The following is a 144,179-nucleotide window of genomic DNA, read 5'->3' on the forward strand; positions in this document are numbered from 1 at the left end:
GAAGGACATGTTTGATAAAGTGGAGGGGCAGGGAAAGAGAGGAAGGCCCTCAATGAGATGGATGGATACAGTGACTGCAAGGCTGGGTTCAAGCATAGAAACAACTGTGAAGATGGCCCAGGACCAGGGTTAAAGTTCAAAGTCTGTTTTGTTGTGCACAGGGTCACTCAAGGTCAGTACCTACTAGATCGCCCTGGCAACAGCAATAGACTTTGAACTTTGGAGACAATTTTCAGCTCAAATCAAGATATTTTCTCCAGGTGGGTCAATGAGGTCCTGATGGTAGACTACATAGGACTCCATTCCTTACCTTTTTTGGGGGAACGAATCCTCTGATTTGTGGTAGAGATATCATTTATTTTAAAGAGTTTTCGTTAATAAAGCAATAAGGCCTCCCCCTTCCCATCTACGTTCATTCTCCCTTCCAAAAAGCAGAAACGACTTGATTTTTTAAAAAATATATATCTAGATTCTCTCTCTGCCCCTTCAAGATAAGGTCACATTTTAGACACATGAATAACAGAATAACTCCTGTGAGTAAATATGGAAATATAAATAACAAAAAATATCTTCAAGGACACAGCAAGCTTTCAAAATAACCTGTGCATGGTTGACTCAGTGAATATTTTTATCAAGGTTTTTGTTTTGTATTAATTATTTTTATTTTATGATACCACACATTTCACAGAGATAAATAAAATCTAGAATAGTCTGAAATACAGCTTTTAAAAATTGAGAATATATACAAACTGTCTTCCCTTTCCAGTCTACTGGACAGTAGCATAAAGGAAACCATGAAACCAAAGGTGAGGAGACTTTGATTTGGTTTCTATTTCTATCACCAAATCACTGCCATTGGGCAATTTTTCTCAACCTCATTATCTTCGTTTGTGAAGAGAACAATTTTAATTAAGTGCTTTCTCAGGTTCTCATGCTTGACTCTCCTGTGCGCCCCAACAAAGATGGTGGAAGGTGCTGATTTGAAGCAGAAGGCACTTTGCTCAATTATTTTTTAATTTAAACAACGCAAATATTAAAATTCATTTCAGAGAGGTTCACTACCATATTCATGACAAACTTTCTAGCTTCTGAGCTGTTGTTTTAAGTGTTTCTTTTATATCTAAGTCACTGTGTTAGCCTGTGTAGACTAGGGAAAAAAATTCACAGATACTGATATGTGTATAAGAAAGAGATTTATACACAAGAGCAATTGAATATTGAGAAAACATCCCCGCCTAGCCCAGATCAAGTCTATAAGTCCGATAGTAGCCCATATGTCCGATACCAATCTATGAATTCCTCTTCAGACTCACGAAACCCATGCAATGACGCTGAAAGTAGGAAGATCACAGGCCACTGTGTGGGAAGTTGTATGGATCCAGTGACTGTGTAAGCATCTCAGCATGTGTAAGCATCTCCACATGGCTCCTCCAGCTCCAGGGCTCTACCGTAGCTCCATGTGTCTTGTGAACAAGAATGTCTCACAGGGAGTGTCCCTGTATCTGGCCTCCAGTGAGCTACTTATTTACCTATTTGGTGCCTCCAAATGAGGTCATCTAGCTACAACATGATTGACATGCTAGACCACCCCCCTTTCACTCTTAATAGTCTCAAGTTGGCACCAGATTATGTAACTACCACAGTCACCATATACATAAATGGTAAATATGTTGCTCTACGGGTTTTCCTTTTGTATTTTAAAAAATCATTTTACTGGGGGCTCATACAACTCTTATCACAATCCATATATACATCCACTGTATGTCAAGCACATTTATACATTTGTTGTACATTGATGCCCTCATCATTCTTAAAACATTTGCTTTCTACTTAAGCCCTTGGCATCAGCTCCTCATTATTTTCCCCTCCTTCCCCACTCCCCATTCCTCATGAAATCTTGATACTTTATAAGTTATTATTATTGTCTCATGTCTTATACTTTTTTGAGTGTTAAAGATGAGGAAAGACTTTCTAGGTAGTATAGTTATTTCATTTCTTTGTTTATGTGTCCTGATAAAGAGGAGCTATTTCTGTCCTGTCCTATTTTTCAGTGAATTTGCATAGTAATTATAATAAAATATCCTATATATTTTAATGGTATAAACATGAAGTGTTTTTAAGTAAATACCACTGATAGGTATTTAATTACTCAATAAATATTTTGTGAATAGTACTGCACTGGTGATGGTAAGAGATACAAATATGTATGTTAGCCCTTATTTTTAAAATTCTTTTGATCAGGGCCTGAATGAGTAGGGCAAACAAGAATATCTGTTATTTACTAGCCAGCTGGGCTATGTATTAAGCAATCATTTAAGGTGCATTCTCTAGTCAGTAAAACACTGGGATGCCTAATATGCAGCAGTGACTCTGAACTCTCCACCATTCATGATCTGATTGCCCCACCTCTTCAATTAAATTTAATCTAATTCAAGAAAAGGTTTCAGAATCACCCCCACACTTTTCAGTGTACACATGTGTGCTTCAAGGCAAGGACATTTTATGTCGCTTAACTTCACACAAATATCAGCAAAAAAAATGTATGAAAGCAAATTGTCACCCTCAAGTTATGAATTTAAAGTAAGTCTTGCTAGACTTCCAGTTCATATGATAGCTGGTCAACCACACCTGGCTTGTCCCATACACCAATTCTCTTCTGAAATACTCAAGAAACAAACAGAGAATGAATGTTTTGAAGTATATCGACAACCAGAAAAACAGGCTACTATGGTATAGACCGGAGATATTAAATCTGTGAGCCAGGAGGCCATCAGCAGACCCAGGTAGGGCAACCACAAGAAATTGATAATCTCCAGGACTATTATACCTTTCCATTTTACCCCATGGCAGAGGCTCTTTCAATAACCATTAAGGTGCTATAGGGACCCAAATTATAACCTAGCCACATAGTAATGTGATGCATTTGGGAATGTAAAATTTACAGTAGAAAGAGGTGTGAAGAAGAGGCTTGTCTTCTACCGAGAGGAGAATAAGTATTTCATGCATTATTTTAGAAAAGAGAAGATAGGCTTCTTTCCACTTATCCACAAATATGTGCTTATTATATTTAGATGGGGAGTCGGTCAGCCCCTTCTCTCAGTACAACAGAACTACACTAGCCAGCTAAGGGAATAGTGGTATTTGTCAGTCATTGGAAAAGTGGCAAATTCCAACTTTCTTAACATCGGGGAAGAAAATACAGAAAGACCGACCAAGGAAAATATCTTCCAGTCTTCCTTCTTATTTGAGGTTGAGTAACCAAATCTAATCAGGATGTCTATTAACCTATGCAGCACCATGAAACAAAGGGAGAGTTGTTTTCACGATTTAGAGAAAAGATTTATCAAGGAAAAGAGCATGTACTGTGGGAAATAAAAGAAAACACCTAAGATTATTTGCTTTTTACTTTTAGCCATAATCCAGAAAACATTTCCTGCATGAAAAACAAGAGAAAAAAAATGAGATGATTTAGCCAAAAAGGGACCTATAGAAGATGTAGGTCGAAATGCAAAGACGGGTAAAAGGATTAAGAAAAAAGCAAAACAGAAACAGCATAATTAATATTTTCATTCAAGGCAAGAAAGAATTCTCCTGACAATACAGAGAATTTTATTCATGACTTGGAAGACAGTTGAGACACTTTGTAAGCACAAGTGAATGGTCAAATAGATGTTAAAAAATAAAATTGTGTGTACTGTCACCAGAGAATAAAGTGAACAACTAAACCCAACTGATACTTTTTACAAACGGCAGCCTACTAGAATAAACAAATAGAAAAACCAGATAATTTATGTGAAGGAAATGTGGTTATTTATAGGAAAACCTTAATAAGTATCTGGAGGAAAAGACAAGAAAAAGGTGTACTCCTCAAATATAAATAAATATAATTCTTTAATAATAATATTTAGAATTACAGGGGGGATATACATAAGTAAACAAATGGAAGCGGTCCTCAAACATGGCCACTGTATATACCAAATGACAGTGAAGGACTGAACACAGAGGCCTGAAGCCATACATTGTGAACTAAGAATGCTAAACCAACACCTTCAGTTTCATTTAAAAAGCATCAAGACAATATTCTGAGATATGGTGATTAGAAAATAAAATCTACTCCCCCAAGCTTTATGAAAAAGAAAAATCTAAGACAGAATGAACCCAATTGGGTATGGATGTGGAGTAGTTCACGTATAAAAATAGAATTAACTTTATAAAAGTGTATGTGTGATTAACAAATTAAATATGAAAAACTATATTCTCAAAAATACTATAAATAATAATTTCATTCTCATATGCATCTTGTTTTATAATTGTAGATTACATAGGAGGAATATCCCTTCTAAAAATGAATTTGATTTTCAGAGTTTTGTATTTAATTTTCTTTTTTTATAAAACAACCTCATCACCTTCAGAGTACTCTGCATTATATTTAATACACTAGTCAAATATGCAATTCCATCTTGAAAACATATTTCAAACTCATCTGTTTTGATGGCTGACAGAAGCTGCCTCATTTTTTTTCCACCTCTTTTACATTGTCAAATCGCTGCCCTGTCATGTCTCTCTTCATTCATGAAAACAAAAAGAAGTCACACAGACTGAGGTCAGGTGTGTGGGGCAAGAGGGGCACGCTGGTTTTTGCCAAAAACCTGGAGCACTGAGATAGCTGCGTGAGGAGGTACATTGTCATGGGGGCACAACTAGTCCCCCGTCTGCCCTGTCAGGCCTTTTGTATTGCACACTGTTAGCGCAATCTTTTCAGAACCTCTAAATAGAAAGCTTGATTAACAAGTTGACCTGGTGGAATGAACTCCAAATGCACTATCTCCTTCATAGCACATCTGGTTTTGGGGGGGGGTGTTACCCCCTCATGTACTTTTAAATTTTAGTATTTTAGGAGGAGTATTTTATCTTAAATAAATGAGACAGAATCTTTAAAAGCAAGAATTGAAGAACTATAGTTTTCCCAAGTTTTAAAAAATATTAGATTTAGCCACCAAAAAATCAATTTAACTTTTTATTGACTAGAAGTATAACTACACTAATGACTAGATTTATAACCATGCAATTTATTGAGAGATAGAAAACGTTTAAAAACACAGAAAAATGATAACAAGAAATTCTTGAGAGATCAACGAATAGTGATCAATGGAAACCAAACATACTTGTATGTTTTTGTTGCTTTTTTAAATTCACAAGCCATGTGAACTCAAATCAATAATCACCGTTCTATTTTGCTTACTGTTGGTGATGCCTTACAAAAGCCAAAGCAAGGTTACCTTGTTTATTCTATTATTCATCATTTTTGAAAAACAGAAGTATTGGGAAGAAGAGGCAAAATGATCAATTCCAGGCAGTGAGATGTCTACCTTTTTCTAAAGCAAAAGCCAACAAAACCTTGAAAAATAGTGTCGACCGTGCATCTCTTTAGATAGATAGTAGCAAAATAAATATGCACACTAATAAATAATAATTTACAGTAGGCACTGTTCAGAATAACCATACAGCACAAAACATTTATTGAAATCAATTGATAAAATATGCATTTATCAAGCAAGTATTTACTAAGAGAACAAGAATAAAACAAGCACATAATATTCCTAGGTATTAAAGTCATTACATGTATCCTAAACAATTTAATTCACCCTAAAATATTCCATAAATGTAGTGGAATTTCAATTAAACCTAAAAATATAGTTTTGTAAACCTAACAAAGTTCTACTGAGCTATACATGAAATATAAATGTGTAAGAAACATAAAGATCATTGAGAAAGAAAAATGAGACAGTGGGACACTGTTACATATTAACATCCACCTCAAGGTGACAATAACTCAAATATTATTGGACTGTCAAGAAACCAGAAAAAATCCAATGTAATAGATAAAAAGCCAAAATAGGACCAAGTATTGTGTTATACAATATTAGAATGTATCAGTGTAAGCAATCAGTGGGTAAGAATATAATATTGAATAAGTTGTTGGAATAAATGTTAATATAAATAATAAATATGTAAGTTTTGATACTTTTCATACCATAATTGCAACAAAAAATAGAAGAACAACAGAAAGAAAATTTTATATAAATAAATGTCTAAAATTAAGAAATTTTATAAATATGGCATCCAAGAAAACTTTGATAGAAATGATTAGTTAAAATGTTCATGCAATGCTTACGTTAAGAAAATAAACAAAAGCAAATGACAAATCAAGAAAAATATTTAGAACCTATATAATATACCTAATAGTACAACAATATATAAAGAGCATGTGTAAATCAATAGCAAGAAAATATTTCCATAGAACACTGGACTGTGAAAATAGGCATTTCAGAAAAGCAGACAAGTAAGTAACCAATCACCATATTTAAAATGTTAAACTTTACTAGTAACTAGCTAGACACTATTTTAATAGACCAAAAGACAATATAAAAATGACAATAGTCAGGATTGTCAAGGGTACAAGGAATAAAGAATAATTTTCCTACCTTATTGGTGCTTATGTCCACGGTAGGAAGTTTCTGCAGTGTAGATTTTCAGTAAGTTGCAACTGTATTAGAAATGATTACTTCTTTGAATCAGCAGTATTTTCTTGATGTTCACCCTGAAGGAAGCAATCAGAAATATACAGTAAGATTTTAACTAGAGGAAAAAATTATATTTTTATATCACAAGTGAACATCGGATTTTAATCAATAGGATAGTTCAATAAATTAATTTAAAGTTAATTACTATTAATTTATATAGGGGACTATTAAAATATATTAAAATATTTTAGAGATAGATTTAGGTAAGTGGGAAAATGTTCATGATGTAAGATTAAGAAAAAAACACAATATATGTAATTTCCAATACAATAGGATCTTCTTCTTTAAAGCATACACTCAATTATTTTCCCTGCCAGATTAACCATGATCAATATCATTAAACACACATACACATGCATATACACAAAGCGAGAGCTATTTGGAAGCCTCTCCAGTGGATTCATTTGGGGTCCAGGACTAAACAAGTCATTACTTATGCTGAATACAAAACGTCCAATGGGGAGCCCTTTTCAATTCAGCTTTTTCACAGGACATCGTGACCAGCATCTTAGGCTTCACTTGTCTGGTTATCACAGCAATAAATGTCCAGGTTGCCCATAGCTCACACTCCTGTTAAAGAATGTTATATGGCCCAGCATAGGTGTTCAGGAAATGTTCAGTCATGATATGACACACAGTGCAACTAGTTCTGAATAGAAAGCCTTGGGAACATAGGCAGAAACAAGCAAGTCTCTTGGCCTTGAAGAGCACGTGGCGATCAGCGGGGGCGGAAGGGGAAGGCGAGGAGGTGCACGAAAAGGAAAACCACAGAGAAGGAAGAACGACTTGGAAGTGGGAAGTGAGGTCAACAAGCAGAACACCAGAGGCCATCCGACAAATGGAAGCTCTAGTTTACTGCTAGGACAATTGCCAGGTTTCCCTCGAAATTTCTGAAACGTTCTCGGAGCCAATAAACGTCTAAGGTATTGTGCAAATATCGCTGATTTGGTTTGGTATCATTGTTGCTCTAGGTTTTCTTCGATGTATTTCCAGAATAGGGTGACTGTCTTGAATGGTCTTTTTATGTCTCTCATCTCAGGAAATACTTCATGTATTCATATTGCTATCAGCATTACTTCTAGTGTGCTTGTTTATCCAGCCTCACAGGCTTAGGCTGTTAATATCAATATCAATAATTTTCCATGATGTTGTTTAGTGATTTCCAAGTTTTAAAACATGACTTTAAACATCTTTAACAAGGTTTGCTTCTGTTTTGTGTCATGTTGGGTGGGCCAGGCTTCTCCCATGACATGATCTAACACAGTGTGGTCAACTCCATGATGAGAACTTCAGGGACAGCTGCCAAGCAGTTGTCGAGAGAATAAAACCCAAACCAAATTCACTGCTGTCGAGTTGCTCCCAACTCATAGTGAAGCTATTGGACATAATCAAACATCTTTTGGTTTCCAAGACTGTAACTGTGTATGGGAATCAAAAGCCTCTTCTTTCTCCTGCATTCTGACAAGTAGTTTTGAACTGCTGACCTCTGGTTAGCAGCCCAACAAGTAATTCACTACACTACCCTCCTTAATCTGGTTTTAGCCTTGATGCAATTGAGGTAGATTTCTTGCTTTTTTAAAAATCATTTTATTGGGGGCTCGTACAGCTCTTATCACAATCCATATATCCATCCAGTATGTCGAGCACATTTGTACATATGTTGCCATCGTTATTTTCAAACATTTTCTTTCTTCCTTGAGCCCTTGGTATCAGATCCTCTTTTTTCCCTTCTCTCGCCCACCCTCTGTCCACCATGAATCTTTGATAATTTATAAAGTATTATTATTTTTTCATGTCTTACACTGACTGATGTTTTCCTTCACCCATTTTTCTGTTGTCCATCCCCCTGGGAGGGGGTTATATGTAGATCATTGTGATCGGTTTCCCTTTTCTCCACTTACCTTCCTGGTAATGCTACTCTCATTATTGGGACTGAAGGGTTTACCTGTTCTGGTTCCCTGTTTCCAGCTCTTATCTGTCCCAGTGAGCATGCTCTGGTCTAGCCGGATTCGTAAGATGGAATTGGGGTCATGATAGTGGCAAGGAAGAAGCATATAGAACTAGAGGAAATTTATATATTTCATTGGTGCTATACTGTACCCTGACTGCCTCATCTCTTCCTTGTGACCCTTCTGTAAGGAGATGTCCAATTGTCTACAGATGGGCTTTGGATCCCCACTCTGCACTCTTCCTCATGCACATTGATAGAATTTTTTTTGTTCTTGGTCTTTGATGCCTGATACATTTATCCCATCGACACCTCATGATCACACAGGCTGCTGTGATTCTTCCATGTGGACATTGTTGATTCTGAGCTAGATGGCCGCTTGTTTACTTTCAAGCCTTGAAGACCCCAGATGCTATATCTTTTGATAACTGGACACAATCAGCTTTCTTTACCACCTTTGCTTATAGACCCACTTTGTCTTCAGTGATCATGTCCGGAAGATGAGTATCACTGAATGTCAGGTTATTAGAACAAATGTTCCCATTTTGAGGGAGTGCTTGAGTAGAGGCCCAGTGTCTGGCTGCTACCTTAATACTAAACCTATAAATACATGTACATAAATCTATTTCTCCATAATTATATATAAATATATTTACATATGTAAACGCATATATTTAGACCTCTATAAATGTTCTTTTCCTCCTAGTACTTTCCTCTATTTCCTTTTACTTTCCTCTTGTACCACTATCATGTTCAGCCTTCATTCGGTAATTCCTCAGTAATTCCTCTCGGCTACATTGCCTTTGATCAGGGGTGTCAAGCTGGCGTACTGTGGGCCGCATGCAGTCCCCAAGGTAATTTTTTGTGGTACACAGAGCTCTGAAATAAAATATAATGAGGGAATTGTGTGTACGGTATTGCCTTGTTCTCCCCTAAACGCTATTTTCTGTATAACATCTTTTTTCTATTTTCATTTTATTTCAGAGAATTGCAGACCACAAAGAATTACCTCGTGGGCTGCATGTGCCCCACAGCCCACCAGTTTGACACCCCTGCCCTTGGTCCAGCCCCACCAGGCATCCTATACCCTCCTTGCCATCGCTTTTAGATCACTGTTGTCCCCTTGTCCCTGTGTTTGTCGGTACCCTCTTTCCTTCCCCCTCCACTTTCCCCTTTCCCATGTCCCCCTGTAATCATCAGTCCCATTGTTTTCTCCTCCAGATTGTTAGTTCCGCCTGTCTTATCTAGGTAGACATGCAGAGACCATAATAAGCATAAAAACAAGACAGAGCAAAACAAAGCAACAAAACAAAAACCTCAAAACAGCAACAACAACAAAAACCAAATGACAATAAAGAAAAGACTATAAATAGCTCCAAGTCAGTTGATCTTTAGGAGTGTTTTCCAGTCGAATCTGATGGGGTACCATACCCTGGTCCATAATTCTATTTTTGGTATTCCCAGGGATTTCATTGCTTTGTTCCCCTGGCTGCTCTGTTGCATGCCCTTAGCATTTTGTCCCAGTGTGGTGGGGTCCTATCGGGCATAATTCCTGCACTGTGCCTCCAGTGTGGTTCCCCATAGCACTATTGTCATTGATGGACGTCATGTCCTGTGTTGGGGCCGGCCTTATGGTTCTCTGTGACAGTTGAGGTAGACAGTTGAGTAGGGTGTGGCCTACGGAGTATAAACTAACAAATAGAAGCTGGCTAATTCCTACTGATGCACTTGGATCCTGCAGTTGGTTTGCTGACCTCCTACCAGAATGAACTGCTAACCAAAGAGATTTGACCAGTCTCAGATTATTCAGCTTGACATCCACCAGCTGGTGATCTTCCTGCTTCATCAACCCCTGAGCCATAGGAGTCAGGAGACGCTCTCAGCATATATTTGACCCAGGCACTTGAGCTGGACTGGACTTTCCCACTTCAGCTGTGTGAGCCATCTCTTGAGACACATCTCTTTCTATATGCATGCACATACAAGCACCCCTGGTTTTGCTTCTCTAGAGAACCCAGCCCAATGCATGGACATTATATCAATTCCTTTGCCACTTATCCAATGAAAACTAGTATCGCTTCCTAGAATTAAATAGAGATTGGGTTGTTCTTCCCCGATCAAGATATACTTAGTATTTTTTTATTTATCATTGGATAATACATTGTATTCTGTGATTCTGCAGTTCAACATGCTTATTTCATAATAATTTTTATTCTTGCTTCATAAAGGATACTAATTTACCTCATATATTCTTAAATTTTTACATTTAACTCTTCCATATTAGGAATTAATTGTGATATTAGCAGAAGCTTCTATACCCCAACAGATTTCATGTTGAGTTTTGGTCATATGTTCAGTTCATGCACAACTTGAGATCAACTCATGAAACATCAATTCTGGACCACGGATATCAGTCCATCATAACTATATCCTGGATGTATTTAATATGATTCAAATCTTTTCAGTCTAAGCCATCGCCTTCTTCGAACTACAGAGAAGAGCCTCAGATCAGTGTGTTCATGGTCCTTGCCTCGGTAAAATTGTGCTTCAAAATGATCATAGCATCATAAAGGCAGTCTTCCATCTTGTCAGGTACTAATGGGGGCAGATAGCCACCTGAGATACCCCAAGAATATCTCTGCCCAATTGTGTATCAAGAGATTCCAGTAGCCCTTGGTCCAAGGTATTGGGGTGATTTCGCTGGCACCTTTTTGATGGCTGGGGGGTTTGGTTTGTTTTGGGATAATTGTATGACAAGTGCCCGCATATTGCCCTCTTAAAAACAATCTTGAAAATTCTTTGCTGGTCATGTATCCCCTATCTATGTTAATAAACATGTATGTAGCTATTTGTTTCCTTTGATTATTGATTATAACAAAAGGATGATGGCAAATATTTGACTAGTGAAACACAGAAAACAAGAGAAATATTTACAGAAATTAGATTAACTATTAAAATTACCTTGGGAAGGTAATTGGGTCATTGAGTTGATTCTGACACGTGGTGACCCTATACAACAGAGTAGAACTTGCCCTGTGATTTCCACGACTGCAAATCTTACTGAGAATAGAAAGCCTCATCTTGCTCCCATAGAGTGGCTGGTGGTTTCCAACTACTAAACTTGTGCAACTCCCTGTGCCATTAGTGGGAGTGGAAGATGGGGTAAGGTTAGTAACTTTTATAAATGTGTTCTTCCTATAATTTCAAGGTAATCTGCTTTATTGATTGACCTAGATTCTTCAAAATATATATTGAAGTCCTAACCCCTAGGAAGAGTCCTGGCAGAACAAAACTCAGCTGTTAGAACACAAGGCTGGAAGTTTGAACACAGGGTAGAAATACAGAGCAGTCTACTTCCATAAATATTACAGTCAAGAAAATAATTAAGGGACTGTGAGTTGGAAGCAACTTGATGGCAGTGCATTTTGGGGTTTTATATGTTTTTAGGAAGCCCTGAGGGCAGTTCTACTCTGTCCTGGTAGGTTGCTGGGTTGGACTCAACTCCATGGCACACAACAACCCACAGTGTCTGTGAATATGACTTGGTTTCAACCAGACTCTGAACATGAGGTCCCACTGGAGAAGAACGGTCTTTTTGATAAGAGTGGATGGTGTTGGGGGCATGTATAGCGAAGTGAAGCTGCATTTACACACTGAGGAACTCTGAGAGTTCCAGAAGATGAACAAGACATGACAAGATCTTCTGCTAGAATCATCAGACAAAGTAACTCTATCAACAAACACCCTAAATAGAGTGGGGAAGTGACATGGGGAAGGGAAACCTATCTTAATCCAAAGCATGTAAGAACCACAAGATAAAAAAAAAAGTGTAGAAGAATACAAACAGCAAGCATAAAAGGAAATATTAGAATGCTAAAGATATATCAGCAATCACAATATTATTAGTAGAATATACTTCTTAAATAAAAGACTAAGATTATTAGGCTGAGTTTTAAAAAGCCCAACTATATTCTGTGTATAAGCAAGACAGCTAAATTCACAGATATATACAAATGGGAAGCAAAACAATAAAAAAAACTTTCAATAATTAACTATGGGCAGCTAGTATAAATATCATATGAATAAAAACGTAAGACTAAAGGATTAGCTAAATATTATTTAAAAGGTTGACAAAATCTCAATTCATCAGGAAACACATATAAATGCATCTGTACCTTGTAGTACAGTAGTTTCAAGATATATAAAATGAAGATAAATTGTATTAAAAAGGGAAATTTACAATCTATCATCAGTGTTAGACTTTTGAAACATCTCACTAAAAATGGGTAATCAAGCAGACAAAAATAGCAGCAACAATATTTTAAAATTGAGCAACACTCTAAAAACTTGATATAATAGTAATATATAGAAAGTATGTGTAACATTATACATATATGCATATAATTTATGAATGAACATGTATAATATGAATGAATATAAATAAAGATATTACATATATTATTTCCAAATGTATAAGTTACATTTCACATATGCTTTCTGTAATATTAATTATATATAGAATATATAGATTGTATTATAAGAATATAAAAATAAGTTAAAATATACACATAAGAACATTTATAAGTATTGATAATTTACTAGAAAATAAAGCAAATTTTGACAGATTTTAATAAAATAGTATAACATAGACACGTGACTTTTACCACAAAATTATGCTATAGATTCTCAGATATAATTTCCTTTTAACTTTTAGAAATATCTCTAAAATTGGGATGCATCTTAGAACCATGACTTCACAAAACTGTCATTTAACACTCTTGTAATCTTAATATTTCTTATTATTGATAGTACATAAGATGAAATAAAATTAGCTCAAAATCAATAACAATATTTTAACACAAATCTTTGTATTTAACCTCATGGATCAGAATAGTAATCATAATGAACATTATAAAATAATTAGAACTGCAGAATAATAAAAATAATAGTCATTAGGATTGTGGGATAGAGCCAAAGTTCTATGTGAAGAGAAAAATGTATAGTCTTTAAATTATAGGATTAGCAAGAAAATAGGTTTGAATTTCATGACCAATAAGGGCAGAACATATTAAAAGAAAGAAAATAACAATAACAGTAAAATGAAATGTACTTGAAAATAAAGCAGTAGGAGAAAGTATCAACAAACCCCAAACTGATTCTTTGAAATTGATATAAAATTAACAAATCTCTGGCAGGTGATAAAAAGTACCAAGAGTAAAAGTATACATATGCACAGCATAAATTAAAAGTGGACACTAATATATATGTAAGAGTTTAAAATATATAAGAAAGAATTATAAGGAAAAATCTAGATAAAGATTTTTTTAATGTAAAAATGACAAATTCCTAAAACACACACACATCATCATCATCCAAACTGTGACCAAAAAAATTGAATCATCCTGTAACAATAAAACCTTAAATCAGCATTTTAAGATGACTCTAGTGGTGTTATAAGTGTATTCTACAAAGTTTTATGCAATTCCAGTACAAGGAGTCTCCAAGTTAGGAAGGAGATACATTCCTAAGTGTGTCTTTATATCACATGTGTAGGAATATTGGGAGAGGTGCATATGCTTTTTATTGGTCCTTAAACCTTTTCAATAAAGTAAAAGTTGCAGGTGTAGAAAGTAAAGGTGATTGTGATGAAAACTGTGTTTTGAGTAGGGGTTGGTTCACTGATTTCAATGTGAAAGAAAACTTAACATAATATTGAAGAGCAAGTTGGATTGTAGTATATCATATAAAGACCATTCCAGAAAATATAAAAATAATTGGAATGCACCCTTTTAATTTTCTTGGCTTAGTTATCAAAACTATACATTGTATATGAGAAAGAAATATGACCAACCAACCTCACCTCTAAACAAAATAACGCATGAACAAAAACGCAAAACTAATCAGTGGAGACTAGGTCCCGTGTCCATGGGGTTTGTACAGTACCTTAAGGTTATTTTCATACTAAAACGCATACTGGTGTTATTATCATATTAACAGTGTCAGAGATTGAAGTGTGTTCCTCCCCACCCCCCAAAAAATGTGAAAATTTGACTGTGCCACGATTCCCAGTATTGTATGTTTGTTTTCCATTTTATGATCAGAATATCCTCTATTTGGGATGTATGGTCAATGCCAGCCTCTGCCTGTGGTATGGCTAGTTAAGATTGAATTGCCTGTTACATTAATGAGACAGAGTTAAGTCATATATTAATGAGGCAGTATACATTCTACACGATTAGGTTGTCTCTGAGTCCATCTCTCCTGGGGTATAAAAGAAACAAAACAAATGAGCAAAGATCAAAAGGACCTGACTCCCATCAAGCAAGAAGAGCCTGGAGAGGAGTTTGTCCTTTGGACCTGGTGTTCCTACACAGAGAACACCAGGGAAAGAGCCAGGGAAAGACTGGTATAAAGATAAGTGGAAATCTCCAAGGAACATTGTTGGACCCACTGATGTTGAGAGGACGCAAGATCCAAGAATCAGCACGGTGGCTGTTGACTTCTAACCTATTCAATTTTAAGCCACTCATTTCTGGTATTTCTATGATAGTACTTCCTTGAGGCTTCCTCACTCCCCTCATCTCTCACCCCCTCCCCACACTCACTATTATGACCTAACTACTACCTGTCACTGCGGGCTAGACAGGAGCACATGCACAGGTACAAAGAAGACATAAGTGCTCATGACACATGGAATTCAGCAACAGAAATGAGAGTAGCAATACTACCAGGAGCATAGGGGGAAGGTGGGGAGAGGAGAGGAGGAAGGGGGAACCAACCAAGGTGATTAACACAACTTCCCTCTCCCGCCCCCAGGGGGATGAACAACGGAAGCCATGGGGGAAGGGAGACAGTGGTTGGTGTAAGATATGAAAATAATAATTTATAATTTATCAAGGGGCCATAATTTATCAAGGGGGCAGGCAGGAGGGCGGGAAGAAGAGGTAACACCAAGGGCTCAATAGAAAATAAATGCCTAGAAAATAATGATGGCAGCATATGCATAAGTGTGCTTGATATAATTGATGTATGAATTGTTACAAGAGCCCTAAGAGGTCTCAATAAAATATTTTTTAATAGGAAACCCATATACCAGAGATCAAGTGTGATTGTAAGGCTGTAATCAAAATGGTGCATAATTGTTGCAAGGATTTGGTATTGTAATTGGGATAGAATATAGATATAGGAACCGACCCACACATCCATGCATACTTGATCAACAATAAAACTGGAACAAAAATATTGCCGGTAAGTGAAGAAAGAATGAGACAACAGTAACCTATAAAAACAAGGAAAGAAAATAACAAAACAAACAATGATGTGGACTCTACTTCAATGTGAAATTGTTTCTGTTTTAATTTAGAAGAGACTATTGGGCAAGAACCTTATGAATTTCAGGTAGAATAGTCTTAAAATGTACAAAAAGAGAAGATGAATATATTCAACTACATTAGCATTAAAAATTTCTGTTTATCAAAAACTCCTTACCAAAAAGTTTATAGACAGTCACAAATAGGAATATAAGAAATATATATAAAGAGGACGTCAAAGAGTTCATTAAAATTTTTCATTATCTTTTATTTCTATCTCTATGAACTTCTCAAAGTTTCATCATAGGTAATTTCTTTTTTTTCCCTGCCCCTCCATAGGTAATTTCAAATACATAATATAATCAATCAAAGTATACTACCCAGATAGCATAAAGAATTTCCTTTAACCAATATAAGGAAAATATCACCAACCTAATAGAAAAATAGGTGACAGAGAGCAGACATTTGACAAGCAAAAACACGAGTGACCAGCAATCTATTTCTGTAACCAGAGAAATATAAATTTAAACTACAGTGAGTAACATTCCCACATATTGGACATTTTTTGGAAGCATGACAACTGTGCATGAAAATGAAGTGCATTTAAATTTTAAAATTTGTCATCACCTACTGATGTTGAAATGCAGAGAACCTATGGTCTAGCCAGTCTTCTTCTTGAAAAGCTATTCAGAGAGAGATGCAGCACAAGATGCAGACTAGCAATGTTTATTATAAAAAAAAGTAATACAACTAGGCAAAACCTAATTCCCACCACATTAGATATGATCAATAAATTGTATGAAAAGTAACAAATTAGGGATGAATCCCCAAAACACTACATTGAGAGAGACTATAATGCCGTTTATATGGAATCAGAGAACAACTAGACGTATTTAAAATATCATTTAATAATATTTAAATACATGGTAAAATTATAAAGAAAACAAGAGCATGATTGACAAAAAATATTGAGACCACTTCCCACCCAATATGGGGAAGAGAAGATTATACACCTGATTGGGATTAAGGGATGCGATGATGGGTAATGTTTTATTTTTAAACTGAGTTGTGAGAATGCAAGTGTTATATTTATCCTTCTTTTGTTTTTACATTTATTACATTATTTTAAAATTATGATGCATGTTTCAATGATATTTCTAAAGACAATAAACTTAGTAACAAAAGACAGGAAAGTAGAAATTAAAAACAAAAGAAGAAGAACCCCAAGATCTCAATAATCAAAATCACATCTATAATACTCACTGCCCCTGAGTCAATTCGGACTCATAGCACGCCTATAGATGGGTCCTGGGGAAAGCTTGTCCATCTTTCTGTGCTCCTATGGGACTTGCACAGAGACCCAGAGGCAGCTGTTCCCCCCGAACAAGGAGACCATGAATGGTTACAATCAGAAAAGTGAGTGCATCAGAGTCGTAGCCTTTCATCATAGCTATTCAATTTGCATGTTGAGAAGCTGGACTCGATGAAGAACGAGGCATGAGGACTGGAGGAAGGCTTATTAACAACCTGTGATACACAGATGCAACATGTTGCTTGATGAAAGCGAAGAGGATTTGCGCACTTGCTGATAAATATCAAAGACCACAGCCTTCGGCGTCAGTTTAATTCAAATAAAGAACACAAGAGTCCTCAGGACGAAGCCAGTAGAGAACATGCTTATAAACAGAAAAACTGAGCTTGTCAAAGGTTTCATTGCACATGGTCCACAGTGAATGCTCAAGGAAATGGCCATCAGAAAACCAAACAAAATGCTGCATCAGACAATTCGATGCACAGGATCTCTTCAAGTGGTACAGGGTCAAAATGCCTCTTGGAGAACCAAGTGTTCCGATCCAAGCCGTGGCAGCTTCAATTGTCTCATGTGTCTGAAAGCTAGATGGTGATTAGGGAAAAGCTGAGAATTGACTCATTTGGATTATGGTGTTGGCAAAGAATATCTAAAGTATCAGGCATAACCAGAGCACAAGTGCATTTGCCATGGAGGAAGTCCAACCAGAATGCTGTGTAGAAATAAAGCTGGAGAGGTTTCTGCTCACCAAATTTGGACATATTAACATAAAGGGACATCATGCTGGGTGAAGTCAAAGATCAGTGGGAAAGAGGGAAAATTGCCAACAAGATGATCTGACCCAATGGCCACAGCAATGGACTCATACATAAAACAATCGTCAGGCTGGCACAGGCTCAGCATTGCTCCATCCTATTGAACACGGACTCGCCATTCGTTAGAGCAGGCTTGATGGCACATAACAACAAGCATCCGCCATCAATACAAGCCCTGGCAGTGCAGTGGGTTAAGCACTGGGCAACTCAATGCAAAACTGGCAGTTCAAACCCACCTGCCCCTCCAAAAGTCGAAGGATGGGGCTGTCTGCCTTTGCAAAGATTTACAGTCTCTGAAACCTTCAACTGAGACAGGACAACAGTGTGGCTAAAATCAGGCAAGGTGCTTTTCCAATTTGTGTGGTGAGAAAATTCCCTGAAAAGTTGGACTACATGGCAGCATGTTTGGAGTAAGTCTCATTTACACCCTCGGATATTCAGATGACACAAACGTGTTTGCTGAAAGTGAAGAAGACTTGAAGTAATTATTGACAAAGATCATAGCCTAAAGCCTTCAATATATATTCACCTCAACTTAAAGAAAACAATAATTCCCCCAACTAGAAGAATAAGCAACATCAGGATAAATGGAGAAAACATCGACGTTGTCAAGGATTTCACTTTGCTTAGATCTGCAACCAATACCCATGGAAACAGGAGTCAAGAGAGAAAGTAACTTGTCAAATTGAGCAATCTGTGCAAAACGCCTCTTGAAAATGTTAAAAATCAAAGATAAACATTGAGGGTTAAGGTATACTTGGCTCAAGCGCTGGCATTTTCAATCAGCTCACATACATGTGAAAACCAGACAAGGAATCAGGAAGACTGAAGAAGAGTTGACCCATATGAATTGTGGTGTTGAAGAATATTGAATACACCATGGACTATCAGAAGAACAAACAAATCGCCTTGGAAAAAGTTCATCTAGAATGTCCCTTAGGAATGATGATGGAGACTTCAGTTCTCTCATTTTGCACATCAACAGTTTTAGACTTGTCATCAGAAGAGACCAACCCCTGGAGAAGGATATAATGCTTCGTAAGAAGGTTATGCCCACCAGAAGTCACCATCAGAGTGTGACCTGATTGACAGGATAAATTCTACCCCTACACTTTATGTATCTTCAAGTTGACATGAAGTTATGTAACTACCACTGATCGCACCTTGTCAGCTTGACACCCTTCCACAACCCTTTAGCCATACGCATTTTTAAGCAAAGCACTAATAAAATCATGTTTGCGCCTAACAGGATAAAACTAATATGGGTACAACTGAAAATGTGCCACCTTCATTTAAGCATAATACTCTACATATAATATTCTACAAAATAAAAATAGTCTACACCTAAAAATTGCAGTTATGTGAACACCTACATTATAATCCTATCAACATCTTCCCCCACCCATGAATATTTTTAAGACATGCCTTTGTCCCCCACATTGTTGGTATCCAGTGTCTATACTGCCCTTTATATCAAACCAGTGCTATGAGGAGACAAGCACGTTCTTTGATGTGAAGAATCATCATCCCAGTTGGAACTTTGTGAGTCCGCACATCTGAAAGCAAAGTCAAATCTGGGCAGGTCATCCATAAAGTCAGCAGCAGTATGCATCAACTCACAGGCTCCAAAATCTTACCTTCATCAGGTCAGGTTCCCATCAACTTAATGTGGGCCACTTGCTTAGCTCCACCAGCGTACTCACTGGCCACCTTCCTTTTGACCTTGAACCTCTTCACAGATTCTCAACAACCCTAGGGCCCTTGGGCGAGGTCAAACCATAGACTCAGGTTTCCCCAACTCTTTAAACTTCAGAGCCGCTCTTGTCTCTCCTCTAGTCCCTATGAAGCAGGTCCATGGGTGTCAGTAGCCAGACTGCTTGGGAGGATGTCCTTCTCATAAAGTGGGGTGGGGCTGGGAACCTCCCCTTCTTTCTCTGACAATGCAATGGAGGAGGTTTTTTAAAGCTATTGCGGTAGAGGAGTTCAGCTCTATCATTTTTAATTTCTGTGTCAAAGTGCTCCCACTCAAAAGCACAAATGCCTTGGCTTTCCCTGTGTACAAAAAGGCATCCTTTAAATCAAGTACTGTAAAACACATGCAGCCTGGGATACTGGGTGCCAACAAAATGTGTGGGGTTGCCGTTCTAACGCTCACACCGTGCTCAGACTTGAAGAAGTCATGGACTCGCCCACCCAGAGTCAAAGAAGAACCACTTAGAGAAGAGGAGACCCAGAACAGAGCTCCACAAGTAGAAGATTGATGTGACCAAGAGCCTATTAAAGGACTGAAGTATTTAAGCAAAGGAGCCCAATCCCTGCACTGTAGCTTCTGTGCTGTCCTCTGAAAGGCATTCTTCTGAGTGGGGAAAGTGCTTGTCCACATAGTTGGGAATGGGGCTGGCCCCTCAGACCTCTCTATTGGTTCATTGCTTCATGCTGGTATACATTCACGCTTTGAATTTTCTAATGAAATGTATATGGGTTTATTCTCTTCTCATTATATAGGATTTTTCTTTTCTTTTTTTCCCCCAATGTGAAAAGGATCCGATTCCATTTTAACTGTTTAGAATAGGCAAGATATTGGATCTTTAAAACCAAAGCTTAGGTTTCCAAGTAAGTAATCAAATACTTAGGAGAACAATGCAGGCCACTGTTGACTGAAAAAAAAGACTGTTTGCCAACTCACCACTCCCCAAAACCAAAAGAGAACTGATACTTCCTGAGGATGGTCAGATATTGCTGAATTTGGATTCCCAATTTGGGATTAATAGCATAGCTTTTCTAAGCAGCCCTTTGGAGGAAAGACACTAGTCTCCTTACATGGACCCTGATTGCCAGAAGACATTCATAGAGCTCAAGCAGAATCATCGGACAGCTCCTGCCCTGAGCTTTTTTTCCCCTAATTTTTTTTATCATTTTATGGGAGGCTTGTACAACTCTTATCACAATCTATGCATACATCCATTGTGTCCAGCACATTTGTAAATTCATTGCTCTCATCATTGCCTCTTATCTCCCTGTGGCCAAACCTGACCTACACAGGTCCTAGTGTCTCCATGCACTGTCATGCATGACTTCTATCTCCTTAAAGGACTAGACTGCAAGTGGAGTAGTATAATAGTACACAAATCCAAAAAGATAAACAATACTTCTCTGAAGCTCAAGATTGTGCACCGCACATAAAGAGGAGGAAATGGAGGCCCCCTTACCAAGGCTAGGAAACTTATTCCAGAACAAGAATGAAGAAGTAACAACTACTGAAAGACAAGAGATATTAAAGGTAGCTTCAATAATTTAATGGGAAAATTCCATTATAATGCTGTAAATGCATTTTCCAAAGAGTTTAAAAGTCCCTTCATGGTTTTTAACCAACCTAAACCAGTGTTAAACCATTCTGTTAGCTTCCTTATAGATCCAGTGGATAAAACGCTTGCTATTAATTGATCTGGGGATATTAATAGGCTGAAAACACACATGGCAGTTAGGACACTATTCTTCCCACTGTGCCCTTTATGATTATTAATTGTTGTCCTTGTTTCATTATTTTAAGGAAAAGTGACATGATATATTTGTTGCTTATCAAATAATTTTTAAAACCTAATAAAAATCTCCAAAACTCACAATTAATACCAAACCAAATCAAACCCACCAACCCTGAGTTGATTCTTACTTACTTGCGCCCAATATAGAGTTTCAAGGACTGTAAATCTGTACAGGAATAGACAATCTAACCATCCTCCCAGAGAATGGCTGGTGAGCTTGAACCACTGTTCTTGTGGTTAGTTGCCCAAGGAGTACAATGAGACTTTCAAGAATATATCAATATTCAAGTACAACCTTAGAAAACTAATGATTTTCAAAAGACACTCAATGCATGCTCTTGAGTATGCGTACATTCAATCCAGTGAGTTAAGGTAAGAGCAGGGAACAGTTGAAATGGTTTATGACAATTTGCTGATTAAGGAAAAAATGATCTAAGAAGTTCTGAAAGTGCTAACCGTTTCTTTTTCTGTTGAGAGAGCGAAAGCTAAAGAGAAGGTTTTCCTTTTCAAACTTGTGGACTCTGAATGTCCAATTAAATATTTCAATGTAATCAATTTTAAATGCAAATAAGCTTCTCACATTTTAGAAGAATACTCCATTCAGTCCAGATCCCCTCTAGAAGGCAAGCCTCACTTAAATGATTTAAATTCTGTTTAGTCATAAGCGTTAAATTTACCATAAATATAGACCATAAGTATTCCAATCTCTGTGAATCCGACAAAAACAATCTGGGGAAATGCCTGGTTCTTCTACATAGACATTGAGCCAGAAATTTGAATATATTTCCCTGCTAGCTGAAAGCAGAGTTGTCCCATGAAACCATATGTAGATAAAAGCTTAATTGACATATAGCAAGGAATAAACTGTAAACTAACACTAGCAGACAGTGTTCACCAACATAGTGCAAAGCGATACCAGTTTGATTCTGAGATGCTGAATGGGGTCCTTGGGAAAAGAGCTTGGTGACACCCCTCTCCTTGTTAGAGTGCGTGCTGCCTCTGTAGGGGCTCACTGAAAAGAGAGTGGGGCACTGGCGAAATGATAGGGACAATGTCATTTTGGAATAGACCTGGGATATAATATCAATTAAGAACATCAAAATAGTAAGGGTAGGAAAATGTAACAGCCAAGAGGTTCTGAGCAAATAGAAAGCTTATGCCTGGAGATGAGCGTGAAGTCCAGAGAGGATGCTGGTGGAAACGGCAGACCCGAATGGGACCAAACGTAGCCCAGACACGTAAAGCCACAAATCTGGAAGATATAGGATAGAGAAATACTAATTCACGCATATGAGAAGTCCCATGGGAAGACAGGCTGAGGGAGACCGATGCTCTCACACACAGATGGGCTTTAGAAAATATTCTTTTTCCTAAAACAGGAAGACCAAGTGTGATGTTCAAAGATAAAGTCATACATTGAGATGAATTTGAGCGATTGTCCACAGACTTTTGAACTAGTTAGATGACAAATGGCACTCAGAGGTATTTCAAAAACTTTTCCTGAGATAACAAAATTATTTTAAACGGTTCTTAAAAAATGTTTATAGGCTTGTAAATTATTATAGATTTTAGTAATAAGATGTATCATTGCTAAAGATGTTTTCCCAGTCGGTGGGCTGTCTTATTACTCTCTTGGTGAATTCTTTCGATATACACAGGTATCTTCAGTATATCCCACTTGTCTATTTGTGATTCCTCTGTATTTGTGTCCTTCTCTATTTCTGATAGCCTATGTATTCCCGGTGCCAAGGGTCTCAGGTTTGTCCCAATTCCCTCATTAATGGCCCTAATTGTTTGGGGTTTTATTTCAATGTCTGTGCTCCACCTTGAGTTTATTCTTGTGCATGGCATGAGGTAAGGGTCTTACTTCATTTTTCTGCAGGTAGATATCCATTTTTTCCAGAACCATTTATTGAAGAGGCCATCTGTTTCCTATTTAATATGGTGGGGCCCTTATCAAAGATTAGTTGCCTGTATGCTGATGTTTTTATTTCTGGGTATTCGACTCTTTTCCATTGATCTGAATATCTGTCGTTATATCAGTACAACACTGTTTTGACTACTGTGACCGTATAGTATGTGTTAAAGTCAGGTAGAGCAAGCCCTCCCACTCTGTCCTTCATGAGGAGTTCTCTGCTAATTCTGGGCTTCTTCCCCTTTCATATGAAGTTGGAAATCTGCATTTCCAATTCTTTGAAGAAGGATGGTGTTATTCGTATCAGGATAGCATTGAACTTATATAGTGCCTTGGGCAGAACTGACATCTTTACTACATTGAGTTTGCCAATCCATGAGCATGGGATATTCTTCCATCTGTTGATATCACTCTTGATTTCTTGTAGTAGTGTTTTATAATTTTCCTCATACAAATCTTTCATTTCTTAAGTCAGGTATATCCCTAAGTATTTCAATTTGTGCTTGGCTATCGTAAAGGGTACTACCTTTTTAATAGTCTCTTCTGTGATTTGTCTGATGTGTAGAGCTGTCTGATAGACTTCTGTTTGTTGATTTTGTATACTGCAACTCTGCCATATTCCTCTATTGCTTATGAAACTCCACTTGTGGCCATCTAACTCTGAAGCAACAAAGCCCACATGGAAGAAGCACACCAGCCTGTGTGACCGTGAGGTGTTGAAGGGATCATGTAACAGGTATCAAAGAACAAAAAATCATATCACTGTAAATGAGGGTGAGTGCAGAGTGGAGACCCAAAGCCCATCGGTAGGCAACTGGGCATCTCCTTACTGAAAGACTGTGGGGAAGAGATGAGCCAGTCAGGGTGCAGGGTAGCAACGAGGAAACATACAACTTTCCTCTAGTTCTTTAATGCTTCCTCCCCCACTATCATGATCCCAATTCTACCTTACAAATCTGGATAGATCAGAGGATATACATTGGTATAGATAGGAACTGGAAACACAGGGAATCCAGGACAGATGACCCCTTCTGGACCAGTGGTGAGAGTGGCGATACCTGGAGGAGGGAAGGTGGGGTAGAAAGGGGGGAACCAATTACAAGGATCTACATATAACCTTCTCCCTGGGGGATGGAAAACAGAAAAGTGGGTGAAGGGAGATGTCATACAGTATAAGATATAACAAAATAATAATAATTTATGACTTAGGAAGGTTTTGTGAGGGTGAGGGTAGTGGGGAGGGAGGGGAAAATGAGGAGGTGATATTATGTAGAAAGTAAATCTTTTGGGAATGATGATGGCAACAAATGTACAAATGTGCTTGACACAATGGATGTATGTATGGATTGTGGTAAGAAGTGCATGAGCCCTCAATAAAATTATTTTTTTAATGTTTATAGATATAAGAAACTCCTGAATTTCACTGAGGACATAGCTAAGACAGATCAAAACCAAGTGAATTTCTAAAGTAACTTTCTTTGGCAAAATAACACGTTCTGTCTATGTTATCAATTCAAAAGACACAGTTAAATTGTACCCTTAGTTACACACAACCAGGAACCACCCCGTGGGGCTGTGGGTTAGGTATAGGACTGCAAACTTTAAGTCAGAGGTTCAAACCCATCAGCCACTCCTCAGGAAAAAGACAAGCTTGCGCACCTGTAGATTACAGCTTTGGAAATCCTATATAGGGTTGGGATGATTCCGAGCAGCCTCAATGGCTACGTGCTCTTACTGTTTATTCTTCTTTCCCTCTGGTATAAGGTCAAAGAGGAGGAAAAAATTAGAATATCTTGATGGTGGGCTAGATGCTGACTATCTCTCCTCTCATGTTTTGTTCTGTTGTAAAATTATCGCCCCTTGGAGGTTGCCTGGTTTCCAGAACTCTGTCAGGGAGAACTAGCACATTGTATTGTATTTACAGCTGGGGATCCAGCATGCCCTGCGAGCTCTAGTTCACTGGCGAGTTCAGACTATAGGGACTCATCAAAGTAAAGAAGGCGGCTGCCTTGATGTAACACACTGGGTGACAAGCATGAGAACTGGGAAGCGGGGTTCTGAAGGCAGTGGGACCACAGGTGGGCCACTGCAGGTTAGCTTCTGCCCCATTTCCTCACGGTCTTCCTTCTGAGATGGAGAGGACAGATTGCTGCCCTTGTCCTCTCAAGACAATTCATGACCAACTGCCAGCAGTTTCCTCCCTTGGGGGCATTCTCTTGCCTCTAAAGTTTAATTTCCTACTTCCATGGCACAGCAATAGTGCCCCCAGTAGCACTCCTTGTGAGTAGCCCCCAAACAATAGCAAAGGAGAGCTGGTGTGTGAACACCTCAGCTCAGACAACTCAGGAATGACATGGATGTTGCTTCCCAGAGTTTCCTTAGAAATCAACTCCAGTAGTAACCATTAGGAAAGAACACATTTAATTGGCTGCTAATCCTGTGTTTGTTTCGTGTCCCCACTGCCCTGAGTCATACTGCCTTCACTTTCAAATTTCATGACCCATACAACAGTCTTATCTTGGGGTCCACTTCTGGGGGAACCAAAGCTAAAATGAGGCATATAAAGTAGAACTTAAAGTACCCATCACTGTGGCCCTGAGCCTAAAGGGACTACATTCTAGTAGTATGGAGTACCAGAGTGGCCACCACATCAAATTAGTTTGTGAGTGACACCAAGAGCCAAGCCACCAGGCAGCCAGAGGATCTTAAGAACTGTAAGTAAACAGAAGTTGCACCGTTATGTTTAATGTTGGGTCAGAATTACAGAAGACTAGCAGCAGTATCACCAAAGTGGGTCAGCTTCAGAAGCAGCCTGAGAGGACCCGATTCTGCAGCAAAGGGTGGACCTGTGCCCCAGGCAGGAGCTCAGACTCCCAGCTGGTGGCAGGCTATAGATTTAGTAAGTTGAGTTACTAAGGAACTATTTTTAGAGTCCACGTGCTAACAGACCTGGAGTCTTGTCTACTCTCTAAAGTTATACAAGGACCATAGGACCATCATCTCCTAGGACCATCATCTCCTGGGACCATCATGTCCTACGACCATCATCTCCTAGGACCATCATCTCCTAGGACCATCATCTCCTGGGAGTTTGTTGGAAATATGCAATTTTCGACCTCTCACCAGACCAGATGATTTGCATGCACATTAAAGTTGGATACGCCATGACTTACCAAGCATCTATGTTAGACTGAAACAGTAATTCTGTTGTTGGTATTAAGGTGCCATTGAGTTGGTTCCAACACCTAACAACCCAAAAGACAGCAAAATAAACTATCAGTGGGTCTTGGGCCATCCTCCTAATTACTGCTCTGTTTGAGCCCACTGTTTGCAGTCACTGTCTCAATGAATGTGGCCGGGCTTCCTCTTTTCCACTGTCCCTCTACTTTACCAGGAGGGTGTCTTTCTCCAAGGACTGGTTCAGAAGTTTACACTAACTCCAGCTTGTAGAGATATCAACCCCAGTCCCTCCGGGGTATAAATGGTTAGTGGATTTAGCTGTACACCCAAAGACTGAAGATTGGCATGTACAGAGGGGCACCTCGTTAGAAGTGCTTGACAATCTGCTTCTGAAAAATCAGCAATTGAAATCCCTATGGGACACAGTCCTCGTGTGACACACACGGGTGGATTCGGACACAATTCAATTGCAATCAGGTGTGTGTGTGTGTGTGTGTGTGTGTGTGTGTGTGTACAGAAAGAAAATGAGAGAGAGAGAGAGAGAGAATAGGTCTACTCAAAATGTTTACATGTGTTTACATGTTGTATCCCCACCCCAAAGCCAGTGAAGACCCGCTGAAATGACTCAGGGCTCTCCCCACCCCTGCCAGTCCTGCTTTGTTCGATTTTCCTTATATAGATTTTCATGTCTAGCTGACTAAAGCTGCGCCTTCTGGTAATTATACACACCACCTCCCACACTCATACTCCTGGCACTGAATGAGCATTCAACAGTAATAAAACAGCCAAAGAAGCAACAAAGAAAACAGCATTTTAAACAAGAAACAGATATTCTGCCAACCCCGTTTGGTCCATGTACTGGAAGAGCCAAGCCAGAGACAGCCAGTCAGCTTATGTTTCTCCAACATGTACCCAGCTTGCCCACACCCGGGTCTTGGTCCAACTCCACTTTCGTTTGGAGTGCTACAGGGCCGCAGACTCACCATTCAGTCTACACGTCCTGTAAGAACCAGTTCAAATCCCAAATTTTGAAACAAACTTGCCCATTTCATCAGAATAATCATCTTTTGAAACCAAAATTTGGGGTTTGAACTAGATTAACACCTATTTATATAAAGTCCTTTGTATAAGAATATTATATTCCATTTTAAATTGGTGTGACCTCGCTGTAGTAGGAGTCTACCAGTCATCTATGTGGGTCAAAGGAAACTATAGATTGTTCTCCTGTAGAACCCGTGCATAGATTAAGAGGCAATGCTGCATGTTTTAAAATCAGGCAAGGTATGTGTTAAGGTTGTATACTTTCACCTTATTTGTTCAACTTGTCTATTGTTGTTGCTATGTGCTTGTCTGGGACAGAGGTGGATAAGAAATGAAGCTTCAAGGTATGGTAGCTGGAAGAATAGGGGGCAAACTGCATATTGGTAAAAATCATGCTTGAGTAGAATATTAAATAAAACACAACCAGAAGACTCCGTATTATGACCGGCCATGAAAATGGCTACCACATTCCCAAGTTGATTTCCTCCTTCCTGCATTCTACTCCAGCCTTTCACACAAGATTAGGGGCCATTGAAAGCAGAAAGCAATGATGAGCTCTGATGGGGAAGTAAACAGGGCAATAGAATAGGGACAGCATGCGAAGGGCTTTGAATCTGCAGTGTCAGATTCAGAAGTTGCCATCTTCAGTTGCCTTATAGAAGTGAGAAACATTTGCTGTTGTTAGGTGCCATCGAATTGATTTTGACTGTATTAGGCCGGGTTGTATAGAGAAATATATCCAGTGACACTTGTGTGTGTGTGTGTGTGTGTGTAAGAGATTCATATCAAGATAGCATCCCATCCTAGTCAACTCAAGTCCATAAGTCTTCTTCAGACTCACACAGTCACATGCAATGATGCTGAGTCAGGGAATTCCCAGAGTTTTTCTTTCACCCCCAACATATGACAACCTTCACCAGTTAACCATGAAAGCTCTTCCGAGGTCATGCCAATGATTGACAAATCAATTATGGAATCCTATCTGTTAAGGCAGGAGGTACAAGTAAAACATCAAGTAACCAGACCTCAGGAAAAGTTAAATGGGATTAAATTTTACTCAGCAACTACAGTGTAGCATCGTGTTTCTGACAAGATTCCACAAGCAGATTAACCCTCTGAATCCCTCTTCATTGTGTAAAAGTTCTCTGCCCTTGAAACCCAACAGAAACATTTGCCCAAAGAACTGGGTTATGACCCACTTTTAATGACACAGCAAGGAGATGACACTGGAGGAGGTTAATGCCTTGGGGCATACTTGAGCCCATATGCAACAACAATCACTTTGAGAAAAGACATCATCAGAGTTTAAAGGATCAGAATTATAATTAAATTTTTAATTATAATTTTATTTTTACAAATTATTCCATGGCACAGCTTTTGGGGGAGGGAAGAGCTCGCTTTGCTCCCAATATGTGTGTGGAAGGAGCGTGGGGGAAGGCTGCCGGGAGAGGGCAAGAGGATCCTACTCTAAGCTGAAAGCTGTCCCTAACTCTGTTTCACATTAACATGGAGGTGTTTTAGGGACGAGGGAGGAGTTCACCACCAAGGAGTCCCCTCAGAGACAACTTATCTTAATGGACAGGGGACTGAAGCAAACAGTTTTGTTGTTGTTTTTTAAATCATTGTTTGGGGGCTCATACAGCTCTTATCACAATCCATACCGCCGTCCACTGTGTCAACCACATTTGTACATGTGCTGCCATCATCATTCTCAAAACATTTTCTTTCTCTTTGAGCCCTTGGTATCAGCTCCTCATTTTTTTCTCCTCCCTTCCCCAGGAACCCTTGAGCACAAAGATTGTTTGGGTGCTTGTAGTGCTAGGGACTATCCCTCTGGGATGACCTTCTTGTCTGTTCTCATCCTCAAGATCAGCGGTTCTCAACCTGTGGGTTAAGATACCTTTGGGATTCGAATGACCCTTTCACAGGGGTCACACAATTCATCACAGTAGCAAAATTACAGTGATGAAGTATCAATGAAAATAATTTTATGGTTTGGGCGTTACCACAACATGAGGAACTGTATTAAAGGGTCGTGGCATGAGGAAGGGTGAGAACCACTGCTCAAGGTCAAAGGACATACCCAATGACCCAACGTAGTAGGTGAAGCCTATCACCTTCTCAATATGGAAATTGGCGGAGTACCAGAAAATCCATGGCTCCAAACAGATATGTAATAGGAATGAAAACTAGAGCCACCAAGGTGAGATTCAGGTCCCATATGGGAGAGGCCACAGTTGTGTCCAGACTTGTTTTGGAACTGCATAAAAGTTGCTATGATTACTCATAAAGGCATAGGAAACATGCTTTGGAGACATATTTTGGGGGGGGTTGATGTTGTAAATAGTGCATATGGCCATATAAAGACACATTGGCCTAGTATTGCTTCCTTTGGGGAATACCTCCCCAATACCCCCCATTCTATACAGCCAGCGCATGACTGTGAAGGACAGTGACTACTACACAGTCCAGGCATAAGAAAATGGATAAATACTAAAAGCAGGAGAACATCTCTTCCCTTAGGATTATCAACTGTTGTTATTTTGGTTGGGGTTCTATTGCCATCTCGTCTCTGACTGGAGCTAACAATCAAGAAAAAGGCCAGCAAGTAGGACCTGGGGACAGCATCTCAGAAACAGCATCCAATAGTACACGGAGCTAATCTTACTCTTGGCCCTACGTTTTCCGGTTTTATGCTTAAATTAGTTTCACTTGGGTGTCTATCATTTGAAGTAGAAGTTCTCATTTATGTAGAGAACCACCCCCCACCCCCAAAATTGGATTTTGACTCTATTTATAGTCCAAGGCCGAGACTATCTGAAGAAAAAGGTAGTAATGTTCTGGACAATGATATTAAGGAGATGTACACATGATCTCCTATCTACTTTAATGTCATCACCTGACAATGGAGTCCCTAGGTCGTGCAAATGACTGGTGCACTCAGCGACTAGCCTAAAACTGGGTGGTTTGAGTCCTCCCAGATGTGTCTTGGAAATAAAGAAAGTCCTGGTGCTCTATATTCAAAATAAAAGGCATTGAAATCCTAGGGGAATTTTCTCTCACACGGCCATGCTCACCATACATCACAGTTGATGTTATGGCAATTGGTAGCGATGGCTTGCCTGTGCTGTGATACTGGAAACTATGCCAGGTTGGTGCTTCCAGACTAAAAATATACCACAGAGAAGGAATTGGCTATCCACTTCTGAGGAATTAGCCACGAGCCACTGAAAAGCTTATGATTCGCACCAGGAGAGTGCCTGATACAGCACCCAGAGACGAGCCCCCAGGTTGAAATACACTCACAATAACTCTAGGGAAGTACTGCCCCTTCAAAGAGGAGTTGACCTTAATAACAGAGACGGAGTAATGATTTCAGGACGTTCATTTGCTGATGGGGCATAGCTCAAATTGAGAAGAAGCAGATGCATATTAATGATCAGACCATGGAATGTACAAAGTATGAATTTAGAAATAATGGAAGTCATCACAAATGAAACGTAACACAGAAAGCATGAGTAAGCCAAAAGGTACAGGTATTTGGAATCAGGAAACCCCATGGCTCACTACCCCAGAAGGACAAATCCACAAGGCATGCCATCACACGCATCTTCAAAATGAAGATTTCAAGATAGATTTTGAAGTGGAATGTCGTCTGTGATAAAATAATATCTATGTGCCTACAAGGAATTTCAGTTACTATCCCTATTAATCAAATTTACACACCATCCACTAAAGCTAGGGATACAGAAACTGAAGAATTCTGTAAACTTCTTCAGTCTAAAATTGATCAAACATGCAATCAGATACACTGATCATTACTGGAGATTGGCTGCGAAGGTGGTAAACAAAGAGGAAGGATAAGTATTCTGGAAATATGGTCTTGGTGATAGTAACAAATCTGGAAATTACACGGTAGAATTTTTAAAAAACCAATGACTTCTTAATTGCAAATACTGTTTTTCAACAACACAAATGGTGACTGTATACATGCATGGGCCTTGCCAGTTAGAATACACAGGAATCAAATTGACTATATCTGTGAGAAATCATCATGCTCAGTATCATCAGCTAAAACAAGCCCAGGGGGCCAATTTTGGAACATCAATTGCTCATATGCAAATTCAGTTTGAAGTAGAAGAAAATTAAAACAAGTCTACAAGAGTCAAAATACAACCTTGAGTATATCACACCTGAATTTAGAGAACCTCTCAAGAATATATATGATGCTTTGAATACAGATGAGAAGATCTGATGAGCTGTGGACCCTTAAGAACATCATGCACGGAGAAAGCAAACGGTCATTAAAAAGACAAAAAAGAAAATGAGAGCAAGAGGGAGTGAGGGAAGGAAGGAGAAAGGAAAAAGCAAACTGCACGTGAAAAGAGACTCTACAACTTCTTCGTGAACATAGAGCAGCTAAAATAAATGGCGAAGATGATGAAGTAAAAGAGCTGAGCAGAAAACGTCAAAGGGAAGCTTGAGAAGACAACAACATAGAACACAGTGATGAAATAAGCAAAGGCCAAAAGGGAAGAACACCCTCAGCATGTCTTGAGTTAAATAATTGAAAGAAAAATCCAAGCTTCAAATTGCAGAATTGAAAGATTCTACGGGCAAAATATTTAACCAGCAGGAAGCATTGTGTCTGCGGAAGCTGTGCCAACATTGTGGAACTGTGGGTAGGCGGACAAACATGGTCTTGCTACATCAAGGCCCTAGATGCTGTACCAAGACATGTATTATTCCAGCAAGCCTGACCACCCCCATTGGGGTTTATTCTGTAAAAGTGATTAATCCAAGTACTGTGATATGGAGTTAGCCTATTGGCCCAATACCTCACTCTCAACCGGGCTTTAAAAAATTAGTAACAGGGCCTAATGAAAGATGATATTGACTGAAAATCATTATGGCCCGGGGGATGATGGATAAGAATCTATCATAAATTGACAAGGAGGTTTAAAAAGGGAGCTAAAGGCAGATAAAAACAAACACAAAACAGTGATTCAGGAATTGGTCAGGGCTCTCACTAAATCCTAGCTCCAACTTAAGAACAATTCGTTCTTACATTATGGCCTCGCTCCAGACTCACCCTCAGGAAGGGAACACTGGAGATCTGGGTGCTGTAGCAAAATGTGGCAAAGAAATTAGATGGTGCCCCGTTATCAGATAAAGTAGCAAATGGGGTCTTCAATGCTGTCTCCAAACAAACAGCCATCTAAGTGAGATGTCAAAGAAGTCAACATGGAAGAAGCACACCATCCTCAGTCACCAAAGGACTGTGAAGGTCAGCAGTTTGAATCCACCAGTGGCTCTATGGGAGAAGATGAGGCTGCCCACTCCTGTAAAGATTTGAATTTTCAGAGACCCGCGGTTCTACTCTGTCCTATAGAGTCACTGTGAGTCAAATTTACCTCAATGATAGAGAGTTGGGTTTGTAGTTTGTAACCATCACAACACTCAAAGTTTTATTTTCTTGCAGCTTGTTTTAATGAAAGTCTTTTTGTAGGTACCACCAACACCCCTGCCTGTCATCATCTCCGCACATCCCTAGATAGAAGTACAAACTTAGTGTCACAGAATGTGGACTCAGGACTCAGAGAAACTGGAGTTTCTAGTCAGCCCAGAAGATGATCAGATGTTTATTTTTGAGCATGTCATTTAGCATCTTTTACTCTGAATTCTTAAGGGAATAGGTATCTCTATCTTTATCTCTAGCTCAAGCGCTGTCTCTGTCCCTGGACATATGTATGTCCATATCTATATACCTATATCTATCTGTGTCATACAGGTGAAGCATTCAGGATAGTGTATGACATGTAATAATTACTCAATAAAATGCCAAGATAAAATAAAAACATGAATCTTGAAACAGTAAGTGCACAACTAGTAAAGAACACGCTTACTGCCATCGAGTCAATTCTGACTCACAGTGACCCCCATGGGTTTCCAAGACAGTAATTGGTGACGGAAGTAGAAAGCCCAGTCTTTCTCCCACAGAGCTGCTGATGGCTTTGAACGGCCAACCATGCGGATCACAGCCAATGTGTAAGCACTACACCACAAGGACTCTATTAGTAAACAAAAAAGGAAAGTGTATGTCAATTATATATTTTAGTTAGAACTGAAATGCCTATATTGATTCATTAAGTTATGTCCAATTTATCATATTAATGCAATATCTTAGCAATAGAAACACCTGGGCATGAGGCATATAAGGACTCTTTGTAACTTGCCTATCAATATGAAGTAATTTAAAACTAAAAATGACATTTAAAAAGTTGGTAAGTACTTTTACAAGTTGGATTTGCAAAACTGTAAAATATTCTCTTCTCCCCGGCCACTGAGCTGTGTGCCATGCTTCCTTTCCAGGGACATGTCTCCTGGAAGGGCAGGGCTTTGGATCTGTTCACCTTTGAACCTCCAATCCCCAAAGGAGCACCCAGCACACTCTCAGTTCTCTTGATTAAACAAAGAAACCCATAGGAGTAGGTTTAACCCCAAACATATCTAATTCTATTGGTTTGCTCAAAATCAGCTATGAGATTTTCAGCCTTTGGGACACAATTCAGGGCTTTCCATCTCACATCTACTTTGAGGGAGATGGTTGGCTGGGAAATCATGCTGGCACAGGCAGGGAGGGAGAGGGAGAGGGAGAGGGAGAGGGAGAGGAAGGAAGGAGAGGGAGAGGGAGAGGGAGAGGGAGAGGGAGAGGGAGAGGGAGAGGAAGGAAGGAGAGGGAGAGGGAGAGGGAGAGGGAGAGGAAGGAAGGAGAGGGAGAGGGAGAGGGAGAGGGAGAGGGAGAGGGAGAGGGAGAGGGAGAGGGAGACAGGAGGGACTGAAGCAGAATGGCTCCTGGAGTGCTGGCAAAATCACAGGAGGGGCAATCAGGAGACCAGGGCTCTAGGCCAGGACCTGTTGGTAATTACATGTCCTTGGACACGTTGCTGTACTCGCTGAAGTCTTGATTTCTTATCAGTTGTATCGGAAGATGCCTACTCAAAGTTTTATCTGTGGAGCTTTTTCATGGAACGTTCAGTCCAGTGCAGTACTTCTCAAAGGGAATTTGAGAAACCTGGAGTCCTCAGGAACCAGATATGCTTGGGGAGGGGTCTAGGCTTCACTACTTTGAAAAATATATAAATAACCACAGTTGACTTCAATGCAAATCCTTACCTAGTTGAGAAGCTTTTCAGAGGACTATAAAAGCACCATTTTTTATATATATAAGCTAGAAACAATTTTTCTGGACAAGTATATCAGGGGATTTCAAAAAGTTCATGGAAAAATTCCATTACCTTAATTCTATTTTTTAACAAGATTTACAAGTCTCTTTATACATCAGCATCATATGAGAGTTTGTTAAAATTCAGGCTCCTGGCCACCCACCCAACGGTTTTGATTTAGTCAGCCCGACAAAGACCAAGAATCTAGCTTTTGGAAAGCGTTCCAGGATCCTCTGATGCTCAAAAGGCCACCTTTGGGTATGCCACATAGTATGAGAATTCTTGATGCAAAGAACACTCACAGTGCCAGCACAAGTATTTGGCGCCTGGTAAGTTACTCCTTAACTTGGTGACACAGTCACCCTTTAATGCACACCTTTCCGAGTGTAAACTCTGTTCGCTCTCCCAAGAGAATGGCTTCCCACCCATTCTCCCTGCTCTTGAAAAGAATATAAGAAAAGTGACCTTTGTGTAAGGAGCTTTGCTCTTGTAATTATTCAATAAATATGCAGGTACACGGATTTGCTCAAGTCTGACTGAGGCTCCATGGGTGTATGTAATATCTTCTGAAGGATCAACGCAGTGAACTGAGATGCTAAATAGAGAAATGTTAGCACCCGTAGCTCCTGAGTGCCCAGAATTCTATCTCACAAAGCCATGTTGCCTCTTCAAAAACTTTATCCTTGTCTAAAACACTGTAGACCAATTAATCCACTGGCAGGAAGCAAGTCTCTGCAGGCTTGTTTGGCTAAGTCTGTTTGTTTTGTTTTGTGGAGCAAGTTGCTAGGCAGGTGAGCGACTAGACAGCGTGAGGAGAGGGGAGCTTCTGTGTTCCTTCCACTGAGGCAATAGCTTCTGTTCCGTGTGTGCTGGGCTTGCAGCCAGGGTGGCCATGGAGGCACCGGAGCGGGTGGCTGTCTCCCTGTGTTCTCCGCAGAACCGGGAGCAGGTGGCCTGCTGGGCGTGGGCATCTGGGGCAGGCATGAAGGGAAGCCTCTCTTTCCCTTGCTTGGAACACTGCCCCAACAGAGAAACGTCTGTGGGGTTGGAGAGGGTGGTTTGCTGCCTAGGGAACAGCGCTCCTCCACCTTCTCGTTCGTCCTTCCTTATTGAGAGAACCGAAGGAGCAAACCAACGCACCCTTGGAACTCTGTCCAGACCTCTATTCCTCGGGCGCGGTCTCGTTGTCCCTGCTCCTGGTTCTAATTTCTTTTTCCCATATGGAGTCTGAGAAACTGGGGCCAGGGCACCCAGAGCGACCACATCAAATGGAAGGGGCAGCCCCCACTCCTGATTGTAGCATTCAGAGAGCTTCCGAAAGTACATGGCTTCTGCACATAAGAGGGAAAGGGCATGAGGGAATGAGGTGCCTTGTGTCCCTGCCTGCAATCACCACCTTTAAGACTAGATAGACGCTTGGAGGAGATTTTAGCATCTTAAGGGAAGAAGAGTGACTGAAACGGAGATGGATGTGGTCGAACCTCTGACTGCTGACTCTTCCCGGAGAGCCTCCCCTTCTGTGAGGGGCCACGGTGGCTTCCAGAGAGAGAAATCAATTGCTGAACGCACTGGGGCAAACAAGGATACAGAACCCTGTGGATCAGTACCTCACTGCGGAAAGAAGTAAAGCTTAAAGGCTTGAAACTGCTGAATGAGAAAGGCCACCCGAATGCAAATATCTTAGCGCACATCCCAAGGCAGATCATCTGAAGCAGTGATTCTCAACCTTCCTGATGCCCGACCCTCTAATACAGTTCCTCATGTTGTGGTGACACGGCCCCCTCACCCCCCCCCCACCATAACATTCTTTCCGTTGCTACTTCACAACTGTAATTTTGATACTGTTATGAATTAGGTGACCCCTGTGAAAAGGTCATTCGACAGCCCCCCCCCAAAAGGGGTCACAACCCACAGGTTGAGAACTGCTGACTGAAGCCAGCTTGAAACTTGCCTCCAAATCTCATTGACTATGTCCCATTTGAACCCAGGAAAGGGGATGACAGGCAGACTCTTCCTGCCTGTGCCCTGGGCTGCCTCTATGTGCTGGGCCAGGTGAGTTCCCCTGGATGGCCCTCAAGGGCAGGCTTTCCCTGAAACCAGGGCCAAGCAAGAGGGGAATTCCATCTTCTGCTCACCTTAGCACATTGATTGCAAATTTCCGTCTCCTCTGGTTATCACTTAGTTATCACCGGGAGCAGAAAGACCACTATCAGAACGATAATTGGCACCAAGCACAATTTTGTTACGCCTTCTGGAGAAAATACTCAACAATACTCTCTTCGTCTGTAATGTTCATTCTAAGACACGACGAAGGGGTTGAAATGTTTAGTCAGGGGCTAGGGCACTGGTGACAGAACTTCTGAAGGACCGTCAGTCACAGGCACCAGGCTGTCTACAATTCTGGTTGCATGCGACTCCATTCGGGTCAATGGGACATGTGAAGGAGACAGCGAGGTGAGACATCTAATAATACCTAAAAGAAGAAACACACTCAGCTGAGGAAGAGCTTTTGTCATCTCAGTGAGAAGTGCTCCACCTACAAGCACTGGACAGTTTCTTTAGAACTCTTCTCTTTGAACCTGTGGCAGTTACATAATCTGCTGTCAACTTGCGAAGAGGTGGAGTCTAGCCTGTCAATCGGGCCATAGTCCATGAGGCCTCCATGTGGACATGGTCTTCTGCTGAGGATCCTGGGAACCCCTGTCCTCCTCCCCAGAGGCAAGAGACACTCTCTATGTCACCTTCCTACTGACAAGCCACATGGAGCTACAATGATACAGCCAGAGCGCTGGAAATGGAGGAGCCACCTGGAGCCCCACACCAGTGCTGAGATGCTTCCACCACCACTGGATCCACAAGACTCTCCACCCACTGGCCTGTGATCTTCTTGCATTCAGCTTCATTGCCTGGCTGCATGAGTCTAAAAAGGCATTTAGGGACTAGTATTGACATATGGGGTAATATCAGACTTATGGACTTGGACTGGGCTGGGATGTTTTCTTAATGTACAATTGCTCTCTGATATGAAGTTCTCTCTTACACGCATATGAATGTCTGTGGATTTGTTTCTCTAGTCACCCAGACTAACACATTCCTATATGTTCTTTTGTCTTCTCTCCCAGAAATGGAATAGCCATCTCTCGAGAAGACCCATCAGGTCAGTGGAGCAAGAAGTTAGAAGAAACTTGGATTCATGAAAACATCTGAGACCAGTGGCATTGCTCTTCCGCCTCCCACCTCCAAACCCTCTTTCATTAAGTCACAGTGGTGATGAGCCCCTGATTGTTTAGATGTGTGTAAGTGTTAAGATTTTATTTCTTCTGTGATGAAAAATTTGAAATTTTTACCCTGTCACAGAACAAAAGGAACTGTGACTTTTGTTTCACAATTTGCATAGCTATTTCATGTACTTTTGACAGTTCTATCATGTTTCCGACAGGTAAAATTTCCCCCCCTAAGGGAAGTTGAGAGGGGAATTTGCTTGGTAACCTGTATCAGCCCATCTCTGAATGTTACACTTATGTAACCCAAAGAATGAATTTCACAGAAATTCAGAAAACAGGGGCACATTCACTAACAAAATGGTCATCTTTAAGGAAATAGAAACCAGAATGATCCCGAAAATTCAACTGCTTCCAAATGTAAAACATTCATTCAGAGATGGGCTTATTTAAGGGACATTCCAGCACTTGCCTGATGGTCCGTGGTTGAAGGTTTAGAGAAGCATTTCTATTGAACCGCACTGAACCTGTCAGGCAGGCATTCATTCCATGGACAAGAGTATATGGCTAGAAAAAGCAGACATGTCCCCACTCCATGAGAGAGTCAGACCCTATTTGAATGATCAAAGTTAATGAATTAACTAAATGTTAATGACATATTATGACAGAGGTATATGGAGTCAGAAAGGGAGTCCCTTGGTGATGTAAATGGTTAACACACATGACTACGAATTGAGAGGCTAGAGGTTCAAGTCTAGCCCAAGGTGCCTACGAGGAAAGGCTTGATGACATACTTCCAAAAGCAAATCCATCGTTGAACAACCATGGTGGCTTCTGTGGCCCTGGATGTTGTGGGATTGCCATGAGGCCAAATCACCTGGACATCACATAGTGAGAAATTGATGTTTAAACCAAACCCAGATGCCACAGTCATGATTCTGTAACTCACCTGGGGCTTTATTATAGGTCTCTCTGGGAATCCTAACCCTCTTTCATCCATACTTCCTTTATCGACAATCTTTTTCTTCTTCTTCTTTTTAAATTGTTTTATTAGGGGCTCATACACCTCTTATCACAATCCATACATACATCAACTGTGTAAAGCACATTTGTACATTCATTGCCCTCATCATTCTCAAAACATTTGCTCTCCACCTAAGCCCCTGGCATCAGCTACTCATTTTCCCCTCCCTCCCCGCTCCCCACACCCTCATGAACCCTTGATAATTTATAAATTATTGTTCTGTCATGTCCTGCACTTTTCGGCATCTCCCTTCACCCCCTTTTCTGTTTTCCATCCCCCAGGGAGGAGGCTATATGTAGACCCTTGTCATCGGTTCCCCCTTTCCAACCTACCCTCCCGGTATCATCCTGAAGGGATCATCCGCCCTGGATTCCCTGTGTTTCCAGTTCCTATCTGTACCAGTGTACATCCTCTGGTCTGGCCATACTTGCAAGGTAGAATTCAGATCATGATAGTGGAGGGGGGGGGCAAGCATTTAGGAACTAGAGGAAAGTTATATGTTTCATCGTTGCTACATCACACCCTGACTGGCTCACCAAATCCCCAAGACCCTTCTGTAAGGGGATGTCCAGTGGCCTACAAATGGGTTTTGGTCTCCACTAGGAAGTCCCCACCTCATTCAAAATGATAAGATTTTTTGTTCTGATGATGTCTGATACCTGATCCCTTAGATACCTCTTGATCGCACAGGCTGGTGTCCTTCTTCCATGTGGGCTTTGTTGCTTCTGAGCTAGATGGCCGCTTGTTTACCTTCAAGTGTTTAAGACCCCAGCCTTTATCTTCAATCTCACTATTTTGTTCATAATCCTATAATCATTATTTTCTCCAAACTCTTGTTTCTGCTGCCACTAGAGATTCTGTATGCTTTCTAGTTCCCCCTGAGAATGTGATCACTCACCACTGAACCTGCTAGTACCTAAATCAAAGAAGACACAAACAAAAAGGCAAACCAGGAAGAAGACAAAGACACACACACACATACCTGTGTGTGTGTGTATGGGGGTACCCCCAAAAGACAGATTTTTCTCTTTCCACAACTATGAATTTAATTTTTTTTACAAACTTATAGCCTTCAAAGTACTCTCCTTTATGCTTATACATTTTTCAAATCTGTGATTGCATATTTTGAAACTTTTTCCAAACTCATCTGTTTGGATGGCTGACAGCACCTTCCTTGTTTTTTGCTTCGTCTCTTCTATATTGTCATATCACTGTCCTTTGGTGACCCTCTTCATTTGACGAAACAAGTAGAAATTACACGGAGCAAGGTCAGGTGAGTGAGGCTCATGGGGCAAGAGAGACATGCTGGGTTTTTTTTTCCCCAAACTGGTATATTAGGATGGCTGCAGGAGCAGGTGCATTTTTCTGGTGGCAAAAAAAGTCCTCGGTCTGCTATAAATCAGGCATTTTGCCATACACAGTTACACAATCTTTCCAGAACCTCTAAATAGAAATATTGATTAACAGTCTGATCTGGTGGAATGAACTCCAAATGCACTATCCCTCTCACATCAAAAAAGCAATTGATCTTTGATTTCACTTGAAGAACTTTTTTGGGCAAGGAGATAATGGCAACATGCCCAACATATATCAGACAAAGTCCCACCTCCTTACCTCTGAGAGGCATTTTGGGCTGTACTTCTTCAAAGACAGATTTGTTATCTCTTTTCACAGTTCTTGGAACTTTAAATATTCTTTGCCTGCACCATAATTCAGATAATTCCATATTCGATGTTCAACTTTCACATGCATATGATGCGATTGAAAATGACATGACTTTGGTCAAATATATATAAACTTCTCCCAAACCCTTTGAGTTTTATATACAATCTTTAACGGTGAGCCAGAGAGCTCTTATAATGCAAACTAAAGGACAAGCATTGATAAACTAGAATAGCAAGGGAAACACTAGATATCAGGTTTATAGACACATGTCACATATCCCATAGGTAGTCTGGTGACTCAGAGCAAGCAGCTCTGAGAACCAGATTTTAAAATTAGTTGTTTCATAGTTCATCTAGTTTAAAAACAAGAAGAAATAAATAGTAAAGAGCTCTGTCTCCTTAAGAGAAATGTTAACAGAGATACAGCACATTTTGCAGTTTACTTTCGTTGACCATCATGGGATTCACACAGACTTCAGAAAATGATCCAAGTAAAAACCATCTTTCCAAACCTCCACACAGCGTTCCTTCCCATAACTTGGATAATAATTCAAATTTCCTGGTTAAGAATTGAATTCTGTACCCCAAACTATGAGTTGAAATTCTAACCCTATGGATATGATCCTCAATGAAAATAGGGGCTCTTTTTGCTTTTTTAGTTAGTTTCTATCAAACTCGGGTGGGTCCTAAACCAAATCACACCTGAATGGTTAAAGGACTCAAACAGACACAGAGATGCACACGGAGGGGTAAGAGAAACTCAAGGGAACACGAGGGAACACTAAGGATCACTAGCAGACGGCAGAATCTAAGAGAAAGAGGCTCATCTGGGAAATCATCCTGGCTGAGACCTAGACTTGGATATCTGCCTCCAGAATGACGAGAAAGCAAATGACTGTTCTTCAAAGTTACCCTGCTTGCTATCTTTGTCATGGCAGCTTTTGGGAACTAAGGCATTGTCATAGATAGTTTGGTAAATTATACTGCATATGATTTTCTAAAATCATAGAAATTGGCTCATGCGACAGCTGTTGCCTACCTCTACCTTGAACCTCTGCTTCTCTATTTGCCAGCAAGACCTTGCAGTAGATAAACTTGCTTATTCTCTGGTTATCAAGAGGGTAATTGGCCATTGGAAAATAGGAATGAATTGGATTAGTACAGTTTATAACTTGCAGCCAAAATTTAATCAAATTCACAAGGACAGGGTCTTCTAATATAAGCACGGCTAGCCATTCAACAAAAATTATCACACCATTGAACTGTAAAATGGGGTCCTTAGAAGCAGTTGCATAGTTATTTTATTGCTTCAAGGGTAAAAATAGCGGTACTTTCTGGAGAAAAATTATAGCTGCCATTTCCAGGTTTTCTGTGGTAATTAACCTAGAAGCATTGGGGTGATGAGAGTTCTCCCTAATGACTCTATCGGTTCAGAAAGGAAACATTACCTTCTGATCTCCTCAGACAGTATCATCAGGATGTTGTCAGTGCAAACAATACCCTTATCTACCATCTTTTCAAGTCACCTGATTAACTAGAGAAAATAGAAGTGCACAGAACAGAGCGTGTCCTTGTACAGAGGCAGTCAATGTCACAGAAAGGCCAGGGAACCAGGCCTGCCTTTGCTCACCGCAGAGGAGTCACCCAGAGCTGCTCCTAGCTACTTGTTGGTCAGAAAGTGGTTGGCTGGTTCCATTCATCCATCCATCCATCCATCCATCCATCCATGCACGTATCCATCTTTCCACTTTGGACTGGCCAAAGCCCATTGTCCTTCAGAGCCAAGAACAAAAGCCGCCTCCTCTGTGAAGCCCCATGCAACCTGCTCTCCCATGTAATGCCCTGACTTGCAGTGAGCAGTTTGGTGGGATTGCGGACTCCTGAGTTAGTAGAAATCTACAGCATTTCCCATGCAATCACGTGGCGAATGGAGTGGAGGAAGACAGGGGTTCTCTGCTGTTGTGGTGGTTTCTTTCTCGGTGTCTGACTAGGCGTCGAGGAAGCAGTGTGAATGAAAGTGATGGCAGGGGTGCCTCCCAGTCTCCCAGGCAGTCTGTGAAGCTGGGGTGGTGTTTTTCCTGGACAAGTAAAACTGGGATGCAAAAATTAATGTGCCCCAGACCCACTGTCATCAAGTTGATCCCAACTCAGCCTATCAGTCTTTGGGGGAGCAGACAGCCTCACCTTTTTCCCAAGGAGCAGCTGGTGGGTTTGAAGGGCAGACCCCATAGTTAGCAGTCCAAGGCACTCCTTAAAGTAGACATGCAGAAGGTAGTCATGATCACTGGTAATATGATTGATGATGATAATAATAATATCTAATATTACTCTAGGAAGTACTATAGGCCAGACATGTTATCGCACATAATACTCAAGGTCTCAGCAAATGCTTCTTAGCCAACTGTCACCGGCATGAGCCTATTCTGCCTGATAGCAACCTTAGGGACAGAGAGTACGTGTCCTGTGGGTGTCTGAGGCTGTACCCTTCATAGGAGCAGAAAATCGCCCATGGAATGCTTCCTGGGTTTGAACTACTGACCTTGTGTTTAGCAGCCCAACTCATAACCCACTACTCCACCAAGGCTCCCTTGGCCTACTTTAAGAGGAAAGAAAATGCCAGACTATAATTTGAGGACCTGGGACAAAGTGGCTGCTTAACTTGCCAAAAGACTTTAAAATATATATACCGTATATACTTGAATATAAGCCGACCTGAGTATAAGCCAGGTACCTAATTATTAACTGGGAAACCAGAAAAACTGATTGACTCAAGTATAAGCCTAGAGTGGGACATGCAGGATGTGGATTAACAGAGAGACCAGAGGGGAGAGACGGAGCGGAGCCACGGACACATCCTACGTAGTAAGTGCATCACTACGGGTGCTTCTGCGTATTGGAGCCAGTCACGTCATAGGACGGCTCTGATTGGTTAGATGTGAGTAAACATTCAAAGCCCTGCAGTGTCAGCGGGGCTTTGAATGAACAGGGGAGGAACGACAATCACCCGCGAGATGTTACACTTAGCTGGGGTACCACTGACCCATGTATAAGCCGAACCCCAGTTTTTCAGCACAAAATGTATGACCTATGTATAAGCCGAACCCCAGTTTTTCAGCACATTTTTGTTTGTGCTGAAAAACTCGGCTTATACACGAGTATAATTATAGATATTTTTCTCTCAAAACATTTAGAGGAAGAGATGCACGATTCACGCTTGTGCATTCATGTTGAGTGTGTGTGTGTGTGTGTGTGTGTGTGTGTGTGTGTGTGTGTTCCTCCTTTTGCTTCCCCAGCTGGCCATTGACTAATGTGGGAAAGGCAACACTAGAAACCTGACTTTCGGAAAAGAGAGAGCAGGGCTTCAAGCCTGTACATTCTCGTTTCCATAGCAAATTACATTTCTACCTCAGATATTCTGAATCGGCATCTACATGTTATTTCATGTTTTTTTAACTTTTTCTTTATTGAGGATTGGCTGAAGGTTTGTAATGCAGAATGGTGACTCACTTTCCCCCCGGCAGGGTAACTAAGGGTTAGATGTTGGAAGATGTCCTTGGTCATTCCACTCACCTCTAGCCAACCAGTAAGCTTTCATGAGTCAGAGTTTTGTGCCTCATTTTTCCTTCCACTCCATTTAGCTTTTCTAAAGTGATCCCTTTCAACGAAGTTGGTAGTAGTTGTCATTGTAAAGATTAAATTAGCCAAGGAAGCAGGCAATCTATGGAGAAGCCACAGGTTGCAGAAACTATACCTCGAGGAGAGCGTAACAAGGCACTACCAGGAGGAGTATGACAGACAATGGGACGTGACGTAAAATAATTGGAGAAGCCTATGAAATTGATCCTTCAGTTGTCATTCAGATAACAAATTTCCCCCTGTTCAAAAACCGGGTTCCATAAGACACATGCACAGCAAGGAGACTTGGGATAGCTGAGTGACCTCAACTGAAGGTGCCAGCACTAAACCGAGATTCGAACTTAGGATAAAAGAGTTGTTTGCATGTCCAACAGTTGACATCTTGAATTGTTGGGCTCCAACTTGGCCCAAAGTTATTCACACACCCACATAAAAAGGGGTGGGGGGGGGCAGGAATGAGCTCATAAAGCCCAACCAGAAACCTTGCCTAAGAAGTCATACTAATTCTCGACTAAGAGAACAGTTCTTAAAAATCTGTTTATTTTGTAAGTTCAAAGAGACCCTGCTGCCTACAGCTTCTCCTCTATAGGTCCCTCCTGCTGATCTCTATTCTTCAACAAATGCCTTAACCCAACCTTGACTTTGCAGTCTGTTTTCCAGATCTATTTCTGAGAACAGTGATAGCTGGACATCATCTAGTTCTTCTGGTCCCAGGATCATGGAGACTAGGCCATGAGTGCACTAATCATCTCCATGAATTTTCATTTTCCATCACTCACCTTTCCTCTGGTCAAGGAGAAACCAATAGTTGTACCTTAGACTGCTGATCATGAACTTTTAAGACCCCCCATGACTCCTTGTTAAAGTAGGAAGTAGAATATGACCTCTGTGGACTATGTTATGCCAATACACCTTGGTGTACCTTGAGACTATGGCCCTGAACCCCCATGTGTTTGATTATGGCTCAGACGTTTTCAGACAAATATATATATTTGTGTGGTGATTCTTACTTCTTTAGGAATTATATTGAGGAGAGTGGTTGCTGGATCATATGGTAATTGTGTTCCAAACTTTTTAAAGGAAGTGACCTGCCATTTTCCACCACAGTTACATTGTTTATAGTTCCATCTGTACCCTGTGATGGCTCAGTTTTTCCACGCCTGGTCAGCATTTACTGTTTACTGTTTTTTGTTTGTTTGAACTTTATTACTAATGCCAGAGTGCGATTATATCTCGTTATTGTTCTGATTTGCATCTCTCTAATGACTAGGGATGGAGAGCACTCAGAATCCACAGGTTAACAACCCCGCTCCCTACCCCACCCTGTGATTTTTTGTAGATCCTCAGGTGAGTCTGATGCATTTATATAGGGATCTTATTAAAATGTAGATTCTGATTCAGTGTAATTGGGGGAAGGTGCACATTCCCAGCAAGGGACCTGAATCAGAATGAACCAATTGAGAGGCCTCATTTGCACCCCACAGTGCAACCTCTGAGCCAGTGGCAATAAGGACCAAGCCACCAAAAACAGGGAAATGGGCACTGCCCTGAATCACCAGTGTTTGATCTCTCAGCTTAGTGACAATCCATTTGGCCCCCTCAAACCTCCAAGTGCAGCATTGCTAGGCAAGGTCATTAACAAAAAGAGCACAAAGCCCAGTGCGGCCTGTAACAAGCAACAGCTCTGGTCCCCCTTCCCTTCCCTCACTCCAGTGACAGACTGGAGCGGAGGGGATCTGAGGTTTGAAAAGCAAACCGTTCTTCTGAACCCCGTGGGTTCATTATTCAATAGAACGGTGGTAACAGAATGCATTTTCATTTACTTAGCCTTAAATATATGTAAATTGAAGGGTTTTCTTTTATTAAAAATAACACTGAAACTTGCCACTGATGTGTTTTTGTTATTTTAAAAAGAAACCTTTCTAGAGGAATGAGACTCTAATGACATTTTGCATTCAGATGTGTGTCTTGCTGGAAAAAGAGAGGCCTCTTCGCCCCAGGACTCGAACTCCGCATACGGCCCAGCCCGACGGCGCTGCCATCGGCAACTTTCCATCCCTACACACTCTGATTGTTTTAAGTTGTGATTGAGGGAAGGGGCTCCCCAGGATTGGAGGCCTAATTGCAGCAGAGAAAGGAAAATAAATTGCCCTTCTCCCCTGGGAAGGATGGAAAATGCGCAGAGTTCAGTGGGAGAGAGGGCGGTGCCTGGACCTCATTAACATATGGGGTTCACTGGCTTTGCCAGTGTCTTTTGGATGAAAATTTTAAAGCCAGTACCTATTTCACGACCCTTAATTCAGTCACCTGTCACTCCATATTGATCACAAGAGTCCTCCCTGGGTTGGGTTGTCCAATTCTTTCTATACACCATAACCCAACAATTCTCGCCCAAACCTCCCCGGCACCCCAGCTTCTTTATTTGACACTCCAAAGCCTCCGAATCCATCCCATTGTTCCTTTCTCCCGGCACTTCCATCTCTTCTCACTTTGACTCCCTTTAGCATTTCAGAACTTAACGGACCGAACCTTCTTATTATGCATTTGGGCAACATGGGGGAAGCAGCTCTGGAGCAGACGAAATTTTAGGGTTTCTGATTCAGTCATCTTCCCGCTACCTACTGCTTCACCCTCCTCCCACCCACCCCCAGCCCGCTGAGCTATGGCAGTCCTCTCTGACCTCAGTCTCCTTTTCCTGGCGCTCCGGTCAAGACCCAGCCCTTGGCCAACCTTCCCCGATGAGTTTGCATCCTGTGTGTCTACCTCTCTGAATTCCACTGAAATGTCTGTTCCCACCAGAGATTGGTAGAAACCAAACAGCCTCTGTGCTGAGTGGATTTCTCAGGCATGTCCCTGGGTCCTCGGATCCTAAGTTGTTAAAGGATAAGGGTCGCACCTTACTTTTCCTGTATTCGATCCAGCAGCATCAAAGGTGGCACGCACCATGGGAGTCTTGGAGACGGACTTCGAGGGCAGTGGGGCTTTTCTGTATTTTGGTGCACGCCCAGGCAGAGATCCCTATAAAACTAACTCAGCTCTGGGGGTGCCACCTTTGATCTCAACACTAATCTCAAGAGATCAAAAGTTACTTTAAACCACATACATCTTACAAGGAAAAAAATTATAAAAGAAATTAAACCACTTAGCTAAGACAACAGTCTCAAGGTGGGCAGCCTCCTTTGGCCTGCACCATCCCTGGCCACTTTGCCCCCTCCCCCCTCCCCCCCCCCCCCCCCGCATCCGGGGAAGGGCAAAGCCATGGGTACAAGGGGGAGGAGGGAAGAGCAGTGGGTCAGGCACAAATCCCTTTCCTAATGTTCCTCCCAGCGCCTCCCTTCAGGCAGGGCCAGCCTGCCTCTCTTAGGTACTTATTTTTCCATTTTCTTTCTTTCTTTCTCTTTTAATCATTTTATTGGGGACTCTTACAACATTCCATATATCAATTGTATCAAGCATATTTGTACAAACATTGCCATCATCAGTTTGAAACCATGAGCCCTTGGTACTTGAGCCCTTGGTATAAGCTCCTCTTTTTTCTCCTCCTTCCCCCACCCTCCAACCCTTGTGAATCCTTGATCAACTATCTATTGTTATTATTATTTCATATCTTACACTGTCCATTGTCTCCCTTCACCCACATTTCTGGCACAGGGATAGAAAGAGGACCCTTTGCTACTTCTTCGCAAGGCTGGCAGCCAGGAAGTGGTGCCCACAGCTCTCAGGCTGCAGCTGATAGGTTCCCAGCCATGAAGTCACTCAACATCGAGAGCTTAGACTCTCACAGCTTGCAGAATTGGCCCAGAATTTTACTAAACCCAAGACACCATGTTCCTTTTAAAAATAAGTTTTACGTTTATACCTTTCTGGGTTCACTGCCTAAGAGGCAAACTTTGGAGTGACCACTGGGGCTTGTACACACATGGAGTGTATACAATCATCACAGTCACCGCCCTTTGAGGGGCTTGTCAGAGCATGGCTTTTCAGATTTATTTTTCACATACAGATTCACCCCTGATAGATAAAAGCAGAGCTTTCAAATTTGTTTTGGATTTAAAACGGAATTAAATTGATTTCACACGGCACCTAAAGATGCCTCAATACAACTCCATAGGGGCCACTTGGCCCTCACGTGAATCTGGTGCCTAACAATTAGCACAAAACGTTTTCCTGACCAAGTGTCAGAAATGTCTAGGATCAGGGAATGAACTTGGTATTAGGAGGAGTGTTCTCAGATAAGGCTATAGAAACACTGCGAAGGAGGAGACCATAAGAGGGGAAATGCAAAGCCGCTGTAAAAGTCATTAAGCAACGGCTAAGAGGCCTTGAAGGGGAGAATAGATATTGATTTTTGTAGCTAAGCACAGCCTGGTCTTTTGAAAGAATAAAGTATAAAGCATAGCCCAGCTCAAGGTGCTTCACCCTCTACAAATCCAAGAAAGATCACTTTAGTCTTAAATTATTTTCTGCACTTCTAAGACCTCAAATGGATAGGAAGCGATCGTAAAGTTATTGAATATCTCAATGGTCATGTTGTTTATGGACACCGGCAACCGTGGGCTCAAGGGTAGCAGCGATCGTGAGCATGGTGCAGGGCTGGGCAGTGCTCCAGTCTGTTGCACACAGAGTCACTTGGAGGATGAACTAATTTGACAGCACCTAACAAGAGCTTTTGAATGATATCAAGCTTAACACCCATGGAGGATCTAGCCACACTTGACATGCATGGAGGATCTAGCCACACTTGACAGTTCTAACCTTTGAAGTAGTTGGGTATCTAGTCTTCCAATCCCTTTGTTGCCATAAGATAGCAAGTTAGTAAATACTGGTTATAAAAAAGAGTGGACGCCCGTATCTGATCCTTTTTCTTCTCCTTCTTTTCCTTGTTAATTGGGTGAAGGTTTACGGAGCAGATGTTTTCCATTCAACAATTCATGCATATTTTGGCCCATTTCAATTGATTGCAATCCCCACAATGAAATATCTCTCATCGCTTCCTGCCTGTGTTCTCTGTTCCCCCCTTCTTTTCTAACCCTTGAAATTTGTCCTTGGATAGATGCCCTTTTGATCTCCAATGGCTACCTAGTCTAAGGTGTAGATACCTACCTGGTGTTATTGGCCTACCTGTCTATTTTGGGGCCGAGAATTAAGCCATGGGAGTGAGTTCATTACCAGGGCCTAGTCTCCTGGTTCTACCAGTCTCTCTGGAACCAGTAAGCCAGGTCTCTTTTAGGATTTTGAGTTTTGTCCCACATTCGTTTGGACCTTCTAATTCCATCCCTTTGAAGCACTTGGTTATGGTAAGCAGTCACCATCCAGTTCTTCTGGCGTCAGGACCCTAAAGATGGATAGTTCTGTGATCCAGGAGTTCACTAGATTATTTCTACGTGTCCTTGATTTTCAACACCTGTCTTTCCTCTGAATAGGGAGAGCACAATAGTTGAACCTTAGACGGTCCCTCACAAGCTTTTAAGAATCCCATCAGTATGCACCAAAGTAAGATGCAGAGCACTGTCTTTGTGGACGATGCTACGCCAGTTGACTTTAGTGTTTCCCAAGACTATATTCAGGAGCCCCCAGCCCCATTGATCCATATCCTCTAAGTATTCATTTGTCTAAGGCACTTTCATATTGCAGCCCCTGTTCAGCTCCACCGCATTTATGGATATATTTCCTGCAAAGGTAAATACCCAGCCACAAAAACCTTCTGTCAAACCTATATGTACTCCTGGGAATCTCCTATGCTCCCTCCTCTACCTGCTTAACCTGTGAATCTATCTCTGCAACTATTGGTAGATCATCATCATCCATCCCTGCATTTTTTACAGCAACCTAATGCAATGGACTACTTACTATATTTTCTTCAAATGTCATTCAGGTGTGCTGAATTAGTCTGAGAAATTGTCATTTTTTTCAGCTACAAAGGAAAAAGGCTACTATAGATTCCTTTCAAAGAGAAAAACCCCAGTTTGAAAAGGAACAAATTTCATCATTAAGAATGGACTCACATGATAGGAAGAGACAACAACAAAAACAATAAAGCATTGACACCGAGTCAATCCCCAGTAACAGTGACTTTGTCAGGCAGGGTAGAACTGCCCCATAGAATGTCTAAGGTTGTAATATTTACAGCACCAAATGCCACATCTTTCTCCTCTGAGTGGCTGGTGGATTTGAACCACCAACCTTCTGGCTAACCAGCCAAGCTAAACGGTTCTATGGTAACAGATCCCACCCTCTGAAAACATCTTTAATTTCAGCAACCTGTGATAGCTAGCAAGCGCTGTACTGAGCATCTCATCTATGTTTGAGCTTTAGAAGGAGAGCAAATGCCGAGAAAAAAAAGAGCAGCCAGGATAGAAAAGTTTATACCTGGCAATGATTCCTGTTTTCACGAGCTTCCAGATGATCCAAATGTGGAACCAAGCTCATCATTCGTTATTAGCATAGTAATTTAGGATAGTGTTCATGCGCTTCCAATCTCCATTCACAAATATGTTTATTATTATTATTAGAAACATTCATAAAAAGTACACTTAACCTATTGTAAATGTACACAAAGTAATAATAGGGCAGGATAGGAATATTCAGATCCCTCAGGTTATTCTGACCGTTGCTTGCACTAATGTCTGACTTACTGAATCCTCACATATGTTCATTTAAATCTGGTTCATGTGTAGAATTTTAAACCAGGGCATCCATTGACAATACAGAAAGCCAGACTGAACACTGAATAGCAGTCCAGAAAGCACACTGGAAAAGAAAGAAAGAAAGAAAGAAAGAAAGAAAGAAAGAAAGAAAGAAAGAAAGAAAAGAAAAGGCAAGCAAAGAAAATGAAAATTTAGGGCCACATGGTTTGAAGGTTTCTAAACTAATTCTCTTGCCCTGGATTACACATCACCTTCTTTCAAAAGACAATGGGCACACTATTGCTGCGTGGCCTTGCTTCCGAAGTGGCAGGCTAGCGCTCAGATAATTCTGCCCACGTTCAGCGGGGGTCAGCCACAGACATCTGTACCAAAGACCTTTTCATGTTTTTTTTTAAAGTAGTGGTTCCTCTGATGGAGACAAAAAAAATCATAAATACGAATAACCATTTCCTCAACACTTAAAACAGATGCACGTGATTTTAAATGTTTACAGGGAGCTGCAATTTGCCACATTTCATATTGCACAGGACAATGCCCACTGCAATGGGCCCCAGCTTCAACGTGAAACTGTAAAGCAATGCACCTACTCGCCTTATCTCTCATCGCAAATGAGGAGGCTGACGGCAGCTCCGTGCACACAAAATACAGCAAAGTAAGGCGAACACACAGTCTTCTTTTTTTAAGTTCACACTAGAATGAGGAAAGTGCCTCCCCTGAATTTCCCAGTGGCTCGGCTCACTCCCGGCTCAGTGGATTCCAAAGTCTGCCAAGGCCACTGCCAGTGCTCTTGTTGATGAGCCAAGACCTTCTCCCTGGGGCAGGCACTGTGGGAAAATCAGAGCTAGGCAACTTTTATAGAAGGCATTTTGTCATGAAATGGGCCACTGTGGGGTGCTGGATTATCAAGGGAGATATTTGAACGTAAAGGGAACAAGCCAGTGGAGAAGCACTTGGATATTCTGAAGTGTGTGCAGGTTTTTCAGTGCCCGGATCCAAACAGCACATCCGGGAGTGAATCATGGAGGGTCCCGTCATTGCACCAAGTGGCAAACATGAGGCTGCAGCCCCTGAAATAGCATCTGCCCTGATTAAATGTCATAGCCAGGTGTGTATTGGGGGAATCACAGCAGAGACGTCACTAAGTTATCCTCCACAGAGGGAGACCCTACCACTGGCTCCCAGTCCCCCTTTTGTCCTTGCCTTCCGTGGACGGGTCTGCACCTGGACATGGATGCCGGGCAATGATGGGGCTGGAATCTACCAAGTGTTAGCTCAACACAACATGTCTGTGTTTACTCGAGAACAGCCTCTCCTTCCAAAACTGAGTTGAGAAGATGAGCTTACTGACTGGGTGTGTGTGTGGTGTGGTGTGGTGTGTGTGTGTGTGTGTGTGTGTGTGTGTGTGTGTAAAATCTCCAATGAATCAAACAGTTAAGATCAGGCCACTTCCTGAACCACGGTGTTTTCTTTGCGCTGGTGTGTGTGTGCGTGTGTGTGTGTGTGTGTGTGTGTGTGTGTGTGTGTGTGTAAAATCTCCAATGAATCAAACAGTTAAGGTCAGGTCACTTCTTGAACCACGGCGTTTTCTTTGCTCTGCTGCCCATGGATTATTTGTAAGTCTCAGACGGCGTGGAGATGCCTGCTTCCATTACTATTTTTTCAAAGCTGCCACCCCAATCATCCTGAGTGTCAGTTTTCCCGCAGCTGCTAAATGTACCTCGTCCTTGGGGAGACAGTGTTTAGCCAAGACTTCTCTTGGTTTGGTGAATGACTCATTAGCACCTCTAGTGACTGCCAAGACCCTCTCAGAAGGAAAGGGAAACACTGTGGAGAAATATCCGAATGTCCTTCCTAGCAGGGAGGATGGCGCTGGGTGGGGAAAAAACCTGCACTTTCAAACTTGGCTTCCTTTTCCCTTCTGAACAAGCTTCAGATTACAGGGAGTTGTATCTGATCATAAACCGAAACTAGATTTTTCTTGTAGTTGCTGCGTTGTGTATCAATGGGAAGTAATCCATTTGTTTAGAGCATGGCCCAGGAACTTGGAGAGATGCTGAAGAAATGCATAATTTTAAATGACAAGGGGGAAAAAAAGATAGTTAAGAGCTGTTTACTTCGTTGACGACTGTGAGACAAATGTGTCTTTCTCCTTGCAGGGCCCACCCACAGAAAGGCCCAGAACAAAGATGGTCTGTGAGCCCTGTCTGAGCTAGACAGTGCCTTGAGAGGCCGAGTGTATTAGAGCCCCGCTGAGCTCATTCAACTCCACACAACACTCATACACACCGCACTACTAATTACATGTCAGCTTAGCGATTTCATTACGACCGCCCTACCACTAATTAAAATTGCATTGATATTGCTCAAGTAGTTTACGTGTTTACATAGTTTTGCAAGCCTCTTTTAATTGTCCCCCCCACACCCACAAAAAAGAAAATTGCTAATATTAATATAAAAAAGAACAGATTAGCGAGACAGAGAAAGACCTCCTTCACTCCTTATCCTTAACACATGTAGAAAGTCCAAAGTTCAGTAGAAAGTCCGAATCTCTTCTCTCGCATTCCCCTCTACCTTGGACAAACTAACTTTGAGCACATAAACTTCCCGGGCAAAGTCCTGAAGGCACTTGCTGTAAATTGATAGATGCATGTCACTATCTAGTGGCTCTGGTTACAGAGGGTTTAAGCTATCCTAGCAAGGAAATAACAAAAGTTACATCGTGTTCATCAACATTCATCATTTTAATTGCCCGAATCTCCAGTAGAACAACGTAACACTATAGTTTTAGAGTATTTGATTAATGAGGGCAGGAAAATTGAAGTTTTTGCAATAAAACTAAAAAAAATCAACAGACTTTTATAGTTTTTTCCCTTATGATTTTAATTTAATGGCTCGTGTTTTCATTACTGCAGAGGCTGTACACTTTAGCTTGCAATTATGTCCCATCTGTGAAGCACTGTGTTATTACAGTTTATTCTAGTAGCTTTTCAATCACTTTTGAGTTGGGCTTTACAAGTATTCTTGCAGCAGGTGGGCTCGCTGGCATGGGACCAGGAACACACAAAGCGCAGAGCCGGGGTTTAATAGCAGCCATATGCATGTGGTACTGAGCGCCAGCCTTCCCCCATATGCTGCTAAGCAGCCCCTTCAGGCTGCCAGTCAGTCTTCTTACTGACTACAGTCTCTAAGTAGTTTTCTGCCAGGGAAAAATATACCAAGGCAGCACATTTCTCCAGTGCACCATCCTTATTACTGAGACAACCCTGTCATTAGCGAAAGCACAATGAACCTGATCGGGAGATGCATACCAATTAGGTTGCAGGGAGCACTTTCCCTTCTTATCTCTATGGAAACTCGGCCTCCCTGGTTGCAGTGGACAATCAGTAATGTTTCCTCCACCCATATGTCACCTAGTTAACACTGTACACTTTTATGTGAACCAAAAATCGGTTATAGCCCTCTCAGCAGCACAGGGAAAGGGAGGAAAACAAGGGAAGTCTCGGTACATGGGGGAGGCGAATGTCTTTCGATTTCTTGATCTTGCACAGTCATAGCTCACAGCTATAGGCAGGCGCTACTGGGTTATTAGCTGGAACGATGTTTAAATCTAGATATAATTTCTCCCCATTAAATCTGGCAGGGAGAGTTTAAGCAAGCTAAAAGAATTGCTTTATCCTATTTTCAAAAATGGAGACCAACCCCCCTTTTTTAATTAACATAAAAAGTGTTTCACTTCTAAGAGGCCGGGGTAGCTCCTGTGGACACAAGACACATGCATAGTCCTTATCCCTTTGGCTTTTTACCTGCCACCAATTACAAAATATACCCGAAGAAACAAAGGCTTCGCATGTTCATCTGTGTCAAGGATTTCCCACCTGAATGCTGGGAACTTTGCAAAAGGCATACAAATAAAGTCTTTTGTTTTCTTTGTGTGTGAGAGAGAGAAACGGGGAGACTTTGTTTGTATTTTTTTTTGTAGCTCTCCCTTTGTCCAACTAAGAGCCTCTGATTTTCAAACCTCACGTTATGGTTTGGGCTTTCCTTTGAATTTACCATATTGACGAACATGGACACACCCTGGCTTTATTTCCCTCTAACTCCCACCAGCGGTTCTAAAACAGAGGAGACCTTGAGTGCCAATGTGTTCAAAGAGATGCCAGACTCTTCTTGAGTGGGTTGCCTGCCCATGTTTCCCACCCCAGACAGCCACCTCTAGTTTCCTCGCAGCCCGCATGAGCTCGCAGCAGTTTTACATCTCTACACCTCCTGATGGGCTGGCCATCTGAACTGGGGGGATCATAACAAATGATGACTAACATGGCGAAGAAGGGGGCTGCTGAATATCCTTTATGCTCCAGCAGGACCTACACCTACACCTAGAGGCTGTCAGTTGTTGGAGTAGAACAATAATGGATCTAGCCTGGTCCGATCGGGAAAGACGTGGGTCAGGTTCTTCTTTGAGGGGCTTTAAAAGACGTCGTGGGAAAAATGGATTTTTTAAAAATGAAAAAATTTGCAGGAGCTTTGTGACATCAACTTTATCCTTTTACCATCATATATATGACATCTGATATATATGCTATGTGTGATATGATATATATTCATACCATCTATAGTTCATATGTATATATGTATATTTCAAACTGTTCGCTGAGGACTATAGGAAGATAACTGAGGCAGGGAGGTTGGAGGCAGCCTCATTAACAATATGTAGCATGAAGGTGTCGGTAGCATTGCTTGCTGAAAGTCAATGGTGAAAATCAGAGACCACAGCCTTCAGTACGGATTACATGTCAACACAAAGAAAACAAAAATGATCACAACTGGATCAATATGCAAATGAAAAATGATTTAAAAGAATTCATTTTGTTTGGATCGACAATCAATGCTCTTGGATTAGCAGTCAAAAATCAAACAAGGTATTGCATTGGGTAAGTCGGCTGCTAAAATCATTTTGAAAGTATTTCAAAGCAAACATGTCACTCTACGGACCAATGTCGGCCTCGCTCAACCTATACCATTTTCAATTGGGTGAGCACTGCACTGCTAACCATGAGGTCAGGAGTCCAAACCCCATCAGCCTGTGTTGGGACAAGATCCATGCTATCTGCGCCTAAACAGATTTATAGGTTTGGAAACCCTATAAAGGTTCTGATGCGTCAGAATCCACTCGGTGGCAGTTGGAGTTGAGTTTTTGTTTTAGTTCCTATGCATGTCAACGCTGAATTATGAACAAGGAACACTGCAGAAAGGTCGATTCATTTGAATTAAGGCATCGTTGATGGATAAGGAAAGCGCCAGAGACCGTTTTGGAAGAAGGACCGTCAGATTGCTCCCTAGAAAAGGGGAGGGTGAGTCTTTGTTTTGTGTCCTTTGGGCAAGTTATCAGGAGGAGCTAGCTCCGAGAGCAGAGCCTCATGCTTGGTAAAGGCGAGGGTGCAATAACACGGGGAGACCTCATGAGATGAGATGACACAGAGGTTTCAACAGTGGGCTCATTTCTGTGAGGATGATGCAGGACCAGCTCGGCTTTGTCCTGCTGGGCATGGAATTCGTACGAGTCAAAACCTCCTCGACTGTACCTCACAATAACAGTCACCATTTCTTCATACTGAGTCTGCTAGACCCATGTCTTACTTTCTTGCTGCAGGATTTTATTTTTCTTTCTAACTTTGGTCTCTCAACTGTTGCCTTGTCATACAAAGAGGCTCTTGCTGGTCAGCTGGAGCCAATGATTGCATCAACAATGAAGCCACAGGCTCTCCTGGGAATGTTATCAGATTTTCTTCTGTAACTCACATAGTCAGGAAACTGATGAAATACAAATCTCTTCAGAGTGAAAGCAATACAATAGCCCTGATCTTAGTAGCAATCTAAGGGAAGTAAGATTTTAGCACAGAGTATAATTTTAAAAAATACTCACCAAACATGGGCTGAGAAAATAAAATCATGTCTTTAGTTAAATCACAGTGACTTGGAGACATAAAAAATAAGGCAAGTCAGTAAAACTGACTTCTAATGACACAATTGACTAGACTTATGTCAGGACTCATGATATTCCCTAGGTACTATCACTTATAGAACATTTATTTTTTATTATAAAAGCAATTCTAGATATATGTGAAATTTGCTGGAATCTAATGGGAATAATTTCCTATTGCATAATGTCTCCTTGTGGGAATTGTATATCTCTCTGATTTTTGTTTTTAAGGTAGTCATCAAGGGAAAAGAAAACTTCTTTACAAAAAGAAAGGAATTGTCAGGAAAAGTGGGAGAAAGGACCACAGAGGGAGCCACAGAACCAATGGACTTCATTCCATGTTGAGATCTATTGGCTCTCTTGCCAAATGAAATTGGGTCAAAATTGAGTAAAGGATGGAATTTGAAGAAATTCAGTAACTTTTACCACTCAGCTACATCAAAGATGCTCTGTGGAAAGTTTGATTAACTATCAAGAACAGGTAATCCTTGACCCTAATGATTTTTAATTTACCATAAGAAGCAAAGTAAATTCTGTACACAATTACTTGTTTTTTTTCTTATTTTTCAAAATTAGAGGCTGAAAAAGTCACCCTATTATTCCAAAGACTCTGGAGAGAAAAATAGGGGGACCAACTTTTCCCCCCATGCCATAAAAAGAAAAGTCCATCTCGCCCCTGTCACTTGTAGGCTTGAAGGCAGTAGGAGCAATTCAAGCTCCTAAACAACAGACTAAATGCCAGCACTATATACGATGCCAGTCCTACCATGCCACCCCAGGAGGAGACATTCTGAACCAACCAAAGGAGCTTCCTGGCAGAAAACGATCCCAGATTTTCCATTTAAAATGTTATCTAACTGTATCTGTTCTTATCAAGATGGTTGTTGATTGATTCTCTTTTATTATATCGCGGGGGGGGGGCGTTATTGTTGTTACTGGGTCCTGCTCCTGGTGACCCTACCCACAACAGAATGAAACACTGCCAGGCTCTGCCCGGCTTCAGATGACTGCCAAGTGTAAGCCCATTATGGTTTCCGCCGTGTCAATCCAGTTCCTTGACAGTCTTCTTTGTTGTTGATCCTCCTCTACGCTAAGAATGATGTTCTTTCTCAAGAGATGGTCTCTCCTGACAACACATCCAAACTACTTGCAGCAAAGCTCCACCATCCTCGGTGCTAAGGAGCATTCTGGCTGCACTTCTTTCAGACAAATTTGGGTTTTTTTCTGGCAATCCGTGGTCCTTTTGGTCTTCTTCACCGCACTTCTAGGAAGGCAGGTTTATGATACTTATAGTGAACTAACAGATGGGATATCACCACACTAAAACCAACCATGTCTCTCAGTCAATTCACCAAAAAACTTTATCAAACTCCTTGTTAAATTGAATCATTAAAGCAACAGCTGGGCTGCCAGAGCTAGGATTTTGATTTTGTTATTTGGCCATGATTGCTTTGGAGACTGGTTCAGCCAAGACATTGGTTGAAGATGTTTTTAAGCTTGACTGACTAGGTCTTTGCTTTGATTGGTTAGTCATCCCCCCTTTTTTTCCTCAGTCATCAGTCTACTTGGTCAAATGTCTATTCTGATTGGTTGAGCATCCATTCTGATTAGTCAATTGACCATCTTCATTGGCTGGAACTTATACAATATGGTTATTCAGCATTTTTTCTCATACTGTGGCAGTTACATAAACAGTTGTAAATTTGAGAGTTATGAGTGAAGGGGTGGAGTTTACTTGTCAATCAGCCCACAGCTGGATGACCTCATTTGGAGGCGCTACGTAGATATAGCTCCCTGGAGGCGGGCCACTAGCTCACTCCATTTCTGACGAAAAGACACATGAAGCTACCCCGATGTAACCAGAGACCTAGGAGCTGGATGAGCCATGTGGAGACCCCTGCCAGCACTGAGATACTTACAACACCACTGGATTCACAAGACTTCCCACCCACTGGCTTGTGGTCTTCCTGCAGTCGGCATCATTGCATATGTTTCCTGAGTCTGAAGAGGAATTTATAGATTGGTATTGGACATATGGGCTAATATCAGACTTATGGACTTGATCAACACTGGGCTGGGATGTTTTTGCAATATTCAATTGCTCTTGTCAATAAAGCTTTATCTTATACACAGATGAGTGTCTATGAATTTGTTTCTTTAGTCTACCCAGACTAACACACATACTAAATTTATTTCTCAAGATAAAATTATAAATTAGATTTTATTATGTAGAAATTCTGAAGAATTTGAGTCAATACATAATGAAAAGCAATGGATGCAAAGACTAGAGATATTAATTAATTTTTCCAAATAGTAACATTGTAGTTGATGTCTCCTGTGAATGCTTTCTAAAGTTTTTGTGATTAACTCTGTATAGCAAAAACAAAATCCCTTTTAACCCTATGTATGTGTTTAATTGAGTGGTAATTATTATGTTCACTATGCTGTGTCTGTATAGTCATTGCATCTTCTTTTGATGGCTCCTATGTCATCCCATACGTTGCCATGACCTAAACCAAACCCCAAACCCATTGTCATGGAGTCCATTCTGACTCATAAGACCCTATAAGACAGGGTTGAATCACTCTTTTTCCAAGGCTGTAAATCATGACAGGAGTAAATCTTCACAAGTCTATAAATCTTAATCCTTCTGTTTAGCATGTAGTGGGTTTAAATCACCTACCTTGGGCTTAGTAGTCCAACGCATAGTTACCAGAGCTGCTGTTTTGCCCTTAGAATCTTTTGATATTATAACTCAAGGCTTGTATTTTTTTTCCTTCAACTCTTTTACCTTGAGAAATTCTGAGTGAGTCCTGCCCTTTTGATTTAACTCTACATCTTTCCATTTTTCATGATAATACTTTACTTTGTCTTGTTGAGCCACTCTTTGAAACCTTCAGCTCAGTTCATTTATTTCATTATTTCTTCCATTCATTAAACGTTCAAAAGTAACTTTCAGGGTCTCTTCTGACATCCATTTTGGTCTTTTTTTCTTTCCTTTTTTAAAAAAATACCCTTTACTTTCTTTGTGGATGATGTCTTTAATCCCACAATCCATCTTGTCTTCATTAGTAGTGTGCAATGCAGCAAGTCTGTTCCAGAGGTGGTCTCTAAATTCAGATAGGGGTAGACTCAACTTTGTGACTCTTATGAACTTATTTTAATCTTATTTAGCTTAAACTTGCATACGAGCAATTGATGAAATGTTACACATTTGGCCCCTGGGCTTATTCAGGCTGATAATATTGAGTTTTTCCGTTATCTGTTTTCACAGATGTAGCTAATTTGATTTCTGTGTATTCCGTCAAGGGCGACTCATGTGTCTAGACACTGTTTATGTTGTTGAAAAAAGTATTTGCGATGAATAAGTCATCGGTCTTGTACAGTTCTATCATGGGTGTCCAGTGTGGTTTCTATTACAAAGGCCACATGTTCCCCTACGTATCCTTCTTTGTTTCTCATTTTTGATTTTTTATCACCAGTATGTGTTAATGCATTTGCTAATGCACATTGGCTCAATTTCAGACTGCAGAAATAGGCAAAACCCTTCTATTTCCTCATCGTTGGCATTCATGTCATGATAGTTAAATTAACTGACCTTCCATGCATTTGTATGGCTGATATCCTATCACTGAGCATTGTACTTTAAGAGAGATTTTGAAATGCTTTTTTTAAAAGACAAGGTATATGATGTCATTCTTTCTCAGTTATAATTCCCAGCAGAGTGGACACTATGGTGGGTCTATTGAAAATGGCCAGTACCAGTCCATTTCAACTCTCTCCTATCTAGGATACTGATCTTTGTGTGCTCCATTTCATTTTTTATGACTTACAATTTTCTTAGCTTGATATTTATACATTCCATGCCCTAATTAATAATCCATTTTTTCCAGTTTGAATTGGGACACATCTGCAAATGTCAGTCCTGAAAATTGTCCCCCATCCATTCTATTAAAGTCAACCCTTCTTCGGTTGTGCTTTGAGTATCTTCCAACCCAAGACTCTCATTTTCCAGCCCAATATCAGACCATGTTATACTGATTTTTTTAAGGTTTTCACTGGCCAAATTTTGTTAGAAGTAGATTGTTAGGCCCTATTCCATCTGTATTGATCTAGAAGCTACAGTGAAATCTGCCCACCGTGGAAGACCCCGCTGGTCATTTGAAACGGCAGTGGCATCCTTGGCAGCCCTTGCCGCAGCACACAAGTCATCACAAAAGCACAAGTGAACAGATGAGTGTCCCTCGTATAAAGCAAGTACTCAATGAGCTTATTTTTATTTGAAATAGAACAAGATTTACTAGAATAAAATGCTATTTATTCCTATTTTAGAAATTAAATTAAACGTGGCTGTTACCATCCAAATAGCTTTCCAGGTCGCTAGCAGTCACATCAAATGAAGGGCTTCATTTAACCATAAACATCTCATAAATGGATAATAAAACAGCATGTTATAAAAGTACTCTGCTAGGCGATTCTAGGCTTCACATGTGGAAATGTTTCTGATGATTCCAGATAGCCTCCAGACCTCTGATTTTATGTCACTGCTTTCCTCTATAACACTATGTGTTAAACTAGATCAGAAGTCACAGTCTTAGTTAATTTTCTTTCTATTTGTATTTAGTATCTCACCAAAGAGTGTAAGTGCCTTGAGGAGACAAATTATCTTAAGTCATTGCTCATAGTTCTAGCCTTCAGTTATTATTTTGTATGTGTACTGAGCTAAAAGTATTTACTGAGATAAACATTAAATAACAGCAGAATAAAATAACAGCTGTAAATAAGGCGCCTAATAACGGCCACTTACGTTTATATTGTGCTTTAAAGCCTTTAAACACTTTCAGTATGCAATCCAATTTGATCTAGCTGGAGGTGCTCTGTATTGATAGCCGTTTTTATTTCTTTGCAAATGAAGAAACAGAAAACATAAAGTTTAAGGGATTTACTCAAGACATCTTATTCTGAACTCAGTCCTCACAAAACTCAAACTCACTGCCATCGAGCCAATTCCAACTCCCAGTGAACTCAAAGGACACCGTAGAAATGCCCTTTGGGTTTCCGAGACGAGATCTTTACAGGAGTAGAAAGCCTTGTCTCTCTTCCTCAGAGCAGCTGGCAGTTTAGAACTTCTGATCTTGCAGTTAGCAGTCAAAGAACCCAGCACATCACGTGGGCTTCATGCTTCACAGACAGTTACTGCTTATTCCTCATTACAGCCATCAGAGGAAGCCACAATCATCAGCATCCCCATTGTGCAGATGAAGGAAACGAAGCAGCAAGAAGTTTAAAAAAATAATTTTTAAAAGACGTTAAATATCTTTCCCCAGAGCCACAGTTTGAACCAAATCTGACAGCCCTAGAACCTGGGCTATTAACCACAGCGCTATGGTGCCTCTTAGGGATGGGGTGAAGAAGATCAAATGAGGCGATACATGAAAACTCCTTCGAACAGTGTAGAGAGCATAGCCAGGACTCAATAGATTTCATCTATAAGTAGAACAACTGTTTAGCATTTCATGCTCAGATTTGAAAGAAAAAGACAGCATTATTAATAATTATATAAAGACAAACCCATGGCTGCCTGGTTGATTCCAACTCCTAGCGATCCTAGAGGATAGAGCAGACCCACCCTATAGTGTTTCCATGGCTGTATATACGTATGGGAGCACACAGTCACAGCTTTCTCCCATGGAGCAACTGGCGGATGTGCAGAGCCAATCCTTTTGAGAGCCAGCAAGCACCTAGCCACTATGCCACTAGGACTCCTTACGGTAGAAGAGTTTCAGTCTAGGTACTTTAGAGAAAAGATTTACAAATCCACAGCAACTCATCTGTAGAAGAGAGTTTGTTGTAAAGGTTAAGTGCACATCAAGAAAACATCCCAACCCAGTGTTGCCCAGGCCCACAAGTCCAACATGAACTCATTAACCCATATGTCCAACACCAGTCCACAAAGTCCTCCTCCATCTCACAAAACACACACAATGATGCTGACTGCACGAGGAAAGCCGACTAAGAGAATTTCTAAACATCTCAGCGCTGGCAGGAGTCCCCACACGGGTGCTCCAGCACCCAGAGCTGCCTGGGTAGGTCCATCTGGCTTCTGTGGATGTCTTGCAGGAAGTGAGCCTTGCCAGCTGAAGCAGGAAACTGGCTCCAGCAGCTACACCCTGGTCCGACCATCACAAAGCAAGAGACCCGAGAACTAGAAAGATGAGGCTCACCAAGCCATTTATCCCTCTGCCCTTCAATTAACCCGACATGTGTTTATTGGCAAGGTTGGCACAATAAACTAACTCAGACAACAAGTAAAAATGGGAGTATTCCAGGCAAATTGGAACAGATAGTCATCTTACCTATACTTATTAATGAAGACTATGGAACTAAGGAGAAAAGAAACAATGACTTTTCAAATGCACTTGGTGTAGAACCTTATCAGTGCTTTGGATGATGTCCTTTCTCTCTGGAAGATGCAATCAAGGTACAGGTGATAGACAGGCCCATTGACACACCTTTGCAGCAGCCATCGATGCTACATTGAGGGTTGTGATGTGGATACAGTCCTTGTAGCCGTGAGGCTAGGGGTAGTGAAATGCAGAGGCCTAGTAGAAGGAAACAGTTGGAAAGCCCTCCAACAGTGAATTTTATAACCTTCTCAAGGGTAGTTTTAGTGTGCCAGATTATCAGCATATCAGTCCACTCTTCACAAATATTAAACATATCAAAATTGAACATTAGTAAGCCTACCATTTGATAAAATCTACCCTCTCTTCATACAGTATTCATAGTCAACGTGGAATTGTGATATGGACATACATTTAGCAAATTATGTTATGGATTTTAACAACAATATAAGTATAGTAAGTTGGAATGAGCAAGTCTACAAACCCCGTTGTGCTAAAAATAATTGGGCAGATGCTTCCCTGTGGGCTCAGGAGAAGATATTTATCTTAGTTTTGCCACCTTGGATGATACTTTACATTATCATCATGTTTGTGTTTGAAATAGGAAGAATATTTGTCTGACTTTACCTGTGTATGGCAGCTGAGAGAATCAAACACAATATTTTTAAATATACCATTTCCATCATTCAATGTTCCTTATAGACCTACTATGGACTCTGGAATACCTGACTGAAACAAATACCGTATATACCTCGAATATAAGCCGACCCAAGTATAAGCTGAGGTACCTAATTATTTCCTGGGAAACCAGAAAAACTGATTGACTCGAGTATAAGCCTAGGATAGGAGATGCAGGATGTGAATTAACACAGAGACCAGAGGGGAGAGACGGAGCGCAGCCACAGACACATCCTTACCAGTTCAGCTGCCAGCGTAAGTGAATCACTACAGGTGCTTCTGTGAATTGGAGCCATCCACGTCATAGGACGGCTCTGATTGGTTAGATGTGAGTAAACAAACATTCAAAGTCCTGCAGTGTCAGCAGAGGAATGGCAATCACCCACGAGATGTTACACCTCACTGGGGTACCACTAACCCGTGTATAAGCCGAACCCCAGTTTTTTAGCACATTTTTTGGGCTGAAAAAGTTGGCTTATACACAATTATATGTGGTACTTAAATACCTGGCTACTAACCAAAAGGTTGGAGGTTTAAGTCTACCCAAAGGCACTTTGGAAGAAAGGCATCGTGATCTCCTTCTAAAATGTCACGGCCGTACAAATTCCATAAAACTGTTCTACTCTGATGCACACAGCGTCATCCTGACTTGGAGGTGACCTGGAAGCAACTGGTTTGGTGTTTGATAGTATATGCAGACACATAAATAAATGACTGTAATGTGCTTCAAACTCGATAGGAAAATGCTTGAAGGAACTGGTGGATCCATAGTGGTCCTATGCACAGCCAAAGAACCACTGCCCTATGGTTCCTGTGCTCGAGCCCATTGTTGCCACCATTATATTAATCCATTTCCTTGAAGGTTCTATTCTTTTTGCTGCCCCTTTATTGTACCAAACATGATGTCCTTCTCTAGAGACTGGTCTCTCCTGACAACTTGTCCAAAGTATGCAAGACAATGTCTCCCCATCCTTGCCTCTAAGGAGCATTCTGGGCTGGATTCATACAGCCATACTGATTTATCCTTTTAGCAGTTCATGGTACTTTCACTATTCAACTCCAGCACCACAGTTCAAATGCAATATGAGTGGTAAAATGCATAGTAATGTATCAATATAATAAGACCAAATTTTACAATCTCTTATAGATTTAAAATATATACTAATGAAACAACTGATTTCACCTTTGTCCAATTCGCTGAAATTTCTAACCTGTATAATACTTAAGGTCTATAGGAATAGACCTGGTCATTTCCAACCCCCGTTTAGAACCACCAATTTATTTCACTTAAGTTATCAAAGTACAAATCACAGCCTCTAGTTATTTCCAGTCCTGGCTCTTTTGAAGTTGATATAGCACAGATGAAATTTCAGCATATGTCCCTTGTTATTATACCAGCTGAGAACCTGAAAGCCATGAATACATAAGAACAGTTTTCTAACTTATTCTATTTAGTCCACACCAGACTAGGAAAGTAAACAACTAAATTATGTGACGAGTTAGCTTTGACTTTACTTTCCAGTTCAAAATTCTTAAGAATATTTTTTTTCACTGAGGTCAGTACAAAGCTCTCCGACCTTCCTAAATTAAAAACCACTGACATGGAGCCTATTTTGCTGCACAAGGACCTTATAGGAGAGAAGGGCTTCTAATCTTAGCAGACTGCCACGTCTTTCTCCCCTGGAGAAACGGGTGGGTTCGATCTGCTGACCTTTCCCCCTTGGCAGGCAACTACTTTAACTACTAAGTCACCTGGTCATTCTTTCTTCAAACCCTTACCTTACTATTTGTGCCTTACACTCTCATGATCTCCCCCCCCCCCACGCCCCACTTATAATCTCTTTTCTTCTGTAGTTTTCCTTGTCTCTTTTCCTTAAACATCGGTGCTTCTTGGCCGAAAGACCTGGGCCATTGCGCCTCTTATTGAAAAAGGTTTATGTGTATGGCTGCTTAACAAAAACTTCCAAGGTCAAGTCCTCACAGAGGTGCCTAGAAAGAAAGGTGATCCATTTCCCCAAATGGCAGCCATGGAAACATAGTGATACACAGGAGCCACCATAAGTCTGAATCAATTCAATAGTCACTGTTTTACATTCAGTATTATTGCCTTGGGTGGTCATAAACATGACCAAAGACTGACATTTCTCAGTGCCCCTTATAATTAGGCTAGGCTATATGACTTGGTTTTAGTCTACAAAATTTCCTGGGAGATCCTGGGAGCTTTTACTCTTTTTGTTCTGGGGCTGGACAAAGAAAAACAGGACCAGATGTCAGTATCACATGATGGAAGAGACCCAGATACATCGGGGGGCCCTTTTTCAAGAAAGCCCCTCATGAGAAAGGCCTGCTCACGGCTACCCTCCATCAGATTTGCATGTGTGAGAAATGATTTTCTACTAGCTTATGCTATTGAGATTTGAGGTCAGATTGCTATAGCCCTTATACTTCCGGTACTGTCAGTCTATTGATGATGCTTAGATTCTATTTTCAGTCCAGACTTATTTTCTAAGGTTCAAATCTTTAAATCCACCTAGTGGACATCTCTACCAACTTGTCCTATAGACAAATTTTCCTCCTCCTCACTGAACCCAAATATGCTCCTTCCTCCGCTATATTGCCCTGCCTCTGTAAAGGATGCTCCCATTCTGGTCTAAGCCAAATATGATTCATCATCCTTGACACCTCCCTCCACTTGGCCACTTATACCTAATTAGCCACAATTCTCAGCGCTAATACTTCCTGGATATCTCTCTACTCTGCTTCCCACTGCTTGCTACTCTGGATAACCCATCTCAGCAGGTAATCATCACTTTGCACCACCTGAGAGACTGGCATAGTGGCTGGGAGTACTTCTGGCTGCACCTCCCTGTCTGGAGGCTTGCTCCCCCCAATCCCTCTATTTCCCTTTTAAAGTAAAACCATAGACATTTGATCATGACACTAAGCTATTACAAACCGGCCCCCAAGTGATTTATCTGAAGGTTCCAAAACCAGGTTTCTTGGTAGTCCTGCCTGCCTCTTTTCTCTCCCCACTGACACCAGCAGCAGCTCCACTAACTTCCTCCAGTTCCAACCACTTTTATACTGGCTGCTCTTCCTGACTAGACTACTCTTGCCCTTGGCCTCTCACTCTCTGGCCACTGCTTCCTCCTCCAAATATCCTCTCCTGTTCCTCCTTTGTACTCCCATATTCTCTGCACTTCTGTTCTCTGACCACTTGTATTTTATGAGTGTTCTAGCTCCTCTGCTAGGATCTCTGGTGGCAGAGTTGTTAGTCATTGGGCTGTGATCTACAAGGTCTGTAGTTTGAAACCACCAGTCACTCATCTGGAGAAAGACAGGGCTTTCTACTCTGGTAAGGAGCCACAGTCTCAGAAACTCACAAGGGCAGTTCCACCCTGTCCAATAGAGTTGCTATTAGTTGGCAGTGACTTGATGGCAGTGGGTTTGTTTGAGTTTTTGTTTGCTTGTATGCTTGTTTGTTTATTTGTTTGTTTATCGCCTCTGCTAAGCTGTGGGCTGCAAGGGAACTTTTTCTGTTTTCCTCAGTATGCAATCGACAGTTACAGACTAGAATTTATATATAAAAGTTCTTGAGAAATATTTGTCGAATGAATGATGGATATCGTATTTTCAACAAGTCACCACCCAAACCCAAAACGTGCACTGTTTTATCCAAAACTATAAAGCGCGGAGTTGGTCGTGTTCAGTGTTTACTCAGTTAGGAGGTCAAGACTGATGTCTCTCTTCTCTTGGCACAAAGGCTTTGCTACAGTAGAACGTTCTATGCCACGTGGCTAGAACAGGTGTCACTTTACCTGGATATCTGCCCTCTTCTAATTCTCTTCTCCAGCTTCTTGGAGTCTCTCTTTGTTTAATGAAAAGTAGTGAAAGGCACTTCTGTTTTTTGGTTATTACGTCTAACACAGGGTGATATGGAAGTCCTATGCTAAAATGGTCTATCCTAGCGTTCATAGGAATCGTGATTGTTATCTTCACGATTAGATCATTGGTGTCAGTAACACTAGGTTGACGTCCAGATTCATTTTAAATACCTAGGTTTCAAAATTTTAACTCTTATCTCAACCATGATCTTTTAAAATAGGCCCAAGTTTTACAGAAATAACAGAAAGAAAATACAAGCTCTAAGTGTATCCAATGTGTAAAAAAAACGAATACATGTTTTTGCCAAGCATACTTTTCTTTATTATTCTACCTTAAAGTGTTAATGAAGTAGGAAAATATATTTTTAATTGTGTGCTATTTCCACCCTCATCTTTCTTTAAGGACCAGGAAAGATAGTAAATGTCAGGTTTACCTCACATTGAAGGATTGTACACTCATTTTTAATGAGCCTTCCAATAATTTTATGACTAGTTAAATGACATTAACATTTTAGGTGATTCAGACACTGAGATAGCCATTCATCAGCTCGCCAAGTAGAATGTTGTCAAGATCTCATCATTCAGGGCCCTGGTCATCCAGAGTTGGGGGACTGTCGACTAGTTCTCCTGCTGTCTACTCCAGGAGCAGCCCTGCTGCACATTATCTGAAAGGCCTGTACTTGGAAAAAGAGAAGTCCCTGCCAAGGACATATGTGGTGTCATAGAACACGAGAGCTTTCAAACACAAGTCTATGTGTCCTATAAAAAAATGCTGTCTCGTCAAGTATACCCCCAAACATTTTTCACTGTAATGACTGAAATAACAATGTCTGTAATTCCACATGTAGAAGTTCTGGCTCACAGATATTACATGATCAGGATGGTTAGCATGGTTGTGCTTCGAGCCCTTTTCGATAGACTATGTTGAGCTTTTACAAGAACCAAAAATGATAGAGACAATCCTGACTCCACGCAACCCTGCACAGGGTTTGTAAGAATGTACATCTTGACAGATGCAGAGTCTCATCTTTCTCCAGGAGAGCAGCCGCTGGGTTTGACCTGTTGACCTTGTTGTTTGCAGCCCAACACCTAACCCATGGGACCATCGGAGGTCTTGAGACTTATATATTTGTCCTCAAATGTTAGCATTGAATGTAGTTTTAAGGACAAAAATTGGGGGTTTTAAAGTGTGAGAAACAAGCACACACACACGCACACACATGCACACATACCCAGTAAGTATTTTTTAGATTTTTTAAAGATTAAATTATTAATAAAAACCATAAGCGTGAACTGATGCTCTTTAGCATAAAATAAGAATCTGGAGTGGGGGGCCAAAGAAAGGAGGATGGAACAAAGTGAACAAGTTTGATTAGGAGGACACTAAGTTCTAACATGTAAATCAGATTCCAAACCTGGTCTTACATGGTCACAGAGCCTCTCTGAAATTGAATAATTTTCAAAGCTGTTCAGATATCCTTATGAGAAAAATGAGAACTATTTTCTTTTGAGGGCACCGATGATATTACTATGGTATTATTTATAATCTGCATCATCTTTTACATATTACTGAGGCTGGAATGTTCTTGGGCTCAATTCCCTACTCCATTCCCCACTTCTCAGATCTGCCCCCCCCCATTCAATTTCTCTCCTGTATAGGAGTTAAAAAAGAAAGACACTGATTGGACCTAGAGATAATTTTCTGTAATTTGGGCTTATTTAACCAAATGTATGCATTTTAAATATATCCACATTAATATCCACAGGTGGAAATAAACAAATTTATATTCTCTAGTTATTCACAGGATACTAAAATCTTAGCACTACAACAGTTATTTGGACCCCTATTTTCATCTCAAGAATCTTTCCAGACAGAAAAGACTAGTTCTTTATTTATGAAAGAAATTCCGGTTCTTTTTCAGAGAGTCATCTCAGCGATTAATAGACTTTGCTACAGAGAAATTCTGCCACCTGTGCACAACACTCCTCTCTCATTCGGTCTTTCCCTTGCTGGAAGCAGTTGGCTTGTAGCTATTTCTCGATGGGTATATCTTAATGTTTTCTGAAAGAGCTCGTCAAATGCCCTCAGAGACGTCCCAATTTTCACAAAGTAAAAGTAAACAACTTTGGAATCCAGTTGACCTGGGTTTGAGTTCTAATTATGTTACTAATTAGCTGTGATAGCAGGAGAGTCACTTAATCTGTATGGATTTCTTCATCCATAAATTGAGGGCTAATACGAGAACCACACGGAGTTGTTGTAAATGTTAAGTGAGATAACACAAGCACAACACTTAACGTAGTCCCAAGTACACAGCAGATGGTCGGTAGATGATCCACGCGGATTTCTTGAAGGAGAGAAAGTAAACCACCAGTTATCTTTGAGTAGATTTGTACCAGTGCTGGGATTTAGCCAGTTCACACTGGTTTGACTGAACCGATGCCTAATTTTCTGGTGAACCATTTGTTAAAATCACTTGTAATCAGGGTTCTCTCTGAGGCGGGTGGCTGGGCAGTTGTCCGATGTGAAAATCACAAATTTATATTCCCTACTCTTTTTTAACGCTCATCTGCACAACATAGATTCTCACTGTCTGTCGGATTGTCCACTCCAGCTACAGGTTTAGGCAGAACTTGGCTTTGAGGGTTTATTTATTCATTTCCTAAAACTCATTACACTTTTGATGAAATACTGTATTTTTATTCCCTTTTGTTGGGTACTTCAGCAAATAAATATATAATGTAGAGAGGAAAAGTGCCAAACAGTGGGTGACATGCTGTCATGCGTTTCAGCTTTGGGTTACACCCCATATTCACATGAGATCTGAGTGAATTGTGAAATTCCTGAAAGTGTTCAAAGAAATAAAAATGTCAGAACAACTGCGGTAAATTCGGTAGAAGTGGAAAGGGGTTTTTCAAAGATGAGCATAATATGTTCAGAGGTTACCTGTTTCTAACCTACCAAACACGAGGACTATTGTCTAAGTGGCCGACCTCTAAAAGAATCGGAACCTGCTCCTAGTGTGAAAAGATGATAAATCTCACAGCCAATGATGCTTGGATGAAAGCAAGTGAGAGGGAGGGAGACCGAGGAGGGAGGGGAAAAACTGAGGAGCTGACACCAAGGGCTCAAGCAGAAAGCGAATGTTTTGAGAATGATGATGGCAACAAATGTACAAATGTGCTGGACACATAGATGGATAGATTGTGATAAGAGTTAGACAAGCACCCAATAAAATGATGTTTTTAAAAGAAGCAATATGGATGTCTTAAATAAATTTTATTCTTTTTGTCAGGTATTATTTACTATTGTCCATGAATATTTTTAAATTCTTTCTTATAACATAATCTAGTTTTGTTGACCTCTTTTATTCTTATCTACGTATTAAGTATATGAAATCGGTATATCATTTCTTTATACCTAAAAGGATCATTAGGGCAGTGGACTGGTTGCTGAATTATTTGGATCCCACCAGTGAGTTCTGCTCATCGTGACCTCAGGTGTGTCAGTGGGGAGTTGTGCTTCACACGGTTTCCAGCAGCGGGATTTCAAAAGTAGATTGCTAGGGCGGTATTCTCAGGTGCTATGGAGGGACTCAGATTGCCAGCCTTTGGATTATCAGCTTAGTGAAATGTTGTTATTGTAGTTATCTGCCATCGGATGAACTCTGACTGATAGTAAATAGTAACCCTACTCACAAAAGAATAAGACAGAGTAAAACAGAGTATGCGAATTCAAGGAAAATAACTTGTAAAGGGGCATTAACTTAAGCCACGCCGGAGTCAGAGACATGCTCTTGGGTACTTGGCTCCTGCTCTGGCTAATGGGAAAAGTTTCTGTTAACCTTTTCCATTGGCTTTCGTGGCACATTTGTATCAATAAGCTGGCGTTTACTTTCCGCCCCACATTAGCTTCACGCTGCCCTCTGTGCAGTTCTTCGTGAGCGCAAACAGGAGGCCACTGTGAGGATAGAAGGCATGCTAACGGATTGTTACCAGAGGGAAGGTATGTTCATCGAGGGTTGCAATCGTGGCTTCTCTGGGGCTGGTGTTAACCAACGTGGTCATCCTCGGGGTCACCCACCACCCCCCACCACTGTGGCATGCAGAATCCTTCATAGTGTGTATGATCAACTTTAATTGTATAATAATATGGGGTATATTGCTGACCTGATACTTTTTTGATAATAAGAAGACTGGGGAATTTTGATGACTCCTTTAATCTGTGCTCAACTGCAAATGAAAAGGTTAGTGGTTCAAGCCCAGGAACTGCTTCATGGGAGAAGCATGTGGCAATCCGCTTCTATCAAAATTACAGACTTGGAATCAGATGGTGCGATTTCACTCAGTCCTACAGACCAGTTGATGTCTGAATCAACTTGGTGGCAATATTCTTTGTTTTATGGCCCAGGTGGTGGGGGCTGGATGGGGGGATTGAATATACAATCACTCATCTGTCAATTTGTCCTATTGTGGTGGTTTTTGCATTGTGACGCTGAAAGCTATGCCCCTGGTATTTCAAGAGTGTGAATAAGCCAAAAGGTCATCAGGAAGATGGGAAATAAAGAAATGACCAAAGTATATGTCAGAAGATAATCTGAAACTTCCTCTTGACAACAGAGAAGGTAAAGGAACTAGAGAAAAAGTGAAATTAAAGAGATGAACAGATATCTCAATGGGCAGCTAGAGAATATAAAGTATTATAATAAGCGTACAAAGGCCCTAGAGTTTGAAAAAAACGAAAAAAAAGAATGTGCTCAGCATTTCGCAAGCTGAAGAAATGAACGAAAAAGCAAGCCTTAGTTTGAAATACTGCAAGATTTTATGGACAACGTACTGAACAACACAGAAGTCAGCAAAATAAAATGGGAGGAACGCTCAGAGTCACTGTACGACACAGACTTGGTCGACAGTCCATCATTTCAGGAAGCAGCGTAACAACCCATGTTACTGAAGGAAGAAGTTCAAGCTGCACTGAAGGTATTAGAGTAAACCAAGCCTCCAGGAATTGTTGGAATTCCAACTGAGATGCTTAAACAAAGGACTGTAACTTTGACGGGTTCACTTCTCTAGACGAAGAAATTTGGAAGTCAGATACTAGCCAACCAATTATAAGAGATCCATATTTGTGCCAATCCTAAAGAAAAGTGGTTCAACAGAACTTATCAAACAATATCAGTAGTTTCACAGGCAAAATTTTGATGAAAATATTTCAAGAATGATTGGAGAAGCACATGACAGAGAACTGTCAGTTTTTCACACTGGACTTTGAAGCAGATATTGAAAGAGAGATGTAATTGCTATTGTCAAATGGATGGTGTTAGTGTGGGTAGACTACATAAACAAATTCATTGACACTCATATATGTTGAAGAGAGAGGTTTATATAATAGTGCAATTTACTTGATCCAGCCCAGATCAAGTCCGTTAAGTCCAATATTAGCCTATATGCCTGACAGTAATCCACAAATTCTTGTTTAGACTCACATAGCACATGCAATGATGCTGAATGCAGGAAGATCGCAGGCCAGTGGGTAGAAGGTCTTCTGGAGCCAATGGTGGTGGAAGCATCTCCAGGGCTTTGGCTGCCATCAGCCTGGCTCCATGTGGCTTGTCAACAGGAAGGTGAAGCAGAGAGAGCGTGGCCCTCCTCCAGGGAGAAAGACAGGAAGTTCCAGAATCCTCATGACAAGACCACGCCCACAAGGAGGCATCATCAGGCTGTGACCTGTTTGCCAGGCTAGACTCCACTGCTACATTCCGTTTATCAAGTTAACATGAAATTATGTGACTACTACATGGATCGTTGCTGATAGCAGGGACAACTAGAAAGATGCATTATATTATCTTTATATCTCTGCCATGAGGAATGTATACGGTGTGTGATACTCAAATAGAAGATGAAAAGGTGTTACTTGTTAAGATTTTCCCATACTTAGACTTAGGGAAAATTACGGTATTTGTCGCTGATCAGGAAATACCCACTTCTCACCCCACAAATACATCCTCTCAGTTGATGGGAAACCCTCCTTCTTCACAGGCACATAGCATGAAATATCAGTACCTGCGTGCGCCATTAGTGAATGTTTCCTTTTGGCCATTTTGCATTTTTATGAATGTTAATTGAAATAGAGAAATGAAAGGCAAATGCTAGCAATGAAAACACAAGCAAAAATATGGAAGGTGCAAAACAGAAATGCTTCTCGTCGTAAGGGAGAGTGAAACCCTGAACTGCACCACGGCTCTGAGCAGCGCCTATGGCGCAATTGCTGTAGCAATGTTACCCCCTGAGATGTGACTCTGTGTTCTCTTGCCTCCGTTTCTTTCAAGGGTGGCGGATCTTAGTGGATTTCAAATTGTTTTTATGTGTGTGCTTTTCTACTACAATCTTTCCAAAAGTAGGGTAAGGTTTATTTTAAATGTATACCTTTCAAAAATGTCCGATGAATGCTAAGATAGTTTCTCTTTAGGGAAAATGATACTTTTTGTTTTCAATCCCTAAAATGTAAATATCTGAAGATTCAGAGGTAATTCATCCCAATTTGCTGAGTTACAGTACAGTCTTTATATGTCATTGTAATCATTTTATTGTAAGAGATTTTGAGATGTTTTTATAACGTGAAACATTGCATTTTAAAAGATAATGCATTTTATAAAAAGTAAAAATATTTATATAAGTATTATTAAAGGGCTATAATTTTGTACTCACCAAGATTCCTTCTTTATTTGTGCTACAATGTCAAACAAAATGTCAGAAAATGGATCTTTTCTTTAGTCATACCAATAAGTATTTCTGGTTTGGCTTTGAGCAGTTTTCAAAATAGCAAGCTACATTTCTTGGTAAGACTAATGAAATCATATCAGTATATCATTGCTGATATTCTTTGTCACCCTCCTGTGAGATTTGGAAGGTGCCAAACTGCCCCTTTATAATGATTCCAAAATTCTCAAGTCAGGAGACAGTGAAATGTTAAATTCTGCAAATGGAGATTGAGAACTAAAGCATGTACTTTCTACATGATTCCTGATTTTAGAATTGAAATACCAGAACATTTTAGTAAATGTTCTATTGCATCGATCTGCCAGTACTTCATAAAGTCTATATTTCAAAGACATTGTATTTAAAAGTAGGGCTTTGATTCACCAGAGCTCTTTTTTTTTTTTCTCTTCTCGGTTAGTCTTTTTTTCCTGCCTTACTCCAGTTGTTGACAACACAACAGACACACCCACACTCACACAAACCATTGTATCTGTTGAATCCGAGTATCCATACAAACATACAATCACATTGAATAGGAGGTACTTTCATGAAAACTACCGGCTTGGATCTGCTTCGAAGCAGCCATCCAAGGACACTGTTTAGACATTAGACCGCATTATTAGAAGCCATTCAAGTTAAATGGCTTCCTTGAAGTCCGCTGTATGGTACTGCCCCGTAATTATTTTCTTTAATGTATATTAAATAGGCAAAAGAGTATTTTCACCTTCCGAAGAAACATGTGTAAATTAAAATCGACTACTCTTAAATATTTGTCTTTTGTATGGAAAGGGGAGTAGCTTTGATTAGACACAGAACATTACAGTTAGGGCAGCAAGAGCAGCTACATTTCTGCTTTCTTATAATTCCATTTGCCCCAAGTTCAAGCTGCTGTCCGTAGCGCGGAGGGAGTCCTCTGTGGGGGTCTGGGGACTCCCTTCTCAGGGAGACATCAGGGTAGGGCCAACCATGTAAGCCTCCTAAAGTCCTTTAAACTCCCTGTAAAGGTTCAGACATCCTTCTCAGCTCCACCAACCACAGCTCGAAACTCTTAGTCAAATCGTGGCCAGGTTTTCAAACACAAGGTTCAAGGGACCAAGAGAGAGCCCCATCTTGAGTAACATTTCACTGAAATTTCAGACCCAAGTGGGACACTGCTGACAGTGCCACTCCTGTAGTAGTGGAGGCCACTGATCTAAACTGGCTAATTATTCACAGAAATTGCTAATCTGTGTATGCTCATGGGAAAGAAAAAAAATAGAGTCGGATTCCTTTCTTTTTGACACATTTAGTTTTGAGATCTGTTAGGTTAGCATTTACGATAAACAAAGAACCCAAGCAAGGGAATTGATAATCAACCAAACGATCTCCATTCCCCCCAGGCCCAGTGGAGAGGCCAGGCGTCCCTGGGAGCGTTGAGTGCAGGGTATTATGCTGAATGGAACCGTTTCCATCGCTGCAAAGGAGAGCAGCTCCTGTCAGAAGGAAGCGCAGTGGATTAATCAACTTGATATTACTCATCCTGATTAAACAATGAGACGTCCTGGGGTTCTGCTGTCTGTCCTGATGAGGGCTCATCATAACTAATGATGCAAAACTCAGCACAGCTCCCTTGGGAGTAAACTACCTTTTAATTTTTCCCTCTAAAGATTAATTTCATTGTTATGGAACCTGTATTATAAGAACCATACACTAATCATTCATTATTTTCAAACAATCTGACCTTTCCTATCATGAATTATGGAGTGTTGATGCAAGAGATCTCTGTTTACGTGGCGGGGAGGGTGGTGCTGGAGACTGGCCTCGTGCGTCTTCTGGGAGGAGGGTAGAAAACAATAACACATACGCTGTGTGACGTTACAGAGGGGAGCTAGGCTGGAAGGGCTTCTTCCTGTGTAAGTGATTTTCTGTCACTGACTAGCTGGGGATGCAGCTGAAGTAGGGACTCCACTAAAGCAGGAGGGAATGCTCGGGTCCCAGGCCTCTCTTTCTGCCACAGACAACATCCCACCAAGGGAAGGAAGCGGCCCACGGGTATTCTGCATCCGCGGTGAGCTGGGTCCTTGACACACCTGTATGAATTCATTTGGTTCTCAGGAAATGCTTTTCAGGTAGGTATTGATATGACCGATTGGCAGTTGAAAAGATTAGCATTTAGAGTTCGTTGATGGCCCTTCGGAAAACAGCAGTTGATATTTGAATGGTGGATGGAGACTAGACCCTTTTCAAACCCATCCATATTTTCTCATAAGAAAAAAAATCATGAAATAAGCCATGGCCTGCCGCCTGAGTTTCTTATTTGTGATAGGCTTTGTCCTGGAAGGCTCAGTGGTGGAAGTGCAGGGCTGACAGGGCTCCATTGCCAACCGAAAGGTCAATGGTTTGAACCCACCAGCTGCTCGGCAGGAGAAAGGTATGGATCATATTTCTGTGAAAAAGTTACAAGGAATGTGAGGTAGTTTATTGTGCCAACCTGGTCGATAAAAACATGTGGGGTTAATTGAAGGGTGGAGAGATAAATGGCTCAGTGAGCCTCATCTTTCTAGTCCTCAGGTCTCTTGCTTTCTGATGGTAGGACCAGGGTGCAGCTGCCTTAGCCAGTTCCCTGCTTCAGCTGGCAAGGCTCACTTCCTGTAAGACATCCCTGAGGAGAAGCCACATGAACCTACACTGATGCAGCCCTGGGTGCTGAAGCAGCCATGAGGAGATCCCTGCCAGTGCTGAGATGCTTACACATTCGCTGATTCTGGTTTCCTCCTGCACTCAGCATCATTGCGTTTGTTCTGTGAGGTGGAAGAGGACTTTGTGGATTGGTGTTGGACATATGGGCTAATGTTGGACTTATGGGCTTGGGCAGCACTGGGTTGGGATGCTTTCTTAATGTACACTTTCTTAATGTGCATTTTCGTCTCTAATGTACCCAGACCAACACAAAATGTTTCTGCGTATATGTGTCTTACTGTCCCATGTCCAATGAACCATTATCCTTGAGAGAACTTTAGTCTCATTCACGTAGAAGAGTATACAAATTTTCAAAAACACCAATTAACATAACGACCAAATGTCTTGTCTTCTGTTAGTGGTGGGAACATGAATTACTAAAGACTTAACTCTAGCTACTAGTAATTTTATTTTGATGAAGGAATCTGTGGTCAAAAGTAGTCTTTGATATTTCATTATGCTTGGTGCTTCGAGGCCCTCCTCCGGGGCATTTCTCTCTTTTGCTGCCTCTCCACTTTACCAAGCATAACGTCCTTGTCTCTCCAGCGGTTGGTCTTTCTTGACAGTAGCTACGGCGTATAGAGGATGAAGTATTCGCATCCATGCCTCGAAGGAGCACTCTGCCCTCAGTTCTTCCCAGGCTGGTGTGTTTGTCCTTTTGCCAGGCCATGGTACTTAGGATAGTGTGCTTTGCCAGAACCATAATTCAAATGCACAGATTCTTCTTTTCAAGGTCCACCTTTCCCTGGCACATGAGGCGACAGACAATCCCAGGGCTTGGATTAGGAACACCCTAGTCCTCACAGTGACCTCCTTGTTTCTGACCACTTCATAGAAGTCTGACGGAGCACATTTCAATGTGTTGCTGGAGCTCTTGACTGCGCTTCCACTGGTTGTGGATTCACACAAGATGAAATCCTTGACAATTTACAATCTTTTCCCTGGCTCCCGGGATGTTGCTTACGGGGCTAGTTGTGAGGATTTCGAGCTTCTTGACATTGGGAGGAACTCCATAGCAAAGGCTGCGATCCTTGATCTGCATAAGCAAGTGCTTCAAGTCTTCAGTTTCGGCAACCAAGGCGCTGCCGTTTGTGCTGCTAATAAGCCTCCCTGCAATTCTGCTGCCACATTCTCTCAAATATCATCCAGCTTCTCTGCTTGTTGGCTCAGCGTCCAGATGGAATAAGGATGGTGAGATTATACAACCCTGACACCAACCTTTCCTGATTTTAACCCCACAGTGTTCCCTTCTCTTCGCACAATATGGACACGTTCCCCATTCTTCTCAAGGCTGTCCACAGTTACAGCCAAATCCTAAGGATCAGCATTGAAATGAAAAGTAAGTTCCATTCATTCTTCAAAATCCACCTAAAATACTGGACTTTTCTCCAATTCTCATGACTTGGCGTACATTCTCTTTCTATAAAAATGAACTTCATTATTTCCCTGCAAAAATAATTCTACCTTACTTCAAGTAAGGGCATCTATGTAGCTGTCTAATCCCTTCCTTAAAAACCAAAGAAACATTCTTCATTTTGACTTGAGAAGATGCAATGGTGTCTCAAAAAGTATAACCACAGAACCATAGAAACCTTTAATAAAGAAAAAATATCAAAACTTGCAGATTTTAGTTCTTGACACAGCCTCCAACTAGATCTACCTACTTCTGAAGACTGCGTCTCTTCCCCAAACGCTCTGCTGTTCCACTTGTACTATGTCGAAATGATTGGTTTAGACATCCTCAAGCAATTCAAACCAGGCTTCTTTTTAAAAGTCTTTGACTTTTGAGAGTAAACAAGATGTCTGAAGGGGAAACATCAGGACTAGGGTATATGGGACAAGGTTCTCCAACAAAATTATCATAGGGAAGCCCTGGCTACCCTGGGAGAGCGAGCAGGTGCATTGTCATGATGGAAAAACCACATTCTCAAGGCAACTTCTCTGGCCTTTTTCTCATGAGTCTATCTTAATTTTCCTAAAACTGCTTCCTAATAAGGTTCTGTGGTCATCCTGTGTCTATCAAGATTTGGAATCCTACAAAACAGTCACCATAACTTTTGAGCCCTGAATTGAACTGGTTCAGGCCGTGGCCTAGATAGCCACTGCTTTGGTTGGACCTTTGGTTCGAAGGTGCTCTAAGGAAATTAAGACAAGTGTATTACTGAGAAAACACACCGTACACGGGCACCCATCAGAGACATGTGTAAAGTGACTTTGCTTGAAATAAAGAGATCGTGTATGAATCAGGACCCTACTAGCAAACTTTATGGTTTACCTTCATGCTCTTGGGGAAAAGCAATTGGTCCCACCCAGGTTTACTAGGTTGGCTAAGCAGACACACTATGATACCAAGGGATATACAGATTCTAATCTGAGTAGAGCGACAGAGAAGTTCATTCTGGGAAGTGATGCAGAGAAGGCTCCTGAAGGAGAAAGCAGTGAGGAGCTCGTTATAAAGATCTGTGATAATTTCAAGATCTCTCTGAGGGGATTATGGCAAACCTTTTACTAAGCACTTTTACTAAGGACCCGTTTTCTTTGGCTCTGGACAAAGTCATGCCTAGATTCCGAACTTTATAAGCCCTAAGAAAAACATAATGATTCGCTTTCTCTGACCACTTCCTTGAAACCTAGACAACTTCAGGTTTTTGTTTGTTTGCTTTGAGGGGGGTGGTTATAAAATGAATGATAGATACTTTAGACCAGCTAAGTCATTCTTGAGAAAGACTAAAGACTGACTCTTGCTCACACTGAAATTATACATACCCATCACATAACAAGGTGATCCGGTGGGGTGCCAGGTGTATGAGCTGGGCTGTTAAGTGTAAGGTCAGCAGTTCAAACCCACCAGCTACTCTGGGGAGTAAAATGAGGCTTGCTGTTCCCAAAACTGTTCAAGATGTACAGTCTTGGAAACCCGAAGGGGCAGTCTTGCTCTGTCCGATACAGCCAACTATGATGGCAATGTGTTTGGTTCAGTTTGGTTTGGGACCACATAACAACTGATCGAAATCTTGGTAAATCAAACCCTGTAGGAGCCACAAGAAAGCACCTTAATGTCAAAAATCAAAACAGATGGGGAGGTTTGAATATAGCCACTCATCCTAGTAGTGCAAGAAGCCAATCAGAGCTACAGTTAAAAAGATAATTTCCAGGTCTTTATTTACTCATGCAAAAAGACTGAAGTAGGTCAGCTGTCTTTCCACATTCAAACATATTTCAGATGCCACACAAGCAATATCATTGCGCGCCATGGGTGTTAACTATAACTATGTGTCCATAACATGAACGATGGCTTTCGTTTATTGTGACTGCTCCTCTCCCTCTTAGGCTGCTTTCCTGGTGGAGAGGCCGCTCCCGTCTTCTCGTCTTTGCTTTCTATGAGGTTGTAGCTAAAGGCACAATGTTCGGGGATTGCTCCCTCTTCAGTAATACCTGTGACGTCAAAGCGAGTTCACATAGAAATGGAAGTGGGCTGAGGGGAAGGCAGGCGATGTGTGAAAGTTCATCGGGCACCATTCACTTTGCAATGAAGCAGAAGAGCCTCCCAAGTTCTGAGACACAAGAGGATGTGTCTGCGTGCGCGCGCGCGCGCACACACACACACACAGAGAGAGAGAGAGAGAGAGAGAACTGTTGTCTTCAAGTTGGTTCGAACTCAGGTTGACACCATGTATGTCACAGCACAATGGCTCATAATTCCGGAATAGATCATAAAATCTTTCTCTCAAGGAACCTCTGGGGGGGGGGGAGCCTCATGGCTCCAACATTCCTTTGCACAACCAGCACTGTTCTCCATCTGTCCCAACCAAAGGACTGTGTGCGTATGCACATGCAGGTGGATCAATGCATTGTAAGGGTATCAAACTGCAGGCCTATTATGCATGCGTGCAATTGCAGATGGACAAGTATCCACGCAGGACATGCGCTTACATATAGACTGGTTATCTCAGGAAAGCCATACAAGAATCTGATCATGGCAATGGTCTTCCGTGAACACACCTGCTTTCCACGGCCTTATTTCTTTGTATTGCTTTCATGGCTTGCCTGGGTTGGTTTTGTTTCGGGCATATGCATGAACTCACCCCCACTCCGTTTTTAATTACCTAAATGAAACAGCAAGCACAGTCACCTTAAGGAAGAGCAAACATTATGTGTTGCTTCCCCCAATGCCGTATACTTTATTGATTGAAGTGACATTTGGAACCATGCTTGCCACCTTCAAAGGCCTCTCAGTACTAAAATCAAATGCAGCAGCACGTCGCGATCTCATGGTAGAGCGTTCCCAAGGCAGGTTGCTCCTCTCCCTTTGCAGGAAAAGGAATTGCCCTTTGAGGTAGTTCGGAGGCTTGTCCAAAGATGACATGACATCCTCACCCACTGCCTCCGGTTGTGGCGGAATGAAAAAACAGTCTTCCTAATGAAATTGATGAAACATGCGCAGCTCTGCCAAGAGGTTTCTCCTTTAAGAAAATTCAGATCCCTCCCTTATTTTACCACAAATTGCTTCATAGCTCTTCCTACCCCCCCGCCCCCCACCCCCACGGCAAAATGTTGCTCTTAATGATATGCATCGCCTCATCAGGGCCAGCTACTTGTATAGGCAGGGAAAATCAGACTACACCTTATTAAGAGCTTGTTCAAATTTTCTTTAGAAATTAAATGCCGTTTTCTGTTCCATTAAAAATATAAAATTTCCTGAGTGGATCCCCTCTTCCATCTGCTGTCATTCCTTGTTCTGTTATGACTGTGTCACGGAAGATCACAGATAGCTTAACAGCCAAGATGCTAAAATAGAGTTTTGTCTTCTTTTTTAAACTACAGGGTGATGTGTGTATGAAGGGGATCAATGGGGTCACTGAAGAGCTCGAGTCTGGCTTGTTCACTAATCCAAGCAAGCTGCTGGGGAATCAGCTATGCACCTGATAGATAAGAAGTTTCCCCCATCCCCAAATAACTGCCATTTGTTTGATGCCAACTCATAATGGCGCTATAGGATGGGGTAGACCTGCCCCTGTGGGTTTCAGAGACTGTAACTCTGTACAGGCGTAGAAAGCCTTGGTTAGCAGCCCCACGCATAACCCACGATGTCACCAGGGCTCCAGATAAGAGACTGCATTGTGTGGAAGAAGAGGTAGCATAGCTTCTCCTCTGTTCCCTGCCTCTATCAATCAGTGGAATAGCTCTGCAACCACCCCCTCTCCCTTTTTCTTTTGCTGAAATAAATAGAACTATCTTGGAGGGCAACCCTTTGACAGTTGAGCTTGTTTTTGTTTTTCACATCTAGTCTAGGTTGCCTAGTGAACCTAGCTGGCATTGCTTTGATTTAGATTTTAACCCACTCTTGCCTGAGTTGCCTAATTCATGACTAGAATTATTCAATAAGGACCATGGATCAGGCCCCTCGGTTTCCAATCAGTGTTAACAGGTGAGAGCACAGGTGAGGCCGTGGATTGGAACTGGGTTCAAACTACGTGGTGAGCTGTATGAATGCCACCGTGTGTGTCCTAGAGCGCCTGAGTGTCCTTAGCTTCTTCCGTGGCACGGCGGGACAACTAGCGTACCAACCATAAAGCGCTGGTGGGAATAAAAGAGAGGATGGACGCCAATGCTGACTTAGTGCAGTGTCCAGCACCCAGCGAATGTTCAACCAGCAATGATCCTGATGAGGATGAGGAGGAGAATAGGTAAGGCGCAATCAAAACAAGCCCGTCTTTGTTAGCTTGTCTCAATTTGCCTACCTAGCCTATGTCTACCGATCAGTTAGCATGTTGTCATTAAACCTCTGTTTGACTGGCTCAGAAGAAAAATATATGGAGCTGCCCTCGACAAATTGATTCACCCGAATTAAAAGCGAAAGAAAGGAAACGCTTAAATTGTCCTAGAGAGTCCATGAGAATTTGGGATACATTCTTAATTCTGGCCTTTCCACCTGATTTAACCTCCACCCCCCCCCCCCCCCGCCCAAAAAGTGGCCACAAGGAGAAGAAATGAAGAAGAGGAGGATATTTGCATGCCTCTGTCCCAGTGCTCCTGTCGGGAGGAGCTTTCATGTCGGGAGGAGCTTTCATAGGAAGGTAACAAAACATCAATGAGAAAGTCTCGGGGTGCCAGAGCCCCACAGCTGCCACAGCGCCCCCAGCTGTTTGGAAGGCGGCAGTAAGAAAATAGATACAGTCCTCAACCTGAGGGTTGACAAAGCCAGTTGGCATCCCAGCAGAGATTAGGTTGCTGATCTTGTAAGGATCAGCTACTTACTCAGTGATGTTTACACTGACATTGATGTAGTGACATACTGATCTAATTACATGTCAATAAACCAAAGTCCTGATTCACTGAGGAGATCAGAAGAGGATTACAGGACTCCATTGGCAATTCTTAAAGAACAGGGAATCAACCTTCAGATTCAATTACTGGAAAGTTAGTCAACTGTAAAACCATGAGTCTGAGGAAGAGAGAGAGAGGAAGAGAGGTCAACCTCCGATTTATAAGTGAACTTGGAGTTGCTTTTTTTTTTTCTCAATTACATGTTCTCCTTTTAGGACCCTGCTTTTAGCTGAGGTGATTGGCTGTGCGAACACTGTATAACTCACAGATTGCAAAAACTTGAGGCAGAAGAGTAGGGGGAAAAATGTTCATCCAAATGCAAATTAGCACTGGCCCTGCCTACACGTCCCCCCGCGAACCCCCCATACCACTAACTGGAAACGTGCAGCTGCCTGCACAAAGAAAGGCGTTCTCCTGAAAGCCCGGATTCCCATGAGACCTTAACAAAGAGGTATTAGAAAAGGGAGGCGGAATACATTCAGTTCTGCTAAGGCCTGCTGCCTGGGCCCTGTGCCCACTGCGAGCCTGGTGCAAGCATAGTTCCTAAATCTTTGATAATAAGCATTATATTTAGGGAGAATGATTTGAAATTGGGACTGGTTTGGATTGCCTGCTGCTCCTAGGTTTTAATGTCAAACAGTCAACGATTGTGTGTTTTTATTTATTCATCAGTGTTTATGTCTTTGTTGTATTTCTAAGTTACCCACACTGCAGGCTGAGAGCAGATTGGAAATAATGCAGAATCGCAGTGCCATGCACCTAAACAAATGGGTCCATAGTCACAGCTGATGATGGCAATGAGAGAAAGCATAAAGAGTCACTCGGGGCCTGGGGTAGGGAGATCTCTAAAGGGGCATGTAGTCAAGAGTTGGTCTTGTGAGTCACACATTCTCTGTTGCAATGACTCAACTCTGCTGGTGGAGCCTCAAACCTTCACAAGTGTTATGGAAATGAATGAGTTTGGCCTGTGCCTACAAAACTTTTTTTCATGACATTGGAAATGAAATTTCCTTTACTTTTTATATATCCTAAAACACAGTTCTTCGTTAAAGTTTGTTTCCCGGACCCCAACCATTTAAAACGTAAAACTCCACCGTAAAACTCCACCCCCCACCCCCCCAGTTGAGCAGTCAAACAGAAACATAGGCTGCAAGTTGCCAGAGTTTAATCTGGCCCTTACTCACTCTCTGTCCCTGAGGCGGTTCTGACTATAGCGATGCTATGGATCAGAGTAGGGCTTCTCCCCATATGTGGAACATACATCTTGGTCTTGTGGTTAGCAGCCTAACACTTAGCCCACTGGGCCACCATGCTCTTGTGCTAGCACTTAGTGAGCTCTTATCAAACTACAGCATCCTTACTATCATACAAGGATGCTGTGTCCAATGAGCTCTAGTTGGTACCCTGTGCTTACAGCGAAACACAAGATTTATATTTTCTACTGTCTAAAACACCTATGTCCAAATTCTTGCATCTCAAAGCTCCAAACTCACTGCCATCACGTCAATTGACTCATAGGGACCCTACAGGACAGAGAACTGTTCTTATGGGCTTCCAAGGCTTTGTATCCTTAAGAGAGTAAAAAGCCTCATCTTTCTCCAGAGGAGTGGCTGGTGGTTTCGAACTGCTATCCCAGAGGCAAGCAGCCCAGCACATAACCCACTATTACCCCAAGCCCTCTAGCATTTGCTTGGTTGATAAAAATTAAACTACCCATCTTGCAATACTAATGGCTTGGGTATTTTAAAAATAAGGTTAGAAAAGGTCTCAGAATGTTGTGTACCAAGGTCAGGTAACTTGGGCAAACAGTGACAGCAAAAATGAGAAGTAAGTTGTTCAATCTGTTTTCAAAGATCTGATTTCTGGGACAAGCATATAGGTATCTGGTAGCTACGGAATTCTGCTTTTATATTTACATTCCAAGAGCTGTTTCTAGGATTGGGGATTTGACCAACTCCATCTCTGAAGATCCCCGTAGACTTCACTCAAACTCTCAAAAGGGTCATCACGTGGTTTATAAAGGAGCCAAATTGCTTCAAAGGTTTCTTCTGACTGTAATATTCTAGGACTTCAATAAAACATTTTCCTGATGAACAAGAAGAATGTTCTTGGTGTTCCTGCGAAGCAGAGGTGAAACAATCAGGAAGGAGGAGGCTCAAAAGAAACACTTTAATTAAGGAGGAGAAGAGAAAAAAAATTGTGTTGTTATTTTGTATTGCTGATGGACAAGGGTGAAGCAAGCCATTGATGATGCACAAGAGGGAAAGACAAAGCAAATGAAGATAATGCTTCTGGAGTCCACTTAGTTGGGCACAAAATAAGGCAAACAAGTTTCACTCTGCGGCAGCATTGACAGCTGTGTCCTTGGACTGTTTTCTTATTGGACAAGGGGCAACATTTTCTGTAATTTTCTTTGAACTGTTGATGCAGATCAATGCTTAGCAACTGAAAGTTCAAGTTTGTTCTAATATACAGCCTCCGTGTTTCATTTCCAAGGTATTTTACTGTGAACAAAAAGTGAAATATAATAAAATCATCCGCTGGTAACAGAGAGCTCCAGGCAAACAGAGGCTGCACATACAAATTATTCAATCAATTCCTCAAATTGACTTTCACTGATTAGAAAAAAACTGTCATGCTCACATTTTTTTAAAAGAAAAAATAATGTAGGAAATATAAAAAGACATTGAACGGATCTCTTGACTCCTCCAAAAGAGAGATAAGTACCCGTGAAAGGACTGAGCTGAAAAATATCATTTTTAAACTTAGCTACTTAAATTCCTAACAGAAAAGGTAGCTATCCGCCTCTAGGAAGCAACCACGCAGGATTTCTTCTCAGGAAGCTGAGCCGCTGAATGGTGGCTTGTGGGGAAAGTTTGAAGAGAGAGAGAGAAACAGAAGATACCAAGGACTGGTATTTACAAAAGAAAAGCACACATTTTCCTCAAGTGCTTGGTTCATTTGTTTTATTGAGAAACTACTAAATTCCTAGAAGTGTTCTAAATGCGGAGGATCTGGGACCTTGTTTCTCTTAAGGTCTGCCCAAGCCTCCTCACTTTTAAAACTTCAATTGAAAAACTATCAACCTTGGAAAACAGCAAATTCAGAAGGTGCCCAACTCCCTCCTAAGGAGCACTGCCCTGACTCCCCAGAGGTAGGGCCCTAATTAGGTGACCTTTCTTGTCTGGGCCATTCTGCTAAAGCGGTGGTTCTCAACCTGTGGGTTGCGACCCCTTTGGGGATCGGACGACCCTTCCACAGGGTTCACCTAAGACCATCGGAAAACATGTATTTCTGATGGTCTTAGAAACCAAGACACCACTCCTCTACCCGTCTCCAGGTGGGTCCACCCACATGCAAATGTGCCCACATACAAGTACCCGGCATGAAGATTGTTACCTATGCCACACCATGCTTCAAGACAACATTTCACTTATTTGTAATTAGAAATAAATATTTCACAATATATAATTATATATTGTTCTTGTGATCAATCACTATGCTTTAATTATGTTCAATTTCTAACAATGAAAATGCATCCTGCATAGCAGATATTTACATTAGGATTCATACCGTGATGAAGTAGCCATGGAAATCATTTTATGGTTGGGCGTCACCACAACGTGAGGGACTATACTAAAGGGTCGAGGCATTCGGAAGGGGGAGAACCAACTGTGCTACAGGGTCAATTCTCCTTGGTAACAGCTTGGATTCCTGGCTATGGTTCTTAGATATACTGGTTGACATCTTATTTGAAATCTCTAGACATTGGAGAAATTAATCAATCTTCTATTCACTTAATTAGTCCCATCAAGTGGGCCCTGACTCAGAGCAACCCTTTGTACAACAGAACACAGTACTGCCCGGTACTGAGTCATCCGCACGGTCATTTATGTCTTGAGCCCCTTGCTACAACCACCGGATCGATCCATCTCCTGTCCTTGCGTTCGCCTACCTTCTACTCTACCAAGTGGGAGGTCATTTTCCAGTGGAAGAAGAAGGGCTGGAAGCACTTGCTGAGAAAGAGCAAGACATGCAGCCTTCATGGAAGATGACAGCCCAATGCAATCCTATTTCTGACTTTACTAAATCAAAGCACTTCTCAAGTAACTGACTTGATGAAGACAAAGTGAAGATTCGATCGTAAAATGTCCAGTCAAGTAAATTCACAAGCACTCTGCCTTTCTAGAACTTCTGGGTCACCCCAGGATGTGATCGTTTCCAGAAAAAATAGCACTCTCAGACTTAAATATGGTTCATCACTGCAAGCAAATACCGAGTAGGATAGTCGAAGGGAGAGAATAAGATGGGGTTGCCTGCACACTCCACGTGCCTATGAGATTTGCTGCATGCTCACACAGAATGTTAATGCCGATCTATCCACATGCAGTGATGAGGCTGATAAGCAACACCCATCTTTCTATCACGACCCAGGTTGACTTGAGGAGATGCGTAACTTATTTTGAAAAATCCACAAACACCTAGGGAAGCATCGAAATCACAGCTTGTGCTGCCCCCATCCAGAAGGGAGCCCGAGTCCCTTTGGGGACAAGGCTATTGTCTCTGGTTTACATCTACCATCCAACTAGCGTGAAAGGGACTGAATTAGTCATCTTGTCTCTGAAGTCTTATAATTGCCTAATATTTGACTCCATGATTACAGTATTTATCTTTTAAAAACCTGGATAAACACACACAGGTGTAACAGTTCCACCTTTAATGCTCTTCTTATCTCCGTCCTGTAGGAAATGCTATAAAAGGGCTTCATTGGAATGTGATCGAGGTGTTATGCAGCTGATAAATATGTGTTTATCTTTTTACCCAGCGGTGGCCATGTTCTAGGAGTGGATTAGTCACCCCTGTGAATCAATGGTGGGTTATCTTCATTTCCTTGGTCTGTAAATGCTTGGGGATTCTAAGAGAAAACGTACCTTTGAGGATACATGTTCAGGATTACAGGAACCCAGAGTCAGAAATACGTTAATAATAATAATAATAAACTGCTAAATGCTGTATCCCCACCACCCCGGCCCCCTATAATCAGACAAGATGGGAAGAGCACCACTATTCCGCAGTCACAGCATGTGAGCTCCAAGCCACATGCCTTATAGAGTGTGGTAGAGGCTGTTTCATGTAAGCCTCGCGATCCTATGAGGTAGGTGGCATTTCCCCGTTTCACAGAAATGGAGCCTAAACCTATCAAAGGTTAAATCAGAGATTACACTTGTCCCAGGCTACAAAGTCAGAAAATAGTAACGTTGGGCTGACTCCTATGTGAGGGCTTTTGTATTCTGCCTCAGCATTAAACATGTGGGCTTCTGAAGATATTAACAGCTTTGGAGAGAACTGTATGTCATTTTTGCAAGTTCCATTCATAGTCTGTCACATACTGACTGATGCTTCCTAAAACTTAAACTCTCTCATCAGATGAAATTTTAAACTGAGAGATAGTATTTTTAAAATGATAACTCTGCTTAAAGACATCGATTTCTTTTCCCCCAGTTTGAGCTCTTTTGAAAACGACTTAATATTTATATTTGATACATTCTCTTTCAGGACATGTTGCAGTTGTTCACTTATAAAGGAACTAAAGCCAATTAGGAGGGGTTGGGTTAACTCTGACTTGTGACCCATGCACACAGAGCCACACATCAATTTCCAGAAACAGCTGTCTGTAGTACAAAGTAACAAGTACTGCCTGTGTCCGTACTGTGACCGAGCACATCGGACCACAGGCAAGGAAGACTTTCAAGGAGGCTCATGAAAGAAAGCCCTAACAGGACGGCAGAGAACTATGGACTCAAAAAGCCAGGGAATTCTTCTATCTTCCGGCCTGAAAGTATAATCACTCTTTATTACCTTCGACCTAGGGACAGCCAGAAAATAATAGGTATCTGTTTTAGAGGATCTGATGTAACAAACATTGAAGTGAAAATGACAGGCAAATCTAGTTGTAATCAAAAGCAACCTCAATAAGAGCTGGAAACACAGGGAATCCAGGACAGGTGGCCCCCTCCGGACCAGTGGTGAGAGTGGTGATACTGGGAGGGTAGAGGGAAGCTGGGGGGAAAGGGGGAACCGATCACAAGGATCTACATATAACCCCCTCCCTGGGGGACAGAAAACAGAAAAGTGAGTGAAGAAAGATGTCGAACAATGTAAGATATGTAAAAATAACAATAAATTATAAATTATCAAGGGTTTGTGAGGGGCGGGCAGGGAGGGAGAGGAAAATATGAGGAGCTGATACCAAGGGCTCAAGTAAAAAGAACATGTTTTGAGAATGATGATGATGACAACAATGTACAAATGCGCTTGACACATGGATGGATGGATGGATGGGTTGTGATAAGAGCTATACGAGTCCCCCAATAAAATGTTTTTTTTTAATCTCAACCCTGTCCCTTAATATCTTCATCTGTAAATTGGGCAAAACAGTAATTCTCCCAGGGCTGCTGCAAAGTCCTTACTATGGCCTGGCATTTTAGTTAGAGATCAAGCACTGCTGACCAGCTACCAGCTCATTTTGGAAAATATCTATAATTCTCACAACTTTAAAAGCGAGTTTTGGAGTTATTGTTTTATGTTTTGTTAATTTTCCAAATGGTTTCCTTGTGGGTACATATACATAGATAAATCCATTTTAACTATTTAAAGAGTAAAATATATTGGCATTAACTGCTGAATTAATCCAAGACATTATTCATTTATATTATGTTAGCAACACTGCTATTTATTTCCAAATGTTTTTCATCAACCCAAGTAGAAACCCAGTACCCCGTCAGCTCTCACTCTCTTTCCTTTCATCTGCATCCCCTGGCAACGCCTAATGTATTTTTACCCAATGCATTTGTCTATACTAGCTATTTTATATAAGTGGAATCACACAATAGATTTCTTTTTACATATGACTTATTTCACTTAGCATAATGTCTTCAAGATTCATCGATGTTATGTTATGGTTGGAAATTTCATTTCTCTGAGTAGCTGAATAAGACTCATGAGCATGCATATGCTGCATTTTGCTTATCAGAATAAATTTATTATTTATTCATATATTTACCCCTTGATTTGTTTTTGCTCTTATCTTTCAACCATTTTAAATCATGGTGCAATCAACAAGCATTTCCTTGAGTACCTGCTTTCAAGTCTCTTGACTTTGTAGGTGTGTGTGAGGTGGAGTACTTTAGAGAAGTAAACCTGTGGGGTATATAGAAAGAAATTCATATCAAGAAATGGCTCCCACTGCTGTAGAGTGGGTCAGACCAGTGAGGTTCAAATCCAGGAGACAGATGTTAAACTGGAGGCTTCTTCTGACTCATGTAACCTTAGGGCTGACAACCTAGGAAGCAAGGAGATGAAGCAGGAAGATCACCACAGGCTGGTGAATGGCCAGCGGTCTGATAATGGCTCCTGGGATAAGCAGGCAATAAGGCAGAAAGTCAATGAACCAGATTCAGGTTCTTGACCCAACAGAGGTGACAAGGGTCCTCACAGGGTTGACTTAAAAGAAAGCAGGCCACATCCTCAGCAAGTATTTCTTTCAAGTGCATCCAGGCTGTGACCTTATCAACGGGGCTACATCTCACCACAACAGTTCACCGCTCACAGGGTTGACTGTCTAATGTTAGGTCCCATGATCACCTTAACTAGGTCTGTTTGATCACATTATGAGAGATTGCTGCTGAACTAATACAATGAAGTGTACACAGAAGAACAAAATCAAGAATCAAATTGCAACATTGAAAGATGCTACGAGCAACATTTGAACAATGCCTGAAAAAGGAAGATGGAAAAAAATATACAAAGTACCAAAATACACAAAGTCAATATTCAACTATTCCACTAGACCACTTATGAGCAAGAACCAACCGTATTGAAGAAAGAAGTTCAAGCCCAATTGATGTGCTACCAATTGAAGTATTTCAACAAATTGATTAAGCACATATCTAGGCTAAGAGATTTAGAAGACGGCTACTTGGCCAATGGACTGGAAGAGATCCATATGTGTACCCATTCCAAAGAAAGGCAACCCAACAGAATGCTTAGACTGCAGAGCAATATTGTCAGTATCACATGGAAGAAATGCTTTGCTGAAGATCATCCAGAAGCAGTAGTAGCAGGACATTAACAGGGAGCGGCCAGAGGGTCAGACCAGATTCAGAAGAAGGCGTGGAACAAGAAATAGCCTTGCAAAATGTCAGGTGGATCTTGGCTGAAAGCAGAGAAAACCAGGAAGATGTTTAGTTGTGTTTTATTGACTATGCTAAGGCATTTGATGTGTGGACCATAACAAACTATGGTAGCCTTGAGAAGAATGGGAACCCCAGACCACTGCATTGTGCTCCGGTGGAACCTGTACATAGATGACAAGGCAGTTGTGTGAGCAGAACAGGAGAATTGTGCATGATTTAAATTTTTCAAGATGGTGTACATCAGAGTTGTAGCCTCTCACCATACGTATTCACTTTGCATCCTGAGCAAATCATCAGAGAATCTGGATTATATGAAAAATGAGGCATTGGAGTAAGATTAATTCAATATGACTAAACTCAATTTAAAGAAAACAAAGATCTTCACACTAGATCAATAGATAGCATCACACACACACACACACACACACACACACACACACCAGACAAAAGAATGAAATTGTCAAGGATTTCACATTGCTTGAATCCACTAGCAGTGCTCTGGTCGCAGCAGTAAAGTGATTAAAGGATGTATTACATTGGGTAAATCTGCTGCACCACCCCTCTTTAAAGTGTTGAAAAGCAAGGATCTTACTGAGGAGTGCCTGACCCAAGCTATAGTATTTCCAATTGCCTAATATACATTTCAAAGTTGGACATTAACTGAGGAAGACCAAAGAAGAAGCAATGCATTTGAATTATGCTGCTGGTGAAAAATATTGAAAATACCATGGGCTGCCAAAACAACAATAAAAATCTATCTTGGAAGAAGTCAAGCCAGAAGGTTCCTTAGAAGCAAGGATGGCAAGACTCCATCTCAGGCACGTTGAGCATGTTGTCAGGAGAGACCAGTTCCTGAAGAAGGACATCACGCTTGCTAAAGTCGCAGAGCAGCGTAAAAGAATACTTTTGACAAGATGGGTGGACACAGTGGCTGCATTGATGGGCTCACACATAAGAACAATTGTGAGGATGACACAGAATTGGAGAGGATGTTGTTCTGTTGTACACCGGGTTGCTAGGAGTTGGAACCCAGTCAATGGCAACTAACAACAGCAAGAACCAACTGAGAACCCGGGCCCAACCAAGTTGACACAGAACCAAACTATCACAAAGAATAATTCTACTCACAAGTAGGACTGCATTTCATGTGCTTCTATGTGTGACTGTTTGAGAAATTGCCAAACCAGTATTTTCTGTTGTGGTTGCACTATTTTCCATTCACATCAGCAATGAATCCGTGTCCTAATCCTGCACATGCTAGCCAATACTTATTATTGCCCATTTTTCTAATAGAAAACCTAGTAGGTATAGTGTGGTATCTCACTATCGTTTGATGTACATTTGTCTAATGACTAGAAATGGTGAGCATTTTCTATGTGCTTATCAACAATTTATATAATTTTTTGAAGAAATGTCTACTCAAGTTCCTTACTGATATTTTTGAGGATTTTTTAAATTGACTTGTAGGCATTCTTTATATATTCTGTATATTAAGCCCTTATGAGATATACAGTTCCAAATATTTCCTAAACCTTGCCTTTCATTATAAGTACTTTTATTCTTGCTTTTCATATAAGTGAAGTAAAGCACAAAGAGAAGGAGAGACCAGATCCAAACCACGTAGCCAGGAAGTCTTGGATTCAGAATGCTAACCCAGAGTAGTGCACCTCATGATCCTCTGCTCTGGATGCCTTTTGGAAAGGAATAAACGGACTCTTCACTTGATATGGTTAACTTTCAAGCTATAAGCATCCGTATTATGTAAAAATAGAAAATGATCACATCAGATTACAAAATGGGAGATGACTACCTCATTATATGACTGCCAGACTCCACCATGGCATAACTGCCAAACCGCTGAGACTCATAGCCCAGACAAATTAACATATAACCTTAACCATCAGAGCCAATATTTCTCTCACCTTACACCTCAGTATTTGTTGTGGTCAGATATACATTGTGAATGCACAAAAATCGATAGATTCTTTTTACTATGATTTTAAATGTGAAATTTCAGATGCCAAGATATTTAATAGTCAAGGAGTCAGTTTAGTTATTTCAACTATGTTCAGCTAAATGGCCAGCAGATCAGGATGGGTTTTCTTGCAAATCAGAGTTTCTAAAGGCATATGATCTTACTGGTTGTCATGTGAAAGAGAGATTAAGCCTGTGCTTTTCTCTCTGGGGATAGAGTTCTGGTAAGCGACAATATAGTTTAATGTAGAAGAGAACATCCAAAAATGGCCACCATTAATGACATAGTTATCCCAATCTGTAACAAGACATGTCTCACAACTAATGATGAGATGTGAGGAGGACATGCCCATCCTTAATGCCAAAGAAGAAAGTTGCATGGATAAAGGAAATTACCACATTATCTCAAACCCATTATAATTTTACATTAAAAAATCATTTTATGGGGGGGCTCTTACAGCTCTTATCACAAGCCATCCATCCATTTTGTCAAGCACATTTGTACATGTGTTGCCATCGTCACTTTCAAAACATTTTATTTTTACTTGAGCCCTTGGTATCAGCTCATTCCACCCACCCACCAACTTGCCTCCCTCGTGAACCCATGATAACTTATAAATATTTTTTATATCAGCAACTGTCTCCCTTCACCCACTTTTCTGTTGTCTATCACCCAGGGAAGGGGTTATATGTAGATCATTTTGATAGGTTCACCCTTCTCCCCTCACCTTCCCCCTACCCTCCTGGTATCACTCCTCTCATTATTGGTCCTGAGGGGTTTATCTGTCCTGGATTCCCTGTTGAGAGCTCTTATCTACACCAGTTTACATGCTCTGGTCTAGTGGATTTTCGAGATAAAATTTGGACCATGATAGTGGTGGAGGGGAGCATTAAAGAAATAGAGGAAAGTTGTATGTGTCATCGGTGCTACATAGGACCCTGAGTGGGTCTTCCTTGTGACCCTTCTGTAAAAGGATGCCCAATTGTCTACAGATGGGTTATGGGTCTCCACTCTACACTACCCTCATTCACATTGATATAATTCTTTGTTCTGGGTCTTTGATGCCTCATACCTGAACCCATGGATATCTCATGATCACACCGGCTGGTGTGATTCTTTCACATGGAATTTGTTGCCTCTCAGCTAGCTGGCCTCTTATTTATCTTCAACCCTTTAAGTCCCCAGACACTATATCTCTTGATAGTCTGGCAACATCGGCTTTTTTCACCACATTTGCTTATGCTCCTATTTTGTCTTCAGTGATCATGTTGGAAAGGTGAGCATCACAGAATGCCTGCTTATTAGAACAAAGTGTTCTTGCATTGAGGGAGTATTTGAGTAGAGGCCCAATGTCTGTCTGCTACCTCTATACTTAACATATAAATATATGTACATAGATCTATTTCCCTAAAATTATATAAAAATATATTTATATATGCACATGCCTGTACTTGGCCCTCTGTAAATGTCCTTTGCCTCTTAGTTCTTTCCTCTAGTTCCTTTTACTTTCCTCTTGTCCCACTATCATGCTCAACCTTCATTCGTCTTTCCGTGATTCCTCTGGGCTACATTTCACTTGACCAAACCTTGCCAGGCATCTTATGCCTCCTTGCCATCGATTTTAGCTCACTTGTCCCTGGGTTTGTTCCCTTGTCCTCGGGTTTGTTGGCACTCCCTCTCTTCCCCCCCAACCCCCTTATCCATGTCCTCCTGGAACCATGGGTCCCGTTGTTTTCTCCTCTAGATAGTTCATCCCGCCTATCTTCACTAGATAGGCATGCAAAAACAATAATACACACAAAAACAAAACAAAATAACAACAAAAAGAAATGCCTGTAAATATTTCCAGGTCTGTTTGTGACCTTTATGAGGTTTCCCAGTGGAGTCTGATGAGGTGCCAGGCCCTGGCACTAAAGTCTGTTTATGGTATTCCTTGGGGACTTCATTGCTAGTTTCCCCTTGCTAAAGAGCTAGAATTCTTATGTATCCAGTATCACCTAAAAATAGTGGTATAAAAAATATATCTTACCAAAAAAGATGTAAAAAAGTAGCTGTCATCGAGTGAATGCTGACTCATAGCAATCCCCTGTGGGTTTCTGAGGCTGGAACTGTTTACAGGAGGAGAAATCCCAGTCTTTCTCCTGTGGAGCTGCTGGTGGTTTTGAACTGCCAACCATGTGGATCGCAGCCCAATGAATAACCACTACAGCACCAGGGCTGCCTAAAAAATAGCTTTAGACATAGTATAAGTAACCAATGTTTTAAAGGCAGTGAAAACATGGTTTGGATTTCAAACAAGAGATTATTTTCAAAAATGGCTTCAGAATTTCTCCAGTGAGAGTTCTACCAAAGAGCATCCCTCACCAGTCATTAGCTATCAGAATTTGCTCAGCCTGGGTCTCTTAGGACTCACATTTTTTCAAGAAATATGGGAGTCTGGAAAAGCAAGTATGCATCATTTTCCTCTAATAGTCTCCAAAACACTCAGCCATGATTCTCAATGCCATTAGTCACTCTTTGAAAGAGAATAGTTTTACCGAAATCTCTAATTTGGAAATATAACCTTTACTAGCATTAAATGACATACATGTGAGAGAGTAACCTGTGATTATAATTTTATACCTTCCCAGCACACTGTATCATCTTCCTTCTCTCTAAGACCACCCCCTCCTTCCCTGGAGGACGTTAACCTGAATTGTGTGGTCTTGGTGGGACTACCTTGGATCCCAACTGCAGTCATCTCCCCATGTGAAGGGACAGAACTTGTCCATTGCTGGAAGCAATAAGTCAATCCATAAACATGAAAATAGATGGTAAGTTAGAGTGAGTATTCAGAGTTAGAATAAATTGAGGTATCAAAAACAAAAACAGAAGGAGAGAAGGAAATATGGAAGCGGGTGAAAATGAGATGGCAAATGTCTTACGTTCCTGCAGCTGTCTATATTGAAGCCCCTATCTGTATGTAGCATGCCAGGTGTGTGAGTGTTTAAAGATGATCTGGAGCCCTGGATTTCCCCCACCGCCGTAAGACAGTTCCAGTTCCACCTTCCAGGCCATCTGGAAAGAAATCGTTTCCAAAAGGACAACGCAGTGGCTGGAGGAGGTAGTGGAGCTTAAGGTGATCCAAAAGCCATAGACAAATCTTGCCTACATTCTTGCCCCTCTCCAACCAAACCTCTAATACCATATGGCTTAAAGTGTTTGCTTTTTGAGCCATGGCTCTAATTGTGGTACAAAGTCTTTGTTCCCATGGAAGCAGAGTCGCCTAGCAGACAGGATGGTGTGGAGAGACAGGCTGTGATACTTCCAAGGGCAATGGCATTCCCGGTCCCCAATTTTAGGTTCTCTGCATTTCCGTTCAAAGCACAACATATACTAGATTCGTCTGAATACCACACCCTGGAGCATCTACTGTGGGTGGAACTAACTCCTTCTCACCAATGTGCTGGCTAGTCAAAGATCTCTCTCCCTCCCCGCAGTAGTAACACAATTTCGTGTCAACTCGATAAAAGAACAAAAGGGTGGAGTCTAGCCTGTCAATCAGGTCACACAGCCTGATGATCTCTCCTCTGAGGATTCTGGGAATTTCCTTTCTTCCTCCCTGGAGGTGGGACACACACTCTCTCTCTGTTTCACCTTCTTGTTGACAAGCCATATGGAGCCATGCTGATGGCAGCTAGATGCATCCACCACCATAGGATCCACAGGACTTTCCACCCATTGGCCTGTGATCTTCCTGCCTTCAGCATCATGGCATGTGCTGCATGAGTCTAAAGAGGAATTTATGGACTAGTATCAGATATATGGGCTAATAGGAGACTTATGGACTTGATCTGGACTGAGCTGGGATGTTTTCTCAATACACAATCACTCTTTGATATACAGCTCTCTCTTATGCTCATATGAGAGTCTCTGGGCTTCTTTCTCTAGTCCCCTTGGTCTAACACACTGCCGGAAGGCTCATCTCATTCCACGTAGCCTAAGAAAGACTTGAGTATTAAAAAATATATGCATGGAAATGATCATTAATTATGCTAATTATGACTATTATGCTTAATCTTTTTTGCTGCTGTGGCAAATCACAGGTTGCATTTCCAAAGAGTAGAAGGGTCATCTGTTTTCCTCATCCCCAGCAAATCACTAAAGAAATATTTCATTTTGATAACTTAATTTAAATAGAAAATTGTCTCATATGTACTGAATCATGAGTTATTTTTGAATAGACCTTTAAATTGAAAACTAAAAGTACAAAGCCATAAATCTAATTATTTTCCCCCTTCAGCCCCCGTAGTTTAACATAAGAAGCACTAACGTGCAAACAATGCAAAACATCAATGGAAATGACGTCTAATGGGGATAGAGAATACATCAAATAAAGGAATGCTATTTAATAGGCTAATATCACACATTAAGCTTTTAAAAAAAAACCCCACAGAAACCTGATCTGAATTCTAGGTTGAACACATCCATTTGTCTAATTCTCTGGCTTTAAAAAATTAAGCATTTAAATGTCTCCTAATGCTGCACTTGTTCATCCCCTAAGAAATAAAAAGATCAGCAATGTTGCACACACTTTTAAGGTAAAATAAATAGCAGTCCAAAGATACATCATTGATAGAATATGCATTTGCTATTTATACAATGCCTCCTTTCAGAGAGACATGATCTGCATCAGCTACGATAGCAATATCCATCTCCCTTAAGATCATGCACACCTAGAGGAGACTATTTTATTTATTTACCGGCAACAATGCACTTGTGCATACTGGGAGTTCTTCTTCTGGGACTATTCCCGATGGTGGAGCAGCGTTAGCTCTGCTAGGTGGGCGAGATGGTGGTGGGTCAATTTCCCCCTCACACCAGATACTGCGTAAAAATCAGTGTGACTTTCAAAGTCCTAAGGACAATCAGACAAACTAAAAAATATGGTCTTTCACCCTAAAAGCTTTTGCATGTGCATCACATGGCTCCAAGAACTAATCACTCCCTTATTTTACCAATCATGGGCAATCAGACAAATGTTCTTTTTGGCAGCTGTTTTTCATTTAAAAAAATATATTTGGAACCACCACAAGCTATATTTCATAAAGACAAATAATTATTGTTTCAAGGGCCTTGATGATATAATTTACGTCTCCTTCCCAGTGTAAGGAAGAAAAAAAAGTGCACTTTAAAAACAATGCAATTGAAAGAGCTTTACAATATTAGCAAGTAGCAAGTGTTTTAATAGAACCAAGAGGGAAGTAGATCTGTCAAAGGCCACATATCATTGAACTCCACAGTAGCAGACACGGAGCTAGAGATAACTTGTAAATAACAATGTAAAGAAAAGAGTACATTTAGAAACCTCGATGTTTTGTAAACAGCACTCTATGGACCCACCCTTATGTAATCATAGAAGGAATTCCATGACATACCAACATTATCAGGAGGGACCAGTCCCTGAAGGAAGACATCACGATTGGTAAACGAGGGGGTCAAAAAAGGAAGAGCTTCCACGAGACGATTCCCGTAATGTCTGCACCTCGGGGCTAAAGCACAGGAGCCACTGTGAGGACGGCGTCGGAGCAGCAGTGTTTCATCCTGTGCACAGAGGGCTGCTTGGAGTCTGAGCATCAATTCACGTGGTTTGGGATGGTTTGAAAATGATACTTCTCACAAGTAGAGATGATGCTCCGAATCCCTTTTCCACTTTCCTCAGTAATAAGAGCCGATGGTTGCTTGTTTGGCAAATGACTTGAGAAAAGAGATGAACTTTGGACATATTCTTCTAGATACAATAGGGAAAGGGGGCAAAAGAAGTAGACAGAGTGGAAGCAGGAGAGGCAAATAGCAAGAAGACAGCAAAGGAGTAGAAGTACTGCTATAGTGTACATTCCCAGAATGAAAAACTTAGAAAACGGTAGCATTTACCAAAATTATTCCAAACTTTTTTGTTGTTGCTGCTGTATGTTGGATACAACATGCAAAAGTCATTTCACAAGTGAGAAATCTCAGGTTCACCCTATGCTAGCCCAGACCCTCTCCATTCTTTATACCTTTACTTCCCTACAAGCCCTGGGACTCCTGCCCAAGAAGCTCGCAGAGCGTCTCACCCTGGCTTTGCACATGAGAGGTGTGTCATATTAAAGAAACGTGCAATTGTAATGCAAAGGCTCCGGTAAAAGAAATGCCCACATCCGATGGTTCCCCTGGAGAATTTCGCAGATATTTCAAGAATAATCAACACCAGTGTTACCCATACTCTTCCAGATCCTAGACGAAGAATTCTCTTTTGAATTTGAGGTTTCTATTACCATGACATCAAAAACAATGTTAAACAACAACAAAACTACAAGATAATTTCATTCATACACTTAGATATAAACCCTTCAAAAATATCAGGAAACCCAACTTAAGCATTAAAAGAATATATCATCATTATTGTGCCCAAGTGGGATTTATCCAGGGATGCAAAACTGACACAATAACTAATGAGCCATCAATAGAGTTCATCACATCAACAGCCTGAAAGGAAGAGCTCAGGTGATCACATTAACTATAGCACTAAACACAAACCTCACAGAACAGACGATAAATACTCTCAGTAAATTAGCAATAAAGGGGAGCTTCTGATGTCTTATTAAAAGCACCCATAAAAAAATCTAAGGTTAATATGATTCTTAATGGCAAAAAGAGCCCTGTAGTGTAGGAGAAAGTCACACTAAGTCCTAACAGGCTTGATGGCCGTGAGTTTTTGAATCTGGGGAATGGCCAAGGAATGAAGACTTGAGTTTGAGGAAAAGGAAAGGTGGTCTGCTTTGACCTGTTGATTCAGCCAGGTGCTAGAAGCTCCGGTCACTGCAGTGTACCAGGGAAATGACACAAAAGGAATGCAGATGGAAAAGAAAGAAATAAAACAGTCATGATTTGCCAGGCAGTGTGGTACTGCCGACGGTACAATTGTCTGTGTAGAAAACCCAAGCCATCTACCCAAACTAGAATAAATGAAAAAGGTAATAGGATCAGGAGTAAACATAACAAAATATCATATTTCTATATATGAGGGGGTTTCAAATATTTGATGGAAAAGTAGAGTTGAAAGATGATGGAGTTTTCCATAAATTAAAAAAAACAACTTCTTTATTGTGAATTAGATAAAGGTTTACCGAGATAGTCATGAATTTTCAATTCATCTGCATTTTGTTTCAGTGCGTCCCCTGCAATCCCTCGAGGTACCGTCACTCTCCTGACTTCCTTTCTGTGTCCAGTTTCCATCGCTCCTTCTTTCCTAGCCTTGTGGGCTTTGGCCTAGGGTACATGTTCCCTTTTCTCTCTCAAAGGTGAGCTTGGTTCCAGACAGGAAGGGTAACGAAGGGCCTTGTCTTGTGTGTCCCGCAAGGCTCTACCTGACCCACAAACCTGATCTCTTTTATGGTTTCGAGTTCTGTTACACATCTTTTTCTCTCGCAGTCTCTAGGACCTTCTAATGTGATCCCTTTGAGAGGTATTGGCAATGGGCGTCAGGCACCATCTAGTTCTTTCAGACTCAGAGTTGTGGGGGCTATTTGTGTGGTCCATTAGTCCATTGTTTCCATAACGTCTGGTTTTCATCAATCTTCTGTCTTCCAGATGGGGAGAGACTAATAATTGCACGTTAGATAACTGCTCTCACAAACTTTGAAGAACAAGTAAGAAGTAAAACATTTATTTGGGAACGCTCCTGTGCTAATTGATGGTGGTGTACCGCAAGACCTCCCTGATACTAGCAAGAAACAAGTAGAAAACAAAACTAAAATACAATATTGTTTACAATTGCTCCAAAGAATATTTATACATAGTAATTAATGGGCACAAATCTATCAAAACAGGTATAGACTCTGTGTGATGGAAATTAGAAGATGATACTGAAATAAAAGATCTAAATAATTGGAGAACGTGAGAAGAATCTCCACAGTAATGATGTCAACTCTCCTCAAGTTGATTTATAGGGTTTGGGACGTCCTGTCAAAATCGCAGCAATGTATTTTTTTGTAAATATAGACAAGTTCACTAAAAAAATTGTATAGAAAAGGAACAATCCTAGAAGAGTCAAAAGATTTTTTAAAGAGAAATTAAAGAGTCAAAGAATTTTTTAAAAGAGAAGTAGCTGATACAGAACTCAAAAATAGATTCAAACAAATATGCCGAATTGGATTTTGACAGAGGTACAAATATAATAAAATATGGAGATTGTTTTCCAATAAATGTGATTAGAGAAAATGGGCATCTGTAAGTAGTTAAAAAATAAAAGGACTTCAAACTACACCTCACACCTCATATAAAAACTAAACTCAAAGTGGACCACAGCCATATGAGGGGACTTCAAAAAGTTTGTCAAAAAATGCTATCAAAACATAATAGATTTTTCCCCACTGATTTTTTGAAGTTTAAATTATAAAACTTGAGAGAGAAAAAACATAGGGGAATATCTTTAATCTAGGAATCAGCAAAAAATTCTTAGCTTTGACAGCAAAAGTGTTATCCTTAAAAGGAAAAAATAATGGATTGATCTTTGTCAAAATAAAAAAAGAAGATGCTACCAAAATTAAAAGACAAGTTAGGAGAAAATATCTGCCAATTACAAGTCCTACAAAGGACTTATGGCTGGAATTTATTTTTTAAAAGCTTTCGAAACATAACAGAAAAAAATACATAATCTAATTAGAAAATAGGCAGTAGACATGAATTGGTGTTTCAACACAGAAAACCGACACATATACAAGGACATGAAGACTGAAAACAAATATTCGTCATCATTAGTCTCTAAGGAAATGCGAATGAAAACCACAACGAGCTATCAATATGCACTTATGAGAATGCCGCAAAGCAATAGAAACAACAGCAAATGCTGATGAAGATGATGAGAAAGTATATTGTTTCTTCATTTCTGCTGGGGACATTAAAATGGCACAACCACTGTGGAAAGAATTTTGACAGTTTCTTTGAAAACCAAGCACTTACCACGTGATCTAGTGACTGTATTCCTGGGTACTTTATCCAAAAGAAATGAAGCTTAATTTTCACAGACACACAAACCTGTCTCTAAATGTTCATTAAACAACAACTCACTGTCATCAAGTCGATGTGGCCTGAGAGTGACTCTGTACGCCAAGGCGGAACTGCCTCTGTAAGTTTCCAAGATCCTAACGCTTCGCAGGACTAGGAAGCCCTGTCTTCCTCCCACAGGGCAGCTGGTAGTTTCTAACTGCCGATGCAGGTCACAGCGCAAAGCGTAACCCCTATGCGCCCAGGTTTCCACAAATGGCCATAGCATCTTTATTAATAATAGTAAGAAATAGGAAACTATCCAAATGTCTTTCAACGAGTGAATGGCTACACTAAGGCAATTCATGATAAAGAATACATCTAGCAATAAAAAGAACAAATGATTATTTATGGAAAACTTGGTTGGCCCTCAAGAGAATTGTGCCGAATGATAACGATCAATCACAAAGAGCACATCAAACCAAATCAAACTCACTGCCTTCCAATCTATTCTGACTCCTGTTGAGCCTCTAGAACAGAGTAGAACTGCCCCTACCGGTTTCTAAGACTTTAAATCTTTCTCCCACAGAGCAGCAGGTAGGTCAGTCATCAGGGATCCTGAAACAATGCATGTTTTATGAGAAAACGAATATTGTTGTGGTACCTCATTTATAGATCTTGATTGTGGTAGTAGGTAAATTAAGGCATATGATAATTTTACATATAATAAGTAATATTACATATTCCAAACATTTTACTGTAGTACCTAGCAGGAATTATATATACATATATAATATGTAACATAAATATATGATTGTAATATATATAAGCTGCTGCTAGGTACTCTAATGAAACACTGTCTGGTCCTATGCCACGCTTACCATTGTTGCCGTTTGAGCCCATTGTTACAACCACTATATGGATCCATCTCCTTCAGGTTCTTCCTATTGTTTTTTCCTTTTTTCATTTTATTGGGGCTCCTACAATGCTTATCACAATCCATACATACATCAATTGTATAAAGCACATTTGTACACTCATTACCCTCATCACTCTCAAAACACCCACTCTCCACGTAAGCCCCTGGCATCAGCTCCTCATTTTTTGCCCTCTGTCCCTGCTCCCCCTCCCTCATGAACCCTTGATAATTTATAAATTATTATTATTTTTATATAAATTATTATTTTGTCATCTTACGTATTGGCTCCTCTGGAGCCTTCCTTCTTCGCTGACCATTTTTCACATGCAGATAAAACTATAGGAAATGCCACCGCTTGGGTCAAAATGGCATCTCTGCTCTTCAACACTGTAATGAGACCTTTGCCCTCTGCAATGTCTGTTGATTTCTTGACAGCAGTTTCAAAGAGCAAAGTGGATCCACGCCAAAGGAAACCGCTGGCAACTCCAGCCTTTTCCCCCTTTATGTTGTTTATTGGGTCAGTGGTAAGAACTTTGCTTTTGTACATTGAAATGCAATCCATGCTGAAAGTTGCAGTCGGACTTTCAGCAGCAAGTGCCTCTAGTCATCCATCCACCCCCCAAAGGAAGCAGCGTGTGTCTGCATAGTACAGGTTTTAGTGAGCCTGCCTTCAATCCTGATGCTGCACTCCTGTTAATGGAGCGCAGCTTCTCAGGTAACTTGTATATCACGCAGGTTGATTCCTGGTTTTCAACTACGCGGTAGTCCCTTGGTGTAGCGCAGCAACTGCCTCTTGTTCTACACACAGGTTCCACATGAGCACATGATATGTGGAATTCCCCTTCTCCTCAGTGTTTCCATAGTTTGTCATCACCCACAGAGTTGAATGCCTTTGCATAGCCAATAAGACACAAGTAAACACCTTTCTGATGCTGATCGGTTTCAGCTGATACCCATCTGAAATCAGCAACGGTGTATCTCATGGCACGTACTCTTCAGAACGCAGTTGAATTGCTGGCGGCTCCCTGACATACGACCGCAACCATTGTTGGAGGATCACCAGGAAAAATCACTTGCATGTGATAGTAATGATATTGTTTGATCATGTCTGCACTCTGTTGGGTAATCTTACTTTGTATTGTCACAAATATGGATCCTTTCCAGTCAGTTAGCCTGTTAGCTGTGTTCCAAAATTCTTGCTGCAAATGAGTGAGTGCTTCCAGTGCTTCATGGGAGTATTGAAGCATTTCAGTTGGAATTCTGTCAGTTCTGGGAGTCTAGCTTTCCATTACCGCCTTCCATGTTCCTGGACCTCTTCCCTCAACACTGTTCCTTCTTGCTCGTCTTGAAATGGTTGAACAGTGACTGCTATCGTTTGATACGGTGCCCTGGTGCTTTCCTGCATCATTCAATGTTTTTTGCATAGAATCCTTCAATATTAAACTCAAACCTTCAATTTTGCTTCAATTATTTCACCTTGAGATATGCTAAACATGTTCTTGCTTTTTGGTTTTCGAACTCTAGGTTTTTGTATAGTTTTAGTGATTTGAATAGTACTATTGTAGGTGTATGGTACTTTGCTTTGTCTTCTTGAACTGCCTTTTGATGGTTTCTGCACAGCTCTTTTACTTCATCATTTCTTACGTTTGTTCTAGCCACTCTGTGATCAAGAGCAAGTTCAGAGTCTATTCTGACAGACACTTTAATTTTTGTTTCCCCTACCTTGTTAATGACTTTCTTGCTGTCTTCACGTATGACAGTCTTGATATTATATCACAGCTCCTCGGGTCTTCAGTCATTAGAGTTCCAAGTATTAACTCTATTCTTGAAATGTTCTGGACATTCAAGTGGGAACTACTTGAGGTTTTATTTCGGTTTTCATGGACTTGTTTCCATTTTCTTCAATTTCAACCTGAATTTACATAGGAGAAATTGATGATCTGTTTTCAGAGGACGGGTCGGAGGAAATTATGCTAAGCGAAGTAAGCCAAGCACAAAAGGCCAAATACATCAGGAGCTAACTGTGGTCAGCTTAAAATGCACAAGGGCCACAGGGGGAAGGCTATTAAATGCAGGAATTCCAGGAGCGAGGTCCATGCACTCACATGGGTCCGACCCAGCCCAGGGAGACATATGATGGCCAACTATAAAGGGGGAGGGGTGGGGAGAAAGTAAGCTTTTGAGTTCTACCTCCCTTGGTTTTAAGTTGCTGAAAAGTCATGAGTATTTGAAGCTAATATATTCACAATTGACCAATCGGCAGTCTATCCATGCCAAGATTGGTCAAAGACATGATGAAATATAGTTTAGTTTAGACACCATTTGAAACTATTCTCAGAATGTAACTAAATATCTCTCTGACAAAAACCACCCTCAGTAAAAACAGAGGGAAAACAATATTTCATAAGTTGCTTCACAATTTCAAACAAATTTCTTTAGTTCTACATTTCCTACTCAGAATTCAACATGGATGGTGACCCCTGAGTTCATTGTCTGCCATTTGGTTCAGCAGCCAAATATTTCTTTAAAATTGTGTTTTGTGATTTATCTGTGTGGGATGGGGGATAGATAATCATCTTTGGGTGAGCTAAATGAGATGAACAGGAAGGGGAAAGGATAAAATAAAAGAGAGAGGAGAGAGAGGATAAAATAAAAGAGAGAGGAGAGAGAGAGAGAGAGAGAGAGAGAGAGAGAGAGAGAGAGAGAGAGAGAGAGAGAGAGAGAGAGAGAGAGAGATTAAGAGAGAATGAATCAGACTGGCGAAAGCAGAACTCAACTGACCTCCCAATCCTGAACCCCCGCCACGCGCCTGCAAAGGCACAGCCTTTAGCTTCAAAGGGGGCTGTGCACTGGGCTGAGCTCTGTGGGACACAGCGCGAGATAAGAAACAAGCCGAAAGAGGGGACTGCAGCACATCAATGATTGTAGGACTGACCTGTGACCGCCCCACCCGGTGCACACTCAGGGGCTAAGAGACTCTTTATCACTTGGCGCTGCGCCATGCTGCACAGCAGAGGCATTTGCCCCAGAGGGTCATGCGCATGGCACTTTGATGGCCATACCCATGGGGCAGTCAGCGGCTTACATACAAAACGATGATAAAATAAAAAACAAAAACATCAAGCCAGGGGGAGGAAAACACACATCGAAAAGGGCTCAGTTAACCTTTGGGCTTTTCTCGTCCCCATAACCCTGGTCCCTCCCCAGGTTAAACCTGATCTCAAAACTGAAGCTCCACTGCAGGAGAAATAAAGAGCGGGCGGGGAGGCAAAGGCCCTAAAAGAGAAACAGATGACAAAGTGATGATTAAAAAAAATCCCCGTGACCTGATTTATTTTCTTGCCTAATTGGGTCTTTCCTCCAAGTCATTAGTCTCCAGAGGACTAGGAGAAACATGCATCTTTCCACATATGTAGAACAACTGTTTGTGTCATCTTTGATCCTCCGCATCCCTTGCTTACAGTTGTGTACCTTCCTGCTGGCTCAATATTGACTAAAGAACTGAAAAATTAAGAGAGATCCCATGGTTACAGAAGACAGCATAATTATAAGGGTCAACTTGATAAGACATATAATCTTCAGAAACCTGCAGGTTTGCCTAATAAAATATTTATATCAGTCACTGTTGGACACCCAGAGAGTGTAATGTAAATGATTCCTCAACCTTAACTTTTCAGTGTGTGCAAAAATGCCAGCCATGTACATTTATGTGTGGGAGGTAATGTCTACATGACCAATAAAGTCCCCTTTCTCTTAAAAGGTATCAACACCAAATATTATGAAGAAATAATGCCTTTGACATTTCTCTTCTTAAGTTAAAAGAGATTACAATTTTTATCTGTTATGTTTAATAAAAGTAATGTAATGAAGAAACTTGATTGCTGCCCTTTCAGGAGTCCCTTGGCCACAAGTTCAACTCAGGAGAACTGAACAAATTTTTATTCACAGCACCACCGTTTTTATTCCCTACCCACATCAGAAAAGAATTTTTCTATAAAATATATGACATCAGTATTTCCATTTGAATCTAGTTATAATTAACATTTTATTATTTTAAAATAATAAAATATTAATAGCATAAATAAAATGTAATAGTTATAGAACTTCACTATTTGGTGTTAAAATGTGAATTTTCTTCAGTTATTTCATTGAAAACATTCTTTTGGCTCTGGGGATATTATTATGCAAATTGTTTCTGCCTACGTAGACTCCAGGCACTTAGAGCTGGTGTGCTTCTTAGAAATTATTCAATGCACACATGCTTCTTTGCACTCTACAGTCGAGAAATATGAGACCTTTGGAAGTTAAGTGACTTTCCCCAAATGAGGGGAAACTTGGAAGGCCCCCAAGTATGGCTCTTCCTCCATGAGGGATGGTCCTGGTACAAATTGTTGTTTAACTCTGAGAACGTCACCTCCCTTCACTTATTAAACGAGGTGAATAAAGATGGCTTCTAAGAGTATTGTGCTCACTGTCATCGAGTCAATTTTGACTTATAATAAGTCTATAAGACAGAGTATCTTTCTCACTCACTACCAGTGAGTCATTTATGACGTATAATGATCCTCCGGGACAAGGTAGAACTGCCCCTCTGTGTTTCTGAAACTGTAACTCATTATAGAAGCAAAAAACCTCGTCTTTCTCCCTAGGGCTGGGGCTGGTGGTTTTGAACAGCTGATCTTGTAGTTAACAGCCCAATGTGCAATCCATTGTACTACCAGGGCTCAAAAAGCTTTGGCTTTCTCCTGAAGAGTGGCTAGTGGATTTCAACTGGTGACCTTGTGATTAGCAGCCCAACACATAATCCAATATGTCACAAAATCTTCCCTAAAAGGTTCTCATTTGTCTGTTTCTTATATGGGCCTTAATTTATTATAGTATATATTACACTAAAATCAAAGAAGAAATACAACTTGGGTCTATTGATCTCTAGTTAAAAATAAAGTTGCACAAAGCAAAACAATTCTCTGTCCTGTCCACAATATAAAGCAGCAACAAAATGTTTAACTTCTACAGCATACTTTTTTCTTCAGTCTATTTATTTCATTTATCTAATTTGTCATTGTAGACAAACCGCCTTGGCATGGCTATCAAAATATAAAAACATTTTCATCTAAGTCATTAAAAAAAACTCACTAAAGTTATAGCTTCAAGAGAATCAGTAATAGCTTTTTTCTTCTAAAGTTGGGAATTTTTAAAATGTGTGGTTTTTCCATTATTGAGCACAATCTAGCACTTGTTCTTTTAGCTCATCAAGCCCACATACTATGCCTGGTCACCAGCAGCGTGACCGTGTGTGCACCTTCATTTCCTCTGGGAGCTTCTCGGACAATTTCCTCAACTTTCCTCATCTTCACACTGAAGGTCCCAACTTACAGATTTATAAAACCAGAGGCAAAAGAGCGAACGTTTCCCTCTTGAGAGACTTAAAGCAGTAATGCAGAGCTGGATTACACAAAACAACATTAGTTGATTCTCAGGAAACGTCCATGTGTCACTAAAAAGAAAGAGCCAATAGAAATGAAGGAACACACTACATCCTTGTGTTGTTTCTGTAGAACTCCCAGATACAGAACGTGCTTCGTATTAGGGGTTCATTATTACTAGTGAAGAGGAGCCTGCGGGGTGGTTGCTAAGTGTTTGGCTGACAGCAGTTCAACTACTCCTGTGTAGAGTCCCCGTCTTAGAGACCCACGGGCAGTTCTCCCCTGTCCTATAGGGTCCCTCTGAGTGGGAATGGACTCTATGGCTGTGAGTTTGTTTGTTCGTTCATTTGGGGATTTGTTACTCATGAAATGATTGCCATCGATCAAAATAGACCACCATATGATGAGAGGAGGTTGTGAACCATGTTCTTTGTGAAGGTGTCTTCTCAATTCTGGAACTGATTGCACGGAAAAATCTACTTTGCTTAGAATGATAAAGGAGTAAAGCTGTCTCTACCACCATTCCTGCTGCAGGAGAAGATGATGGTGCCATTTTCCAGGTTAGAAAATAATGGATCTCTAGAGGGAATGCTAGTCAGTGATAGAATCACAGTGAAAATGAATATTCCTTCATTGAATTACACAGTTAATCACCTCAGCAGAGTAGCAAGTTTATGGAATATTAAGGAATCAGAAGACATAACCTGATTTGCAAATTATTTTAAAATAGTCTTTAAACTCCAGGATTTTCCAGTGTATTTCCAAGGAACTGATTTGGAAATGAGAAGCCAGTCATGCTTGCCAACAGCTTCATCATCGTATTTGCAACTTTTCAAGAAGAGGAGTCGGTAAATAGAAGGTGCAAATGAGTTCCACAATCCCCCATTTTGATATTCTTTTTCAATTTAAGAAACGATATAGAGAAGAGTGTTTCATGTCTTTCTCTTAAGTAGTACTACTCTCACAGCTCAGACTCATGACCACTGAGTCGTTTCTTCCCCCTAGTGACCCCATAGAACAGGGTAGAACTTCCCCTGTAGGTTTACAAAGCGTAACTCTTTACCAGAATGTTCTTAAGTGCCATTGAATTGGCTCTCACTCATAAAGACCCTACACACAACAGAAGGAAACAGTGCGGTCCTGCGCCCTCCTCACAATGGTTCCTAGGCTTGAGCTCATTGAGGCGGCCACTGGATCAACCCACCTCCTTGAGGGTCTCCCTCCTTTTCCGCCACCCCTCCACTTTACCAAATATGAAGTCCTTCTCCAGGGACTGGTCTCTCCTGACAATAGGTCCAAATGGGGTTAGACAAAGTCTTGCCATCCTTGCCTCCAAGAAGCAGTCTGGCCTTACTTCTTCCAATAGAGATTGGTTTGTCCTTTTAGCAATCCTCGGTACTATCAATATTTTCTCCAGCCCCACCATTCAAATGCATTAATTCTTCCACGCATTTCCTTATTCAGTGTCCAATTTCACATGCATGCAATGCAATAGAGAATACCATGCTTTGGGTCAGGTGCACCTTAGCCCTCAAAGTAACCTCAAAGTATGGTTTTCAATACTCGAAAGAGGTCTTTTGCAGCAGATTTACCTAATATGTTTTTGATCACTTGACTACTTCTTTCATGAGCAATGATTGTGGGTCCATGTAAGACAAAATCCTTAACAACTGCAACCTTATCTCCATTGATCGTGATGTTCCCTGTTGGTCCTGTGGTGAGGACTTGGGTCTTCTTCCATTGATTGTCATCCACACTGAAGACTGAAGTCCTGCAGTAGCAGGTGCTTCAAGTCCTCCTCACTGTCAGCAGACAAGGTTGTGTCACCTGCATAGCTCAGGTTTTTAATAATCCTTCCTGCAATCCTGATGTCGCTCTCTCCTTCCTTTCATCCAGGTTCCCTGGTGATTTGCTCAGCATACAGTTTGGACAAATCTGGTGAGAGGATACCAGCCTGACACACACCTTTCCTGATTGTTAGACCATGCAGTAGCATTCCCGTCTTCTCATTGCACAGCTGTTGCTGCTTGATCCAAGCGCAGGTTCCATGTGAGCACAATGCAATGTTCTGGAATTCTGGAATTCCCATTCTTCTCAAGGTTTAAGGAAAAAACCCAACTCCTTGTCATCCAGTCAGTGCTGACTCACAGTGACCTCCTGTGAGATTCCAAGACTGGAACTATTTATGGGAATAGAAATTCCAGGCTTTCTCCCATGGAGCTGCTGTTGGTTTCGAACGGCTGACCCTGAGACTCACAGTCCAATGCATAACCCCCACAGCACCAGAGCTCCAAGGTTATCCACAGTTTATTATGGTCCACACAGTCGAATGCCTTTGCATAGTTAATGAAACTCAAGGAAACATATTTTTCTGGTATTCTCTGCTCTGAGCCAAGATCCATCTGACATCAGCCATGATCCCTCTTATTCCATGTCCTCTTCTGAATGTGACCTGAACTTCTGACAGCTTGTCAATTTACTGCTGACACTATTGTTGAATCATCTTAAGCAAAATTAGACTGCTGTGTGATATCCTTAGATTGAGCATTCTGTTGGGTCACCTTTCTTTGGGATGGGCACAAATATGTATCTCTTCCATCAGTTGGCCAAGTAGGTATCTTACAAATTTTCTGTTTATGGTAGCAGCACACTCATCTTTCTCCCAAAGAGTGGCTGATAGTTTCAAACTGCTGACCTTTCAGTTAGCAGCCCAACATGTAAACACTATTCCACCAGAGGTGCGACTAATTCGTAGTACATTCGAATGTACATCTGTACATTCACTGCCCTCATCATTCTCAAAACTTTTGCTCTCCACTTAAGCCCCAGCATCAGGTCCTCATTTTTACCCCTCCCTCCCTACTCCGCCCTCCCTTATGGGCCCTTGATAATTTATAAATTATTGTTTTGTCATATCTTGCCCTGTCCAACGTCTCCCTTCACCCACTTTTCTGCTCTCCGTTCCCCAGGGAGGAGGTCACATGTAGATCCTTGTAATCTGTTCCCTCTTTACAAACTACCCTCCCTCTACCCTCTCAGTATTGCCACTCACACCACTGGTCCTGGAGGGATCATCCGCCCTGGATTCCCTGTGTTTCCAGTTCCTATCTGTACCAGTGTACAACTAGCTGATAACTTTGATGAATCTTTCTAATCATGAAAGTAAATGTTCACCTATAGCTAAAATGGAATCCACAAAGCACCACACGACTCATCAAGATGGATTCTTGCCATTCGGGTGGCTGCCCCAACATTATGGGCACTTCTTACTTCACAGTGGGAGCATCACGAGCTGCTTCCCCTGCCTTTTCTAAATTCCGGTAGAAATATCCAGGAGGAAGAGACACATGAGAAGAATGCCTCAGTGTTAAGGAAATGCCTTACCATGCTAAAGGCACGAAGAAAAAATATATAAGCACTGGCAAATGACTTTTACGAGGAAAAAGCAACTGAGGAAATGTCACGCTCTAAAAGCATAACAGGAGAGATCGTTCATTTTTCTTTTCCCTTTTGTGCGTGAGAGGTTCCCGTCTTGTTCGTCTCACAGAGTTAAATAATAACAGGGAAAATGATTTTTTTTAAATCTTGAACTTTGGTGATACCGCCTCTGGTATCCTTCTGCGCTATCTTACATCAATTGGCTTTACTGTTGTAAAAATTACTTTCTGTCTGCACTAGGAGATGTTATCCAATGGCCTGACTGTTAAAATAGAATGTGGTAAATTTAACTTTGTGGCAAGTCTGTCATCGAATTCGGATCAACAGTAAAAAAAAACATAGTATTTGGTAATTGCTTTCCTCTCTTTTTAACCCTAAAGTTATGGCTTAATGACAGGCTAATATAAAAATGTCTAGAACATAATGATGGCAACATATGCACAAATGTCCTTGATACAACTGATGTATGGACTGTTCAAGAGCTGTAAGAACCTTCAATAAAATGTTTAATATATAATATTTATAAGATATAATTATATGTATTACACATATATTAAACATTTTATTGAGGGCTCTTACATATATACAGAAAGACAAATAAGAGCGAGCCCAATGTATTCAAAGTTTGCACATCCAGAAAAGATCTAGTTCTTCTCCCATGAAGGATGCACGGACCATGGCAACCAGAAGGCACGGGCTCTGGTGGAAACTGCGTCCTTGTCTACTCCCTCTGGTTGAGCTCCATCTGGCTTAAAAGAACAACCAAGGTTGGAAAATGCTAGCGTTTTCAGTAGACCACCACATGAGTGCACAGAGCCACCAGCAGAATCTGTGCCCTCATTTCCAAGTTCATGGTTTCCCCAGGATGTGCAAGGCTCAAGTACACCCCTGAAGCCTTTGAACACAGAGCAGCGCCAATGGAAGCCATCATCACCAATTGACTTGATGGCGGTGACTTTGACTTTTCTTTGGAAGCACTCCTTATTTCTAAAAGCCCTGTCCCACACCACTTCAAGCATTCAGACATGCCTACAACCTCCACATTAAGCATTGCTATTGTTACTTAAAAAATTTGCAAGGGTTCAGTAAATGTTCTTGTGAGAGATAGCATGGAGTGGCGATTAAGTACTATGTTCAAATCCCAGCTCCACTTATACAAACAGTGTGACCTGAACCAGTTAATTAACATCTTCTGCCTCATTGATTAAAAAGCAATTTTAATAGTGCATGCATCATGGTATAGAAGATTATGCATGGGGCTGCTGGTTGCAGGGTCAGTAGTTTGAACTCACCAACCGCTCTGTGGCAGAAGAAGGAAGGGTTCTGTATCCATAAAGACTTACAGCCTTGGGAACACGGGGGCGGGGGAGAGGGGAGTGCTACTCTGTCCTATGGGGTCACTGTGAGTGGGAATCGACTCAATAGCAATGAATCTGAGGGGGTTGGGTTACTAGAGCATGGGTTAATTTCACATGTAATTGATGTAGAAGAACTCAGATACGTGCTTTGGATTCTACAAGTGCTCTCTTGTGTTCCTGTTTGACAACAACTAACTCATTTAACTTGTAATTGGCTATGCCACCTTGGCAATTATCATGCACACTCAGGGGTGCTTGATAAATAAGAGAATCTAGCTATTTATTATTTTCAAAGGTAATGCAATGTTGATGCTGGAAACTAAACTTAGCCATTAATGAATTTGACATGCAATATTTTTGACACACTTAATGAACTGATACGTTTAATTTAAATTCCCTAGTTTTCTTATCCTATTTTAGCAGTATTGGTTTTCAAAAAAAATCTTAAATATCCATAGATTTATTAAAAGCCAACTGCCCCCAAAGGAGGCCCCAAGTGATGCCAACAGTTCATGTGTTTGGCTGCTACTGGAAAGGTTAGCGGTTTGAGTACTTGGAAGAACGGTCTGGCAACTACATCCGAAAAAGGAGCCCTGACAACTCGGTGGAGCGCAGAGCCCCTCGGACACGTGTGTGTCTTCACCCAGCAAGAGGCTCCAGGGCTACTTCCCTCTTCTGGAGCTCTTCCAAAGACCCTGGACTTGGGGCACTTACTGAATACAGCAACTGCCCTCAGTGCATATGGGAGAGAGGCAATGGTCGCATCCAGTTCTCAAGCTCCAAGATTTGGTAAGTTTCCTCCTACGTATAGTCCAAGGCTACGTCATTCATTCCACATGGCCTCCATAACACCCTTCTCACAAGGCAACCAGCAGAAAGGTGTCCCTCCCTCTCAAATGGCCACTTACTAGTGAGATTTCTCATTATAATATCATTAACATAAAGTGAGTTCTTTATACCTCATGCCCCTGTTATTCAGTTCAGTCTATATTAATAGGTCTGTCTAATTTGTTTGAACTCAGTTGTTTTGGGCCTGAAGCCTCTTTACCTTGACTGCATCTAACTTGTTGCCTAATGAATATTCTTCTAAATGCAATTATCTCCATAAACAATAAACATTCCTTCAAATAGTAAACACCCTATTTCATAAAAATATATATTTCTCTTCTAACCAATATTGCCTACCTGTTTATGGCTGAGATACTGTCACTTTCCCTCCTGTAAATGCTGCTTACAGTGGTCAAAGGGGTGCTTACTATCTTGTAGCACTGGATAGCGCAATCATTAGCGATTGCTGGGAGGAAGTAGTGAGCTGAATTAATTGGTTACTGACATATTGATACTGATAGACATTCATTACCTTGTAATGGATACTAATGTACAAAAGACCTCTGAAGCATTATGACCGTTCAACTCTTACAGGTAGCAGAGCACAGTAAGTGCACGTCATTGGAAAGATGCTGGGAATCTAACCGAAACACCGATGCCTTTGCTATCAGTAGTCCAAATAAATATCTAGTCAACAGGTATCCAAATTTGCCTTTTTTGCAGACTCCTTTTTCTTCTTCTATGGTCTATCAGTGTATCGTCCCTTGTCTACCAATCCTGTGTGCTTTTCTCTGAGAAGTTATGCATCGAGGTCAATGATTTTCAAAGTGTTCGCAATCCTCACCTATGTAGGTAAGAATGTCAAGGTTCCCTGGCACTAGGAAGCATTTACAGAACAATGTTTTTCTTAGGTCATTCCAAAAGAGGAATTTCTGATCACTGTATTCTGTCAATGAATTGAGCTCTCAGGCCCTCGGCTCCTCACCCTCAGACAACCAAGCTCTAAAGTGAAACAAAATGGACCCATTGTTACTTTAGTATGTTCAAAAATTAAAACACACACAACGTAGCCTACAGCACATGGTCAGGGTATCTGATTGACTTTGGTAGTTTCATGTTGAAAACAGGAAGGGGAACTTTGACCTTCCTTTCTAGAATCTACCATCTAAGATTACAACACACAACAGGATGGTAAAAAACTTAGCCATAGGACCACATGGATATTTCTATCAGATTGTTGAGAGGAAATAACTTACAGATATGCATGTGTAATGTGCATTGTTAACTACGTAATGGCATTTCTAAATGCTTTCTGAAACTTGTTGAATATGATGATCTTTGAGGGGTCCTTCCTCCCATATGTAAACTTTGAAGCTACTAAGAAGCAGAAATAACGAGGTCTCAAAAGAGAGGCTTAGGTTGGGAGGAGGAGCTGATGCCAGGGGCTTAAGTGGAGAGCAAATATTTTTGAGAATGATGAGGGCAACGAATGTACAAATGTGCTTGACACAATAAAACGGTTAAAACAACAACAACTAGGGAAGTCCAGTGAGTTTGCCATCAGGAAATCTTTAATGTGTTCATCATTGTAGCCAGCTAGGTGGTTCTCCACCAGCCTCTAAAAGCTTTAGTTTCTGAGTGTTACTGGCACGCTGCAGTCGCCTGGGAGGCAGCAGAGCTGGCACAAGGAGTGTTGGCGGTAACTTACTTATGCACTTTACCTGACAACATTATGTAAAACTTCACTGGAAGATTGCTGTTTGCCTGATTTTTTTTTAATTGTGAATTGGGTGAACGTTTACAGAACAAATCAGTTTTGCACTCAACAAGCCATGCTCATTGTGTTTCATGTCATTCATTGCAATTCCTCCAAGGTAACATGACTTATCCCACGTCCCCCCCATGTTTCCATTCCTCTTTCTTTCCTAACCTGTTGCCTTTGAGAAAATGCTGCTCTTTTGATCTCAAATGGTGTATTATTCTTTTTTTAATAATCATTTTATTGGGGGCTCATACAACTCTTATCACAATCCATACATCCATCCATTGGGTCAAGCACATTTGTACATTTGTTGTCATCATCATTCTCAAAACATTTTCTTTCTACTGGAGCCCTTTGTATCAACTCCTCATTTTCCCCTCCCTCTCCGCCCACCCCTCCACCACCTCCCTCCCTAACCCTTGATAATTTATAAATTATCAATTTGTTATGTTAAACACTGTCCAACGTCTCTCTTCGCTCACTTTTTTTGTTGTCCATCCCCCAGGGAGGAGGTTATATGTAAATCCTTGTGATCAGTTCCCTCTTTCCACCCCATCCTCCCTCTACCCTTCTGGTATCGTCACTCTCATCACTGGTCCTGAGGGGTTCATCTGTCCTGGATTCCCTGTGTTTCCAGTTCCTATCTGTACCGGTGTACATCCTCTAGTCTAGCTGGATTTGTAAGGTAGAATTGGGATCATGATAGTGGGGGTTTGGGGGGTAGGAGCATTGAAGAACTAGAGGAAAATTGTATGTTTCATCGTTGCTACACTGCACCCTGACAGGATCACCTCCTCCCTGAGGCCCTTCTATAAAGGGGTGTCCAGTTGCCTACAGATGGGCTTTGGGTCCCCACTCCACACTCCCCCTCATTAACGATATGAATTTTTGTTCTTTGATGCCTGATAGAATGGTGGCTTATCCTAAAGAGTATATACCCTAAAGTTATAGCTCTTCTGGCAATTCGATGCCCCACATTTTGAAACAGTTCTGCTATGAAGTAAGGAGCAGACTTGCCATCACAAATACCTTCATCCTCCAGAAAAGCCCTTTATTACCTATTGGTGGGTCTGCAGGGACTTTGTAGTCATCCCGTGGATGATAGCCTTCCTACCTTCCTCACGTAGTGACTACCATTCAACCACAGAGACTGCATCTCATGCCCCTGAGACAGACAGCTAAGGACCACTCCCCTGTTTGTGCATCCCAGTTTATTCTTCCTGACCACTTCACTCCACACCTTGGTAGACAGAGCCACTGGCTTCAATTCCTCAACTTTCTCTTAGAGGTGTCTTTTCACCCTCTTTACCCTCCTTCCAAACCCAATCTCTTTCCAACACAAAAAATATTTTAAAAATTTTTTAAACTTTAAAAAATAGTTTCTCATATTAACTTTTTTACTTTCCTCTCTAATTTGAGAGAAGAGAGATATTTTTTATAAAGAGAAAAATTAGAAATACAGAATCATACTCAAGTAGGTGTATGGTGAGAAATAAGTAATGCTATGTGTATGAAGTGATTACCACATGTTACTATTATCCAAAATCAGCCTGAAATTTAGGGATTGGTATCCCTCTTCTACAACACAGATATTTGATGTTGTCAGGGACAATAGTAAGAAGCCAGATATGGTGGTAACATTTTATATACAAAGCATTACATACTTATCACTACAAGCCTGCATGTGACTGGAATGTGAAAGCTAGCCTTGATGATTGAAAAGACATCAAAGATTACATGATAGAATTTTTGAAGATTAATGGTTTATTTATTGCAAATATCCTTTTCAATAGCATAACTGAGGACTATACACGTAGACCTTGCTAGGTGGAATACAAAGGAATCAAACTCACAGCATTTGTTGAAAGAGATGACCGAGAAGCTCAATATGAGTCAGAAGCTCAATATGAGTCAGAACAAGACTAGGCACCAACTGTGAAACAGACTGTCAATTAATTGCTCAGATGAAAGATCAAGTTGGAGCTAAAAATTAAAATAAAAGCATGTCCATGAGAACCAAATAGTACCTCTAGTTGATGACATTCAAATTTAGGTATCATCTCCAAAATAGACTTGATGTCTTAAAGACTAATGACTGACGTAGATGAGTTGTGGAATAACATCCGGGGCATTATAAAAGAAAGCAAAGGTCAATATATGAAAAAAAAGAGGGTGTTGGCAGAGAGACATAGCTCTTGAATGTATGACAAAGTGAGTGGGAAGAGAATGGTGTAAATGAGCTGAAGAGAAGATTATAATGAATATGTAGCATATTATGATGAAGTGTGCGAAGCATTGGAGCTAGACAACCAATAAAGAAGAATACAATCGATACTTCCTGAGTTGAAAGAACTGATGAGAAATTAAAGCCTCGAGTTGAATTTTGAAAGCTTCTAAGAGCAAAGTATTGAATTACAGAAAACAACAAAGAGTGTAGTCGTGGCTGAGTGGTTAAGGCTGTGGACTAGAAAACAACAAAAAAAATGGAATAAATGCAGAATTAATATACTGAAAAAAATGATAAGCATTTGACCAGAAACTGACAGTGTGAAAGGAAGAAGTCTAACCTGAAGGCCTTGGTGACCAACTTGGCTCTAGGAAACAAGGAATATCCATTGAGATGTTTTTCATCTATGCCAAGCAATTTGAAGACAGCTACTTGGCTACACAATTGGAAGAAATAAATATTTGTGTCCATTACAAAGGTGATCCAACATAATGCAGAAATTATCAGACAGTAGCAGTCACATTTCATATCACATGCAAGTAAAGCTTTGCTGACGATAATTCAAAAATGGATGCAGCAATGCATTGACACAGAACTTCCAGAAATTCAAGCTGGATTCAGAATAGGACTTAAAATGAAGGATATCAATGTTGACATCGAGGATACTTCAGCTAAAAACAGAAAATACCAGAAATATGTTTACCTGCATTTTATTGATCATACAAAGGCATTGATCTCTGTGGATCATAACGAACTCTGAATAACAGTGTAACGAATGATAATTCTAGAAAACTTAATTGATCTCAGGTAGAATCTATATATGGACCAAGAGGCAGTCATTCAAACAGAACAAGGGAATAGTTTAATATCAGAAAAAATGTGTATTATTAGAGTTGTATATTTTCACTACATTTCTTCAATGCATATGCTGTCCAAGTAAGCTGCAGGAGAATGTTGCATCAAGGTCGGAGGAAGGCTTATTAACAATCGGAAACATGTAGGTGAACTCTAAAAAGTCCGGAACATTTCATTGTGCCCATTCAGAGAGGCAGTGGTAGGAACAGAGTGGAACACTGTAGAGTTTTTAAATCAGGAAAGGGTGTGTCAGGGTTGTATCCTCTCACTATACTTATCCAATTAGAATGCTGAGCAAATAATCAGAGAAGCTGGATCATATGAAGAGTAGCCATCAGCACTGGAGGAAGGCTTATTAACAACCCGAGATATGCAGATGACCCAACCCTGCTTGCTGACAGTGAAGAGGGCTTGAAGCACTGGCTGATGAAGATCAAGGACTGCAACCTTCAGTGTGGACTGTGGCTCAATGTGAAGAGGACCAAAATTCTCACAATTGGACCAATAGGTAATGTCAGCATAAGTGGAGAAAAGGTTTTAGTTGCCAAGAATTCTGTCTAGCTTGCCTCCACCATCAGTGCTCTGAGAGCAGCCGTCAGCAGATGAAATGAGGCATTGCGTTGGGTAAGTCTGCTGCCCACGACTCCTAAGTGGTCAGTGAAGACGTTACTTTGAGGACTAATGTGCTACAGGAATATCATTGTTTCTAGGCCCTTTCAGTTGCCAATGCAAAGTGCGGGTGTGTGTGTGTGTTGATTCATACATGAATATGTATCTCTAATATTTCCCTAATCTAACATCTTTATCTCTGTTAGACTAAACATGAGTTTATATTAATGGCTCCAGCTTCAATTTGTTACCACATGAATTTTTCTTGCCACATTCCCTTGCTGATCATAAACTTCCGCTCCCACAGTGATAAACCAGACTTAAGATTTTAATCCAGATCATCCGCCCTCATAATTACCAACTAGCATCCAAACGCATAGCCAGTGTTAGTGAGCAACCTGGTATTAGGAATGTATGTGGCACTCGGCCAAGAAGTCCAGCCCCAAACTAAGTCCTAACTCTGGTTTCCAGAAGCAAGTCAACCCAGCCACGGTTCTCCTGACCAGGTCAGCTTCCAAAGACCTTTCTGTATCAAATCTGGAAGTCATTTATGTGGTATGCATCTTTCTTCTTCCTCTTTAACAAAACTGATTTCATTAGTAGTGACAACGTGCTTAGCAGTGAAGCTTCGCTGCTCAGACTACCTTGATGCTAGCAGTAGTTATACGGTAAACTTCTGGATAGATGTTGCAGAGAAGTTGATAGGGAGGAATTCCAAGAAAACTTCCTCAAGGGGCTCTTTCGTTGCTTAGTTGGCATGTGTGTGCACCCGTGTTTCCTTTCTTGTCTAGAATCCAAAACTGAAAATGAAGTCACTATGTTGAGATGTTGGAACAATCACACGAACTGATACAGCATCAGAGTATACAGGCAAAAGGTACCAGGCCCCTGAGAACACGGCTGAACCAGTACACCAGCTCTGACTAATGTATCATCCGGTTAGTTACGAACAATAAAACCCCCGGATAAGTTTGTTGTTGACTTGCTGGGCGCCATCAAGTCACTTCCCCTTGATATTGACTTTATATCAGTTTGCTGCTTCTGGGGTTATTGGTTAGTCTCAGTTCAATGCAAAGCATTTTCTCTCACACCTACTGAAGCAGTCTTCCTGTCTCCATGCCTCTAAAACGTGCAGTACCTCTTCCTCAATTCCTATTTACTACAAAGCCTCCATCACCAGTGACTCTTGAGAGTGGATAATTTCACCTGTTTCAGTTCTTTGAGAAGCCACTTTAGACCTTGTCTCAAAAAAAACAGAACATAGCAGTAGGCCAGCAGACTGTATTTAAACCAACAAATACAGTTAGTGATGGGGGTTTTCTCCAAGAGAAAATCAGAACTATATTCTACCTAAACACCAGTTAAATTGATTCTCCTACTCTGCTACACTAAACTCCTAAAATATTGGGCTCTCGTGATTTCTGTCTTCCTCCCTGCATGTGATAATGCCTAGATTACTTTCGTGTAAAGGTAACATTTGTGTTTCTAGGAGAAAGGAGTCTGGATTCTCACAGTTAGAGATCCAGGGCCTAGAACCTTCTGACTCACTAATTTGTTGTCCCAGTTTCTGGACACCAGGGACCGCATCCAGGAGAATTTGAAAGTACTCCTCAAGATAAGGCCTTGCAAGAAAGATTATGGAAGGAGGAAAAAGTTGGAGTCTTATAATGCAGAGCAAAGATCCATGATAGCATCTGCTTGCACGTGTCCACGCTTGGGAGAGACGCAGGGAGAAAGCAGAGGACGGCAATGGAGAGAGCAAGGGAATGAGAAACCAGGGAGAGGATTCCATTGTAGGAAAGTTATGGAAAACTGTCAACACTGATGGTGTTTATAGATGTCAATAAAATGACAAAGAAAAGAAAAATGGGAGAAACTTGGTTTGGCTTTGTAATGGTATACTAATTACTGTCATTTATGAGAGCTGTTTACAATTTATGGCTAATTACCATATGCAAAATGACTATTATGCACATCATTAATACGTGTTGAATTAAGTTTTATTTGATTAAAGGACAGAACTCTGATCTTCTCTGTTCAGTTATTAACCACTGTATAATAGAATCATCTCTTCAGATTGTAAACATTAAATAAAATCCTTCACTGGAGATCAGGACTGGGATTTGAATAAGAGCCAACCACCTGGGGTCATGTCCGATGAGTTCAATAATCAGCATGGTAGAGGGCTGGGGAGAAGCCAGTTCACTGTGACCTGTCCTGGCATTGATCCTCAGTAGAGCTTTTATGTTTGGACCACATTTGGACTGAACTGAAGGGACTTGAGAAGATGGATATTCTACGACATATTGCAATCCGGCTTTGCAAGCTAATGGTAGCATTTGGCTCCCACTTCTGTTATTACTCATTCATTTTCTCAGGACAATATATGGAGCCATGGCCGCTTTCATATCTGTTAAAATGAGAATAACATTTACGTAGCTGGATTTTATAGGAGATATGTAAATTTATTTATATATGATTAAACTAGATACTATCTTAAAGAATCCAGCACACTTCCAGGAACCTAATAGTTCCATAATTAAGATACATATCATACCTTATTTTATACTTTCCTATACATTTTTATATAAACAATGCATGTTGTATTTGTTTTCCAACCATGTCCTCTCCCTGTGAGGTATTTTCATAAACATGTTATGCTAATCTTTTACATATTTCTGTAAAATATTAGCATAGCTAAGCTATGAAAATACTTTATGGTGGAGCATGTTTGGCAAAATAATGATAATAATAACAATAACCTTATAGACTGAACACGGGATGTATTTAGGACGCCTAGTGGCACATTGACAGCTTTTGGCTATTATCTGAAAAGTTAGTGGTTTCAAATCCACCAAGAGACACCCTGGAAGAAAGACCTGGTGATCTTCTGAAAGACCAAAGTCTTGTTGGTGAAGTCTGTCTGGGATGCAATTCTACTCTGAACCACCTTGGATTACTTCAATGGTAACCGGTTTGGATTTTATGTACCGTATCTACTCGAGTATAAGCCGACCCGAATATCAACCAAGGCACCTAATTTTACCACAAAAACTGCATTAAACATGTGCTGAAAAGCTCAGCTTATACATAAATATATACGGTATGTACTTAAATATATTTTGCACACAAAGTTGTTGTTGATTAAAAAGTAGAGAGATGGAAAATATAATATAATTGGAAATAAAGGAATTGAGTTTCTTTATCAGACACAGAGTGATTTATTTGGTGAGGTAGCTTCTATGATAAGAGGTTGTCTGAACAATCAGCAAGTAAGAGGGATCTCTGTTTTGTGACAATCTTTCAAGGCATACCTAAGTAAGACATGTCACCCATGGACCCATCTGTGAAATAAAGGTATTGATTTACTTATGAAACAAAGATATTGAACGTGATCATTTCTAAAACTCCATTCAGTACTCAAAGGAGACTTGGGTGAGCCAAATCAAGGAGGAGGATACCTTCCTTGCCAGGATAATACCCCACAGGAGTGAGCCATGAAAATGGGTTATGGAATCTCTGCTTGGAACAGCATGTGAAGAATGAATAACATCTCTTTCTCTCTCTGGCACTCAACAGCTCTAATTTTGCTCTTTTTCTCGTTATGGGGGAGTTTACGTGGTTCCTACTACTTGCTATTTATTTGCTGGTACAACTTGCTCCTTGGTTCTTATTGTTTGCCTGCGGAAAAAGTGAAGGAAAGGCTCTTTATTGGTAGCAGAAAGCCCCTGCATGGAATACTGCATTGCGGCATTTTCCATCACAAGGCATTCTTGACTAAGGTCTTTACACAGAGTAAGCAGCTCCGAGGCACGGGGCGCGAACAGTGAAAAAGATAACTCTGACCACCATGACATATACGTGCAGATACGATCTGGCCAGCTACAGACATGCAAGCGTAAATCGAGAAGGACGGCTACTAGGGTTTCAGTTCACACCTGCGCGGGTTGATTTCAAATAAACATAGACCTGTGATCAGAAATAGATTGATTGATTTTCGTGATGGGACCTTCTATAACAAGGTCCAATCCAAACAGTGGCTTCTACAGGAATCTGCAGCATCAGAAGGACATGACTCAGAAAGTGAGAAGTGAGAAGATTGCAGTTTGGTGGGGGGGGATGGGAATTCCCAAGGGAAATATTGATAGATTTTCTTGAAGGACACAGGACTTCCAGGTAGGCTTATTGGGGAGAAGTTTTAAGGCAACTGAAGACTGCACTGGTGAAGAAAAGGCCAGAGAGTTGCAGCAAAATTGTGGTCCAGCCCGACCAGGCGTTCGCTCGTTCTTCAACAGTAGCAAGGGCTGTCCGATGAGAATTGAAGTAGGAAACCTTACTCCACCCATTCTGCAGGGCTGAGCTGGCCTATTCAGATGTTTGTGGCCCAACCTCAAAGACCCTTTAGAAGGACCTGAGTCTCTCAAGATGCCAATGCTGCATTTTGACAGGGTGTGAATTGAAGAGTTCAGAATTCTCTGGGGAAGGGCTATTGTCAGATGCCATCGCATGTCCCTGATTCGCGGTGACCCTATGGATAGTAGAACAACCCCTGCCCAGGCCTGCTCCATCCTCACGATTGTTCTTCCCTCGGAGCCCATTACTGCGACCACTGTGCCAAGCCAGCTTGGAAAGGGCCAGTGGGAAGGGCCTTCCTCTTTTTTGACGCCCCTCTACTTTCCCTCTATTTGGGGAGCATTGGGAAGATGTAAATACTGTTTTCAGAAGTGCATAAACGTAGGTGGAGGATATGTCAACAAATAGTAGCTTCCCACATTAGTGCATTTGTTTAATAAAGATTTCTATGATTTTATAGCCACATTTTTATTTACCATCATAGAATACAGGTTTTAGTGGTAATTGGACCTTGGATTATCTCACCTCTTTTCTTATTCGTGGGGTGGAGTGTTAAGAGGGACCGGATTACAAGGATCTACAAATAACCTCCTCCTTGGGGGCAGACAACAGAAAAGTGGGTGAAGGGAGACATCGGACAGGGCAAGATATGACAAAATAATAATTTATAAATTATCAAGGGTTCATGAGGGAAGGGGGAGCGGGGAGGGAGGGGGAAAAAGATGAGGAGCTGATGCCAGGGGCTTAAGTGGAGAGTAAATGTTTTGGGAATGATGAGGGCAATGAATGTACAAATGTGCTTTACACAATTGATGTATGTACTAATTGTGATAAGAGTTGTATGAGCCCCTAATAAAATTATTTTAAAAAAGAAATTGGGGTGCATTAGACAGTTTGGGACCCCAAATGAAAAAGTGCTGACACAGTTGCTAAAGCTGGGACTTTGTTCTTACTGGACTATCCAAGAGCCCAAATCTTCCCAGGGCCCTTGTAGGCTTGAGCATACTGGTCCCATCAGCTTTCCAGCGCTGTCGCCTTTACCAAAGCACATTGCCATACTTTCCTCTGGCAGAGTAGTTTCTGGGTTCAAGCTCCCAACTTGTCGGTTAATAGCCGCTGGGATCCCAGGACTTCCTCAAGCATCTGGATAACAACAGGTGCTTCTTATCTCACACCTGGTCAAAATTTGTAATTCCTGTGGCTCATTCCACTCTTATCCTCTATCTCCTCTGACTTGTAAAAAATAACATACGTGCGTGTTTGATAATTATCCAGTTAACCTCGGCCTGCCGATCCTTTCTGGAGCCTTGATTTCTAAGCTCCCAAAGATCACAAATTGTTTTGTTTCAAGTACTTTGAACAGTGCCCGCTGAGGAGTCCCAGGCAATAAAAGCTTTATCTTTAGGGCTCGTGGTATTACCTCCAGTCACTTAGGCCCACACGCCCACGCGACTTCTCACTTGCCTCCCGCAGTCAATCCATTTATGATATCATCTTACCCCCAGCATGGTCCAAAGTCATCTCTCTTTGTTATGCATATTAGGGATTCTCGAAATTATACAGAGTTTAAATATTAATTTGCCTTTCTGTATATTCTAATTTCAGAACACCAAGGAAAAAATTGGTGATTGGTGATTGTTATCATATTATTAAAATACAGCATTTATTTACTTGATAATACATAGTCATTTTTCTCAGTTGTATATGTAATAAATACACTTGCATTCCATAATTCTCTATGATATTTATCTGAATAATATAAACATTCTTTTGAATAATAATGCTTTGTGTAACCTCCCATGACAGTTTGTCTATTAAAAAGGAAATTAAATATACAAAGGTATGGAAAATCACTGCAAGGCAATAATGAACTTAGTAAATTCCAGAAGCAATATGAAATAAGACCTACTTGAAGCCTAAGCTACCACCATTAGGTTAGAAATTATAAGAAGCATTATTCTTTTCTTATAACTCATTATAAAACATGCATTATTGCATTATTCTGTTTCTTGTCACTCATCACGTATCCGCAGGACTGTGGCTGGAGGGTCCATCTCATATCAGCAGATCCTCAGCGCCATGAATGGACACCCAGGGAGCTAGAAATAAATGTTTCAACTCACCGATCAGTGAAGAGATGAGTTTCTTGAGAAGGAAATGTGCTTTGGGAGGAGCTGCATCTGCTTTGATTCCTCCAAGGGCCCAATCATTTACTTAGGGAAAATAACCACATTTTACTTCCCCCAAATAAAATTTCAATTGGCAATCCACTTTCTGATGTAGCATCAGCCAGCCCTGCGTATAATGATACTATTCTCTTACCCGGTAAGGATTCCATAGTATCACAAACCCAACCAGGCATTTTATTTCTCCTTTTAAATCTACAAATCAGTATAAAGAAGAAAGCATTCAAGCCAGACAAAGTTATATACTCTTGCTTGAAAACCAGCCAAGGGTTTATATTCAAACTTTTTGCAAGTTCTGAGGACCTTTTTAGAGAGGAGTTGGGCATGCGTTCCTTAAGTGACACTGATATCTTCATATCAAGAGAATGAACAATCTGTTGATACACAATAGCTATCAGTTAAGTGAGACGTTTTGTTTTCTTTCTTTCTTCTTTGTTTGTTTTTTCCTGGCAGCAAAGCTGGCTACGATTACAGCTGAGTTGAAGTCAGAGCTATGTGACCATCATGACTATCAACTCTTTGAAAAGGAGAGCGATAAAGACACACTCTGCGTTTGCCTTATCAACCAAACTAGCCATTTGCCATCGTTCTTTGAACAATCAAGAAAAGCTAGACCAAAGGAATACGTCATATAGCCTGAGAAAACCAAAATTGTCCCCCACCCTGCGAGGACAGACAATACTCATGACTTGTCACAAGCTAGCTTTCCCTTTGAACCATACAAAGGTTAGTGCTGTTTAGGGTCAAGCATGGAAAGATAGTACATATTTCAGCTGAAAAGCGAAAGTCATCATTTTAAAAGCCCTCCTGGTGATGCCTTTACAGTCAGCAGTCAGAAAACCATTACGGTAATTACCGATCCCCTAGAAACCTTGCGGTTCATCATTTCTGAAATCACTCTGTGAACAGCTCTAGACTCTTCATCTCTCCCTAACCCTCTCCACCAAGACGGCCATGCACCGAGGGAAAGAGCTCAACTGCCAGGTCTAGGAGGAACATTTGCCCAAAGCAAAGCAAGGTAACTTAATTTGGAGCAAAAGAGAGCCTTCGCCATAAAAAAGAGGATTGATATGTGTGTGGAGGCGGGAGGTGAAATCTCTCTCACCCGGGCATCCTGTAGGTCACGGTTCCTGTGCACAGCCAGAGAATGGCCTTCTGTTGGCAGACAGGAAATGCAGAGCTCCTGTGTCCCAGGAAGGTCTGGAGGTTGGTGATTTTAGAGCCAGGAATGGAATGTGGATCATTTTATTTCCATAGTCAATGTATTTTCCAACCCTGCTCTTGCCTCTCCCCTCTATAACACTTAGTATTGATACACTTGCATGGGGTTGAATCTTACATATATAAGATAAGAAAAATGCTCACATACCTTTTATGACAGAAAAAGTATTATGGAGAAACACAGAGCATGCAGAAAGACTGTGTTTTGGCTTGTTCTGGTTTGCTTTCGTTTATTGGTTTGGGTTTGTCCCATAGCGATAGAAGTAGAATATCAGGAATTTAATTTGCAATTCTGAATGTATACAAGATAGCAATGAGAAGAAAATACACTCTCAAACATGCAAGGTAATCCCCTACAGAGATAGTAAGTAGAAAGGGTGGAAGGTTCACTCTTTGCAGGTAATTTCTCCTCTTCCTTCCCTACTTTTACGCCTGCTCACAAAGCCAGAGACTTAATGTTGCTGATGACTCCGATGCTCACACTGACAAGTGACAAGGAAGCATCATGCCCAGCGATGCACTGATGTGTCTGTCCTCTTACGCTGGGCCAGTTGTGTAGCTAGCTTATTGCCGCAAAGCCTGGGTAAGTGGCTTGCTTCATAGTCTGACAAACATTACGGGGCAAAACATTAAAAAGCAGAATGTCAGGGAGATATTGGTAGCCCAGCAACATACTTTCCATCTTTTATGCCCCCCCCCCAAAATAAAATAAAACCTGTTAAACTTCCAGGTCATCAGTTCAAACCCACCAACTGTTATGAGAGGAAAAGATGAGATTCTTGGCACAGTAAAAATGTACAACCTTGTAAAACCAAAGAGACAATTCCATCATGTCCTACAGAGTCACTCTGTGTCAGAATCGACTCAGTGGGAGCGAATTGTGGTTTTATACTGAACATTGGGTTGAATCCTCAATGTGCCTCATGTGCCGCTACCACCTGTCTGTCTGTCAATCTTACTATGACACTACACGGGTTTCAGCAGGGCTTCTGAAGGAAGACAGCCTAAGAAGAGCGATCTAGAAGTACACTTCCAAACACCACCACTGAGCAGCCACCTGTGTATCCCAATGTCTCATTTGAAACCAGCCCTGGCCTGGGGCAGAACTGGGTAGTGTTTTGTTCCACCATGAAGGAGGCTGCCAAGACGCCCAAGGCTAACCTGACCACAGCCAACACAACAACAGCTCGATGGATTTATCACATTAAAAATGTTTAGAATTAAATGATAAGTATATGTCATGGAGAGTGATAGAACAAGAGTCTTTGTGTGTGTGTGGATTTGTCAGTGCCTGTCAATTCACTTTGACATTGAGCTTCGTTCTAGGGTGGTAATTTTAAAAATGTGGCTCATTTAAATGTATGCTTCCTCTCTCTCTCTCTCTCTCTCTTTCTCTTTCTCTCTCTCTCTCCCTCTCTCTCTGAATACCCAAATTTACATATCAACTTTAAGTCTAATCTGTAGTACCAAATAGAACATTCTTTAGAAGGAAAATGTGGCAAACAACTCTGGTCCTCAGTTTCCCCACTTAGGTGGGTGAAAAGCTCTTCTTCCTCCAATTTTCCAACACCACTCCCAGGACTTCGTTTCTGAGATGGAGTGAATTAGATTCCCAGTTATGACCAGCTCTTCTCTTAGAGTCCCGAGGAAGAGGTAGAATGGTCAGGGCAGAGGTACTGCGAAACTGCATCAGGGAGAGACGGACCAGAGGAATACTTTGCTGATGAAGGAGTTTCTCAGAGAAAGGCGGGCAAAGCAGTCCAGAGTGACATGATGTCTTAGCATCACATTAGTTGGTTTTAATACATTGGGTAGGACAGCAAAGAGTGCGCTCCTTCACCCAACACCACAGAACTACACAGAGGGTCTCAGCTTTAAAGCCTGCAAAGAAGTGAGCAGAAATGAAGTTTTACAATAAAGCATTTATTCATGGCAGGTATTGTAAGCCTGACATAAGAAAAACTGCTTCCCCCATGACTACAAGTCAATACATAGCAGTGCAATGTAAGTGTCTTCCATTTTCCCCTATTTCACGCTAGATTTGCCTGATAGATGAGTGTACTTAAGTAAATAGCGCAGACAATTTTAATAGGACAGGTGCTTTGAATGTACGTGGAAGGTCATTCCTATTATTTCAATTAACAACATAAGCTACAAAAACACATGAGGGGGAATTAATTTAAAGCTTCCATTTAATGTTTCTTGTGGGGACATCTTTAGGCCTCTTGGTTGTCTTGACAACTCCAGCATTCCCAGCAAGCGGAAGCTAATCTCGGCAGTTCCCCTTCTCAGCCTACAAGCAGTTCAGATAGTACATTAGCAAAGACTATGATGTCCATGTACATGTTGAAATATTTGCGTTGCCATAGAGATAAGAAGAATGGCAAAAATACAGGAGTACTTGACATACTCTAAAGCAGACTTTTAATTAAAAAAATACCTCAAATGACAATGCCAAGATGGCCGCACGCACCATAGGTCTTTTATGTTTGCTCACTACGCACCGAAGCGCTGCGTCTAAATAATACGGGGACAATCAAAGAATTCTGGATGAATAGCCAATGAGGAGGCACCGAGACTCAGAGAGGGGCCAGTGGCCGTGATCATTATCTTTTTATTGAGCACAGAAAAGGGAGGGGAAAAGATAGGACAGACAATTTGCCATGTTGCATATTTCTTCAGCAATGAGAAGCCAAACTAGTGGTGTTCTTTAAAAAATATGTGAATAGATAGACTATGACAGCTATGGACCCCAGAGAAGTAGCAAGCCTAACCTTGACTGTGCCCTGCACTGTTTCCTTGTCAGCTGCCCTCCACACCCCCTCCACATCCCCCCCCCCAGGTAAACAGACGGTCCCTTTTTCAAAGGAGGGGTGGCTTGATAAGCAAGGTGATGTGTGCACACGGTCAGAGTCAAAGGGGCGATTGTGAGGAGAGAGCATTTTCACACCATGCTCCAAATAGTGACAGCATCCTTCTAAACCCTGTCATTCTGAAGCCTTCCTGGGGACCACATAGTGCTTTCCTCCAGAGTTCATATTTAATTTTTACAAACACTTTAGCAATTTTCATGAGCTTCCACCTAAAGAATATGCTGCTAAAAGAGGGTTACAGGTAAACACCTGGTAAGTTCTAGTACCTGCTTTCAATTCGGTACCATCGATGGACCAGGGGACAAGTGAGAGGAAGTGGTGATTAAAGGCAAGCAAGAGGGTATACTTGACTTCTCTACAGCATGTTTTAAGTACGAACCATGCATTCTTCCTTGTGAATGTCTCCGCCAACCTTGACTTGTTCAAATGAGTTCTTCCAGATCCATGGAAACTTCTCGAAATCAGTGTACTCCCGGAGTTCTGCCCTGGGCATTTTCTCTCCTCGTATTGTTTACTTACTCTGTATGAGCTTATGTATGTTCTCATTGTCTGCTAGTCCCTAACATGACACCAAGTTATTTATTCTAGTAAAGAACAGTCTCTTGATATCTAGACTGTTAGCTGTGGGTTTCTCTGTAGACATGTTCCATTCTAGACTTAACCTGTCGCATTTTAACCATTGATCTTCTCTTCTTCTCCACGAAATTTGCTAGTTTACCTCCATTCCCCATTTCCATAAACATAGAAATCTAGGACAGAATGCTTAGTTTCTTTTCAGATCCATTCCTTTCTAGTCCCATGGTTTCAATAAGCAATGAAGATACAGAGTCTCAGTGCGACTCTTCTCTGACCCAGGAGCGAGCCCTTGATCAAATTAAATCAGAAAATTCTTTCATGTCTTTTGAGTGTCTGTAGAGTGTTGAAAAGCAAGGATGTTACTTTGAGAACTAAAGCGCACATAACCCAGTTCATGGTATTTTCAATCACGTGCCATTTTCATAAGTATATAAAAGTTGGACATTGAATAAGGAAGACTAAAGATAAACCAATGAGTTTGAATTGTGGTGCTTGCAAAGAATATCAAATGTACTGTGGATTTCCAAAAGAACCAACCAATGTCTCTTTGGAAGAGCTCCTTAGAAGCAAGGATGGCAAGACTCTGTCTAACAGACACTGTACATGTTGCCAGGAAAGACCAGTCCCTGGAGGAGGACATTGTGCTTGGAAAAGAAGAGGGGCTGTGAAAAAGAGGAAGGCCTCAGGGCCTTTAAATGGAAAGGCTGCAAAAATGGACTCAAGCATGGGAACAACTGTGGGGCTGGTGCAGGCCCGGGTGGTGTCCCAGGCTGCTGGGATAGAGGAGTCACTCTGGGCTGTAACTGACTCAAAAGCACCTAGCAACAACTAACAACATTATTTTGCTTCGAAGTTGTGGTAGAATGAGATGCAATAGAAATACTCAAAAACAGAAAAGGTGGAGGCACATTTATCCTTTCAGCAGCCTGCGTGCAAGACTGCTCAGAATTTCCTGCTACCCAGACTCCCCAGAGCTTCCCTGGCTTGGGTCATTTTCAGAAGCAGATGCTTAAGCCTCTCCTTCAATTCAGTTTAAAAACAAACCAGCGCCTACTAAAAATAGCCAAATTTAGTTTCTGTTTAAAAAACAAAATAGGTGCCTACTAAAAATAGCCATCTTGATGGACAAACTATTTTAGAAAGAAAATGGTGGAATGAAAAACAAGATGGGGCAGAATCATCACAAATGATCTCATACCTTCAAGTCAACATCGAAATCAAACCACCTCAAAGGATGGCCTTAACTACTCTCAGCAGCTGTCTGTGACTCTGAGGGGATCACCTTCTTCAAAAGCACTGGGTATCTTCCTTTCCGACCCCTGGCCTCTTTCCTTTCGAGGTCTATAATCAATGTTTGCTATTGATCTTGGCGTTTTCTAACTACTTCCATGTGAGCTGATACCCCTCAAAGCTCCAACCAGCACTCTCACCTCTGTCCTACTGATGATTCAAGTGCAAATGTATAGTCATCCAATGCCACCTCAGGAATGCCAACTCCGGGGTTTAGAACAATCCTGGAGTCAATCATGGCTGCCAAACCCTGCTCACACCACCCAGGCATTCTGAATGATGGCGGCCCAAGAATAAATGAGAAGAGATGCTTGCTTTGCATGGTGCTTGTGGGGAGCTGGCAGCTTGCCAAGAAACAGTCACGAGGAGGGAGGCGCTGGGAGGTAGGAGACCCTGTGGTTCCCTTCCTGTCTTGGTGGTAGTTCCATTCTTCCCCTTGTTGTTCTGACCATAATTGGATGATGACAGGAGTTTCATGCTGAAGTGTGTGGTCAATGTGGGTGAGTAGCTTTGGAGATGTCTGCTTGACAGAAGTGGTGAGTGAGGTACCCTCACCTCCCCATGGGGTTCAGGCTCTGCCAAGTCCTTTGGCCAGGAAAGAGAACTCCACATCCCGGTGGGAATAATTGCACAGCTGAATGTATGCCAAGTCAAATCTGTGCCTTCAGTGTGACTGAGCTTAACCATGAACCATGTCCAGCAAAGCCTGATTGGAATCGCGATGCTCCCTTGGGAAGCTCGCCATCCTATCAGAACAAGAGGAGCAGATGAGAAGCTGGGCAGCTTCCTGGAGAAGGAACTGATGCCAAGTTGCAAAGGAGATTGGGGTCTCCAAAAAGCTCTCAACCAATCTAATCAAGCGCGCTCTTTTTCACTCACAGAAGTGCCAGTAGAGAAAAGCAGGCTGGAAACAGAGGCAGGGAATGGCTGAGTGAGAAGTTTGCACTGATACGCAGTAGAGATGGAGTAGATTTTCATATTTTCAAAGCATTACCCCTACTAGTTGCTGTTGAGTGGATTCTGACTCCAGGAAGCCCCGTGTATGTTGGAGTAGAAGAGTGCTCTAGGGTTGTCCATGCTGATCTTTCAGAAGTAGATTACCAGGTCTTCTTCCAAGAAACTTCTGGGTGGACTCAAACTTCCAGTCTTTTTGTTAATAGCCAAGCGCATTCATTTGCACGGCCCAGGAATGCCTTTAAAGCTTTAGATGCAGCATTCTCCCTTCAAGAAGGCAATTAACACTGCAGAGAAACTGTGGCGTGCCATAGGCTCCCTTTAAGCCATGCTAAGAGTTACATATATGAATGAGAGGGTTCAAACAGACCTCAACTTTCCTTTCTCAGAAGCACTGATTGTAGGTGGCATTTCTGGTTCTCTGACCCACCACTGCCAGACAGGTGATGCAACAATTAAAATCAAGAATTCATACCAAATATTTAGTAATCACTGAGTGTGTTAATAAGAAGAATGGCTCCACATTCAACATCTGCATCCTGCCTGCTAGAGAAGTTTGACCCCAATTCTTAGGATAGGAGATTTGGAACTACATGGATGGACAGTTTAGAAAAATGTTGTAGATGATGATGAGACACGAGGTAAGGTACCTAAGCCATGCTGTCTCACTGAAACTCTGCCAGGTAGATATGCAGGGATATGGTGAGATGCACTGAGATAGGAATAACTAGAAATAGATTCACTATAAACTAGATTATTGGCCCAAGGAAATAAGAATAATCTAAGGCCATAGCCACAATCCAAATGATATGTTTCAAGTTGAAAGGCCATGCTCATTCCAGTCTTGTTCGGTGCTTGTTGGAGCAGACAGAAAGATGAAGAAGAAGCCCCTAATGCTGTGGAATAGAGCTCAGGTCCTGCACACTGGAAGCGCCAAGTAGTATGCATTCCCATCGATGGATATGTCAAGCTAAAAGTGAAAATAATTTGATATATTACAAACAAACAAATGAGAGCATTAAATTCCTCTCTGAAAGGTGCCTCGTTATCTTCCCAGCCCTCCCGCTCCTCGTGTTTCATTCTCTGTGCACAGAAAGATTGCAATTGGTTTTCTTAAACTTTTCTACTAATTGAACTAGACTTCTTCAAAGTTTCCCTCAACTCTCGGGTCTCCTGCCTTAGAACCAGCAGAGTAAACTCAGAGGTTAAAGACCTTTCTTTTATGGACGCATGTGCGCTTTAAGCCCGAAGGGCCAGACCAATAGCGGCAAAAGGAAACTGCACATCAAGGCCATTCTGAAGATTTCAAAGGGAGGGCCTGGTCAAAAAGAGCAAGAAAAGAGGAGCAAATAAGAGGTTATCTTCAAGAGACATCATATAAAACAGGGAGGGGCTGAAAAGAGGAAAGAAACATGCAGATGATGCTCCCAAGGAGGTCAAAATATTCTGAGTTCATACAAATTTTAAGCAGAGCAATGAAAGGACCTTCTCAATTAAAAAAAAGAAAGTCAGCCTCCTTAATCAACAAAAGGATCTCAGCTCTGATTCCAGAGGACAGTATCCCTGGGTCTCTGCCTAAAGAAATGGGCCTGGGTTTCCAGTGAAATTGAGGAGTGGTCATTTTATGGTGCTACTGACAGGAAACCAAGTTGAAGAGAAATAGATGGAGATATAGGGATGAGGGACAGGGGGTGGATTAAAATATAATGAATGAGCACTTGCTATAGAAAACGGTAGCAGTGGTATTTCAGTAGTACAATTCACACCTTCCAGCCTGAAGGCCTGGGTTCAATTCTCCACCAATGGCCCAAAGCACAACCACTTTCCATTCGTCTTTGGTGGCTTGCATTTTGCGATGATGCTGAACAGGGCTCAGGAATGCTTCTAGATGAAGACAGACTGAAAGGGTGAAAGGAGATGTCTGACAGTGTAAGATCTGACAAAATAATAATAATTTATAAATTATCAAGGGTTCATGAGAAGGGAGGACCGAGGAGGGAGGGGGAAAATGAGGAGTTGATAGCAAGGTCTCAAGTAGAAAGCAAATGTTTTGAGAATGATGGGGGAATCAAATGTACAAATGTGCTGGACACAATAGATGTAGATATGGATAGTGATAAGGGTTGTAAGAGCCCCAAATAAAATGATATAATAAAAAAGGAAGGCCTGGTGATTACTCCCTAGAATCTGCCAACAAGAACCCTGTGTATCACTCACAGCAGCCAACTCGGTAGTTCATCATGGGAATGTTGCATCTTTGCCCATTTTATGTGGGGTCCTACGAGTCAGAGATGACATGACAACAGTTAACAAGAATGGCAATTATAAGTGAAAGCCAAAAATAGATGCACAAGTAGTAGACTTGTTGGATAAAAACGCTACCATCTACTTATACAATATTCTAATTTTTTCTGTTCAACCTTTTTTGAGCCTCTATAATAATTCTGTGAATGAAATTGGGTATGTCATTATCCCTATAACAAAAATAAGGAAGCTGAGAATCAAAAAGACTGTTCCTTGTTACAAAATCAGAGCAAACTAGGTCCAGATCTTCTGATACTCAATCCAGTATACTTTCTTCCACTGATGAGTGGTAAGGATTTCAGTGGTCCTGCTATAAATGATCCACCACTCATCTGTCGGTTTCCTGTAAGGTGGTGCCTTGCGTGTCGCCATGATGTTGGTAGCCATGCTACCAGTATTTCAACAACAAACCGGGTGATTCATGGTGAACAGGTTTCAGCAAAGCTCCCAGACTAAGACAGGGTAGGAAGGGCGACGAGAAAAATCCACTTCTAAGAACGCTGGCCACTGAAAAATCTTATAAATTGCAGCGGGGCATTCTCCAACAGAGTGCGAGAAGATGAATTAATCAGCTTAGAAGAAACTGGAAGCAACAACAACCACAAATAGATCACCGACTACAGAATAATTTGTAATACTCAAAGCCAGAATGCTTTGTAGCGGGGAGGATGGGTGAGACCAGATGTCGGGTATCCGCAGGGACACTTCCTAGAGGAAGGCATCGTGCTTGGTGAAGTTGAAAGCCAGCCTGAAAGAGGAAGACCCTGGATGAGATGAATTGCCACCATGACTGCAACAGTGGGCTCAAACATGACAGTGGTGAGGTCGGTGAGTGACAACACAGCTTTTCATTGGGTGCACCCAGGCAGTGAGTCAGAACAGACTCAACTGCCCCAAATCAACAACAAATAAAACACCCGTGCTTTCACCAAGTCTGACCTTCGCATCATGTCAGGAAAAAAGGAGTTCTTCTTAAGCTAAGAGTAACATTCCTGTGAAAGAATGTTATATCTCACCAGCAAATATAACATCAGGAATCACTGTACGTTGCTCTTGCACCGTCTTTAATGCACCTTCCCTGTGATTACTCAAAAGAGTAAAGAGGTTCAGAGATGACTGTCCCTGAGAAAAAGCAACGTGGCTTCAGGAGGTTCTACACTTGCTATGAGCTATTCAGTAGTTGCAGGAGGAGAAAGGCATTGTGGACATGGTCTTAGCTTCTGAAGGCAGGGACAAACTCATCGTAACCTGGAGGACATTTCATTTGTGTAAACATTTTCTGAGTATTATTGTAAATCAATGGTTTCATTAGACCCAAGTGCCATTTTCTTTCAAGTGACATGAAATGTCCTTACAGCTAATACACCTCAGCATGTTTTCTGAATTATGGCAAAATGAAAAATATAACCAGATTAATTCTAGAAAACAAAAGAAACATGTACAACATTGAAGGTATCTGTGAGTTTCCTTCTATAGTCATATCTATATTCAGGGTTTTGTCAGAAAGGCTTCTGTCAGAAGAGTATTTGGAGCACTTGCTGATGAAGATCAAAAACTACACCTCAACATAAAGAAACCATGAATCATCCCAATTGGACTAATAAGCAACATTATGATAAACAGAGGAGAGACTGAAGTTTTCAAGGAATTCCTTTCTTTTTTAAAAAATCATTTTATTGGGAGTTCATACAACTCTTATCACAATCCATACACACATCAATTGTGTAAAGCACATTTGTACATTCATTGCCCTCATCACTCTCAAAACATTTGCTCTCCACTTAAGCCCCTGGCATCAGCTTCTCATTTTCCCCTCCCTCCCCGCTTGCCCCTCCCTTATGAGTCCTTAATAATTTATAAGTTATTATTTTGTCATATCTTGCCCTGTCCAACAGCTCCCTTCACTCGCTTTTCTGTTGTCCGTCCCCCAGGGAGGGGTCACATGTAGATCCTTATAATTGGTTCCCCCTTTCCAACCCACACTCACTCCATCCTCCCAGTATTGCCACTCACACCATTGGTCCTGAACAGATCATCTGTCCTGGATTCCCTGTGCTTCCAGTTCCTATCAGTACCAGTGTGCATCCTCTGGTCTAGCCACACTTGCAAGGTAGAATTGGGATCATGATAGTAGGGGAGGAGGAAGCATTTAGGAACTAGAGGAAAGTATGTTTCATCGTTGTTACATCTCACCCTGACTGGCTCATCTCCTCCCTGAGACCCTTCTGTAAGGAGATGTCCAGCGGCCTGCAAATGGGCTTTGGGTCTCCACTCCACACTCCCCACCTCATTCACTATAATATGATTTTTTTGTTCTGATGATGCCTGATACCTGATCCCTTCAACACTTCTTGATTGCATAGGCTGGTGTGCTTCTTCCATGTGGGCTTTGTTGCTTCTGAGGTAGATGGCTTCTCGTTTACCTTCAAGCCTTTAAGACCCTGGATGCAATATCTTTTGAGAGCCAGGCACCATCAGCTTTCTTCACCACATTTGCTTATTCACCTGCTTTGTCTTCAACAGTTGTGTTGGGAAGGTGAGCATCATAGAATGCCAATTTAATAGTAGAAAGTATTCTTGCATTGAAGGAGTACTTGAGTGGAGGCCCAATGTTCTTCTGCTACCTTAATACTAAACCTATAAATATAGGCACAGATCTATTTCCCCATCCTCATATATAAATATGTTTGCATATGTACATGCCTTTATTTAGAGCTCTATAAATGCCCTTTGCCTCCTAGTTCTTTCCTCTGTTTCCTTTGACTTTCCTCCTGTCCCACTATCATGCTCAGTCTTCATTTGGGTTTTAGTAATTCCTCTTAGTTACATTCCCCTCTTGGATACATTATCCTTGATCATGCCTTACCAGGCCTTGTACATCCTCCTCACCACCTATTTGGATGAAGGAATTCCTTTCTATCAGATCCAAAAAGAACATCCACAAAAAATTGCAATGAAGATCTCAAATGGCATATTACATTGTAGAAATATGCTACAAAAGAATGTTCTACAGTGTGACAAAGCAAAGAGGTCTAAATTATGCCTGACCCAAGCAATGGTACTTTCAATCATGTAAAAGCTGGGCATGAATAAGAAAGAAAATAGAAGAACTGATACATTTAAAATATGGTGTCTGTGGATATAAAGTATTGAATATTCCAAAACTGGTTGCAAAAAGAACATGCACAAAAAAATCCATCGTGGAAGACAAGAAGCCAGACTGCGTCTTGGAGGTAAGGATGGAGAGACTGAACATGCTGTCAGGCTGGGCCATTTGCTGCAGAATAACGTCATGCTCATTAAAGTAGAGGGCCAGCAAAGAAGAGCAAGACCCTCAATGCAATGGACTGACACAATGGCCGCAACAATGGACACAAACACAACACTTGTGAAGATGTCACAAGCCTGGGGAGTGCTTCATTTTGTTGTACACAGGGTTGCTATAAGGTGGATCCAACTAAATAACACACAACAATAGTAATAACAACAAAAAAGATGTTGGAATTTAGTAATTAGACCATGACATAAGTGCAGGTGACATGAATCCATGCTTAAGAACATGGGGAAGACTTTAGGTCATATTCTGTTCTTTGAAAAACTGTGATAAAATATAGGCAACAAAAATCCCCCATCTTAAATGGACAAATAATGTCCAGTACAGCTATCATGTTGTACAATCATTACTATGATCCATTTCCAAAAATTTTTCATTACCCCAAACAGAATCTCAGAACCAAGCAATAATACCTAATCCTCTTTCCCGAGTTCCTAGAAAAAATATCAAAAACTTTTGTCTTAATGTACCTGCCTTTTCTATAGATTTCATATACATTGGACTATACAGTTTTCCCCATACATTATTTGTCTTGTTTCTTACTTATTTCACATAGTTTTAACTTCATGCATTTTGTGTAGTATGTATCAGAACTTCATTTATCTTTAAGACTAAGTCATCTTTCATTGCATAAAGATACTACATTTTGCTTATCCATTTCTCTGTTGATTGACATTTGAGTTTTTTCTGCCTTAAGACTTTTGTGAATAGTTCTGCAATGAACATTGGGGAACAAGGATCTGTTGGAATCTGGTTTGTGGATGATATTCTTGCTGTTACTACTCAATGACCCGCACTGAGACATAAGCCTGTATCTAATGTAATCACAACATGAGATAGGTGTCGAAATCAAGCCCTGAAAAGCCTGGGGGTGGGAGGGCTGCAAGGGAAGGCAGATAAGCAGCATAGTATTTGTAGTCAGAGAGCTGGATCTTGATTTGACCATTTACTATTTGACATTGGCTGGTTTACTAGACCTTCACATAGACATAATCCAGGAATTGATTCATAGGCGATTGAGAGCAAATAACACGGCCAACACAGAGCCCAGAATACAATGCTGGTCTCCAAGAAAAATGCAAAGTTCCGGGAGACCCCGGAGACCTCCAAGTCACTCAAGAGGAGAGTGTTTTAAAAGCGCCTGCAACGTGAGCTGTGGCTGCCAACATTATTTTGTAGCTCTGGCACACCAAATCACAGAAACGTCATGGCTACAAAACAGATATGAATGGCAACCAAAGACCTAGTGAAAGGAATATTTCATACCATTAAGTACCAAACTGCAGTTCGGAAGTTCTGGAGTGGTCAGCGTTTCCCCATAAGTATAACTGGCGATGTGGCGCTCTCAGTGATCATCTTTTATACATATAACATTTGTTTGTTTTCCTGATAAACAAGCATGGCTATAGCCATTCTCAGAAAAGAGTTGGTATGGGGTTTGGGAAAATTTGTCAAGAACCAGGCAATTTGGCAGGAGAATGGTGGGCAGGTAGGTAGAAGGAAAGCTAGAGTTGGAATCACAATGCGTCTCACATCTATAGCTCCCCTCCCACACACACCTACCCACATGCAGATACTACCTACAGGCAGATCTACATGCAAATGTTTGGCGGGGTTACAATTGAGTTTTTATCAGGCCCTCTAAATTGTTCCAAGTCTCAGCCATAGTGACACCACAGGACAGAATACCACAGTCCCTGAACAGCTAGCCAAGTTATATCAGAAGCAACCATACTTCAGAAGGAAAACAAAGCAGAGAAGCAAGTACAATGGCCCACACTTTTACAAGTACTCTTGTGAACTCTTGCTGACTTCAGACCCAGTCAGCGATACATATTATTTCTATCTCAACTCCTCTACAAGTCCTGCTGTCTTACTGAACTCTTTGTTCCTTGTTTTGCATATCAATATTTTGGAAAATAATTTGAATCAATCTGGTTAATTTCATGTAATTAGGTTACATGCAAGATTCTGGCCACTCTGATACCAGGGCGGCAGCGTGGGTGTCATGGAGGGAAGGCTGGATAGAAAAGGGGAACCAATTACCAGGATCTACATATAACCTCCTTCCTGGGGGATGGACAATAGAAAAGTGGATGAAGGGAGATGATGGAGAGTGAAGATATGACAAAATAACGATAACTTATAAATTATCGAGGGTTCATGAGGGAGGGGGTAGCAGGGAGAGAGGGGGGAAATGGGGAGCTGATATCAAGGACTCAAGTACAAAGCAAATGTTTTGAGAATGATGATGGCAACAAATGTACAAATGTGCTTGACACCATGGATGGATGTATGGATTGTGATAAGAGTTGTATGAGCTCCCAATAAAAGGATTATAAAAAAAGATTCTGGCCACTCATGACTCTCACTTAAATTGGAAAGCCACCATTTAAAATTTTAACTACTGGGAAACCACTTCCTTTCTCCTATGTTCTGTCTGGGAAGAAGCACATCTCCTTACAGGCAAGGATGGAGAGACTTGTTTCATGGAATTTGAACATGCTATCATGAGAGCCCAATCCCTGGTGAAGGATGTTATGCTTGGTACGAAGGAGTGGTCACAAAGCAGAAGGCCCTCAAGGACATGGGTTGACACAGTGGCTGCAACAATGGGCTCCAACATTACACGGATGGACCAGGCCCGGGCGGTGTTTCATTCTGTTGAACTGTGAGTTGGAACTGACGTGATGGCACCTGACAACATCAACTAGCTCCAAACATTCTTATTGGTACAGGAACCATTTATTTTCATTTGAGATATAAATTGATGAAAAAAATAATTTGGAGATTTTTAGCAGTTTCATTGGCACTTCCACATGTCAGACAATTCAATAATGCAATCAAATCAAGAAGAGTTTTACAAGTATCACTGCCATCAATTCTAAAACATTTCCTTCTTCCTTTTACTCATCACCGTTGATGTAATTTTTTATTGTGAAAAAATATACACAACAAACCATTCTCCAATTCAACAACTTCTACATGTATAATTCAGTGCCATTAAATGTACTCCTCGTGAGGGACAACCATTATTGTTATCCTTTTCCAAATTATTGCCCCACTAGTAACAAAACTCAATGCCTCCTAAACAATAGTTCTTCCTCCTTCATTCATGTGTTGGTCAAGTGTAGTTTCTTTTTTTTAGTAGTTTTCTTGCTATAGTGTTCACATGTCATACACTTCCATATTTAAATCACTTTTAAAAAATCACTTTATTGGGGGCTCATACAACTCTTATCACAATTCATACATCCATCCATTGTGTCAAGCACATTGGCACATTTGTCGCCATCATCATTCTTAAAATATTTGCTTTCTACTTGGTATCAGCTCCTCAATGTTTCTCCTCCCTCCCCTTATAATTTACAAACTGTTACTATTTTTTCATGTCGTACTGTCTTATGTCTCCCTTCACCCACTTTTCTGTTGTCCATCCCACAGGGAGGGGGTTACATGTAGATCCTTGTGATCGGTCCCTCCTTTCTACTCCACCTTCCCCTTATCCTCCTGCTATCACTACTCTCATTATTGGTTCTGAGGGGTTTATATGTCCTGGAGTCCCTGTGTTTCCAGCTCTTATCTATACCAGTGTACATCCTCTGGTCTTGCTGGATTTCTAAGGTAGAATTGGGATCATGATACTGGAAGGAGGAAACATTAGAGAACTAGAGGAAACCTGTATGTTTCAGCGTTGCTACACTGCACCCTGACTGATACATCTCCTCCCCACCACTCTTCTGTAAGGGGATGTCCAGTTGCCTACAGATGGGCTTTGAGTCTAAACTCCACACTCGCCCTCATTCACAATGATATGAGTTTTTGCTCTTTGATGCCTGATACCTGATCCTATCAACACCTCATAATCACACAGGCTGGTGTGCTTTTTCTATGTGGGCTTTGTTGCTTCTCAGCAAGATGGCCACTTGTTTATCTTCAAGTCTTTAAGACCCCAGGTGCTATATCTTTTGATAGCCGGGTACCATCAGCTTTCTTCACCACATTTGTTTATGCACCCACTTTGTCTTCAGCAATCATGTCAGGAAGGTGAGTATCATGACATGCCAGTTTAATAGAACAAAGTGTTCTTGCATTGAGGGAGTACTTGAGTAGAGGTCCAATGTCTATCTGCTACCTTAATACTAAACCTATAAATATATATGCATAGATCTATTTCTCCATTGTCATAAATATATTTACTTATGCACATGCCTGTATTTAAATCTCTATAAATGCCCCTTGACTCCTAGTTTTCTCCTCTATTTCCTTTTACTTTCTCCTTGTTCCACTATCATGCTCAGCCTTCATTTGGGGTTCAGTAATTCCTCTTGGTTTCATTGCCCTTGATCAAGCCCTACCAGGCCTCCTATACCCTCCTTGATTTTTGATCACTTGCTGTTCCCTTGTCCCTCAGTTTGAAAACACCCACTTCCTTTCCCCTGCCTCTCCCTCTCCCATGTCCCCCAGAATCATCAGTCCCATTGTTTTCTCCTCCAAATTGTTTATCCCACCTATCTTTTCTAGACAGACCTGCAGAAATAATAATATGCACACAAAAAACAAGACAGAGCAAAACAAAGCCAACAAAAAAAAAAGAGAGAAGCCTGTAAATATTTCAAGGTCTGTTTGTTGACCCTTGGGAGTATTTTCCAGTCAAGTCTGATGGTGTGCCATGCCT

The sequence above is a fragment of the Tenrec ecaudatus genome, chromosome 11, assembly GCF_050624435.1.
Source record: "Tenrec ecaudatus isolate mTenEca1 chromosome 11, mTenEca1.hap1, whole genome shotgun sequence".
In the NCBI taxonomy this organism is placed as follows: domain Eukaryota; kingdom Metazoa; phylum Chordata; class Mammalia; order Afrosoricida; family Tenrecidae; genus Tenrec; species Tenrec ecaudatus.